The 144,179-nt window shown below is 38.7% G+C and overlaps 3 protein-coding genes across 9 annotated transcripts in view; 2 read left to right on the top strand and 1 right to left on the bottom strand.

Moving 5' to 3' along the window:
* The window catches only part of ATP13A4 (ATPase 13A4), a 120,012-nt gene extending 115,421 nt beyond the window's left edge, over positions 1-4,591 (bottom strand). For 2 of the 4 annotated variants that reach the window (XM_073895504.1, XM_073895515.1), the window contains exon 1: positions 4,205-4,589. In XM_073895504.1, coding sequence (XP_073751605.1) covers positions 4,205-4,267 — 63 coding nt within the window. In that variant the 5' untranslated portion in view covers positions 4,268-4,589. Of the gene's footprint in view, positions 1-4,204 lie in introns of all 4 variants that reach the window. The other 2 variants (XM_073895525.1, XM_025869156.2) reach the window with 2 other exon arrangements.
* Positions 4,592-28,517: 23,926 nt separating this feature from the next.
* Positions 28,518-29,798, top strand: LOC112827796 (glyceraldehyde-3-phosphate dehydrogenase-like). The gene has a single exon (XM_025876598.2). It carries the CDS (start codon positions 28,703-28,705, stop codon positions 29,582-29,584), a length of 882 nt encoding a protein of 293 aa, XP_025732383.1. The 5' UTR covers positions 28,518-28,702; the 3' UTR covers positions 29,585-29,798.
* Positions 29,799-47,532: 17,734 nt separating this feature from the next.
* OPA1 (OPA1 mitochondrial dynamin like GTPase) lies at positions 47,533-126,603 on the top strand. Of its 4 annotated transcripts, XM_025876561.2 has the most exons (30): positions 47,533-47,666; positions 48,315-48,411; positions 50,105-50,212; positions 50,708-50,761; positions 51,417-51,484; positions 59,856-59,966; positions 64,962-65,015; positions 68,547-68,651; positions 70,330-70,416; positions 71,148-71,261; positions 74,353-74,433; positions 74,561-74,635; positions 74,937-75,008; positions 75,092-75,191; positions 75,514-75,644; positions 78,229-78,301; positions 78,388-78,460; positions 79,985-80,100; positions 80,965-81,029; positions 81,998-82,074; positions 86,620-86,785; positions 88,809-88,961; positions 90,500-90,608; positions 91,137-91,216; positions 94,727-94,867; positions 96,652-96,768; positions 98,289-98,382; positions 99,075-99,185; positions 120,648-120,715; positions 123,075-126,603. In XM_025876561.2, the coding sequence occupies exons 2-29, from the start codon at positions 48,336-48,338 to the stop codon at positions 120,710-120,712; spliced, it is 2,676 nt and encodes an 891-aa protein (XP_025732346.2). In that variant the 5' UTR covers positions 47,533-47,666; positions 48,315-48,335; the 3' UTR covers positions 120,713-120,715; positions 123,075-126,603. The 4 variants fall into 4 exon arrangements, with proteins under 4 accessions (XP_025732346.2, XP_025732353.2, XP_025732361.2 ...); XM_025876568.2 differs by lacking the exon at positions 50,708-50,761; XM_025876576.2 differs by lacking the exon at positions 59,856-59,966.
* The last annotated feature ends 17,576 nt before the right edge of the window (positions 126,604-144,179 follow it).

Below are 144,179 nucleotides of genomic sequence, written 5' to 3'. Positions count from 1 at the left end.
AAATTAGAAAGTTTTGTATTATTAGATGAGTTAGATGAATTTGGTGGATTCATCTTTTATAAGTCTTTAGAAGGAGGGTCAACAATACTGATCGTGTCTGAGTGGAAGATTTATAAATCATATTTACTTCATTTTTTAGATTTTTATATGTCATTTCAATATTTTTATAGTAAACATATGTTATCTTTATAATCAGAAAAATCAAGGGTTTTATTTTCTTTCTTATTTGCTAGAAATGAGGAAAGAAAAAAAATCAGGGAACATTACTTTTAAAAACAAGTCTCACTAGAATAAAAATAAAGCACTTCCCTGAAAGGAGTATGATTTTATTAGGGTGTAACAAAGGATAACGGTGAGCAATGTTCTAAACAATTAAACCACAATATTAATCAATTAACCACTTTGTTAAGTCATGGTATAAGGAAATGAGCATTTAGTATTTCTTTTTTTTTTAAGATTTTATTTGTTTATTTGACAGAGAGAGCAGAGGGAAAGGGGAGAAGCAGATTCCCCGCTGAGCAGGGAGCCCGGGACGGGGCTCGACCCCAGGACCCTGGGATTACGACCTAAGCAAAAGCAGCTGCTTTACCGACTGAGCCACCCGAGCACCTGAGCACTTAGTATTTCTAAGGCATTTCAAAACATAAACATGTATCCACAGAATTCAAAGGAATTCAAGCTCCCAGGCGGTCTGATACTCCTGATTGGAAGTTAGTTCCAAGAAGAGTTGAGGTTTTCCCAAAGTAAGCACTACAAGGCTGGGTATAAGGTAGCTCAGCTCCTCTCCATTTACAAATGGTCACTATAGCTTGTGCATAAAAGTATACAATCCTTACTTGTGGTTATTTAATGAGAAGAGATGACCTCACTTTGGGGTTAGTAGTTATTCAACTGGTTAATTTCTGAAGCCCTGACTCTTCCTATCTTTGTTTAGATAATAGCAGCTTACACTCACCTAGACTTTTATATTTTTCAAAACACTTCCCCACAGATTATTTCAGCTCATCTTCATAAGAGCCCTGTGAGACAGGTAGAGTAGGAAGGACCACTCCTACTGGACAGATTTGGAAACAGGGTAAAGCAGCAAGTGACTAGCCCAAGCTAGTGAGACCCAGGCCTCTGATCCGCTTGCAGCACTGGCTAGGCATCATTCTGCTCTTTGAGGCTACGAGGCAGTCATCTGGGTGAACCTGCTCTCAAGGTTACTTTCTCCCCTTTTCTTCCTTGTCCTTCGAACAAATTCTTTCTTCTCCTGTCTCATTTTGCACTTAAGACTATTACTTTCATATCACCTAGAGTTGCTCTTTAGTTCCTCTTTCTTTTATTCTAGAACAGAAGACAGTTCAGGCATCTTTAGGCCTGGAAATATTCCTGTTTTTCTTGAAATTTGAAGTCATTTCTATCATTGGAGGAACGTCTTCTGCAAAGGTCCAAATGGTGTATATTATAAAGCAAGAAACTATAAACACACTTCTTTGATATGACACACTTCTAGACAACTTTTTGGCTTTCTAAAAGGGATTAAAATTCAAGTCAGAGGAGACAGACTTATTCAGGAAATACAAATCTGCAAATTATATATAACAAAATAGATCCTGGGAAATCTAAGACCAGACATTCTCCTAAGCTCTGTTATCTTAAGGGAGGAAGTGTGTTCTGTTAAGAGTATAATGTCCTGGGGAAGGACTGAAAAAGGTATCACTGGGCTATGTTTAGGTCCAGAGACAAAAGAGGTGCCAACTTGATTAATGTGGTGCCTCAGCTCCTGGACTTGTTGGCTGATGCCACCTTAGACAAGCAAATCCTCAGTGCATCAATTTCTTCATCTTTAAAGTGGGAATCATAGCATGTACCTCACAAAGTGTAGTAAAAACCAAATTAGCAAGTGGCCAAGAAAATAGTTGGTAAACTAGAACTCACTATGAAAATACATGGAATGTCTTGAAGATATCTTGATAATTTTTTTGAGAAGTTCCCATTCACAACACCATGGATGGACCTAGAAGGTATTATGCTAAGTGAAGTCAGACAGAGAAAGACAAATACCATATGATTTCACCCATATGTGGAATCTAAAAAACAAAATAAAACAAAAACAGGCTCATAAACACAAAGAACAAACTGGTGGTTGCCAGAGGGGAGGGCACTGAGGGAATGGGCAAAATTGGTAAAGGGGACAAAGAGCTACAAACTTCTAGTTATAAAACGAAAAAGTTACAGGGATGAAAAGTACAGCATAGGGAATATAGTCACTAAAATTGTAATAACATTGTCTGGTGACAGACGGTAACCACACTTATTGTGGTGAGCATTTCATAATGTAGAGAATTGTCAAATCACTATACTGTACACCTGAAACTAACACGACATTGTATGTCAATTGTACTCCATCAAAACCAAATAAATAAAAAGAGATCTTCAGAATTTTGCAAGTTTACAGCTATAGGTGAAGGGGGCGTGGGGAATGGAGTAGTGAGTTACAAAGGGACACAGTCAGACACAGCAACAGGCAGGTGGCCAGGTTTCTCCAGGCGGAACAAGATGGAGAGCTCAAGACTGCATACTAATGGCCTCACCTCTGCTGAGACCGCTGGCCAAACGACTCCAGTCCACAAAACACAGAGTCCCCTTTCCATACCAAAGGTCCTCTCCTAACTGGACTTCCAGCTGCATACAATATGAAGTGGACACCCTGACTCACTAGGCAGTGCCATTATGAAGATGAACTCTCAACAAAATCGCCACGCAGCAGTGTGTAGGCTAGAGAAGGATGGTCGTTTCCCCAGTACTGGGAACGTCTGCTAGCAAATGGATGACTCTTAATGACTATTGAGTGGCAAACTGTCAAAGAGCAGAAATGAGTGTATGAGAAAAGAGTGGGTGTGTTTCTATCTGAGGATGTGAGGGAGGAGCCCCTGCCTTCTGGTGAAGAGCATTCCAGATGAGGGTCAAATCGTCAACTTAATATAGAGAATAATAGAATATTGACTCTCCAAAGAAAACACTTTGAAGAAGTAAGGACTATAACCAACATAGCATTAGAAAGTCATTTCCAGTGATGTTTGTGTAGGCCCTAAAGATAATTGTCATTCGGCAGCCCAATCTGAAAGAAGTAAGGAGATGGTTAAGAAGCTCATGTCCATTTGGGTGCCTTTTATTCCCTTACAATTTTTTCAGCTTTGATAGCAGAAGGGATCTACCCTTGAAGGTCCAAAAAAATGTTGTTGCTATAGGAACAGGTAAGCAGATTAAACTTGAAAGACCAGTTCAGGAACAAAGAATTTAATAGTCAGGGCTAAAGCAATTAGCCAAGAAAAAATTTAAATAAAAATTTTTTGGGTTTGTTATTTCTATATTAATTCCAGGAAGATAAAATGCTATTATAGAATGAGAATATCGCATTTTAATCACACCACTCCTGGCATAACAATTAGCTGAAAGCCCTTATTAACCAAAAGTACACATTTCTAACTCTCTCTTGATTACATTGTAATTGAGAAATACAGCTTAAATGCGGCAAGAACATAAGAATCATCTCCGATTTTCCTATAGTTCCCCAGAGGAGAGCACATCTAAAATAAAAGAGACAGTGAACTACAGAAAGCTGTCTGTAACCAATCTCCATAACTAGAGACCGACAAGCAAAACCTGAGAAGTAAACAGAAAAGTATATAGACTGATAATTGTTAATATTTTATGTTTTCCCCACCCAACATTCTTTGTGAACACAGATACGTGAGAAGAGAAGACAATCAGAGACTCAGCTGCACTCCTACCTCACAGTGTCTCTTCCACTTCCCCCTATCAAGGAATACACTGCTTCCAACATTAGAGGTTTGCTGAAATGATTAAAGTTCTGAACAGAACTTGCTAGACTCGTGAGGCTCAAAAATGCATCATAAAATGGTATCGTGCTTCTCTCCCTTCTTGATAAAATGAATACAATGTTTTCATCCTAGCAAATTTCTGCTGTCAGAGATTACACTTACGGGACAGAGAAATTTCTTGGACACTACCTTTTCTCACATAATACCAGAGTCAAATTGCAGAGAAGCATGTGAGTGTGTCTGAGAGTGTGCGTACCCCCCACGCGCGTATGTTTGTGTGTGTGTGTGTGTGTGTGTGTGTGTGTGTGTGTGGCAGGGGACAGTATTGGAGGCTGGGGAATGGGAAGGGGAAGAGGGGAGTGTGGCTAGAATCTTACCATCTCATTCTCTTCTCCTTCATTGAGCAGAGCGTGCTGGCCCTTCTCAAAGTGGTCCCCCATGAAAAAGTGACTCCACTCCTCCTCCCTGGCCTTCCTGAGCAGGAGTCTCCGGGACTAACTTGCCAAGCCACCGCAGCTCGCCAGCCGACGGAAAGAGTTAATGATCCTTCAGGTTAAGACTCCTTGAGCACACACCTACTCTCAGCAAATGACAATACTTAGCAAACTGAACTCCTCCCACGAGTCACCCTCTGCTCCGAGGAATTTCTGCCTTGCTTACTGCATTGTCTCAGAGCAGCTGTCCCAAAACAGGCTGCTCCCATGCCGGTCTTTTTGTGCCCAACTTCCAGGGAAAGAACTCATTGCCTGCCCAGTGCCTGCCAGCATAAGACATCTGACTGCAAATCCAACAAGACAATGCAGAGTTGGCAGGACCTTTCCAAGGAGTGGGGGTGCGAGCTCAAGAACTCCCAGGTCACTGCTTTATTCACAGAGGCTAAGGAATTGGGGGTGGGGAGGGCTAACAGAGCTGCAGATTTTATTCGATTAATGAAAGCCCCAATCCACCAGCTTTTAATAGTATCCTCATTCATTTTGCTTACAAAAGGTACAAGTTATGACTAATCCTCTTCCAAAGTTATTTGTGACCACATTTCTTTGTGTATGCAAAAAGCGTTCTACTCAACGTGTATGTGGAATTAAGTTTACTTTTGCAAAAAAAAAAAAAAAAACAGAGAGAGAGAACAAAGATGTGATCAAGCTATTTTATGTGCTCTCCTTTCACTAAAATGTTGGTGGTTAAACTCTTAAGGAGGTCTAGAAACCGAAAATTCAAGTGACTTCGTGGCAAGACTCATTGTTTAATTTATCCACACATCCATTCAATATACATTACCTGAGCACAGGGACTACACATATAAATCAAGTCATCTGCTACCCTAAGACTGATGTAGGCATTCAAACATGCAAATAAATACGAGATAGAAGGTGTTGCATTATTATGAAACCTGGAACAGAAGTCTGAGATACCTGTCAGAAGACAATTATCACATGGTTTCACTCATACGTGGAACATAAGGAATAGCAGGGAGGACCACAGGGGAAGGGAGGGAATCTGAAGGTGGGGAATCAGAGAGGAAGACAAACCATGAGAGACTCTGGACTCCGGGAACCAAACTGAGGGTTTCGGGGAGGGGGGAGATGGGATAGCCAGGTGATGGGTACTAGGGAGGGCATGTGTTGTGATGAGCACAGGGTGTTATACGCAACTGATGAATCATTGAACACTACATCAAAAACTAATGATGTACTACGTGGTGGCTAACTGAACATAATAAAAAATAAATAATAGGGGCGCCTGGGTGGCTCAGATGGTTAAGCGTCTGCCTTCGGCTCAGGTCATGATCTCAGGGTCCTGGGATAGAGTCCCACATCGGGCTCCTTGCTAAGCAAGGAGCCTGCTTCTCCCTCTGCCTGCCACTCCCCCTGCTTATACTCTCCCTCTCTCTCTCTCTGACAAATAAATAAATAAAATCTTTAAATAAATAATAAATTCTGTTAAATATAAACATAATATATATATTCTCTCCATACATACTTCCATTTTTCTAAATAAAGTCCTAATCAACCCCCCCAAAAAAGAAGTCTCAACATGGTGTAGGGGAACACACATCCACGTTGGCTCTGGAGAGAACCCTGGATTTCAGCTGCTTGTCCGAGGTGGTTGAGCTGTGTGATTACTTCGCCTACAGGAGCGGTGTCTTCTCATCCAGTAATCCGAGGCATTGCACGAAGACTTGTGAAAGCACACTGCACAGCCCTCGTCAAGAGCTGTTGGTATAATTAAACTAAATGTGGGAGGTAACAGCAAGAAGTAGAACATAGTAGTTAAGAGTATGTACACTGAATCTGGAGAGCCTGGGTTTGAATTTGGGCTGTGAACCAAGGTGGGCTAACTCTGCCATCTTAGGGATAATAAGTTTCATAAACTTTATAAGCCTCCAGTTGCCCACATAAGTGAGGAATAGTACATGGGAAACAGTATGTATTCAATAAAGGAGAGTTATTTTTACCTTCACTGTGTCCACTCACTCCTTTAAGCTACAATTCTTGGCACTAATATCCCCAACCTGGCCCTAGTAGCCCTAACAAAACCAAGACTAAAGTGTGTGTGTGTGTGTGTGTGTGTGTGCACGCACATGTAAAACCTTGATCAAATGGCAAATTATAAGCAAGATAAACATTAAAAATACTAAGCTATTATAATATTATATACTATATATATATGCTGTTCACTGAATTTCCAAGAGTTATTAGCACAATTTAATCAAATAAATAAGTGAAATTTGCATTTGATCACAAGATCAAAATACAAGGACTATGGGATTTTTTTTAGGGGGATAAAAACATTCTGGAAGCAGATGGTAGTTGTGGCTACACAACTTAGTGAATATACTAAAATTCACTGAATTGTATACTTCTAAAGAGTGAAGTTTATGGATGTGAGTTATGTCTCATTAAAAAATTATACCTCCAGAAAGGTAAGTGAACATGTTGGAACTCCAGCAGGTAGTCATTCCAATATTTAGCAGATAAAGAAACAAAACCAGAAGATTTCAGACTTTGTCTCAACTGATGGAGGTTGAGGAGTGTTAGTATGTGACGTGGTGAAACCATATCTGCGCTGGTGTGTAGTTAAGAGGATTTCATTCTAGTGTCCATAATTGGTAATCCCTGAACTGCGGCCTTCTGGCTGGGTTCCTGGATACATTTGGCAATGCAGGCACCATTGTGGGTGAAGATGAGTATGTGATTAAGAGTTAAAGGAAAACCCTCACACAAACACTTCACTCAAGGAATCTGGTTATGCAACAACAATATTTAAGCCACACTCGAATAGCAAAATCAGTCCCTAAGAAAAACTTTCGTGAAAACCAGGAAAATTTGTAGAAAATTTTTTCTACATCATTTCCAACAACGTGGCCCAGTAAGACTGAGGACTTTAAAATAGTGACAGTTTCTTCACGTTCCTCAGAGAATTCTAATAGTAAAACATCCCAGTGCCTCTCTGGCAGCATGACTTATAGGCGGTGCTCTTCCAGATTATATGTATGCTTATTTGGCATATCCAAAGTGTTCTGCAAGGGATGTTGCCTTTATTTGACTAGGAAAGCCTTTGTGTGGAGGAAGCATTTGAGAAGGGCCTTGAAAACAGACAGGGAAGGCCTTAATAGGTGGAGATGGTAGAGCCCAGACTGGGAGTGGGGCCACAGGAAAAAATATTTGAAGCCGGGAAGCCATCAGAAGGAGAAACACAGGTTTGTCCAGAGGGCGCGCATCACCTTTGCTGTAACCAGGGTGTGTGTGTGATGGAAGAACAGGGGAGTGAGATGTGGCAAAAAACACAGATCAAGGGCATTCCAGGGAGGTCTGGACTTAATGCAACGAGTAATGACACCAGAGAGGGCAAAGTGGTGCCATAAATACTCACATTTTTGTGTGTAAATATTATAGGAATCATTGCATAAGCAGGTTCTAAAGTGACTCAGTCTTTCTAGGTAGCATATGCCTTTGGAGAGTTCCCTTGAACACTCAAAGTTACATCTTCAGTTTCCCTGTTGGAAAGTGTATTCTTTTCATTAAAAAAAAATTTAGTAGACTATTTTTAGAGCAGTCTTAGTTTCACACCAAAACTGAGCAGAAGATTCCCATATACTTCTTGCCTATACACATCCTCCCCTACTATCAGCAGCCCCCACCAGAGTGATACATTTGTTACCGTCGATGAACCAACCTTGACTCATCATTTTCACCCGAAGTCCATAGCTGAGGTTAGGATTTACTCTTGGTGTCATACATCCTATAAGTTTTGACAGATGTATAATGATGTATGTATCCACCATCACAGTATCATACAGAGTAGTTCCACTATCCTCAAAATTCCCTCTGTTCCCTTTATTCAACCCTATGTCTCTCCTAACCTCTAGCAACCACTGATTCTTTTACTATCCCATTGTTTTGCTTTTTCCAGAATGGTATACATTTGGAATCATACAGTATGTTGCCTTCTCAGAGTGACTTCTTTCACTTAGTCATATGCATATAAGTTCCCTCCATGTCTCATTTCCTTTTAGAGTTGAATAATATTTCATTGCCTGGATGTACCACAGTTTATTTATCCATTCACTTCCCAAAGGACCTCTTGGTTGCTTCCAATTTTTGGCAATTATGGATAAAGCTGCATACATTCATGTGCAGGCTTTTGTGTAGACATATGTTTTCAACACATTTGATAATGTTAACAGGGAAATGCAAGTTAAAACAACAACGAGATACCACTGCACACCTATAAAATGGCCAAAATTGAAAGCACTGACAACACCAAATGCTGATAAGGACGTGGAGCAACAGGAACTCTCCTCATTCATTGCTGGTGGGAATGCAAAAGGGTATAGTCATGTTGGAAGACAGTTTGGAGGTTTCTTACAAAATTAGACATCGTATCATGTGATCTAGCAATTATATTCCTTGGTATTTACCCAAAGGGGTTGAACGTTTCAATCAGTCTGTCTGTCGCCAGTTTTGCCTGTTCAATATTTCTATTCTGTACTACATGTGCCCCACAGGTACAATACAGTATGGTAAGAATAGCAGATGTGGATTTGGTATGGTCTGAACTCGAATCTTGACATTTTGTTGACAGATTCCACTTATTCATTTATTTAATACTTATTTGATTAATTTCATTATGCCAAGACCTGTACTAGGTAAAAAATAGAGATTAATAGAATATGCCCTTGAAGAGTTAAGTCTATCAGAAAGCAATACCAACATCAAAATATACATTCCAAAACACGTGCTAACTATGAAGGAGAGGCAGAGGGAGTTCAGGTAGAGAGCGAGGCCAGGAAGGTTCCATGGAGGTAGGGAGCCCTATGCCGGCCTTGGTAAATGGAGATGGATAGGGAAAACATTATTGAAAAAGGAGACAGAAGGCAAAGGCACAGAGGAGGATTTGCCCATGAGCTCATTCAGAGACTGTGAATCATGCACAGATGCTGATGACAGAATTGAGAGGAATGGCCGAAGAAAAGTTGCTTCAGCCATTCCCTGATTCTCCCTCTGCACTCATTTCTTCTTCTTTTTTTTTAAGATTTTATTTATTTATTTGAGAGAGAGAGAAGGAGAGATAGAGAGCATGAGAGGGAAGAGGGTCAGAGGGAGAAGCAGACTCCCTGCTGAGCAGGGAGCCCAATGCAGGACTCGATCCCGGGACTCCAGGATCATGACCTGAGCCGAAGGCAGTCACTTAACCAACTGAGCCACCCAGGCACCCTGCACTCATTTCTTCTTAAACACTCCATCTTAAATAAGACTGAGAAAGAAAAAAAAAAAAAAGAAGAAGAAAATAAATAATTAGCTACCTCTTTGTTGATCTGGTATCTCAGCTTGCTTTCATTTATCCTAGGAGCAATCCTGCTGCTCTGAGCAATTCTCAACCTCTTTGGGTTTATATAATAGATGTTAAGTGGAAATAATGGCAATACTAGTCCCTGTCAGGCTGTGGGGATGCTGATTCTTCACTAGCCTAACCCATTTAGAGGGTGTGAAGATAAGTGGTAATAATGTTTCATCATATATTAATTTCCACCTTTCATCTGAGAACTCCATAGCATATTACAAACATTATTCCTTGCAACATCTCTGTGAGGTACGGAGGTGAGTAATATTATTGCCTCCACTTGAGAGTTGTAGGAACTGAGTCACAAAGGGGTCACAAAGAACTGTTCAAGGTTATGTGTCCTCAGCATGGAGTGGAACCTGAAACACGTGTAACGTTGCTAACTTGTCATCATTGGCAATGAGCTGCCTCAAGCTTCCTCCTCAGTCCTCATTACCCAAATCTGCTCTTTGTAGAGTACTTGAAATCTTTAGTTATAGAACTTTATCTAAACTCAAGATTTTACTGTTATTATTCGTTATCCTAATCGGCACTAATGCATAATGTGTGGATGATACTGGAATAAGTAAAGATGTGATGTCTCAAAGAGGAATTTCCTGCCTCAAGGTGGTGAGGTGAAGTTTAATTGAATTAATTAATGTTTGTAAAACATTTAGCAACCCTTAGATTAAAGGGTCTAATACAAAGATACAGGGCTTCTCCATTAATTACAGAAGAAAAGAGCTGGCTAATGGCTGTTTCTACTTCTCAGAGGTATTGCTTCTAATTCTCCCTGCTCAGCACTGGGGTCTGACCTTCTTTAAGGTGGCTTGGGGTGGCCCATATATCCACACTCAGAAAAACCCCATCCCCTTATATTCTGTTCTTTCCAAAAAGAAAATAAAAGACTCCTCTCTAGGGGTAAGGTGGCTTCCCTTCTGTGAAGCTTATCTCACTTGGCAACTAATATGGTAATTCCAGGTCATGAAGGACAGTCTATTAAAAAAATAATACTAATAAAAGCCAAAAGAGTAAATCCCCAGGCAGAAACTTCATGACAGTGTACTTAATTTTGACAACTTTCAGGCTAGAAATTTGAATATACAAAATAATACATGTTAGAAAGCAACTATTAAGAATCACAGGGGGCGGGGCGCCTGGGTGGCTCAGTTGGTTAGGCGGCTGCCTTCGGCTCGGGTCATGGTCCCGGGGTCCTGGGATCGAGCCCCGCGTCGGGCTCCCTGCTCAGTGGGGAGTCTGCTTCTCCCTCTCCCTCTGCCTGCCTCTCTGCCTACTTGTGCTCTCTCTCTCTCTGTCAAATAAATAAATAAAATCTTTAAAAAAAAAAAAAAAAAGAATCACAGGGGGCGCCTGAGTAGCTCAGTTAGTTAAGCGGTTAAGCGGCTGACTCTTGGATGGGGCTCAGGTCATGAACTCAGCGTCCTGGGATCAAGCCCCACATCGGGCTCATGCTCAGTGCAGAGACTGCTTGAGGATTCTCTCTCTCTCCCTCTCCCTCTGCCCCCGCCCCCACTCTCTCTCACACACATAAATAGATAAATCTTAAAAAAAAAAAAAAAGAATCACAGACTATTACAACTCAGCCTTAGAAATTAATAAATGACCTCATTGTTTTGCAGGTAAAGAAAGAGTTCCAGGAAAACTGTACAATGATTTGCCCAAGGTTAAAATCTGTGAGAGATGGGACTCCAATCAGGGACTCGAGTGTTCATGTATCACCATATTGCTGTCCACCTTTTGTAAAAGAATCAGAGTAAGATATTTGAAACATTCTCTTTAGAATATTTAAAAAAGTATTTCATTTGAAAAGTTTGATTTAAATAAAAAATTCCCAGAACCCACCCATTGTGTAAGGCTATGGCTATATCACAGAATTGTAGGGTGTATCCAACTATTTGAGCAGGATAAAGAGGGTTTGGGACATGGCATTGGACACACCCACTGGGGTAAAAAAATCGGCACTTGGGGAACTGATGAAATTGCAGGGACTAACAAAGGAAGTTCAATCTAGCAAGCAACTGAAACTCACGGCAATCTTTGCTTATAACTCAAGAGAGCAGTTGGCCAAGGGGGTTGCGGGAGGGACGTAAAACAGAAATGGAATGTTCCCAACAAGCTAGAGGTCAGCCATGAGGCAGGTGATACCTGGAAATCCAGACAGGAAGCTGGCTCCAGGAGTCTGTCCTCTAGTGACCAATCCCAACCAGAGACATCGGGCCTGGGGCAAGGTTCCAATTCCAGCTCAGAGCCTGGAAAGAAAATGATTAGTCCTTCATTCTAGGAAGGAGCTGGACTTAATGTGGGCCTCCAGACAGCAACGTGGGACCAAGACTTAGGAAATGAAGTAGGAGCCCAATTAGAAGAATCAGGGCACCACATCCGGTCAAACTGGCCGAGAGCGTGACATTGTTGAGCAACAGAGAGCCAGGCTAGGCTGACTTCAGAACCTCTACGTGGGCCCAGAACGACCCAGGCACAGGGCTGAGCCACCTGGTGGGAATCAAGAACAGATCCATGCTGGAGATGGAAAGAGAGAGGCAAAGTAAGACTGCTGTTGGGCCTCTTTGTTTATCTCCTTCCTGGTGTCCACTTTATGCTAGTTATTGCTTTCATCAACAAGAAAGCCGCACTGAAGATAGGGAACTTTCAAGGGGATCAATCAATGATATTTTGGGAGAAGACTGAAATGAACAACTAATGAAGTTCAGAGCTTTTATTTGTCTATATTATACATATCTTTCAAGGCCCTAAGCAAATGGGCAGTGGAATATGTTATTTCCTGATTGGAAAAAAGAATAAGAAGTGAAACTAAGGCACTCCTAGGACTCAGACCCTCCCCCAGTTAGCGTGGCATCAGAGGTGGTTCTCTCTGAGGTTTTTTAGCTCTCCCCCCAAGCCTCCATTAACTCTGCCAAAGCACCTCAAATTAACAATTAAGTTAACACAGTGTTTGCCACGCAATTGCGACTTTAAAGTAAACCATTCAGCCTCCAGCCTAGTCTCTGTTCTTCCAGAGGGGTCTGGGGGCTGTCACTGTCTTGGTAGGTTCCCTCCTTTTCAAGTCCTTTCGAAACCCACACCTTTCTTCCTGTGGTCTGCCACAGGAGTATTACTGTACTTCTTTCCCCACTGGGACTTGAGTCCAGTCTTCTCCCCATTCCTCTCTGTCTTTCTCTGGCTCCAGGGCCCTTGTAGTTGGCTAGTTGTGTACCTTGTTGTTACTCTGTTCATTTCTCCTTCACCCTGCAGGGGGCGGCATTGAATGACACAAGTTCTTTACCAGGGGTGGCAGTCAGTCACCTCAGGAGCTCTTCTACTCCAAAAGCCCTGGTCTAAACCTAGACCTACCAAACCAGAGTCCCTGGGAGAGAAAACACAAGATCTACATTTTTAAAAGGTAAATAGGGGAGCCTGGTGACTCAGTCAGTTAAGCATCTGCCTTTGGCTCAGCTCATGATCTTGGGGTCCTGGGATTGGGCCTCATATCTGGCTCCCTACTCAGAGGGGAGTCTGCTTCTCCCTCTCCCCAGCTCATGCTCTCTCTTTTTCTCTCTCTCTTCAATAAATAAATAAAATCTTTAAAAAAAAGGTAAATAAAAGAATAAGGTAGGTCTATTGTCATGGCAAGCTGTCTATGATAAATACTTGCAAAGTTAAGTTTCAGAACACTGTGTAAAGAATATAATCCCACTTTTGTAACAGCAGGAAATGTATGTATGTGGGGGTGATGTGGTATATTTGAGGGTATTTAATCAAAAGAGTCCTTGGACTTAGGATTTTAGTCACTGATCCCTGTTTCCTTCTGCCATCCACCTCCCAAATCCTTGATGTGCTCAAACCAGATGCAGCCTCAGAGGAGACACTGTATATTATGTCTCTACCATTTAATAGCAGTGGAAAATTTGCCAGGTCACTTAATTAGCCGAAGCTTCAGTTTTTCACCTGTGAAATGGACTGTTACTACTCTATTCTATGGGATGTAGTAAGGATATATAAGATAATGTACACATGCCCAGCCTAGTGTCAGAAAACTTATAAGAATATTTTTAAAGAAAAGATATTAAATATAAACATTTTAAATATATATATTTAGTAGCAGAAGTTGAAGATAAGCTGTACTTGGAAATTTTGTCATCCATACATATATTAAAAATGGGGGAAAAGACAATGCAAATGTTTTTATTGATCTTTCTAAAATAAACACACATATAAATTGATAGCTTCTTGAAGGGCATCAGCCTATTTGCACGAGAGCATTCAGAGCAGGATCTGCTAAACTGGAGACCTCCTAGCACTGGTGTGCTTGCTTATCTGGGCCTTGCTGTAGGCATTGTTGGCTGCCACCTGCAGGCCTGGTCCCAGCCTATGGGCTTCGTGACAAAACCTTGGATGGCTTTTGACAGATTTGAGAATCATCCAAATATCCGATCACCTGGCAAAATCCCTATGGGAGGGTTAGCAAGCTGATAAAAGAAACTCAGGTGTACTATGAAATGAATTTACAGAAACTTATGAAGGTGCTTATCTTGAAGAATGGGAGATTTAGAAAGCACAAGTTGGTCATCTTCAAATATCTGACTTATCATCATGTAGAAGGATGGGGTTGATACTACAGGTGGAAGCTGTTTCAGTCCTCTTGATTGGGGAGATGAGTTCACAGATGTGCATCTGACATCTTTTGCACTTTATATATGTCCAGTTTATTGTAATTCAATTATATTTCAATAAAGTAGAAAAGGGTATTAGCCTTAATGTCAGAGAGCTTGGGCTCCAATGATTGACTTGCCACTTCTGGTCAGTGTGATCGAGAACAAATTCCTTGACCTCTAGTCTCCTGGAGTTGACAAGAAACTTAGGAGAGAAGAGGCACATGAAGCGCTTAGCACTGAGTCAGTGTGCGCAACAATTGCTGTTGTTATTGCACACTCTGACTTCTGCGAAGCTCTTAATAGGGGCTGGTTTAATATGAGGGAGGGCAGTTTTGGGGTTCGGAGTTTCTGCGGGCTCTTTGAAAGGCCATCAGAGAGCACAGAAAAGGGCAAGAATCATAGCCGACCTTTGCCAGTCTCACTCACTCACTAATGAGGGAACCCCAGCCCTGTAAATGAGAGAAACGCAGAGCCAGATTATCTTGGCCTGGGAAGGAGCATCAGAGGTTGGCGGTCCAAGTCCCACTCAGAAGTTGCACTCTGTCATGAGGTGTCCCGGCCTTCTTCTTCTCCTACCCCGCCGTGTTGGCCCCACCGCCACCACACAGGGCGCCCTCCCCAGTAGGCACTCCACTGGCATCCGGGCCAGGAGCTTTCACACCAAACACTATGAAATAGTCACTTATGGTGGAATAGGAGGTGGGAAACACCTCCACTTCCTGTCTCTCATTCTTTCGTCATGTGCCTTTGAACAAGACTCTTCACTGCTCTGAGCCTCAGTTTCCTCATCTGTACAATAGCACTGATACTATTTGCCCCATCCTCATGACATTGTAAAGCACTTAGTACAGATTTGAGTGCTCCATGAGTATCAGGTCATGTGGCTGTCATCACTGAGCATCTATGAGGTGAGGGAGGTGAGGGCAACATAGGAGGGAATGTTTATGTCCTCAAATCACAAGCCTGTGCAGTTGCTGACAGGAACAAGTCAAGTACTTTCTTCCCCTCCATGTAACACAGGTGCATTTGAGACCATGGTTCTCTGGAACCTGCCTTTTGTTTCTTTCTTTCTTTTTTTTTTTTTAAGATTTATTGATTTATTTGAGACAGAGAGAGTGCGCACAAGCGGGGGGGTGGGTCAAAGGGAGAGGGAGAAGCAGGCTTCCCGCTGAGCAGGGAGCCCGATGTGGGGCTTGATCCCAAAACCCTGTGATCATGACCTGAGCCGAAGGCAGACGCTTAACCCACTGAGCCACCCAGACATCCCTGTCTTTTGTTTCTTAACCTACTCTTCTTGCCACTGCCCTAAATTCCAGTTTCATTTATTAGAATTTACTACCTCAGTGATTATTTTTAATTTTGAATCCCCAGGCTTTTCTTTCCTTCGATCTTTATAACTCCTATGATAGAACAGATGGTCTCGAGCCACAGCTAAACATTCCATGTATCTGGACATCAGCTGGCCTGCCTCCTTCCTCAAAGCACTGGTGACCCCACTTAGCTTGCATTCTTCCCTCAAGAATCTGTGATTGTTCTGGGGTGTGCGGCCCAAAACTGATGTCACGATGTCACATACACACATATACACATATGCATGCACACACATACATGTACACACCCAGTATCTCAGCATACGCCCCGGTCACACTCCCATTAGATCCATCACAATGGATCTCACCACTCCTTTCCCAGATTTTTCTCACCCCTTCACTCTTTGGGCGGTCTACTCCTAATTTCTTCAGTCCCTTTTGCCAAGACCCCATCCCTTATCCCAGATGGCATTCACAAAGCCTAGTGTTGCGGTTCACAATAGTTTTGATTACTATTAAAGTATCTGATAACCTGCTCATATTAAGAATGAAAAGGAGTTTCCTGAAAGACTATTTGTTAGTATTTATCAAGCGGAATATATTTACAATAATCAATCCCAACATTCATTGAATGCTTGCCTGTACCAAACACTGGTGTAAGCTAACTCATCTCACCTCATTTTTCCAGTCATCAACTCTATGAGGTAGACACTTTTATTATCATCACTTCATTCCACTTCTAGAAATTGTTCTGCAGGGAATAATTTTGGCTGTATTTGAAATGAATGTAAACAAAAATTTATGACAGCATAGTTCAAACTGAATATATCCAATTTGATGCGGTATTATGCATCTATCAGATATCAAATTTTTAGGAATATTTAGTAATGTGGAAAAGGTAATTGAATATTAAGCAAAGAGCAAGATGCAAAGTTTTATATGCAACACTAGCCCAATATTATCCATGGATGCACGGACAAGAAAAAAAAAAACAGAAAAAGGAAAAGAAGAAATAGAGCAAAGCCCTAACAGTGAATATCTCTGAGTGGGATAATTCTTTGCTTTATTCATTTATCTGTACCCTCTATTATTCCATAATAAACATTCTTAATGTCATAATCAAAAAAAATGTTATTAAGCATGTTTTTTGCTATAGCCTAATTTCTTTAAGTTCTTTTAACTTCTACTACAGCCCATGTTTCTTGCTTGCCCCCATTGGGAGCTTCAGAAGGTCATTCTCTTTGAAGGCAACCATGAGCTAGAAGTTAATAGTATTCCCAAGAACATGGAATTGAAAATGTAATGCAAGTTTATCCCAATTGCACAGAAAATACCAAAATAAAGAAGTTGTATGCCTCACTTGGTGGCAGGAGATGAATCCTTGTTAAGGATGCACCAAACTCCCTGAACTGCCCAAGAAATAGAGATTTAGCTCCCATGCATTAGGCCTTCCCTTTTTCCCTGAGGATGTTTACTTCTTCCAGAAATTTTCATGTCTGTAATGTCCCTTATCTCTTTTCTCGCCTCCAGTCCCTGCCTCTCCCAAAGCCAACTGGCCCTGGTCCTGTTCATAGCTTGCCCAGGGTCCCCCAGACAGATTCCCCTTCCTCTGCTCGCATGAGCCTGGGCAAGGCAGCCTGCCTGAGATCTGAGATCCACAGTGGTGCCTTCTGTAAAATGGAAGCACCAGAAGCACCACCTCTTGCCTTTGACTACCAGAGAGCTTTGGCAAACGATTCTACGACAAAAGCCGCTTCTTTCTCTGGGGGAAAACGTAAAGTAAAGGCAAAATCATTCATCCAATTGCACGCAATAATGGACACTCCTCTTCACTTTAGCCATTATTTCTGGGCATACTGAAAGCAACATGGGTCGGTAGTCACTCCAAGTCCAGATGGGAGGCCAGACTCTACAACTAAATGGGGGAGCCTGTGCAAGGCTGCCAAGATTGCTCATCTATAAAATAGGACTAATAACTTTACAGTGATGTTAGGAGAAGAAAAGTGTGCAAAATGTGTACATGAGAGAACATACACCTAGCACTCAGATCTTTGTTTCCAATACCATTTTCCAATAAAAATTGGAAAAAAAAATGGCTGATTCCAGGACTAAAGCAACAAATATACAAGATGAGCCTGGGAGCCTCTTATAGTGCCAGAAAGTAAAGAAGTGCTCAAAAACAATGAAACAATGGTGGGGGTATATCAGGAAGGTACTGGAGCAACTAAAGAGCTCCCAATGGCCAAAGCTAAAACAATCCGAGCAACAAAGTTTAAAAATTATATTTGGATTATAACCCAAAGTATTAAATAGATATCCATGAGTCCACACTGATAAAACATAGAGTAAATAAATAAATCAGGGAGAAGAGATCAATCTCCTACACAAAAGAATTCAAATAATTTATGTAGATACTACCCCACCCCGGGAGGGTAACTTAGCTCTCCACTCATGTGTGGGCTGCACACAGTGACTTCCTTCCCAAAGAGTAGAGTATAGAAAGAGCAAAAAAAAAAAAAAAAAAAGTAACTTTGTGGTGGAGAAACCTGACAAGCTCCACCTCAGTCAAGTGATGAAGATCAACATGAACAAAGATAAATCATGTTGGTGGTATGTGCACTTACGATGATGAAACAAGAATGGCACTTTGCCTCTGTTATGTTTTCCCCCACCCCAAAAACTCATGATTCTGGCCCAATAATGAGAAAAACATTAGACAAACCCCAGTAGAATGACATTCCACAAAATACCTGCCCAGTACTCCTCAAAACTGCCACGGTCATCAAAAACAAGGCAAGTTTGATAAACTGTCACAGCCAAGAGGAGCCTAAGGAGACATGACAACTAAATGTAATGTGGTCCTGGAACAAATAAAGAACATTGGGTTAAAACTAAGAAAATTCGAATAAATTATAGACTTTACTTAATAGCAATCTGTCAATATTGGTCCATTAGTTGTGATAAATGTGAAATACTAAAGCAAGATGTTAACAATAGGGGAAACTGGGTTTGGAGCACATGGGAAGTCTGTACTATTTTCACAATTTTTCTGTAAATCAAAAACTATTCTAATATTAAAAGTTCAGTCTTGGGGGCGGAGCTAGATGGCGGAGGAGTAGGAGACCTGGGTTTCGTCTGGTCTCATGAATTCAGCTGAATAGGTATCAAACCATTCTGAACACCTACGAACTCAACAGGAGATCAAAGAGAAGAATAGCAACAACTCTCTGAACAGAAAAGCGACCACTTACTGGAAGGTAGGACGTGCGGAGAAGTGAATCCAAGGCGATATTTGGGAAGGATAGACGGCGGGGGAGGGAGCCTCCGTAGGCCGCTTCTGGCAAGTGATAGAGCTGCAGAGAACAAAATCGGAACTTTGAGAAGTCGGCTCCGCTGAGGGACATCATTCCAGTGGCTAAGCGGGGGGTGGAACCCTTGCTTGACAGTGTGGTCTCAGGACCCTCGGGGTCACAGAAAGACCGGGGGTGCCTGAGTGTGGCAGAGCTCCTGGGTATCGGAGCGGGGAAGCCGGCTGCAGAGACGGAGACGAGGTGCGGGCTCTCAGCTCGGGGTTGCCATAAACTGTGATCCGCGGCCCAGTCGGGCCACTGCTCCTCCAGCAGGGACCCAACAAGCGGCAGATCCGGGGAGACCCCCCCCTTCCTCCCCCGGGGAGGAGTGGCGCGGGAGCGCACCGCAGGGATCTGCCGGGTTTGGAGACTCCACACAGGGTCAGGTGCCAGAGATAGAAACATTCGGTCACAGGCCGGGTGAGCACGGAGTGCGGCCGGAGACGGGGGACACGGGAGTGACTGCTTTTCTCTGGGGGCTCACTGAGGAGCGGGGCCCCGAGTTCTCAGCTCCTCTGGGCAGAGATTGGGAGGCCACCATTGTCACTCTGGTCCTCCAAAGCTGTACCGAGAGCTTGAAGGGAACAAAAGCACCGGAGAGCAAACCCAAGCAGATTGCTTAGCCCGGATGACAAGGGCGGGGCAATTCCGCCTCCGGCAAAGACATTTGGGAACCACGGCAACAGGCCCCTCCCCCAGAAGATCAGCAGGAACAGCCAGCAAGCCAAGACCAAGTTCACCGATCAAGAACAGGAGAACTCCAGCGCTAGGGGAATACTGTACATAGAACTCATGGCTTTTTGACCATGATTCATTAGTTTTTCAAAGTTGATTTTTTAACCGTTTTTTTCTTTTTTTGAATTTTTCTTTTTCCCTTTTTCAACCAACAGCTTATCAATCCCTTTAAAAAAATGTATTTTTCATTTTTTAGAGTCATATTTTATCCCTTCATAGTAGTTACCCTTATTTTTGGCATATATATATAAGTTGTTCTCTCTTTAAAATTTTGAGACACAGTTTCTTGTAACAGATCAAAATATACCCTAAATCACTAGTGTATGGATTTGTTCTAGTCTCCTGCCTGATCACATTCTCTCCCTTTTCTTTTTTCTTTTCTTCTTTGTTTTTTAATCTTCAACTTCTTATCAATTCTTTTTATAAAATCTTTTATAATTTTCATCTTTACAGTCATCTTCCATCCATTCATTGTATCAACCCTTATTTTGTACATATATAAGTCTTTCTTCCTCTAAAATATTAGGAGGCACTTTCTTCTAACAGACCAAAATACGCCCAAAATCTAGTGTGTGGCCCTGATCTATACACTAGTCTGATCATATTTGATCATATTCTGGGTTTTTTTTTGTTTTGTTCTGTTTTTGTTTGTTTTTATCTTTTTTTTTCTTTTTTTTCTCTCTTTCTTTTTTCTTTCTTTCCCTTTCCTTTCCCCTGGTTTCAGGTCTTTTCTGATTTGTATAGAGTATATTTGCTGGGGACCTTGTTAACCTGTTAGCATTTTGTTCTCTCATTCATCTATTCTCCTCTGGACAAAATGACAAGATGAAAAAAATCACCTCAGCAAAAAGAACAAGAGGTAGTACCATCTGCCAGGGACATACTCAATATGGACATTAGTATGATGTCAGACCTAGAGTTCAGAATCATGACTTTTAAAGATACTAGCTGGGCTTCAGAAAACCGTGGAAGTTATTAGAGACACCATTCCTGGAGAAATAAAAGAACTAAAATCTAACCAAATCAAAATCAAAAAGGCTATTAATGAGGTGCAATCAAAAATGGGGACACTAACTGCTAGGATAAATGAGGCAGAAGAGAGAATCAGCGATATAGAAGACCAAATGATGGAAAATAAAGAGGCTGAGAAAAAGAGAGATAAACAACTACAGGATCACGAGGGCAGAATTCGAGAGATAAGCAATATGATAACACGAAACAACATTAGAATAATTGGGATCCCAGAAGAAGAAAGAGAGAGAGGGGCAGAAGGTATATTGGAGCAAATTATAGCAGAAAACTTCCCCAATTTGGGGAAAGAAACAGGCATCAAAATCCAGGAGGCACAGAGAACCCCTCTCAAAATCAATAAAAATAGCTCAATACCCTGACATCTAATAGTAAAACTTACGAATCTCAGAGACAAAGAGAAAATCCTGAAAGCAGCTCAGGAGAAGAGATCTGTAACCTACAAAGGTAGAAACATTAGATTGGCAACAGACCTATCCACAGAGACCTGGCAGGCCAGAAAGGACTGGCATGATATCTTCAGAGCACTAAACGAGAAAAATATGCAGCCAAGAATACTATATCCAGCTAGGCTATCATTGAAAATAGAAGGAGAGATAAAAAGCTTCCAGGACAAACAAAAACTAAAGGAATTTGCAAACATGAAACCAGCCCTCCAAGAAATATTGAAAGGGGTCCTCTAAGCAAAGAGAGAGCCTAAAAGCAGCATAGATCAGAAAGGAACACAGACAATATACAGTAACAGTCACCTTACAGGCAATACAATGGCACTAAATTCATATCTTTCAATAGTTATGCCAAATGTAAATGGGCTAAATGCCCCAATCAAAAGACACAGGCTATCAGATTGGATAAAAAAAACAAGACCCATCAATATGCTGTCTGCAAGAGACTCATTTTAGACCCAGACACCCCCACATTGAAAGTGAGGGGGTGGAAAATGATTTACCATGCTAAAGGACACCAAAAGAAAGCTGGGGTGGCAATCCTTATATCAGACAAATTAGATTTTAACACAAAGACTGTAATAAGAGATGAAGATGGACACTCTATCCTACTTAAAGGGTCTATCCAACAAGAAGATCTAACAATTGTAAATATCTATGCCCCGAACATGGGAGCAGCCAATTATATAAGGCAATTAATAACAAAAGCAAAGAAACACATTGACAACAATACAATAATAGTGGGGAACTTCAATACCCCCCTGACTGAAATGGACAGATCATCTAAGCAAAAGATCAACAAGGAAATAAAGACTTTAAATGAAACACTGGACCAAATGGCTTCACAGCCATATTCAGAACATTCCATCCCAAAGCAACAGAATACACATTCTTCTCTAGTGCCCATGGAACATTCTCCAGAATAGATCACATCCTAGGTCACAAATCAGGTCTCAACCGGTACCAAAAGATTGGGATTATTCCCTGCATATTTTCAGACCACAGTACTTTGAACTAGAACTCAATCACAGGAGGAAAGTCAGAAAGAACTCAAATACATGGAGGCTAAAGAGCATCCTACTAAAGAATGAATGGGTCAACCAGGAAATTAAAGAAGAATTTAAAAAATTCATGGAAACCAATGAAAATGAAAACACAACTGTTCAAAATCTTTGGGATACAACAAAGGCAGTCCTAAGAGGAAAGTATATAGCAATACAAGCCTTTCTCAAGAAACAAGAAAGGTCTCAAATACACAACCTAACCCTACACCCAAAGGAGCTAGAGAAAAAACAGCAAATAAAGCCTAAACCCAGCAGGAGAAGAGAAATAATAAAGATCAGAGCAGAAATCAAAAGAACCAAAGAAATAGAAATCAAAAGAACAGGAGAACAGATCAACGAAACTAGGAGCTGATTCTTTGAAAGAATTAACAAGATTGATAAACCCCTGGCCAGACTTATCAAAAAGAAAAGAGAAATGACCCAAATCAACAAAATCATGAATGAAAGAGGAGAGATCACAACCAACACCAAAGAAATACAAACAATTATAAGAACATATTATGAGCAACTCTATGCCAGCAAATTAGATAACCTGGAAGAAATGGATGCATTCCTAGAGATGTATCAACTACCAAAATTGAACCAGGAAGAAATAGAAAACCTGAACAGACCTATAACCACTAAGGAAATTGAAGCAGTCATCAAAAATCTCCCAACAAACAAAAGCCCAGGGCCAGATGTCTTCCCAGGGGAATTCTACCAAACATTTAAAGGAGAATTAATACCTATTCTCCTGAAACTGTTCCAAAAAATAGAAATGGAAGGAAAACTTCCAAACTCATTTTATGAGGCCACCATTACCTTGATCCCCAAACCAGACAAAGACCCCATCAAAAAGGAGAATTACAGACCAATATCCTTGATGAACATGGATGCAAAAATTCTCACCAAAATACTAGCCAATAGGGTCCAACAGTACATTAAAAGGATTATTCACCATGACCAAGTGGGATTTATCCCTGGGCTGCAAGGTTGGTTCAACATCCGCAAATCAATCAAGGTGATACAATACATTAACAAAAGAAAGAACAAGAATCATATGATCCTCTCAATAGATGCAGAAAAAGCATTTGACAAAGTACAGCATCCTTTCTTTTTTTTAATAATTTTTTATTGTTATGTTAATCACCATACATTACATCATTAGTTTTTGATGTAGTGTTCCATGATTCATTGTTTGTGCATAACACCCAGTGCTCCACGCAGAATGTGCCCTCCTTAATACCCGTCACCAGGCTAACCCATCCCCCCACCCCCCTCCCCTCTAGAACCCTCAGTTTGTTTTTCAGAGTCCATCATCTCTCATGGTCCGTCTCCCCCTCCGACTTACTCCCCTTCATTCTTCCCCTCCTGCTATTTCTTCTTCTTTTTTTTTCTTAACATATATTGCATTATTTATTTCAGAAGTACAGATCCGTGATTCATCAGTCTTGTACAATTCACAGTGCTCACCATAGCACATACCCTCCCCAATGTCTATCACCCAGCCACCCAATCCCTCCCAGTACAGCATCCTTTCTTGATCAAAACTCTTCGGAGTATAGGGATAGAGGGTACCTACCTCAATATCATAAAAGCCATCTATGAAAAACCTACAGCCAATATCATTCTCAATGGGGAAAAGCTGAGAGCTCTTCCCCTAAGGTCAGGAACGCGGTAGGGATGTCCACTATCACCACTGCTATTCAACATAGTATTAGAAGTCCTAGCCACAGCAATCAGACAACAAAAAGAAACCAAAGGCATCCAAATCAGCAAAGAGGAAGTCAAACTCTCACTCTTTGCAGATGATATGATACTGTATGTGGAAAACCCAAAAGACTCCACCCCAAAACTGCTAGAACTCATACAGGAATTCAGTAAAGCAGCAGGATATAAAATCAATACACAGAAATCAGTGGCATTCCTATACACCAACAAGACAGAAGAGAGACAAATCAAGGAGTTGATCCCATTTACAATTGCACCCAAAACCATAAGATACCTAGGAATAAATTTAACCAAAGAGGCAAAGGATCTGTACTCAGAAATCTATAAAATACTCATGAGAGAAATTGAAGAAGACCCAAAGAAATGGAAAAACGTTCCATGCTCATGGACTGGAAGAACAAACATTGTGAAGATGTCAATGCTACCCAGAGCAATCTACACATTCAATGCAATCCCCATCAAAATACCATCCACTTTTTTCAAAGAAATGGAACAAATAATCCTAAAATTTGTATGGAACCAGAAGAGACCCCAAATAGCCAGAGGAATGTTGAAAAAGAAAAGCAAAGCTGGCGGCATCACAATTCCGGACTTCCAGCTCTATTACAAAGCTGTCATCATCAAGACAGTATGGTACTGGCACAAAAACAGACACATAGATCAATGGAACAGAATCGAGAGCCCAGAAATGGACCCTCAACTCTATGGTCAACTAATCTTTGACAAAGCAGGAAAGAATGTCCAATGGCAAAAAGACAGTCTCTTCAACAAATGGTATTGGGAAAATTGACTAGCCACATGCAGAAGAATGAAACTGGACCATTTCCTTACACCACACACAAAAATAGACTCCAAATGGTTGAAAGACCTAAACGTGAGACAGGAGTCCATCAAAATCCTAAAGGAGAACACAGGCAGCAACCTCTTTGACCTCAGCCGCAGCAACTTCTTCCTAGAAACATCGCCAAAGGCAAGGGAAGAAAGGGCAAAAATGAACTATTGGGATTTCATCAAGATAAAAAGCTTTTGCACAGCAAAAGAAACAGTCCACAAAACCAAAAGACAACTGACAGAATGGGAGAAGATATTTGCAAATGACATATCAGATAAAGGGCTAGTATCCAAAATCTATAAAGAACTTATCAAACCCAACACCCAAAGAACAAATAATCCAATCAAGAAATGGGCAGAAGACATGAACAGACATTTTTCCAAAGAAGACATCCAAATGGCCAACGGACACATGAAAAAGTGCTCAACATCAAGCAGCATCAGGGAAATCCAAATCAAAACCTCAATGAGATACTACCTCACACCAGTCAGAATGGCTAAAATTAACAAGTCAGGAAACAACAGATGTTGGCGGGGATGTGAAGAAAGGGGAACCCTCCTACACTGTTGGTGGGAATGCAAGCTGGTGCAACCACTCTGGAAAACAGTATGGAGGTTCCTCAAATAGTTGAAAATAGAGCTACCATATGATCCAGCAATTGCACTACTGGGTATTTACCACAAAGATACAAATGTAGGGATCTGAAGGGGTACGTGCATCCCAATGTTCATAGCAGCAATGTCCACAATAGCCAAACTGTGGAGAGAGCCAAGATGTCCATCGAGAGATGAATGGATAAAGAAGAGGTGGTATATATACACAATGGAATATTATGCAGCCATAAAAAGGAATGAGCTCTTGCCACTTGCAACAACGTGGATGGAACTGGAGGGTGTTATGCTGAGTGAAATAAGTCAATCAGAGAAAGACATGTATCATATGACCTCACTGATATGAGGAATTCTTAATCTCAGGAAACAAACTGAGGGTTGCTGGAGTGGTGGGGGGTGGGAGGGATGGGGTGGCTGGGTGACAGACATTGGGGAGGGTATGTGCTATGGTGAGCGCTGTGAATTGTGCAAGACTGTTGAATCACAGATCTGTACTTCTGAAATAAATAATGCAATATATGTTAAGAAAAAAAAAAGAAAAAGAAGATAGCAGGAGGGGAAGAATGAAGGGGAGTAAGTCGGAGGGGGAGAAGGACCATGAGAGACAATGGACTCTGAAAAACAAACTGAGGGTTCTAGAAGGGAGGGGGTGGAGGGATGGGTTAGCCTGGTGATGGGTATTAAGGAGGGCACATTCTGTGTGGAGCACTGGGTGTTATGCACAATGAATCATGGAACACTACATCAAAAACTAATGATGTAATGTATGGTGATTAACATAACAATAAAAAATGAAAAAATAAAAAAATAAAAAAATAAAAGTTCAGTCTTTAAAAAGCAGTGTGAATGCAATGTGTTCATTACAGTAATTGGGAACTGTCTGGTTTAAATTTATAGCATCCCTGCCTTTGTTTATCACCTTGTTAAAATAATTGAAGCTGCCTTGATGGCAATGTCAGGTTTTTGATCTGGATTGATGTTATAAACTAGCTTGGGCTTTACAAAAAAAAAAACAACAAACAAAAACCCTTGGTTCAGTGAGATAATTCTGCCCTCTAGTGGCTTGATATTGTTTATACATTTAGTGGCAAAAGGATAGTCTACCTGTGCCAGTCACTTTTGATGTTTCAAAGTCCAGACAAGAGCCAAAATATACTTAAGGGCCTTTACTCTCCTGGAACCATTCCCCAGTCTGTTCACTTACACAGAACTTTACCTTCCTGAATGATCTCAGAGGAGAGACACATTTATGTGAGGAAACTGGCTGGTGTGAATGTAAAAGGCATAGTTAAGGGCTGGGGGAAGAGTTTGATAGTGTGAATGGGAAGACTTAAAAATGTTTATGCATCTTCAGCCAGTAATTTCACTTTTGGAAACTGTTCCCTAGGAAATAATGCAAGTTACATAAAAATACTTAAAAAAAATGTGGGTGCCTGGGTGGTTCAATAGGTTAAGCGTCTGCCTTCAGCTCAGGTCATGATCTCAGGGTACTGGTATCGATCGATCAAGCCCCGCATCAGGCTCCCTGCTCAGCAGCAAGTCGGTTTCTCCCTCTGCCTCTGTGATCACTTTCACCCTCTCCCAAATAAATAAATAAAATCTTAAAAAAATAAAATATTTTTAAAAATTTTACATATAACAATGAAAAATCTGAAACAAAGTAAGTGTTTAACAATCAGGGAATTGTGTAGGAAAGGGAGGAAGGGGAAAGAAGGAAAACTGTATTTTTTATACAGTATATATACATCTATATACTGGACTATTGTGCAGTCGATAAAGGAGTTCCTAAAAATATTTAATGACATGGTTTAACTGTTGATGATACAATGTTTAGTAAAACTCTATCAACGGTGTGATCAAAACTTCGGGATAATATAGATGACCATATATACACACACACAAATAAACAATGACACATAGTTCTCAGGTCACAGTGTGCAGAAAATGTAACTTTTTTTTTTATAACTCAGCTTGATTTTGTTTTAATCCCTCATTTTGCCTGATGGCAGAAAAAGCTAGTCACCCCAGAGTATTCCTCAGTACTCTGTGTTTAAATAATCATTTAAGGATTTACCCCTTCCCTCCCCCTTCCATTAAATTGGCACCTATGTTCACTGGATTTTGGTGTCAGAGAGTGAGGAAAGGCTGGTCCTTACCCATCCCCTGTCCTCTCTGTCCTCCATTGGCATAAGTCGAGTCATCACTTGTCTTTGTTTATCTGGTCATTTGCCTGTGCTAGGCTTGCCTCCGCTGTCACATGTGTGGCTTCATCTTGAGTTTTATCTCTGCCTTCTCTATCCCTTTGGAGCAAATGAAACTCTAGGGCACTTTTCCTGCTGGGCCACAGGCAATGTGGGGTGTGGTCTCCTGCTAGACTTGCCTGGTTTTGCCCATTTCTACTCCACTACTGCTGCAACATGTGAGCGTGAGGGACTTCTGTGCCATCGTCACCACCCCCTCAGATTTCCCCAAGAATCAGGATTCAGTTCTCTGCTTCAGGTCCCAACCCCATCCCTCTAGGACTTCCATCATTCCACAAAGTACGGAAGTGTCCCTGAGACCGACACCAACACCAAACCCAGTCATACCTCGCAAGTCTCTCCTTCCTCAGCTGTGACTTTTCTATCAAATTCATGGCAGGAAAATTGGCTCTTACTTCACTCATGCTTCCACAGCCTATGATTTATAAAAATAAAATTAAGTTTTTGTCCCCCCAGGCAAACTTGGAGACTCGGAAATCCTTTTTCTCTAAGTAATGTCTCTTCCAGGAATTTCAAGTCTATTTAGAAAACGTAAATGCTGACAATTGCCTCCTTCCTTTCTCTTTGCATTCCTGTTGTAACCTTACTCTAAGTGCACACAGAAGAGTTTTGTTGGTGATTGAACAACGGAGGAAGAGTGGGAGTAAAAAGGAATGAATATATACATACATGCTCATATATATATGCATACGTAAGTATACACGTTCATACAAAGAGCAGAGAAATCAATTCAATGAAAGGTTTCAGTGGTTATTTATGCATTATACTTTCTTTTTTATAACTTTCCATATTTTCTGAATTTCTAGAAGAAACTTATTCTATACCATCAGAAAAAGGAAGTTATAGGCTCTCTGCTCCTCCCCGTTCGACAGACAGCCGCGAATTCTGGTGCAGTGCCAGCCGCGTCCCTGAGACACGATGGTGAAGGTCGGAGTGAACGATTTGGCCGTACTGGGCGCCTGGTCACCAGGGCTGCTTTTAACTCTGGCAAAGTGGATATTGTCGCCATCAATGATCCCTTCATTGACCTCAACTACATGGTCTACATGTTCCAGTATGATTCCACCCATGGCAAATTCCACGGTACAGTCAAGGCTGAGAACGGGAAGCTTGTCATCAATGGAAAGTCCATCTCCATCTTCCAGGAGCGAGATCCCACCAACATCAAGTGGGGTGATGCTGGTGCTGAGTATGTTGTGGAGTCCACTGGGGTCTTCACCACCATGGAGAAGGCTGGGGCCCACTTGAAGGGCGGGGCCAAGAGGGTCATCATCTCTGCTCCCTCTGCCGACGCCCCCATGTTCGTGATGGGTGTGAACCACGAGAAGTATGACAACTCCCTCAAGATTGTCAGCAATGCCTCCTGCACCACCAACTGCTTGGCTCCTCTGGCCAAGGTTATCCATGACAACTTCGGCATCGTGGAGGGACTCATGACCACCGTCCATGCCATCACTGCCACCCAGAAGACTGTGGACGGTCCCTCTGGGAAGCTGTGGCGTGACGGCCGAGGGGCTGCCCAGAACATCATCCCTGCTTCCACTGGTGCTGCCAAGGCTGTGGGCAAGGTCATCCCTGAGCTGAACGGGAAGCTCACTGGCATGGCCTTCCTTGTCCCCACCCCCAACGTGTCTGTCGTGGATCTGACCTGCCGCCTGGAGAAAGCTGCCAAATATGATGACATCAAGAAGGTGGTGAAGCAGGCGTCAGAGGGCCCCCTCAAGGGCATCCTGGGGTACACTGAGGACCAGGTCGTCTCCTGCGACTTCAACAGTGACACCCACTCCTCCACCTTCGATGCCGGGGCTGGCATTGCTCTCAACAACCACGTTGTCAAGCTCATTTCCTGGTATGACAATGAATTCGGCTACAGCAACTTGGTGGTGGACCTTATGGTCCACATGGCCTCCAAGGAGTAAGAGCCCCCTGGACCACCAGCCCCAGCGAGAGCAAGAGGAAGAGAGAGGCCCTCAGCTGCTGGGGAGTCCCTGCCCCAACTTACCCGCAAAACACTGAGAATCTCCCGACCTCCACCGTTTCCATCCCAGACCCCCTGAAGAAGGGGAGGGGCTTGGGGAGCCCTACCTTGTCATGTACCATCAATAAAGTATACTGTACCCAGCCAAAAAAAAAAAGAAAAAAGAAAAGAAAAAGGAAATTATATATAAAAAGGGAAATAAACAAGGTCTCTGGCTCCCAGCATCTCCACCACAGCAAAGGACAGGGGAATAGAGGACCTAAGCCTTCCACTGGCCCCAGTCAAAGCTCTCCTCTCCTCAGTCTCTGGGTTACTTGATCTTTCACCCCACTGACCACTGTCCTTGGGATCCACTTCTTCCTTGGCTTTCTGAGCACCAAGCTCTCTTAGCAATTTTTTTTTCCAGTTCTCTGATGCATCAAAAACCTAGACCTCAAGTCTGAGTCTGATGCTATAATGGAATGAAACTTTTGGGGCTCCTGGAAGGGGAAGAGGGTAATTTGCATGAAGGAGTAATGTCAAAATTATTGGCCAGAGGATGTACTGTGGTAAAATAAATATAGATACCACACATTGACTTGAATCTGACAGGCGTGGGACGACTTTGACCCATATGGCAAAAGTGACATTAAAGGCTCAAGACTTACAAGATTGGTGTGGCTCTCACCTCCTGTCACATAAAACCTTTCCTCTAGGAGCCCTGAGCCACCATATAAAAAATGAACTAGTCCAAGAGCATCCTGCTGGAGGAGCCCAAGATAACCATGTGGATGTGCCATTTGAAGAGAAATACGATGTGATGGTTGTTGTTTTAAACCACTATGTTTTGGTCAGTTGTTATGCTGCAACAGATAATTAGAACAGCTTCCTTCCTACAAAAGGGGGTTAATACTACTGCAGCTACACAAAGGGAGCTTGTAGTGAGAATTGCAACAAGATTCTATTTTGATTATCTCCATAATATGTTCCAGAATTACTATGGGAGAAGGGCCTTTTTTGTTTTGAAAAATACCTTGATTTGCCAATTAGGAGTGGAAGGTGAGACCCTCAGAGGATGAGTTGACACTGAGAAGTAAAATGATATAACTAAGCCACTCTGAATTGAAAATGGACAGAAATTTGGAAGTAGAGAAGAACAGAGAATAGAAAAGGTAAAGAGAGATAAAGAAGAGAAATCAAGGAGGGACAAGCAACGTGGCCAGAGGCTAGAGCCCAAGTTGCAAAAATGACCAAGAGAAGTTTTTAAGAACATGGGCATCTAACAAATTTGATCTGGTTGAATATTCATGATGAAAATCTCTGAATTTCTTCAGAACTTCCATCAAATTTGCTACCAGTATAGATACCTTTTGTGACTTTAAAAAAAAAGTAGAAATTAAGAAAAGTGTTTGAGTATCACACGTATGTTGACTTGGTGACAACAGGGACAACAGGTGTCAATTCCTACACTGAACTAATTTAGGATAGCGGTTCCCAACTAGGAGTGATTTTGCTCCCCGCAGGCAACATTTAGAAATGTCTGGAGCCACTTTCGATTGTCATAACTGGGAGAGGGCATCCACTAGCATCGAGTGGGCAGAAGCCAGGAATGCTGCCAAAATTCCTCCAATGTGCAAGACAGCCACCCACAATAAAGAATTGTCCATCCTAAAATGTCAAGGTTGAGAAATCCTGATTTAGAGGAAGCAAAAGATCTGAGTCAGACGTGTCTATGAGAACTTAAATCTCTGGCAGAATTTGTAGAAATGTTGGAGAAGACACTGGACTTTCTACAATCCATTAATATAGTTTGAATCAATCTTATCTAAATCATCAGGGCAGGGTGGTTCTAGTTAACATCTGGGTTATGACATCAAATTTAAGGAATGAACCAGTTATGGTTCTTATTTGGAAGTAACAGAAATGGCCTCTGGGAAAACTGAGCAAAAAAGGAATGTATTAAGTACTAGTGGGCAGCTCAGAGAATCATTAGAAAGGTTGGAGAAAGGGGCCTGGAGACCACACAGAAAAGAACAATTCATAGAAGCAAACTCCAGAACGGGACCATGAAGATGTCTGTGCTCCCACAGCTGGCAGAGACACGGTTGGAAGGAAATAAGGATATAATAGCCATCAGATAGAATGGATACTTGAAAAGAGGAAAGGAAAGGAGCTTCCACATTGGTGAAGATGTGGAGATGAGGAAGGGGAGAGTGGCAGCCTGGAGAAGACATGGAACCTTGCGCCCTTTCTCCACACCTCACCGGTGCTATGCATCTCTTCATCTGGCTGCTGATTCGTATCTTTTATCACATCTTTTAACACACTGGTAAATGTCTGTTAGTCAATCAAGATGGCGGAGGCTCTTCAGACCTTAAAAGTTAGTAAGGCAGCAGCACTAGATGTGATGCCTACAGGGCCCCTGCCCAGCGATCATTCTTTGTTGAAGACCACCACCCTGACATCTCCCATTGGAAGTGCTACTCATCAAGCCAGATGACAGGTGATGGAAATTTTGGTTGGCTTCTCCCAATGGCCTTCTCATTCCTAATGAAGTGCTACTGAAATGATCTTATGCAGGCTGACAATTCAGTGGGATGAAACATGGCAGATTAAATAGGGGGAAAGAAACATGACATCAAAAAAGTTCATTTTACAAGCATGTAAATGTCTTTCAGCCTTAATATAGAAAATCTAAATTCAGCCACTTATGCTCAAAAATTAATTGCTATCTTTGACCCCTTAACCATAATCTAAATCAGATCACCTTGGGATAATTATGATATCCTCCGAACTAGGCTCTCTGCTTGTAGCTTCCCACCTTTAACCAACCCTCCCCCCACTGGTAGATTAACCTCCATGGAATACCATTTGAATCATGGTGCTTCCTTGCAAAGAAACTGCACATAGGTCCTTTTGCCAAAAGAAAAATATCCAACCATAATTGGACATCTTCAAACCACTTTATGATCTATTCTGAACCTAATTTCCAGTTTTCTCTGCCAAAACTCTTCCGGGGAAATGGTTTACATTTTGAGCCCTAAATATACTAAACACATCCAAATGACTGTGTGACCTTGAGAAAATTAATATATTTCTCTGAACTCACAAAAATACAAAATGGAAATCCTATTATCTGCACTGCTCATTGGCAGAACTTGTAGCCTTAAACCCTGTCTCCTGATGAAATTGGAGGGTAAGCACTAGAGCACAGTCTTTCTCATGCTTTTTTGCTGATGCAGTAGGATTACCAAGTCCAGCCCTTTCTCAATCAGATCTCTAAGCTGCAGCTTAACATATGGAAGGCTGTAGCTCACAATAACTTTTACTTCCAGTGCTCTTAAAATAGCCAGGTCTTATTGACAGGCCCATGGAATGGTCCTGAAAATTGAGAGTACTTCAATCTCCTTCAATCTCTCTGTATAGAGATTGTGTTGAGCGTATATATATATATATATATATATATTTTAATGCAGTAGGAATCAGTCTCAGACTGCAAACTCAGGTGTGCAATAAATATTGCATTTCTTTGCATCAACGGAATTTTAACTCTGAGCCCTTGTTTAGTTGGTTTCTAGGAAATTCAATGGCTATTAATATGGTGGTTCTCCTGATATGGAGAGTAAAATAAAATTAGGTTACTCTCCCATTATGGAGAACAAAATAAAAGTAGGTTTCATTGTGTTTCAGACATTGATGGACATAGGTTACAAAGTAATCTAAAACTCTAAGTTCAGTGGAAATATAGATAGCAAACATAACCAGAAGAGAATATTCCATTCTTGGAGAATAATAACACTATCGTTGGAGAATAATACAATTATAACTATTGTTGTTATTGTTATAGCTGATGCTCATAATGGCAGAGCTAGGCAGTCTACACAGCTTTCATGTGCTCCTCTGTAGTTCCCACCTTTACTTGTGGTTAAGTTGGCCGTATGATGAGGTTCTGGCCAATAAATGTGGGCAGAAGTGATCTTTGACCTATTGACCATTCTCAGAATGATCATTTCCAAGTTATTTCTATTCTATTCTAGTCCTTAACAATCATCCTAGACAACCCCCTGGGCTCTTCAAAGTGACCTTGAAGACCAGACGTTTCAGATGTGGTAGGCTCAAGCAGGAAGCAAACTGCAGGTCTGAGTCTCCAGCTTTTAAGAAAACCCCCCATTGTACATAAGACTGTCATTTGAATAGGAAATAGCTCTGTTTGTGATTAAGTCCTTGAGATTTGGGAATATATTTTCTAGAGCAACATATCCCATCCTACCTCAACTAATACAACTAGTAAGTGCTTACTCTATACCAGGCAAAACTCTAAATGCCTCAATGTCTATTAGCTTCTTTTATAATGAGATAGACACATTAGCCCATAGTATAATGTCATGGTAACAGAATGATGCAGAAGTACAAACCTAAAGTAGTCATTGAACCCCAAATTCACCACACACATCCTTACAGTATTTCTTCCCCCTATCCTTTCCACTTCTCTAAATCTCACCCAACCCCAAGGAAGAAACAAGATGGCAAACAAAGGAAACAAAGGAAGAAGGGGTTCTAATTTGTGTTTGTTTTATGTAAATGTGTAAATCCAATCCTGCCTGTTAAGAACTCATTGGGTACTGTGACTCCTATCATCTCTCCTACTGGAGTAAACAGGTACATGAATCACTTTGTTTTCTCTGAATGCTGGCACCAATGCTGTGTAGGTGGGTATCCAGACAAGGAGATGGTAGATCTCACTTTTCTGATGGTGTTCGTGAGCTATATTAGAATTATAGCACTTGTAACAAGCTACTGCCTCAACTGCTCGTCTTGGCCCTTCCTAATGCAGAAGGAACTCAAGACCACTCAAAAAATGAGAAAGTAAGGAGGCTGTCAACAGTTTGCAACAATGAGCAGCAAGGATGTGGGAGCCTGTCCCTCTGCAAGGCACATAGTTCAAACTACTCTTGTTGAAGAAGACCCTAGCAAGCTGGAAAGGAGTTTGTATAGGTAATCCTAGAATAGACTGCCTCTAAGAATTACTTAAGGACTAATATGTATTTTATTTCTTGCACAGGCCAAGTTTGGGAACATGGTGAAAGTAGAGGATATATTTTTAGTCTAAAAAGGAAGCAAAAAGCAAATGTTGCAAAGTGTGAGCAAAAATACCTCCAAGCAGGAGGGAGAAAACCTCAGAACCTGGAGAGTGGAAGAAAGTAATACTTCTGCCGGCTTTGGTCATGGCATTGGCTCCCCACAATGAGATAGCATATAAGTGGTCAGAGATATAGGAAACTTCGAAACAAATGAAGAACTAAATGGCAAAAGTTTTCAATGACGGAAAGACGGAAATAGATCAAAGGAAATAACCGGTGCATTGCTCAAGCATATATATACATACCGGTGGTATGCTGCTAAGTGTTCAGCAACCAGCTCTACAAAAAAATTATACATATATATGCATGTTTATTATACATTTTACTAGGAATAAATGCTTGATTATTTTGATTTCTATCTATTCAGCAAAGAAGTTGCTCACATCATTGACCTATGAGTTTAAGTCTGACATGAATATTGATTGCTATTTGCCTATATATTAACAAGTAAGAAGAAAGTGAAACAACAAAGACATATGTGAGAACTTAAATAATTCATGAAAACATGCATGACTTCTTTACTGAATCACATAAAAGGTTTTAAATACTGGAAGAATATTTCCTCAGTTTTCCATGCTCTTCACAATGAACTAGCCACAGACACAACATACTTTAAAATTTAACCCATAGTATTACTGTTTTTCCATAACTTTCTTAAGACTAAACAATCAACAGAATAATAAATTGAGCCCCGATTGGTAGCGTTTGCTTACTTCTATGGTGTTAAATACTGTCACCAAAACTAATTTCAAACTACCAACAAGATGTCAGTGAATGCAGAGTTGGAAAGAGATACACAGTAGCATGCTATTACATAATTATTTCACCACACAGATTTACTGGATATAGATAACCATGTGCATAGAAAACAGTTCTTTTTTTTTTAAGATTTTATTTATTTATTTGAGAGAGAGAATGAGAGAGAGAGAGAGAGAGAGCACGAGAGGGGGTTGGGTCACAGGGAGAAGCAGACTCCCTGCTGAGCAGAGAGCCCGATGCGGGACTCGATCCCGGGACTCCAGGATCATGACCTGAGCCGAAGGCAGTCGCTTAACCAACTGAGCCACCCAGGCGCCCGAAAACAGTTCTTTTTATAATTAGTGGTCATAGGTAACCTCAGCTGTCCCCCAAATTCCTAGTCCTCATGATCCTTTTGAATCTGATGGGTCGGCCATTTCTGATTATGCTTAGGTGGAATCTTTCGGGGGCTTGAGAACCCTCAGAGGTCTTGATCTCTTCCAAGTACGGGGAACGGTAGTTAGGGGAGAACATTCTCTTCTTTCTGGCCTCTAGGAATCTCTACCCTCCAACTTTTGCTTCTCCATGGCCCTCTCTCTATTCCCAGTCTCCTAGCAAAATCCCAGCCCAGACTTAAGGTTTCTTGGAGAGCTTTCACCAAAAGAGCCATTGAATTCCCCACAGTTCCTTCCTGCTAATATCCCTGAGGCAAGGAAATCACAAAAACTGCCTACCCTTTCAATAGGGGAAGGAAAGGAGAAGTCTGGAAAAATAGCATAAATTCAATTCAAAAGTTTACCTCACTGAGTCATGTGTACAGCTGAAGCAAGTCTTCAGTTTGACTATCTACAATGGGGCCACATGTTCTCAGCCAATAGGTATTTAACTAGCAGTCCTTGGTGCAGTTTTTTTTCCCTAATCAATTACTAAAATACCTGTGAAAACTCAACAAAAATATGAATATTTTTAACCAGATTCGTGGAGGAATAACCACTTAGGATAAGACCTATGCAGCAGAATTAAAGATTATAGTCATCAGTCAATACATCTTTTGCTGCATAAAACAAAGTAAACCCTCTGGCCTTAGAAGAACAAGGAAGGGAGAAAAAAGATGAAGCCTATGAAAAAATATTGTAGGAAAGAATGGAAGGAGATATTACACATAAAGGGTAACATAGCCCCTAGCACATTACATGGGTGTCCACTAGTAATGGTAATCTCTATAGTCATTATAATAAAAAGATCCGGAGAAAGATTGTATCAGTGAATTTATTATCTATGAGTTTATTCATTATAGGGACAAGAAAAAAATTTTAGACAATAATTTTGCATCTTTAACATGATGCAAAAAGCTTGACCTCTAAGATACAAGTAGAGAAAGCAGTAAAGATAAGCAAAGGAAACATTTCAAGATTTACAACGTAAAAGTAACTTTTAAGAAACTACTTAGAAGGCAAAAGTGCCACTGCAGAAAATGAAATTTGTGGCATGGAATGCGGACTTGAGATTTCTTCTTAGATTGCAGGAAAAGAAGACAAAGGTATGAAAGTCATTAAAACTAAGAAAACGATAAAGAACAAATATTAGAAGTACAATTTTAAAACTACAGCTGTTTCGGAGCGTGGCTGAGCTCCATAAACTTGATACTTTAAACACACACACACACACACACACACACACACACACACACACTCCTTAGTATCAGAGAGAGATCATTGAAAAGAATTTAAATGGAGCTGTGAGGTAAGCAGAATAATGCCTCCCACAAACAAGTCTGCATCCTAATCCTTGGAACCTGTGAATATGGCAAAGGAGAATTAAGGATGCAGATGGAATTAAGATTGCAAACCAGCCGACTTTAAAATAGGAAGATTATCCTAGATTATCTGGATGGGCCCAATGAAACCACAAGGGTCCCTAAATGTGGAAGAGGGAAGCCGGAGAGTCAGTGTCAAAGGCAGATGATGTTCCAAAGATTCAGCGGGTCATTGCTAGCTTTGAAGACGGAAATGAGCCTGAAGCCAAGGAATGTGGGCAGCCTCTAAAAGCTGTAAAAGGCAAAAAGCCAGCTGCTTCCTGAGAGCCCCCAAAAGGAAGCAGCACTGTACACATTTTTAGACCAGTGAAACCCATTTTTTACTTCTGACCCCTAGAACAGTAAGATAATAAATTTGTTTTGTTTTAAGCCATTACATTTGGGGTAATTTTTATAGACCAATAGGAAACGAATACAGCGGGAATAAATTCTACATCGTACACAGGCTGTGTGCCTTTCATATTCAGCCTCTGCTCCTCCTTCTTTTACCCACAAGACTGCCTTTCTGTCACATTCATTTTATTTTTCTTCCTGCATCGTTTTTACAAGAAGTATGTGATAAATTTTAAAGCCATTATGATGAAAATTTCCAATACATACGAAGTGAACAGAACAGTATAAGGAGCCCTCGTGTACCTACCACCCAGCTTTCATCATTATCAGCACTTTGTCACTCTTGTTCCATCTAATCTCCACCCGCTTCAACCCTCCCCACTCAATCAATTTATAGATGCATACAAAATGTACATACATATATCTGAAACTTGGAATGCACAGTTCTTAGCTGCACATTATGATAAACAGATACATCCAAGTAATTCAGACCCCTAACATTTCCATCTACCTAAAAAGTTCCCCAATGTTCCTTTCCCACTTCTAACACCCATTTTCCTATAAGTGGAACATCCTTTTTTGATTTCATTTCAGCATGTCTGTTAGACTGATTCATGTTGTTATATGTCCAGTAGTTCTTTCCTGTTTGGTGCTGAGTAGTATTTCCTTGTATAAATTCATTTATCCATTTTCTTATTGATGCACATTTGGTTTGGTTCCAGGTCTTGGCTACTGTGAGTAAAGCTGCTATGAGCATTTTTATACAAGCCTTTTTGTGCATGACATGTTTTTATTTCTCTTAGATAAATCTGTATGACTGGAATTCCTAGACCAAAGGGGAGGTGTATGTTTAACTTTGTAAGAAACTGCCGTTTGGTATTGTCAGTTTTTTTAAAGCTAGCAGTTTTAGTGAAGATACAGTGTTATGTCATTGTGGTTTTAATTTGCATTTCCTTGATGACTAATAACACTGAGCACTGTATGTGTTCTTTGGATAGATATAGATACACATACACATACACATATCTTCCTTTGTGTAGTGTTTGTTTGAATTTTTAACTGGGTTTTGTCTTAGTCTATTTGGGCTGCTATAACAAAATACCATACATTGGGTAGCTTGTAAGACAGAAATTTCTCACAGTTCTAGAGGCTGGGAAGTCCTAGATCAAGGCACCAGCATCGCCTTGTTCTGGTCAGTGAGAGTCTGCTTTCCGGTTCATAAATGGCTGTATTTTTTGCTGTAACTTCACAGCGGGGAAAAGTTAGGGAGCTCTATGGGGTCTCTTCCATAAGAGGCTAATCCCATTCATGAGGGCTCCCCTCACATGATTTAGGCCTTCCAAAGGCCCCTAATTCCAACAAAAAGGGCCTTAGTACAAACATTCAAACCATAGCAGGTTGTTTATCTTATTACTGAATTGCAAGAATTTCTTATATATTCTGGACATGTATACATTATCAGATAAATATTCTAATAATATCTTCTCCAAATTTGATGTCTATTAAATTTTCTCAGTGTTGTTATTTCATGAGTAGAAGTATTTTAGTTTGATGTAGTCCAATTTATCAATTCCAATTTTGTGATATTATGTTCTGTTACCTGAGAAATCCTTGTCTGCTCCCAAGTTGCAAAGATAATCTATATTTTCTTCAAGCAGTTTATAGTTTCTATTTTTACACTTAGAGCTATATCCCAGCTTATATAACTTTTGTTTATGATTACTAGTTTTTGCATATGATATAAATTTATACTACATTTTATGTATAGCATGTGTAGGGTATATTTTTTCCCATATAGATACCCAATTGTTCTCATATCATTTATTAAAAAGACTTCTATCTTTATTCAATTGCTTTGGTGCTTTTGTCAAAAACCAATTGACTGCACAAACGGAGATCTATTTCTGAACCCTCTAATTTGGTCCCTTGATCTATTTGTTCCTATCCCAGTACTATACTGTCTTGATTAAAATATTAAGTCTTAAAAAAGTCAGTTGGTTATAAATACTCTAGCTCTGTTCTTTGTTTTAGACATTCTAGACACTGCATTTCTATATACATTTTAGAATATTTTGTTAATTTCTACAATATATGCCTGCTGGGATTATGTTGGGAATGGGCTGAATATATAGACCAACTTGGTTCTAATGACTTGGCAGCCTACTAAGCAAACCAAAACTTAAGCCTATAAATGCTTTAAGGTTAAGAAAGCAATACTGATGAATTACTGAACTCTACATCTGAAACAAATGATGTACTGTATGTTGGCTAATTGTATTTAAATTAAAAAAAAAAGAAAGAAAGAAAGGAATACCTAAGGCAACCAATCGTGGTCAACTAGACTTTCCCAAATAAGGCAATCATGTAAGCTATAGCCAAATTTCCTTGCTTTTGCTTCCCTGTCTTCTCTATAAAAGTCTTGTCCCTGGCTCCTGTTGATGGAGCACTCCTAACCAGTTCTGGCTTGGCACTGCTTAATTCAAATCAATTTTTAATCAAATAAACACAATTTTTATTATGCTTCAGTTTATCTTTTAACGATGTTGAGTCCAATCTTTCACTATTTCATACATGCAAAAATAAACATCATGCATTTGTCTTTGCACATGTAGGAATGATTCAGGCTAAGTGCCTAGAAGTAGAATTGCAAAAAATAAAAAAAATTAAAAAATGGGCTTTGTGAAATGTAAAGGTAACCCATATATGAAAGGGGTTACCATTATTTGGTTTCTCTTATTTTTTTCTAAAACAACTGGGAAGTAACAGTAACAAAGGAATTTTTGCACAACTCTGCAATCCTGGAAAAAACTACAGTTTGCACAATATAGCAAGTTCCTATCTGGACCTGCCATTAAAAGTCACCACAATAAATAAAGAAAACCCCCAGAGTCCTGCATTTGGAAAGTTTCCTACCAATGGTTGGGTCTAATACTTGGCTTTGTTGTGAATGGATGGATACTGACTTAGGATTCTGATGATTAAGGGCAGAGGAATTGGGGGGGGGGTGCCCTTGACGTGAAGAAGGGGGCACAGGGCCCTTTGACTTTGGTCACTAATTGACTTCATTACCTTTCACAGGCCACATCCCAGTTTCCTCATAAAACACAAGAGTGTTAAGGGAAACCAGTATTTAAAGTCGTAGAATTGATTCAACTAAGGTAGGGAGAGAGAATGAAGATAGAGAAGAAAAGGGGCCCAGGATCTCTGAGATTTGGAACCCTCCTACACTGAGAGTCTGGGGAGAGGAAGAACCAGCAAAGGAAAATGGGGAGCAGCAGCTCCTGGAGAAAAAGGAGAATGTTATGTCCCAAAAACCCAGAGAAGGAAGCCAACTAAGGAGAGTGCTGAGCACCCAAGATTCTAAGCTGAATGCTGAGGTCCAGGGACCACTGATAATTTGGAATTGTTGGAGGCTTTGACAGATGCCGTTTCAATAAATTAGTGGGACTAAAAGCCAAATGAAAGCCATTTAAAAAGTGAATTAAAAATCAGTTTTGATGCCTTTATAAAGTGCACAAACTTATTCCAAACCCACAGCTGGTCTGATTGATCCGAGCCCTTCTCAGAGGTCACCTTCTGAAGATCCTAAAGCACTTAACCAATCCTCTTGCTTCCCAAGATTGTTCTGAAAGTGCTTTGTAAACAAGGACACCAAACAAAAGAGTGGGGCAACCACTGGTTTTTATGATTCTATTACACTATTACTGTATTCATTTGATACCACGTAGGCTCCCCCATGCTCCACCAATACCTAAATTTTCTTAAATCTGTAGCTACCCAGGGAGAATTTATCAATCAGCTTTCCTCGCCCTACACCCTGCCAGTCCCTGCCCCACTCTCACCTCCTCCGCTCTCCAAATCTTTGACCTGGGAAGCTCAAATTTCGTAATTCCAACCCGGAAACAAAAGAGGGAGGGAAAGGGTGAGAGGAAGCGGAAAGTGTTTGTTTCCTCTGGAGGCTCTGAGCGTGGACACTACTCCTCCGCGGACCGTTTGCGCTGCCCTCCTAGGAAGGGTGCAGGGTGCTTGTTTTTCCGACGGACGGAGTACGGGTGCCGGGCGGGCTCTCGCGGAAGTCCATGCGCCATTGGGAGGGCCGCAGTGGGTGCTCTGTGCCCTTGTTGCCGAGGGCTTCTTCCTGGGTCATTCCTGGAGCAAGGCCGGACGGGGGCTGACACCCGGGCTCCCGCGTGGCCCTGTCGGCGCGTGTGTGACTTCCTCGCCGGCGGGATGTGGCGACTACGCCGGGCCGCCGTGGCCTGGTAAGTGTGGGCTCCGACCCGACTCCGTTATTTCTGTGGCCTCCGAAAAACCGAGTTGTTTCATCACTACCTCCAGAATGTGCACATAACCGTCAGGCCAGGCGGAGGGTGGTTGGGGGATTCCGGGATGTTTTTGAGGACCGGTAGTAACAGGAGCCCTGACCGGGATTACCTGAGGTGCCGGCGGCAGTCCTGGCCCTTGTTCCTGTTCCTTTGCCGTTCGAAGATTCTGGGCTCCTTTCAGTCTTGGCCTGTCTCTATTGTCCTTTTGTCCCTGCCCCTTTCACCTTTCTGCCCTTGCCGTTATCGCTGGCTCTGGTTGCTTCTTGTTTCTGCCCTCGACCTCCCCGGCCTCTGGCTCTATTCATGTGTCACCCTCCCCGCCTCTCTTAATTCTTTTTCTTCTACCTCCATGCCAGGTGTACATTGCTCTTGCGGGTACGCGTTCTTCTCCCAGAGTGAAGAGGACTCTGCCTCTTGTCCTAATCCGCTGAGTAGACTTGCTTTGGAGTCAGTTCTGGGCAGTGACGCAAATGGTGTCGGAGATGGTGATTAGAGATGCCCTCTTAATAGCAGCTTTTCAGTGTTTAGGCAGGAAGGCTCGCTTTGGATGCAAAGTGGTGAAGATAGCACCAGCTTTCTAATCACACTGTTATTGCTGCCCTGGCCTGGGGTTTAAGCCCAAGTAAAAAAATCTTAGAATCTTTTCATTTCTGTGGGTTACTATATACATTTTAATAAGATTTAAATTTGACTTTATCTTTACACGTATTTGTGTTCTAATATCCTTAGATACTTTCCGGCTTAACTCATTGTTGCAGGCTGTTGATAAGAAGTAATATGCATCAAACAAGGTTAGAAAAACTTGGTTTTCCTGAGTTAGCCTCTAAACACCTGTCTTGAATTTTTTTCATAACGTTGTTTAAAGGGTGTAAGTAATTTCTAGTTTTTATAAGGAATGGAATCCGTTTTTATGAAGGTTGAATCTAAATTTAGAACTGGATGACATACAATAGTTATAGTCAATTAGAATAATTGAATAGTTATTTCCGATTTTATGGAATTTGAGGTTCTGAGTAAATCCACAGCCCTTGATACTGCAGTAAATTATTTACTACCTTTTTATTTCTACTCTTCACTGTTTCCTGGAGAAACATTTCTAATTTTATTTAAATAAAAAGGGAAAAGACTTTACAGAAAATAGCATACTTCATTGGAACAATTGAGATATGTAGGAAAACTTTAAAATTTGAGCTTAACAACAGACTGATTAATAACTGGTATTTGTTTATTCAGGTGGATGCTATTGCGCTAAATTGTTTAAGTTACTATGGACTCCATAGAGTCATGGCTTAGAAGTGTTTATGTTGATAGCACAGTTTAGCTCCCCTGCAGAAGTAGAGATGTGGAAGGTCAGAAGCCTCAAGCTCTGGAATTTGTCTTTTGCTGTATTTCTTTTGCATGTTTGTTATGAAGGAGAACATTTAAATTCCCATTCTTAAACAGATGGGAACATAAACATTTTTTGATATAATATATCTAATTACATATGGTAATATAAGAAGATCAGTGACCAGCATTTATTTAGGTGCAATAAATGTTTGTGTAAATTTGTTGAAAAAAGAATTTGTATTAGGAGATGATACATAGGTTAAAAGAGATGATAGATGAGAGAGACTACATGATTTTGGGAGTCATGGGGGGGATTGTTTTGCATCACATTGATTTTTAGTTTGGCCAAATATAGAAATCTATATTCAAAATACTTATTTATTGAGCACTTACTCTATGGTCATTGCTAGGTTCTTTCACCTTTTGTTTTGTTTTGTTTTTGCTATTTTCCCAATAACATATGTTCATTCAGCAAATTTATTAAGCATCTACTACTTGTGAAGCACTGGGCCAGGCTTTAGAAATACAATGACAAGCAAAACAGGACTGCCCTGGCCTTATGAAGATTGCAGTTTACTGGTAGAGATAAATATTAATCCAATAATTACAATATTATGTAATACCAATTTTATGTGCACTGAAGAAAAAGTACACGGAGCTAAGAACTGTAGCAAGGGACTCGAATTAGAATATAGGTTCCAGGAGAGGAGGGAATGCTGAAGTGAAACCGTTTGCGACCAGAGTTAACAGGAGTAACTGGAGTTTGTCCAAGCACAGTTGGTATCAAGGCCCTGAGGTGGGAAGGAGTATGACACAAAGAGCTAGATGAAAACTGGTCTGGGTGAAGCTGGGAGGTGAGACGGGGAGAGGCAGGACCAGACCATGGAGGGCTTTATAGACCAGGAGTTTGGATTTTATTCTGAATGTGGGAGGAGACATTGAGGAGATTTATGCAGGTGAGTGAAAGTGATCAGATTTACATTTCAGAAGAGTGCTTTGCCTGTGCTGTGGAGAACACCGCAGTCGAGACTGTTATAGCAGCCCAGGTAAGGAATGGTGGTAGTGGAGATGGGACAGATGGAAGATTCGAGATCTGTGTTGGAAGTAGAACTTGAGGATGAGGAAGGTATCAAGATTGAACCCCAAGTTTGTGGCTTGTGAAACTGGACAAGTGTTTGTGCCATTTCCTGAGATAGGAAGTGCTGGGGGGGGTCAGGGTTTGGGGGGAGGGAGGAAGGATATCATGGATTTGGACATTTGAGGTACTTTCTGATATTTAAGGGGTGATGTTCGGTAGGCATTTGGACACAAGGATCTGGAACTTAGCTATTTGTATTAGACATGCAAGTTTTGAGAAACATGAGTATGTATGTGGTAATTGAGGAAATGGGTATAGATAAGATTGCCTAGGAAGAGTGAATAGAATGAGAAGAGAAGTGACTTTATATCTAAGTCCCATGAACTCCCAACATTTAAAAGGTAGTTGGGGAGGGGCACCTGGGTGGTTCAGTTGATTGAACATCTGATTCTTGATTTCCGCTGGGGTGGTGATCTCTGGGTCCTAGGATCAAGCCCATGTTGGACTTCGCACTTACCGGGGAGTCTGCTTGGGATTCTCTCTCCGCCCCACCCCCCACCCCACTCACAAGCTCTCTGTCTGTCTCTCTCTAAAATAAATAAAAAAGGGGGGGGATAGTTGGGGGGGCCTCTGGAAAAGAGTGGCCAGTGAGTAGGAGTAAAGCTAGCGACTGTCCGTGTAAAGGGAGTTCCAGCAAGGAGGGGGTCAACACTGTCAGATACTGGTGAGAGAGAAAATGAGAATTGAAAAAAATAAATACCCATTGGAAGGCATCAGGACACTCAGTGAGGGCTGTTTCACTGAAGTGATACAAATGGAAATCAGGTTGGTTTGGCTTTTAATAGAATAGCTAGAGCAGGGAACCAGCGTCTGTTTTTTCTCTCTTCTTTAAATTGAGAGAGACTTGACTAGTGATTCCTGAAAAGGCAGGAAGAATTCCGAGGAAACAGAGGAATTTGCCTTTGAAGGGAAGAGGAGTACTTACTGTAATCTCACAGAGCTCAGGGCTCAGGACCCAAGGGGACAGGGAGCTAGAGGAGGGTGGGTGTAGATGCAGTAGGAAGTAACAGCATGTCTCCTTCTGATGGCTTCCATTTTCTCCAGAAAATTGCAGGAAGTATAGGGAGAATGTGGGAGGGCAGAGGAGGGTGGAGAACATCTGAAATAGTCCTAGCAGAGAGTGGAAGAATGTATTGATGAACAAAGTAAGATTGTCAGGCATTCCTGTCCTGGGGACCAAGGTGAGATGTCTGTCCAGTGGATGCAGTTTTCTTCAGTAGTGCTTCATTCCCTTGGTACAGGCTTAACGTGATAATAAGGTTCATCTAGGGTTTGTATTTTGCCAGACAAGTGTAACAAAAAACCAGAGGGCAACTGCGTTTAGATTATTTGCAAAAGAGTCATTGAAACTATGAACTATTTATTATAAGGTGGCTAAGTAGGTAAATAGATAAGGTGGAGACAAATAGGTTAAGAAGATAGAAGGATCCATGACTTGGTTGTTCCAGTAGGATCAAAGATGGTTGTATCGAAGGGGATTATGGTCTGAGAAGAAGATACTTGAATCAGTGATTATTGGCAATAACTGATGTAGTTATTATCCCATTTTAACAGATTTTAAAAAACTGAGGCTTTGGTAAGTTCATAATTTGCCCTTGATTGCACACAGGTAAGCAGTGAAACTATAAATGGAACCAAAGTTTATCTGGCTCAAAACACTAAGTTGCTGTAAGGATAGAGCTGAAAGAAGTTTGAGCTAAATGTTATGGAACCATGGGCTATTCCCCCCAGTTGGTTTGGCTCTTGATTTTTTTTTTATATCTGTAAGTGGTAATGTTAGTCTTCCAGCAAAAACATCAGGACTACTATTTACTCTTTGCCCTTGTCTCCCGTGTCTAGTCTGTCATTCTGGTATCTACCATTCCCTTCCTTTTTCAGTGCTGCCACCTCAGCTCACTCTAGTGTGTTCTCTTATATCTGCACAACTGATATACAATCACCTTATCACTCCCCAAATTACCAAAAGATGGGTGGTTTTAACAGTAGACATTTATTTCTCACAGTTCTTGGAGGTTGAGAGCTCCAAAATCAAGGTGCCAGCATATTTGGTGTATGGTGAGGACTCGCTTCCTGGTTCATAGACAGGCATCTTCCTTCTGTGTCGTCACGTGACAGAGAGGGAGAGATCGATCTGTACTCTTCATCTCCTTATAAGGGCACCAATCCCAACACAGGGCTCCACGTCCATGTCCGCATACAAAGCAAGTTACCTCCCAAAGGCCTCACCTCCAAATACTTCATGTTGAGAATTAGGCTTCCATATGTAAATTGGGGGAGGACACAAATATTCAGATTGTTGCACATTGCCTTTAGTATCTTCTTTTATTTCTCTTTAATCTTACTCTATTCAGAAATGTTCAGTCAGGTATCTTATATATAGTTAATGATTTTTCCTTAATTTCTATCCCTGGGCTATCTCAGGATTCTGAGACCTAGAGGAGAGGGCAAAGAATAGCTATTCTAAGCTGTTGGAATTTTTGTGCTTAAAAGCAGGTTTGCATTCATTTTGTTTCCAATTTTACTGACAGCGAATAGCGGTTAATAAAATAAGTAAATGAGAGGGCAGGCTCTGGAGTCCCACTGCCTGGGTTTGAATCCTATCTGTGTGGACTTGGGCAAGTTATTTGTGTGTGTGTGTGCCACCTTTTCCTCATTGGTAGAATGGAGGTAATACTAGTATTTTCACCATAGGATTTTTAGCAGGATTAAAGGAGTGGCACTGCAACAGTGCCTGGCATGTAGTAAATGGTTGGTAAATGCGAGGTGTGGTCTGACATAATGTGGTTGGTCACATGCCCGCCTGTGTGTTTTCTCTTGGGTATATTGCTCTTTTTATATCATTTCCTTTGCATTGTTACCCAGTCTGATCTTTGTCCCATGCTCTTTTTTTTTTTTTTTTTTTTTTTGAGGTTTGCCAATATTTAGTGAAACATAGTTCTGGAATCAAAGGAAGCTTACCACTACAAAAACTGCATCTGGTTTCAAGAAGTATTTATCATTCACATCATCCTACCTTAAAGCTTCAAAGACCCCAATTCAGGACATCATTTCATCAGTTCTCCTCTTTAACTAACCTTCCCTTATGTAAATTGAAACTTTCTCCAATTAAATATGGCTACCAGCCACGCAGGAATTTTTGGCCAGCGAGATTAGCTGCAAGACTCTTAAAACTTCGATATCTCATACTAGGATCTGCTGTTGGGGGTGGCTATACAGCCAAAAAGGTGAGTCTTAACTTCCACTGCTTTTTCAATTATTTTAGCATGATTATTTGAAGGTTTTATAGCACAAACCATTTTTCTTTAGTGCAATAGAATAGAATTAGGTATTTAAAAATGTATTGTGTATCTCTACCATGTGCTAAATGGTTTTAATGGTGCTAATAGAAAAATGCTCTTTGAATCTTCGTTATACTTAAAGGAGATGAGAATGGCCTAGTGGAAGGGAGCACTGGGCTGGGGTGCGGTCTCCTAGGTTTCATTTTCAGCTTGCCACTTAGTAGCTCAGACAGGAAAGTAAGGTGGCATGCTAACACAACCACTTTTTGGCAGCTTTGGGAGTAGAGGCAACACCGCTGGTTTATCTTCTGTTCCACAGTATTGTTTAAAACCAGGTCATGAAACCTGTTTGAAATAAGACTGTTTTGAATTTTTACATTTTCCATATTTTGTAAAGGAACATTTACATATTTTATATGCTTGCCAGCTGATTTGTTTTTAGAAGAGCCGAGGCTACTTTGTTTCTAAAATATTTGAACATAATACATCGTTCGTAGTAGATTAGCATGTTTTAATTAGATAAATTAAGGTAGTTTTTCTTTATTTTTGTATGACGTTCAGAGCATTTGATTGGCATACTTTCTTTTCTTTTAGACTTTTGATCAGTGGAAAGATATGATACCTGACCTTAGTGACTATAAATGGATTGTGCCTGACATTGTGTGGGAGATTGATGAGTATATCGATTTAGGTTTGTATCATCAACATTAAAACACGTTTCTTGGTAGTGTCTTTGGGAAAGAGAAATAGTGATATTGAGATAGTTTCTTCACTCATGAGCTTACTGTGTAGCAGTTTTATTTGAATGATAAAAGTAATAGAATCAAAGAAAAAATTGGTAGGAAAAATAATGCCCTCGCCCGTCACTCTCACATAGCCACCACTGTCTTTCCTTAAGGACATTTTCTTTTAATTGTAGCTAGTCTGTGTGTATGGCTAATATTTTAGAGCCAAAGTCTATGTACACTTTGGTTTCTTATCTTTTGCTAACTAATTTGTCAGCTAAGCAGCCTTCCTGGACATCACTTTCAGTGTTGTGTATTGTTACCCAGAACAGATGCACCGTGACCCACCTAACTAGTTAATTTTGACTAGATCCCTTGGTTACCTCTACTTTTTGTGACCAGGTCCCTAAAAGCCTGCTAATGTCCGTAGTAATTTCTCCCCATAGTTAGCCACTGTTCCCCTTTCTGTATAACAGGTAGATGAGAAAAAAGTATATTTGATAGTTCTGATTGCCAAGATTAAGTTATGGTAATTTTATTTTCCTCAGTCTCTTTTTTTTAGACTTTGTCTAATTTCTTAGCCTAGGTGTATATGGGGGTGGAATGAATCTATGTACTTATTCACACGACATTTTCTTAAAGATAAAACCATGCTGCATTGACAGAGGAACCTGCAGGAATTTGAAGCACTCTTTCAGTATTTTTCTAATATTCATGTGGAGAGCTTTGGACTTTATTTGCCAGTACCACAGTGTGGGGCTGAGGGTCTGGATTCTGAAGCTAGCCTGAGGCCTGACTCCCCACTTCTCTGTTGTGTGCGCAGGTCCAGCTACTTAACCTCATTGCCTCAGTTCCTCACCTGTAAAGTGTGGTTGATGATAATTTTGTAGGGTTGCTATGAAGATTGAACAGGTGAATGCTTCTATAGCACTAGAACAATATCTGACATATATTCTTATTTTGAGAATATTTATGTGTTTTGGTCTTCTGCGGAGAAAATTAAGAAAAGCCCATCCTAAATCAGAAGATACTGTAAAGTTGTAACAAACCTCGACAAAATTGTTGAGTGTTTGTAAACAAAAATTCTCTGACCATTTTATAAATAAAGCTAGCAAAAATAAAACCAAAGCTCGCCTTGGGCTCTTAGACAGTTATTTCCAAATAGTAACAAGTGTGAATTTTCTGAAGGTCTGTGAAAGGACAGAGAAAAGTAATGGAATTCTGTTTCTGAACTTGAACTGAGATTTCATTACTTTTTTTTGAGTTTGGACCAGGTGTTATAGGAGGCGTTTTCTCTTTTTCCTTTGATTCTTAGCCTCTTTGCTGTGACTTTCTCCTTAAAAGTATTTCTGATTCCAGTACAGTGTTAACATTGTTAATATAGTGCTTCTGTTTCAAGTCATTTAACTTATAGAGCACAGCTGTCCATGTAAGCCAGACATTTGGTGAGTCTTTTTAAACAAATTTCATGGCTTGTGGAATATCCTCAGAATTACACATTGTTTCAGATACATGTAGCAGTTGTGGTTGTAGTAGGGAGAAAAATGGAAAAATATTTTAATTTAAATTTATATATATTTATATATGACATTATTTAAATTTTATCAATGTTTTAGTAGTGAAATTCTTATTTTGAGAAATTTTTTTCATCTTCTCCAGAGAAAATTAGAAAAGCACTTCCTAATTCAGAGGACCTTGCAAAATTGGCACCTGACTTTGATAAGATTGTCGAAAGCCTCAGCTTATTGAAGGACTTTTTCACCACAGGTAAGGAAGGATCTATTTGATCTCACTTACAATGTCAGAAACCGCAGAGGAAAAATACTGAGATGTATTCATTTGTTGATTCTATCTTTTAAATGAAAACATTTAGTACAAATGAAAAACAGGTTTTTGAAAAAAAGACGCACAAAGTTTTGGTGCTCAGTGGTTTTAAATTTTGGTTAATGCAACAAAATGAAAATTTGTAAGAGCTTAAACATGCTTGGCTTTAGTCAATGAGGGAAAAAAAATCTCTTGTTCCTGACAAGTAGATGAGACTTCCTATGTGCTTGCTTTTCATAATTGGTTAGAACCAATTTGGTGATTTTAAAACAAACTTAATTATGATGTACCATAATGAGTAGAATTTACTGAGGTTAATCCTGGTGTATTTGCCCAATTCATGCCCTATCATGATATAACTCCGATCTCAGACATATTTGTTTGCTCATTCCTGTCGAATTTTACATTTCTATTTCCCCTTTTGCTGGTTTTTCACAGGTCACAAATTGGTTAGTGAAGTCATAGGAGCTTCTGACCTACTTCTCTTGTTAGGTGTGTAAACAGACATTTTTGCTGACCTTAACATGCCTTTTAAATGCTTTTAATAAACTAGTTGCAAATAAAATGTCAGACCAAATTTACGCTGCTTATGCTGAATTTTAAAACTCCAGAACTATATTGGGCAAATTCTTTATCTTATAGGTGAAATAATAAAATAGTTATTTTGCAGTAAAACTAAAATTCCTAAATATGTATCTATAAGATTAAAACTATTAGAAAGTTTGCTTAACCAAAATATTTTCTTGAACTTGATATGATTGTTTCTGATAATTGAAATGAAAAGTAATTTTAGTTTGTCTCATCTGTCCTGTCACAGTTGACATTTTAAATTTATTTTGTTACTATCTGTGGTCTGTAATGGCAGTGGTAAATGGCTGAACTGTAAGTACTTTCATGGAAAATAATCCTTATCAAAGATTGTCTTTTTTTTATTGTGATTTTCAGTGAAATTTTAAACATGTCTTAAAATATTTAAAAAAGTTTTTCTTTTGACATAGGTTATCAGTATGTTCCTTAAAATAAGAATAGCTTTTAATTTTCAAAAAAGTGATTTTTGCTTTAAAAATCTATTTGCCTTTAAAATAAGTTGGAATTTGGGCTATTGACAGCAATGGAGAATTTAAAGGACTGCATATTTATTTTTAAGGTTCACCTGGAGAAACAGCATTTAGAGCAACAGATCATGGATCTGAAGGTGACAAGCATTATAGAAAGGTAAGTATAAAGGAGAATTCTTCACATAGGTAGTCTTGAAAGAGATAAAATAGTTTTTACCCACCTAGAAGACTTGAAAACATTAGCATCTGAGGAGCAACTATAAAAGCATCTAAGTAAAGGTGTTTTTAGTCTTGGTACAAAGTGGAGGTACTATGTGACAGTTCTGGAAATATTGGAGAAGCCCATTTCTTTCAAATATGCTCTATGAAATATTAGTTATACAAGGATTGTTTTCAACAAAGTGCTTTATTGTTAAATATGTATAGGAAAAGCTGAGTAAGTAAAATAAACAGGCTTTCCTTTTCCCTAGGACTTCTCAGACGTTAATATACTTGTGTGCATTGTGAATCCCAGGAGAAGTCAAAGTATACAGCGTTGTCCAGATTTATTTAGCAACAGACCCTTTTTCCATGAAATATATTCTAGGGACTAATGTTTCATGGCATATACTTAGTGGAAATATTAAGAGAATAGGAAATGGGTTATTAGGGGATAGATTGATTCAGTTACATTAGTAGTCACAATTGTGTATGAAGTTATTTTGGTTATGTCAATTTCAATACTTATGTTAAAATCCATATGAAAGTTTTGGTAGAATTGATGATGTAAAGTAACATATGCATTGCTCATTATTTATATTCATATGTTAACCTGATATTCTCTTAGTCTTCATTTTTTTCATCTTTTGGAATTGGTAAGATAACTGATTCCTTGGAATTTTTTCCAAAATAATATTTAGATAAATAGATACCTGAAAAAATAATGAACATTTTAAAATTAAATTTGGAGTATGTAACTTTTATACTGAAGGTTATTATGGTTTTTATAAATTGAAGGGAAATTTATGTTTATTTGGAAAGCAGAAAGAAAATAATTCTGATGTATAAGTTTCCATCTCTCTCCTTGTCCTTTAACTTTGAACTTTTTGCATGATAGTCCAGGTTTAAATTCTAGTATTTCAAAGACTTTTCTCTTGCCTTTTAACTAGATCTTTTAGAGAAAACATTTTAAAATGTTTGTGCATATCTGTGTATGTGTACAAGTGTATTTTCCTTTTAACTTGATCTTGTTTGATACCTTTTCCATTGGCATTTACCAAAAGGAACACCCTTGACTATTCATGCGACTGGGAAGAAAAATTTGAATAGCAATTAGCCTATTATGCAAAGCTTATTTTGAGCCAAGGCCTTGGCCTTTAATGCAGGTAGACTTAATGTGCAGAGAAGAGCTAATCTAGTGAGGGAGAAGGAACCTCTCTTATAGGATTAGTAGTGTGGTTTTCCAGTGAGGAGGCCTTGTTGCATAGATCAGTTAGGGGAGGTCGGCATCTTTGCTATTCTCTGTTATGGCCAAGGATTGCTTTGGTGAATGAAAAAACTTGTTTCAGGGTCTAGCTCAGATAATCTCCTTAAAATCCTGCTAAGATGCTTAATGAATAATTGGTAAGTGATCAGGAGCTTTGCAGTACAGAAGAAGCAAGAGAATGGATCCCTGGGAATATCATTATAGTCTCAGATGTTTTTTATGCAGTAGACATAAAAGTAAATTTACTGCTTTATTTTATAATTTACTTTGCTTAAAGGTAAATGTCCTCATCTATTGTTTCCTTTTAACTTTTTCATAATTTATGGTGATTATCTTTCCCATTAAAAGCTCAACAATTAATATTACTGAGTCTAGAGTTGTAATTAAGGTGCTTTCATTACAGTTTAAATTAAATTGTAGGAAATGCTAGTATAAGAATTTACTATACAGGAAAAGTATTTCCAGCCTCAACTAGTGGTTTTAAATTTTGTTAATATGCAACATTATGTGTTTCAAGGCTTGACTCTTAACTATGATACTCTTGCCTATGAGAGCCCCAGATAGAAAATGGTATTCAGAGTTTGAAGCAGTCATGCCTTAGCTTAATGGTTGTCTGGGTTGTACCAAAAATTCTGGCCAGACTTAAACTAGAAATGTAAAAGTAAATGTGAATCCAATTTTTTTAATTTTTTTTTTAAGATTTTATTTATTTATTTGACAGAGAGAGAGAGAGACAGCAAGAGCGGGAACACAAGCAGTGGGAGTGGGAGACGGAGAAGCAGGCTTCCTGCTGAGCAGGGAGCCCAACATGGGCTCCATCCCAGGACCCTGGGATCATGACCTGAGCCGAAGGCAGACGCTTAACGACTAAGCCACCCAGGCACCCCCCAATTTTTTTTTTAAGTAGTAATAAAAACATTTCTACAGCTAGAACTAGAAAAGAGATTTGTCCTTTCTAATAGAAGAACACAGGGGCACCTAGGTGGCTCAGTCTATTGAGTGTCTTGACTCTGGGTTTCAGCTAGGGTTGTGGTCTCCCCATCAGGATGGGGCCCTGTGTTGGACTCCCCGGCTTCCCCTCTGCCCCTCCCCCTACTCATGTGCTCGCACTCTCTCTCTCTCTCTCCCTCCCTCCCTCTAAAATAAATAAGTAAATTAAAAAAACAGGAACACATCTGGAGAAATGCTAGCAGGTAGAGGAATAGTTAGGACCTTTCAAAATCAACTGAAGTGAAAATGACAGAGTTGAGAGAATACAGATGTCAGATTGTTTGACTTGAGTCAGACAAAATGAATAACACAATGAACTGATTACTTATGGCTCCCAGTCTGGGGTCACTAGACTTTTAGGTACTCTGGAAAGTTGTAATTGAGGTCTACCAAAAGTCTACAGAAAGGGAAAAGCATGTATTTCTGCATGATGCTGCACAGGCTAACTAAACATCAAGTTCCTTTGACTTTGCCTGGATTTATATCCATTCAGTTTATGGACAGTGGTCATTTACATCATGTTGACCAGAAGTTCTGATACATATTACCAAATTTAAAAAATGGAAAAATATCAAAACCACTTTTCAATAAATGCTGTTAATCAGAAATTTTAAAATTTATATCCACTGAAGAAAAATATTAGAGCCCTTGATGTCAACTGAGTAATATCCTTGAGACCTGGAGACCTTCAGAACCACCTGAAGGCAAATTGAGAACTGAAGTGATGAGCCTATTTTAGTGAATAATTTGCAAATCTGCAGATTTCTTTATATCAATCATAACATAGATAGGTGACAAGACCACTTAGTGAATCTCCTTTTTTAGATTCAGTAAGATTGTCTGTTGTAGTGAAAACTAACTTGCTAAATGAGACATGTTATTATCTGTACTTTCATTTTATCATGTTTCTCATTGGTCATAAACATTTCACAGAAGTAAGCAGTGTGGTCATTCTGAAGGTTACAAGCACATTTATAATTTATAGAAAATATTTGAAGGACCTTTTAAAAGTCTAAATCATGAAGAGTGGTATTACTGTTTTAAGTATAATTATTAGATGGTAATTAATGTTCTTCCTTTTCATATGTTACTCTAATTCTTATTTTTGTGGCTTTACTTCTCTTGTACCTCCCAGCTGAAATCTCTCTTCCCTTTTCTGCCAAATTTTTTCTCATCCTTAAAGCCTCGCTCTGTTGTCCTCTTCATGAAACCTTCCATAACTATTTTAGCTCCATTAACACTGAAAACAGTTGCCAGCTGAAACATTATTTACTTTGGCTTGCATTCTTTCTATCATAAAATCTCGGTCCTCAGAACACCTAGGATAATACTGAGCTTTTAGCAAAATGGAGTGGTTGATTTAACACAGTAAAAGAGATGCTAATTGAAGTAAATAAGTTTCATTAATGCCAACAAGTAGGCCACAAAATCTTATATAATATGTCTTCACTCTGATCACATGTGAATTTCTCTTGGCCTTTGATATTCGGCATCTACTGAGGAGCATAAGAATGTGAAAGTAGTACCTGTGCTTGGTAACTAAAATGAAGCAGCATTGCTTAAGTAGAATTTATGTTTCTGGGATTCCTCAGGCAGCAAATAATGTAGTAACTGTGTAAAATGAAATTCCCACAACCAACATCATCAAGCAAGCACAGATCAGTAAACTTAAGTTTCCTGAGCAGCTAACTGGCAAACAAGGTTAGAATCTTAGCTAGGAAGTCAACCCACTTGTGCCCCGAAGTGTAGTAGTTGGGAAGCAGAGGAATCAGCGGAAGAAAAGGAGGGAAGAACTGCATAAAGAAAAATGGAATGGCAAAACAGGCCATCCTGTTTTATTCCTTCATAAGCACACTGTCCTTTTATGTCATTTAAGAAACATTAAATGTACATACTGTGTACATAATACTGTTTTTTGGTAACAATTTAGAACAAAGGGGATTTGGTAGGAATTGTAATACTGATAATAACTATCCGTAATAGACTGATTTACTCATCTCTTAAAATTATCAGTTGTAGAAATTGTCCAAGTAGTAAAATAGGAAATTATATTTCTGAGTAGAAGCAGATTAAATAATCCAAATGGAAAGATATATTTCCTTCTGATATCCATTAATAAATATTTTTCCATTGACCATAAATACCTTGAGCAGAGCTATGTATTACTGGGAGGGGGGAAAATAGTTATTTTTAGCTAATCAAGTAGAATTATTCAAATTTTGAAAAGTAGTTTAATTCATACCAGTATTTTTTGAATGGAAGTGGAAAGTCTTCTCATTCATAAAGTTCTTTTCTGGACCCAGGTTACTTTTTTAAAAAGTAATAAAGCAGGAGTTGGCACACTTTTCATTAAGGGGCTAGGTAGTGAATATTTTAGGTTTGTAGGTCCTAAGTTCTCTGTGGACTACTCAGCCAGCCCATCTTCTTGGTAATTCAAATATGCCTTCTAATGTATTGTAGTATTACCATTTTCTTCTTTTAAATGTGGATTAAACCTCCTGGAGTCAGGGCCACTTTGTAAATATACCATTGTGCCGATAGGACTGCATCAGGTACAGACTTCATAGTCACACTGCCTGCATTCAGATCCTGTCCTTCCTGCTTTCTGAGCTATGGGATCTTGGTTGGACAAGCTCAAACTCTTGAGTTGCTGGTTTCCTCTTCTGTAAAAGGGGGAACCCCTGCTTTATAGGGCTGTTTTATGTATAGCCCTTTAGCACAAGATCTGCACATAATAAAACTAAACAAATATTGGCTATTAGGGTGATGATGATGACAATGATTATTATTACCTTACATTTTTAATTACTGTATGAGTTAATTGCCTATTAACATTATTTGATGAATTTCCTCCCCTTAATTTCTGTGGAGTCTGTTCTGGAGATTATGAAAAATGGGAAAATAGATTATAGGGCTGATGTATAGCTTATTTACAGAATACACATTTTTTTGGAAACCCAATTTGAATTTTATACTAGAAACGTCATGTGCATTATTAGGTAAAAGGAGGTCATAATTTGATCATTGAAGGAACAAACGTGCCAAGTCGTTCTTTAGGTGTCAGCTGTAACACATCTCAAGTGTCAGGTCTTATTCTAGGTGGTAGGTATACAAACAAACAGGATAAAGGCCTAGTTCTGCTATGATTTCTTAAAATGCTGTTATAAATACAGTATTTTAAATGTATTCATATATGAATGACTTATAATTTTAAGATTATTTAAAATCTTTCCTATCAAGGGAAAGACTTTAAGGTTTTTGCAGCATTTTTGGCTGATATTTTGGTTTCTAGACTTATCGCTGATTTTCTTGATCTAATGTTAGAATTCTTTAAAAATCTGGCAATACTGTAGAAATAACGAGACTGAGAGTTGCAGTGTCAAATTGACAGTAACTAGGAGATGTTTAGAGAGTATATCGTTTGTAGTTGTTTACAATAACTATTGTTATTTACAACAATTATGTTTATATATAATGTATACGATTTTAAGATAATTACGTGCTGTTTCTTGAGGGAAAAATGTCTGAGCTTGGGAAAATATTTATTGAACAAAATGTATTTTGTCCACTTAAGGAATGTGTCTTGCCCAGTAGTCACATTTCTTTCCCTTCCTTATTCCATGTGGCCTTATTAGCTCAGAAGCTGTATTTAGGGTGAGATTTGATATCCAGAATAGATAAAGGTAATCTCCTTTAGTCATGTAGCATAGTGTAAATAGTTTTTTCTGTATCTAATTCTTGTTTTCTTCCTACTTTTTCAGGAGGTAACAGTTAGTTTCAACTATCTTCACGTAACAGTGCTTCAGTTAACAACATGGAAGGAAAGTGAGGTGTCCCTAGAAAGAGGGTGTTTACTTGTAATATAATAGATATTAAGTGTTTACCATACAATTTGTATATAGATACAAGCAATGGATTAGGGAGGGGTATTTAAGCTATAACTAAAAAAAAATCTTGTGCCTGATAGACTAGCACAGTTAAAAACTGTGGGATATTTGCTCACTGCTTTGACATTATGTAAGTTAGAATACTGGTAGTATGTGAATTAAAGCACAGGTACACTACTGTATAAGCCAACACAAAAGAAACCTTTAAAAGGGTATTGTTTTGAGACATCTAAACATTTGGATGATGAGAAGTGATTATAGTAAATGACTAATAAAAATAAGTTGGATTACTCTTCCTTCTGCTTTATGAAAAACAATCATACAAAAAATGAAAAAATGACAGTTAGGAATGATGAGGACAGTGAGAGTAGTTGGTTGGCATTGTCTTTCTTTGCTAGATTTATCCATGACCCTAAAAGTATTCATTTAAAAGATCTATCTTTAAAGATAACCGTGATGAATGAATTTGGAAACAGATGTTGACAGTTCAGTTATGTCACCTGCCATTTTGATGTTCTCTCACTTGTCACGCAGAAATTTCAACTAGTTTCATCCTTTGATTTCTAGTAAGTCAACCAGTTTTATTACTGTTGGCATAGCCTAATGTATTCAGTGTAAGAATCAGACAAAAATCTCCCAAATTATATGCCAATACTTTCCCTTAATTTAAAATGCTTTACTATAATACTAGCTTTCCTGTTTGTATTTCTTTCTTTTCTGGAAAACTTTCATTTATAGTAGAAGTCTTTGGGTTATATAAAGTTAAGTTATTAAGCCTCTGGATGATTCTACGAATTAAAATTTGAATATAATGTTAACCAGCATTTTAGGAAGCTTTCTAGTTGTATTATATAAAATATAATATTTTGGACTATTATTTTAAAAATCTCTGAAGCTATTTGAAACTGCCAATTTAGATTATTTTAATGAGTTTAGTTTTCCTAGCTCTTTTTATTTTTATAATGTGGTAAAAATTGAGCCCATTGTTCTCCCACAGCACTGTTCTCGTGCAAATCAAATAGTGACCCCATTCATTGGAACTTTACCTTTTTTTGGGGTGTCTAATTGAAAAAATATTAGGCTTGTGACATTTTCAATCCTTAGTTGTCTTTTCTCCCACATCTTTTGGGGTCTCTTATCTAATAGGCCAGCAATTAAAAATACTGTACAGAAAATGACATGTATTGAGTACCAATCCACATGTAAATACATTGTGATAAAAATTGCACCAGTTAACATTTCATGATTATTAAATGGAATGAATTTTAAACATAGGAACGGTGATTGTGTTGTACATAGGTAACTGGGTTTTGTTTCATTTTGAGTTTTCATAATAACTGTATTTCCAAATCTCAGTTATGTTCTTTTATAGTGCTTTTGCTATTACTTACGTTCTTAGAGACTGTTTCTACTGAATGTCAGAACAGCTCATAAAAAGTGAAAATTCAGTCAAATACTTTATGTTGTATGAAGTTAAAACAGCGCCTCAAACATTATTTTTTAATTTGAAGAAAGAGAATCCTAAATTGTAGTTAGATAAGCTTGTGTGCGTAGGCATGTAGAATATATGAATTAATATAAAACTGTGATTAACTTGATGCTTGGAAACTCAAATTAATGGTTTTGAGGGGCTGTAATCTTTAACTTAAGTCATTAGATATCAAGGAAAAAATACTTGAGTAATAATTTAATAATTAAATAAGCTATTATGTATACTCCTTTCAGTCTTGTGAGAATTATGGTTGAGAATTAAGGTTTTTTTCCCCTTTTGTATCAAGTCAGGAGCATATACTAGTTCATATTGGCAATTCAAAAATAAGGGTTGAAGTAGTAAGCTATTAACTACAATGCCACTTTCCTTGAGCATTCCAGTTAGTCTAGGTTTTACCGTATATTAATATTACATATCTGGCCCATTTTATTCAGCAGACAGTCACATTGCTTTTCACTTTTGTAAACTCTGCTATTTTATATTTTGAGACATCTAATTTTACTGAGGGGAAAAATGGAAATGTGGTATAGAGCCCTATTATATAGTGGCTCTAAAGGTACAGAAATGCATTTCCATTTTTGTTATAAGCTATCCATTCTTCCCTGACTTACACCCGTTCCTTGCTTGTGCCCTTTGGTTTAACATTGTTCTCCTCCCCAATTTTCCTCTTCTCCTCATTGTAAACTCATGGCAGGGTCTGCTTGGTGAGCTCATTCTCTTACAACAGCAAATTCAAGAGCATGAAGAGGAAGCACGCAGAGCTGCTGGCCAATATAACACGAGCTATGCCCAACAGAAGCGCAAGGTGATGGATGATTTAAGGGGGCTACTGATGTATTCACACTAATCAGCCATTTCTACCAAGATCATATCACCTTAATCCATTCGTGGACTCCAGTGATGGGAAATTATTTTTGACAAAGTAGAAATATAAAAGATACATAATACAAATATCTAACTTTCCTGAAAATAAACCCAAAATATTAAACATAGGAATTTTCTCAAACTGAGATTCTCTGTGAGGGTCCATGGATTTGTATTTAGAGAAGAATTATGAATTCTGGTTTGCTTGGTCCAGTTATTGTATCAAGTCACCCTCAGTTTTTAGCTTGTCTATGGTTCTCCCAAGTTTTCATTCCTAAAGTGTAAAGGATTACTGTGGACAACCACTATTTAAATTATTTAAAGAATGAAATTTGCTTGTTTTAGTAAAATGGGTCAGCAGAAAACATGGTTATTTCTTATAGAAAAAAACTATTTTGGTATAAGTTTTGGGCAAAATTATTCGAATACACCCTGATAAACTCATTGATTAAGTTTTTCCACAATCATCAGTGAAGTCAGCACAAGTAAATTTTCACCTTGGACTACTGAAGGATTGAATATTGGAAATTTGGTACGATTCAGGTTGCTGAAGAACAGATTCTAATAAAAGTTGGCATAAATTTGTACAAATGTTTGGTTTTAGGTATAATCAAGAAGTTCTTAAAAGGATGCTTTTGGCTGTTAGATGATCGCATGGTGTAGATCCCAAGGTTAATGTTCTGAAGAGACTTGAGTCAAAATGAATTCAATGTAATGACTTTAAAGTTACATTCTGAGATCTTGACATCAGCTTAATTGGGTTACATATATTAGATCAAGAAAGTTTTAAAAGTCATATACAAATTTTACTCAGGAAAGGAGATTCAGCCATTTAATTAGCTTCCTGTAGGTTCTGGTTTAAAGTCAACCAATAATGATTTGATGCAGTAATTTTGCTTACTAACTTTACCTCATTTGGTGATGGGTAACACTTGAGGGTACTCCTCACAGTTTCATTTATCTTTTCAGTGTCACTTCCTGGCTTTTCTCAATTCCATGGCTGTAGAATCAACTCCTGTATATTTAGCTTTCAGTGAATGAACAACATAGGTGGAAATCGAAAATAAGTTATTTTCCTATTTGGTTAAGTTAAAGTAGATGTGTTAAACCAAGAAAGGGCTTATTTTAAATGGTGCTTTAGCATTCTCTGTATGTCGTTGAAGTGCCATTTAAATATTCTAACAAATTGGATGCTTAAGCTGAGCCATCTGTTCCTTAGGTTTGTTACAGAAAGAAGGGGAAAGAACTGGTATGTTCTGGTATGTTAGTTAGAAATATGAATAGCTCTAGTTACAAGTTCTTGTTTTTTCATAATGGTAAAATAATTTGAAATGAGTCCCACAGATCTGCCATTCTAAGATTCTAAGGTATGGTTTAAGATCATCGATATACTTTGGAATCGGAGGATTTAAGGGATATTAGTAGTGAATAATGTTCATTTTCTGCATTGCCCAAGGTTAGTGTTCATTTGAGGCCTACTTTACTAGGCTGTTTACAGGTTTAGAGATCTCATTTCTCTTTCTGATGTCATCAGATTGTCCATGTAATCTTTTATTCCACATTTTCCTCATTTGTAAAATAGCAACTGACAGGACTGCATCTCTATGTGGTGTGGTTTATTGAGGCATACTTAGTAGAGCACCGGATAGTCTGGCCCACTCTGGAGTTACCCAGTGCGAAAGTAAATGGAACTTCAAAAGCAATTCATGCTCTTCTGTAATGACATCATTCCCATGACTGTCCTTAAAGATCATTTCCTTACTGCATCTTCCCCTGTTTCTCCCTGTAGTGGGTACACATGTGACTTTTTCAGCCCTTCACGGTCTTCATGATCCGAATCCCAATTTGTGAGATTTATGTCATTCCTCCAGGCATTTGAGGTTTTCTTGAGGTGCAGAACCACAGCTTTTTGTCACTTGTTAATCATTCTTCCTCTCTTACCTTCTTTTTTTTTTAAGATTTTATTTATTTATTTGAGAGAGAGAGAATGAGAGATAGAAAGCACGAGAGGGAAGAGGGTCAGAGGGAGAAGCAGACTCCCTGCTGAGCAGGAAGCCCGATGTGGGACTCGATCCCGGGACTCCAGGATCATGACCTGAGCCGAAGGCAGTCGCTTAACCAACTGAACCACTCAGGCGCCCCCTTTTTGTTTTTTTCTCCCTTACCTTCTTGAAAATATAAGTAGGCCTTCATTTTTTTATATCTTATTAGTAGCGGCTAATAAACTGTCCGTATAGCTCATGCAAACAGTAGATTCAAACTGCCTTTGGTAGTTTTGCCTCCTATGAATACATACACATACATGGAAATGTTTACGAGTCCTTTACCTATGTGTTTCAGTATTTTGGAATGGCCACAATGGCTCAGTAGGAAGAAATACTTAAAATACAACACTCAGGCTTGGTTTTGTGAGGAGCTAGTAAAGGTTTTTCTTTTTCAGCTTTAGCTTGTTTCTGCGGAGGATTCCGCTCTTTCTCCATCAGATTCACAGCCGTGGAATTGTAGAAAAGCTGTGGTTTCAAGACCATTGATACCCATTTCTGTCAGGGTGAGTTTTAAATTAATTTCATAATGCAAACTGAATATATTGAACAATGGGACAAGAACTTAAGTCTTGTCGTAAGTAGCAGAACTTTACCAGTAAAGTGCATCAACATTAAGTATACCCAGATTAGCTAGTTAAGATATTGAATAAGTGACAGGTGAAAAATCGTATGTGCTGTTCCCTTTAGAAAATACAGAAAAGTATCTTTTCATTATCTTTAATATTTACTTTGTAAACCTAAAGGTTTTCATCTTATTTCCTAGAATGTATTAGGTCTGATTCCTGACTCCACCACCACACTTGTCTTTTAATATAATGTTAATTTTGATGTTCCGTTAAACTGAGTAGACAGGAAGCATAGTGATAAAACTACGCATGAGTTATGCCTAACACTTGTGCCAGAAGGGCAAATGATAAATCCAAAGACTTCTAAAAATCCAAATTTATAAAAATCTTAACAGTCATAGTTGCTAAATACTAATATTAGCATAAAGATTGTAATAGTCTAATAACCTTGTATCATTTTAACTTTTTATAGACCCTTTTTATTTTACCAAATTACCAAGTTAACCTTCTATAGACCTTGGTTTACAGTAAGCATTCTAACTTTTTTGTGTAATTGTATTAGTTACTTAATTATTGTCCCAGATGTAGAGTACTAGTGGATTTTCTATTATAATTTAGGATGTATTGCAGAAGTCATTAAATATTCACATTCAAAGCTAAAACAGTTTATACTAATACTGCTTATACATTTCATACTAACTTAACTGCAGTCGGATGAGTATTTAATAGAACACAATTACCTTTTAAAATGAATTGGGAATTTAATCTACACAGCAAAATTTTTATGACCACATTATTACAGCATGATGGCAAGCTGTATGAAAACAATATGGAATTATTTCATCCGTCTTCAAGATTTTGTTCTTTGGGTTATTGGTGCCTTCTCAGCTTGCTTGTTTCCTCACATTTTAGGAGACTATTAATAATTCTTGTCCGTTTTACACAAACACGGTCAAATGAAAAAGCTTCTCTCCGTAAGTCTCTGCTTGCTGTACAAGAATGAGAAAACAGTAATACAAATTTTGTTTTATATTATCTTTTCTTCTAATTACTGACTCATATTTGGAGATTTTTTAGTCATAGACTTTTAAGGAAAAAATAATTTATAGCAAGTATTATCATTTTTATTTAAAAGAAGTTTGGGGAATATTTTAAGAAACTTTGGAAAGAGGAATTAAAACCTCAAAATAACTTTTTGTGTGGATAAGAGTTATTAATATCTACCTCAGTAAGTAAATCATTTAAAATTTTTTCATATACAGTTGCTACCATAATGTCTTGATTGCTTAAATAGCCATTGAATAAAAGTGAACACAGACTTACATGAAGTTTACCTTGAGTTTTGTCTCCTATGAAATAAATTCATGTTTTTGAATTTTGATGACCAGAAATTAGACAATTATTTTGAAAGACTGAGTATGACAACTTCTGCACCTCACCAAGGAGTCAAAGCACAGTTATATGGGTTTGTCATAAATGATATCATTTTAATAAAATTGATCATTGTGTTTTATATTTTGAATTATACTGTGACTAGAGCCTGTTAATGTAATAAAGTTCTTTGTTGTTTTGGATATTTTATCTTAGAACTATTAGCTTTAGTAACAATTGGAAGTAGTTTCCACAATACCTGTAGGTTTTGTCCTACTTTTGTTTTATGTTTAAATCAATTTTAGTTGCCTTACTCAACTTTATTGCTACTGCATTCACTCTATTATGGGTTAGCAGATCTTGCACTGGAACTGAATTTAAAAACAAGCAGCTGGCTCCACTTAAAGCTCTGAAAATACAAGTTGTTCTTTGCATATATTAAATACTTCCCTACTTACAGAATAGAAATGGGTAATAGATGCTTAACATATACACTATGACTAGTGAAATTTTTTCAGTACTATAAATGATAACATGCATCTAAGTTCCCAAAACACATTTCTGTAGGTGTCAGTGCTCTTTTTCTCCAAGCATCCAAATGCCTGGGGTTGAGTATAAAACAACCTATGAAAACTGTAGTAACCATATGTGTTGATCTCTTATTTTTCTAATGAACCATTCATCAGAAATGACGAGCATAGCATCTGGAAAAGGATTGCTTTTTCAGGCTTTTACGTATTAATACAGTTATAAAATTTTAATAAGCAATTTTAGTGTTGAATACAGATTTTTTTACTTTATTAAATCATCTGATTTAAAATTTGCTTTGATTAAATATGCATATAGTCAGTAGTTTTTGTTTTTAAAAATAACTTTTCAAAAAATTTAACTTACTGTACATTTTATGTAAATCTATTTCTACTGAAATAAAATTAATTTATTTTAAATATTTAGGTGACAGACAAAGAGAAAATTGACCAGCTTCAAGAAGAACTTCTGCATACTCAGGTAATTCTGATGAGTAGAAAGAACCAGGGACTTTAAGGGGCACCTGGGTGCCTCAGTCATTTAAGCATCTGCCTTCAGCTCAGGTCTTGAGGGTTCTGGGATTGAGCCCCACATTGGTCTCCCTGCTCAGTAGAGAGTCTGCTTCTCCTCCCTCTGCCTGCTGCTCCCCCTCCCTCTGCCTGTCGCTCCCCCTGCAGAGAGAGAGAGAGAGTGCGCAGGCTCTCTCTCTGTCAAATAAATAAAATCTTAAAAAAAAAAAAAAAACCAGGGACTTTATCTTAAGTTTGATAATGTGGGAATTTTTTTAAGAGAGTGAAATTTGGAGTGGTTTGATGATATGACCTTATAAATAGATGTAAAAAAAGAATGCAAAAGTAAATTGAGAAATAAGGAATAAAAAAGAAACTTGGTAAATGTGGTTTAACTCCTTTATTTGTAAAAACCTATTTTTGAGTGAATCTTATACTTCTAATTTTGAAGGAAAACTGCTATGGAAAAAAAGTGGGGAAAAGTGACTTGTTCTTACATAGACCTGTGCTTGCATTTTTACATTGATGGACTAATTAATTTAAGTCATATAAGAAGTTGATTTGAGTCTACTGTAGTTCTAATCAGCCCTCAGTATCTTTTCCCTTCACTTCTCTAAATCCCTAAACTAATCAGATAATGACTTTTCTAAATGTATTTCCAGCACAGTTTGAAAAGCTCCTCTCCTGTAGTTTGTTATAAAACTCATTATTTTAAAGTTCTGTGCAATCTGATGAGTAGGTAAATTCTAGTACAAAATTGCCATATCACACACTCCATCATTAGTTAATATATTTTTACGATTACTACTATATTATGATGTAATATAAATACAATAATAATATATAATCTAGTTATGTTAAATTTACATGGATAACAATGATGTGCAATAATTAAGAAGTTTTTGTCTTAGGGCGCCTGGGTGGCTCAGTTGGTTACGACTGCCTTCGGCTCAGGTCATGATCCTGGAGTCCCGGGATCAAGTTCCGCTTCGGGCTCCCTGCTCATCAGGGAGTCTCCTTCTCCCGGTGCCCACCCCTCCATGTGCTCACTCTCTTGCTCAAATAAATAAATAATGAAATCTTAAAAAAAAAAAAGTTTTTGTCTTTTAAGAAAACTTTTTTTAAGGGGGTCTCTTTTTAGGGAAAAAATACAAGAGACAACCTAGATGAAATTAAACAGTATATTTTGAGTCACAGGTTTTCTTAATATCTATGCATTGATCCTCATGCCTGACTATATCCTAGAATCACTTGTGCTCTGGCCATCTCCATATATATATGTATATATATATATATTTTTTAAAGATTTTTATTTATTTGACAGAGAGAGAGACAGCGAGAGAGGGAACACAAGCAGGGGGAGTGGGAGAGGGAGAAGCAGGCTTCCCGCCAAGCAGGGAGCCCGATGTGGGGCTCGATCCCAAGACCCTGAGATCATGACCTGAGCCGAAGGCAGTCACTTAACCAACTGAGCCACCCAGGTGCCCCTCCATATATATTTTTAAAGGCTTCCCAGCCAAGCAGTTGTAATCTTCAGTTCAGCCAGAGGTTAGGAATCATTGGTCTCAAAGTGTGGTCTCTGGAGCAGTTGCATCGGTACCTTTCCAGGAACTTGTTAGAAATGCAAATTATTGACCCTTTCCGAAACCTCCTGAATCAGAAACGGTGGAAGTAAAACCCAGCAATCTTTCTTTTTAAAAGCCCTCAAATTATTCTGATGCATCCTTAAGTTTGAGAATTATTAGTTTAGATCTTTGGAGGACAGCTCAGTAACACATCTCTGCAGAATGGCTAAAGATTGGCACCTATACCAAATGTTCCGTCCCCAGAAAATGTAGACCCCATAATTGATTCCGTATCTACAAAGAAATGAGCCATTGGAAATCCTACCACCCTTATATATTCATTGATATCAACTCTTTGACTTGTGCAATTTGTAGCGTCAGCCAGTGGGCATTGACACAAACACTGTATGAAAAATTCCTGATATAATAAGCCCTGAGGTTCTCTGTATCAGTGATGTGCAAGAGAAATACAATGCAAGCCACGTGTGTAATTTAAAATTTTTACATTCCAAAATGTAGGCCAGTTCCATCCAGAACTGATTTTAATAATATATTTTATTTAGCCCAGTAAATTCCAAATTAGTATCATTTAAACGTGTAATTAGTATAAAAATAGTAATGAGTATTTTATTTATTCATATATTTACTGAATCATAAAAGTCTGGTATGTATTTTACACTTAACAGTACATCTCAGTTCAGACTAACTACATTTCACAGTGCTCAACAACTCTAGTGGCTAGTGGCTACCATATTACACAGCAAAGATCTATTATGTCAGAATTTTGTTATATATACAACATATAAATGAACAAGTATGTTAAAAAATGTTTATAGTAAAATCTAGCTTCTAGTTCTGCCTGTCTCATATTACAGAGTTCTGCAGAATATGCTTTTTTAAAATTTGACTATAGTTGGACATTCTCTGAGGATAGACCCCTGATTTCCTGTTACTTACTTTGTTCTTGAAAGATTACAACAACCTAAAAATTTTCCTAAAAATGATTTTCCATTTTGAAAGGCATGATATTAGAAGTTGGACATAAACGTTCTGCTGGTTGTAGGAACAAGTAATTCTTAATAGTGTCTGAACATTATTCATGTTTAGTGAAGAAATGATAGTATACAAACTGAAATGACCAAGTAGAAAAGGATCACATTTATTTGAGAAGAAAAGTGTATAGCTAAGCATCTACTTTGGCAAAACAAGCTGTCTACATGTTATTAGTCTTATTTAAATCTGTTTTTATATCAGTATTTTAAAAATTAATGTGTAATCTCTGGCCTTGGTAACTTAACCAAAATTTGGAGTTTGAGCTCTTGACTCTGACCTATATTCAAAACCCTGTGACCTTGGATAGGCTATCAAGGGTCCCTAACCTCAGGTCCCTAATCTAGGTTACCTTTGCCTCATGTAAAGACTTAAGGAAGCTCTAATGCTTGTAAAACACTCAGTATTGGGCCTGTCACATAATATATGCTCAGGTACTATTAGCTGTTGTTATTTTATATCATTTTAATATACGACATAAAATAATATGGGGAATGGGAAGAATTTGAATTTTTGTCAATTGTTCCTATAGTAAAGACATCAATTTTTGATGTAATAGGAAATACTGTTTCAATAGAGTGTACTTAAGAACTTCTTTAAATTCTTATATTTTAGTATTTTTAAATAATTCAGTTTCTTCAATGTAAATAGCAAAGAATTTTCCAAATAAAATGCCAAATTATAATAGAAAAATGAATTCTACTGTTTGAGATAATTTTCATAATTGATTTTATTCTCAACATTTTTGAAGAAGCTTTTTAAATGAAATAATTCATTTTAAATATTCAGGAGATATGACTTCAGGATTTTGGAAGATTTTAATTTAGACTTAATTAAATTATTAACTCATCTTTTTCTTACGTAGTTATGGTGTTATTTTGTTACAGTTAAAGTACCAGAGGATCTTGGAACGGTTAGAAAAAGAGAACAAAGAATTAAGAAAATTAGTACTGCAGAAAGATGACAAAGGCATCCATCACAGAAAACTTAAGGTATTTTCAGTTTACCTTAATTTTGCTAGTTCCAGAACTTTGCTACTTCACATTGTGCGTTCATCAATACCAGTTTTTAAAGCTGTAATGTGTTCTGTCCTTTTCTTTCTAACCTGATATCCTTGGGAGATAGGGAAGTCTTTTCCTATATTAAGACACCTCATAAATTATAGTCGCCAGGTATTTGTTTCATACAAGTCCCGTACAATTTTCATTCTTTTGACAGTCATTTCTTGTCAATCAGTTTAGTTTTCTAAAAACCACATTTGTCTTTAGGCTTATTTAATTTCTGCAGCTATAAGTCAGAATTGTGAGTTGAGGGACATGTAGATATGACTTAGCATCATAACTTACTTGTATTTCCAGGGAATGATTAGTCCACTTTCTTTAGTTTTATAAGAATTTTACATTTTCTTCTGGAAGGTTTCTTAGGCATTTTAAAGCATTTTCGTAAAAAGCATATGCTGATATTTTTAGCACATTGGTAATCACCATTTTCAGTAAGTTAAATCTCATTATTGCCCACTAAACCAAGCTGTATTTGCTGAATTAAGCTGAAGTAATATTTTTAACTTATATCTCATATAAGTAGACAATTTGTGTATAGCAAACCTACAATAAATCATGGCACATGTATTCTGAGGCCAAGGTCCAAAGATAAGTAGTTCTAGTTTAACCAACATGTATTAGTAGTTCTGACTCTAAATCATATCTGCATAAAACAGATAAATAGCATGGCTTTATTCACAAGTTACACATGGCAATTGAGAAAAGTCATGTCCAAGTGTTAATATATTTTGAGAGTTCACCTCAGAAACGGTATTTTCTCTCATGAAATGAAATAGTAATGAAAATTTCAAGAATTTTTTGTTTACTTTTAGGTGGAAGCGATAGCAGTTGCTTTCCATTTAATTACTTCTGGGTGTTAGGAAGATGAAAGGAAGTGTAGGCCCTCGTTTTCTTCCTACCTTGCATTGAAACTTGTTTTTAATTATTAAATGCTTGGCATAGTAGTCCTTTTTTTCCTCGCTTGTTTATTTATTTATTCATTCGTTCTTCAGATACTTTCTTGAAGCTTATTATTTGCCAGGTACCATGTTCTGTCCGGGTCCTAGAGAGAGAAACAATGCAGGATGCCTGCCCCTGATGCTCTCACACTTGAGACTTCCCAACTGTCACAGTACACTTACTCATTCTTACTGATTTAACAGTCTTCTTGGTGATGTCTTCTCTACTTTTATCCTTTCTTCAGTTTCTTTCTCTCTCTCCCTCCCTCTGATACACATACCAAACGTGATAGAGGATGATTTCCTTGTAGTTGGTCACCTGACTCCTTGTTTGGCCTTTATGGTATTAATGGTCTTCCTTTGTTGGGTATTTAATATTACCTCTTCAATAATAAACAGTAACTTCCCTCTTGTAACATTTAATTAGAAGGTTAGGAAATCCTCAGTTAATGTACTATATTAAATCACCATATCTGTAAATAAATTGAATATGAAAACATGGAATTTTATTCTATACTGTTTTACTATGAAAGTGTTATTTATGTAATTAGAAAAAAACAATACAATCATTATGGAAGAACATTTTGGATTTATCAGCTTTTTTTTCTCTTGACACATCTGATTTTCTTTAATTTGTTCATTGTTTAATATTAATTTTTAAAATTTTATAGAAATCTTTGATTGACATGTATTCTGAAGTTCTTGATGTTCTGTCTGATTATGATGCCAGTTATAATACACAAGATCATCTGCCAAGGGTAAGTGAAAAATTAATACATAGTGAACTTGCTCTTTAGCAAAAGAACACTTTTAGGTTTTAAAAAAGTTATGTGTGTCTATATATGTGTGTGTGTGTATATGTGTGTCTCTATATATGTGTAGACACACACACACACACACACTCAGACACACAATATAGCCATATACGTATGGACACACCACACAGACATAAACAGAGACCTATATAATGTTACTTATGCGCTCTAGATGATGTCTTAAGCATTGAATGTTGTTTGACTATTTTGGTCCATTGGCTTACTTATATTTATGTGTAATGAAGTAAGGTTATCAGGTACTTGGCATTATGTATTTGTAACATCCATGAAACTAAAATTCCGGAACAGTGGATGAAATTAGTCAGTGAGTGAAATTTAACATCATAGAATTGAAAATGTCTTTATGAAGAGTAAACTGGCTGTGGAAAAGATTTGTAGAACATGAATGATATGGTTTTAGAAGTGATGGCTTAATTAGCACAACTTTTTATTAAAAATTTGGTTACAAATAATGGATCCAATTAATATTTTGCTGTTTATATTTTCAATATGCATAGAGGTAACAACCATCTTTGTTTTTATGGGTGGGATTTTTAAAATCATTTAACTATAGGTATTTTAAAAGACTGAAAAATCTCAGCGGTATTTCATCTCTATTTAAATATAAGCCTGTATTTAAAAATCTGAATTAATGTTATGTGTTCTATGGTAAGGTGGTTGTGGTTGGAGACCAGAGCGCTGGAAAAACTAGTGTGTTGGAAATGATTGCCCAAGCGCGGATATTCCCTCGGGGATCTGGGGAAATGATGACACGCTCTCCGGTTAAGGTAGGACAGTAGGCCATCTGGAGGAAGCTCCTCAGGAAGGTAGCTGCTTCAGTGAAGTTTGTTCATTATGTTGAAGTGAAGAATTGTAACTAAAAAGAATTGACACGTAGCACTGGGAATTAGTCCAATTGTGGAAATCGGTGGAGGCACAGCCTGGAGACCAGTGGGACAGGCGCGGGGCGGGTGATGGAAGAGAGAGAGAAGAGGAGGGCAGAGGCGTGGTTGGGCCGGGCTGCCCTGAGCTATTGTTAGCACTCTGGATTTTATTCGGAGTGAGGCCACTGAGAGGCTGAGTTAGAAGATGACGGTATTGGAAGCGGAGTCAGTAAATGTAGATAATTTTCATGGTTTACTGTAAGAAAATAGAGCAATGGGACAGTACCCATTTCTGGGGCTTTACCACCTTAACCCAGGGCTGCTTGATACCCTGATCTCTTACCTTGTCTCCTCAACCCAGTAAGACCGCTTCAAGTTTTAAGCTTTTTTCTTATGCTACCCTGTGCCATAAATCTGCAGTTGAAATGTGTTGGGTCAAGGGAAAAATATTTACATACTGATTGTAATGATCTACTTTTAGAGGTAAAAATGATGATGTAAGAGACAGGGGACAATTGATTGCAGTAGCAGGGTCTTTGAGGTAATAGGCTAGGACTCAGCATGCAATATATAGAAGTTCTAACAGTTCGTCCGTAGTCACAGGAAGAAAGTCTATGGCTACAGTCTTTCATTCAACAAATAGTTATGGAGTGCTTAATACATTCAGCACTGTTCTAGGCAGTGTGTTGGTTAAACAAAACAAAGATCCTGGCCATAATGGAGAATACATTCTAGTAGGGGAAGCAGGCAATGAAACAAGAGGCTAGATTATCAGCTGTGAAGTAAAGAGGGGGGAAAGTATTAAAGATTGAGCTAAGAAGTCTTTCTTGGCGAGTGCTGACTCCAGAAGTGAGTTGATGTTGATGAGAGAAGGCAAGATAATAGGATTCCTGAGCCATACTAAGGGCTCCATTAAGATCTATGGATACAGGGGTGCCTGGGTGGCTCAGTCGGTTGAGTGTCCAACTCTCAGTTTTGGCTCAGGTCATAATCTCAGGGTCATGAGATCGAGCCCCATGTTGGGCTCTGTGCTGGGTGTGGGCCTACTTAAGAGTCTCTCTCTCCCTCTGGCCATCCTTCTGTGCCCCTCCACCCCCCAACATGGGCGCTTTCTCTCAAAAAAAAAAAAAAAAAATCTGTGGACATAAATTTGAGGGAAAGCTTGTATGGGTGTATGTGTGTTGTTTTTTTTTTCTTTTACTTTAGCTGGTGGTTGTAGAGTAATTGGAGAATTAGAAAATTGACATCACCAAGAACGAAGGCCAAAATAGACAATAAGGCTGATGCTAAAATCTTCCAGAAATGAAGTCTATTCATAACTGCAACAAGCAGTCTAGTATGATTTATACGGAATGCACTGTTTTGGGTCTGGGTGTCAGTTCAACTATGTTGTGTAAAACTAGTTTCTTTTCCATTGCTCTGTAGTTTTGTGTGAACGCACCAAAATGTATAGATCCATTTTACTATTGATGGGCATTTGGGATATTTCCAGTGGGGGGAAATCAGTCTGACTGCACCTCATATCTTGCTCTATAATCATCTCTAAAAACATTGTAAAAACCTACCTTCTACATTGCTACTGGCGTTCTAATTGTAGTGGCTGTTATATGAATAACACGATGAATGATGTTTTGGTAAAATAACATTATGAATGATGTTTTATTTTAGGAAGGAATTAATTTTCTTCTAGCAGGCAAGTAAATCATGGACAGATTTCCTTCTTTCCAGTTCACCATTACACCTCTAGAATTTACTAGGACTTCTTCTCCTTGATGGACTCTGAACTCCAGATTTTTGTCTCTCCTAAACAGATTGCCAGAATCTTGACTTAGCATTTTAACGTTTTTAGCAGATTCTTTCTGCTTTGTTAACTCATGTGCAAACACCTTATGGGGAAATTGTGCACAAAAGGTAGGGCTTGTTCTTTGGAGATTCATTTCTGCTGTCTTTTTTTCTGGGGCTTTACCACCTTAACCCAGGGCTGCTTGATACCCTGATCTCTTATCTTGTCTCCTCAACCCAGTAAGACCGCTTCAAGTTTTAACCTTTTCTCTTATGCTACCCTGTGCCATAAATCTGCAAGCACCCTGAAGGAAAGCAGCCATAGGAGTGTGTCCTAAAATCCTCTGGGGTCTTGGACCAAGTCCAGGCTGCCATGGTTGCTCTCCAGTGCCTTCAAACAGCTGAGTTTTGTTGGTTATCTAGCCTGCTTAGCTTGTCTCAGTAGAAGGAATTGTATTTTAAAAAGTGAAATCAGATCATTATAAAGAAACTTGAAAAGTTACAATTGAAAAGTGAAGGAATGTGAACTTAAAATTTCTCATGAAAGCCCTGACTGTTGATATATAAGTTGTTAGAAAATTCCTTATGCAGATGTCACTCACTCCTTGGGTGAAGGCTGCCTTAGCTCCCCTGTGGTCATTCTTGTGTGCACCTAGGTTTTGCTACACTGTCCTGTTAGCTCTGTGTATATTTCTCCCAGGAGGTAGTGAGATCTAAAGCAGAGACAGTCTGTTCTTGGTTCCCTCCCTCCCCCCCGCCCCCGCCCCGAACACTTGACACAGTTAGCCCTCAATAGATAGAAATTGAATAAATGAATTCTCCTTTACCTAAGTTGACCTGTGAAGTTAAATCCAAGATTTCTTTTTGTTTTTCAGGTTTTAGGTTGATGGTTTTGTGTTCAGTAGTCGTACAGCCTTGACTGGGAAAGGAGAGGGACAGCAGCATTTAATTTTAGGTCATGAAAGATAAAGAGTAGCCAGCGGTCTGGTTGGGAAGTTACAGCACATGTAACAGATGTATGGACAATACAAATAAAAAATTCTGTAGTCTCTGTACTGCCATGTTGACAGCCCCCAGGGGTGTTCCTAATGTGTACTATGAGGGCATGCCCAGATTTATGCAGTGCAGTGGGCCTCTCTAGACCATGTAAGTCCTATGGGATCAGTATGAATGGTTAATGCATTACTACCTCTCGATTTTCCATTAATTTCAGGTTACTCTGAGTGAAGGTCCTCACCACGTGGCCTTGTTTAAAGACAGTTCTCGGGAGTTTGATCTTACCAAAGAGGAGGATGTAAGTAGAATTTACGTGGAGGTTCATGTGTGTAACTTTATAACTCCTATAAGCTTATGAAAGACAACTAACTGGAATATTTGTTAGCTGAAGATTTTCATAGGATTTTGTTGTTTTCCATTAATAGCTTGCAGCATTAAGACATGAAATAGAACTCCGAATGAGGAAAAATGTGAAAGAAGGCTGTACTGTTAGTCCTGAGGTAAGTGTTGTAATTCATTTTAACAATGTTCTATGAAAATTCAAAGTTAATGATTTCAGATAAATCATGATATTGGTATTCATGTTTAGATTGCAGCTATTCTAAGATACATAGATTTTTTTAATATTCCAAATAATGTATCATTTTGTGGGTAATTTCCTAGAATAATTAAAAGGATTAGAAAAAGAGTAACTTCTTTCTGAATGGATGAGATTCAGAATTTTCAGAATATATATCACCAATAAATTCCTAACAAACCAACCCCCCACAATGAGTTTTGTTTTGCTTTTTCCCTGAGTAGACCATATCTTTAAATGTAAAAGGCCCTGGACTGCAGAGGATGGTGCTTGTTGACTTACCAGGTGTGATTAATGTAAGTATATACAAAATGTGTATTTAGTCTTGTTCCTATTGTGGAAAATACATATAATGACATTTAAAACCTTTTTCTTCAAGACTGTGACATCAGGCATGGCTCCTGACACAAAGGAAACTATTTTCAGTATCAGCAAAGCTTATATGCAGAATCCTAATGCCATCATACTATGTATTCAAGGTAAATCTTATCAAAAGGTTTTAATTGCACTGATATGCTTCCTTCTTTACCAATCTAAGCTTTGCTCTAAATATGCGTGTTACATAAACATACAAGATAAATGTCTTGCATTTTATTAGTAAATGGAATTAAAATTGGGAATATTTTGAAAAATTTCATTGTAGGCATCACAGATTTTTATTGGCTAGAATTTCTTCTCATAACTAAGATAAATGTATTAAGAAAATTTTTCTTACTCTAATCTAGATATAAGGGTATAGCGTATAGAAATTTTAAAATCTGCTTTGCAATTGTTAAGTATCATTTTTCAAATTTTTTTCAGATGGATCTGTGGATGCTGAACGCAGCATTGTTACAGACTTGGTCAGTCAAATGGATCCTCATGGAAGGAGGACAATATTTGTTTTGACCAAAGTAGACCTGGCAGAAAAAAATGTGGCTAGCCCAAGCAGGGTAAGGGCAAGTTCTTCATTATGAGAAAACAGATTCTTTGTACAAGCTTCAGCCATGATAGGGACTGGGGATAAAAACAAAAACAAACAAGCAAACAAAAACTCCTTGTGGAATACTTTAGTGGAATTTTTCTTCTCATTAAAAACAAAGTATTAGAAAGTTACAATAAATTATTTAAGTGCAATTTTAAAGTATAAATAGAATATTCCATAATTTTCAGTTTGTTTACTTCAGAAATTCTTAGAAAACTGTTAATATTGCTTACTCTAATTTAAATAATCTTGTATGCTGACAGTCATTAACCACTTATTAATTAACCACAAATTAATAATGATTGGTGTTTCTTTTCTAAATTTTTTTTTCTTTTTAGTTAATGTTCATAAATTAGTGTAGACCTGGTGACAGTACAGATTCGTTTTGGACATTGTGTATACTTACTTTTTTGCAAACAGACATTACCTTTCCTAACTGATCAAAGACTAAGAAGCAGATTTTTATAATAGGGAAGGCACTGGTTGGTGTCAGGCCTCAGCATTCTTATCCATGCTCCACCACCAACTGGCTGTGTGTCCTTGGGCAAATCTTGTTAATTCTCTGCATCTAGTCAGTGCATAATCCATCCTGTTAATCTAGTTGATCTTTAGGTTCATTTTCATTTCTGAAATTCTGCAGCTTTATACATGTCCCTCCTGTCCCTCTCCTGTAACAAGGAAAGAGTTTTATTTCAAGATGACACTGTAAGTATTGTTAGGGTGCAAGTTGTAACTCAGGGCATGCTCTTTACTTAGTTGTACAGGCAGAAGGGAGTGGTTGAGAGTACAGAATCTGTAGCCAGATTGCTTGGTTTCAAATGCTGGCTATACTCTCTGCTAGCTGTATAATGTTGGGTAAATTTTTAAACCTTTTTAGTGCTTTTGGCTTCCTCATCTGTTGGGAATGAAGATAATGGGTACTGTCTCATAGGTTGCAAAGATTTAATGAGTTAAATATTTGTTGTGAAGTGGTTAAAATAGTGCTTGGCACTGTCTTATAATACATGGTGGCTGTCTTCTGTTATTACTATATCTTGATCCCCCATAGCACAACTTCAGGTATAAGTACACATCCCTTGTGCTGCTGCTTAGAATTTCTCTCCTTCCCACCTGAAACTTGCTGCACGTATGCCTTTTGTGCTGGGTTCCCAAGATAGACTACCCCGAAGTTCACCGATTCCGTAGGAGGACTCACAGGACTCAGCACACAGTCATCCTTACACCTAACATCTGTTAACAGTGATTGGATACAAAGTAGAATCACAAAAGGCAAAAGTACAAGACATGGTATCTGGAGGAAACCAGGCTCAGGTTTCCAAGAGCCCTCTCCCAGTAGAGTCCTGCAGGAAGCGCTTAATCCCTCCAGCAACAAGTTTCTCATGAGAGATTCAACACCTAAGGTTTTTACTGGGGGCTGTTCATGCAGGCACCCTCAAGTACCAAAATTCCAGACACCCAAAGGAAAGCAGATGTTCAGCAGAAACCACATTACTCACACAATGAGCCACTGTTATGCGGGGAAAGTTTTGTATCAATGTGGGAATTGTTTACCAGTGAGGTCCTCAGATGCCAGTGAAGGGCGAGCAGGCCTTTCTAAGGACAGCAGTCTCAGGCTGCTATGTTAACTCTTCTCTGCACAGCCTCCCTGACCTTTGCTTTGCTGTATTGGGGGGCGGGGAGTGCCTGCTATGGTGGTATTGGACCTGGTTTGGAGACAGGGAGAAACAAGGTAGAAGTGAATTCTGTGCCTCTTTCCCATGTCCCTTCATTTCTCTCATTACTTTCCCCTCTTCTCTAGGATAGTGAGTTTGTATTTCTTTTGAAATGCAGTTGAATTTTGTATCAATCCTTTTTTATACCAAAGAGTCAGCATTAGCTCAGGTGTGTAACTTGTCTTAGAGAAGGGATTCTTACTGTGTTATTAATGTGAACGGGCTTCCGGGAGCAGGAACTCAAACTGTGAATGATCTCTATGCAAATATGCATTTTTCTGGGGACAGCGTCTCTAGTTTTTATTACATTTGGAAAAGGGTTTTTGACCCTAAAAGAGATGAGAGCCAGAGTAAGATAAGACAGTTCAACTTGGTTAGAATTTATCTATTTGAAGAAGAGTATGGGGAAATAATCATCGCAGCTGCCATTACCGAGTGCCTCTGCGTGCCTGGCACTGTGGTTTGTATCGCAGTGCCTCAAGAGAGTCTTCTCAACAGTCATTTTGAAAAAAGTAAGTAGCTTCTTAAGGCCTCATAGCTAGTAAGTGGTGGAGCTGAAACTAAACTGAGGCCTGACACCAAAGCACTACACATCATTCCAAGTTTTAATAATGCATCTTAGGTCTTAATAATGTATCTTTTAGTGTAGTAAAATTAAATATATTCATTTTTCCCCTCAAATAGCGATTAAAAAACATTTTAATACTTTTGTACAGATTTATATATTTGACTGAACATATATATGCAGCATTATTAAATTTTCTTTCTGTATAGTGTGTTGTACTTTAAAAAAATTATATAAACCTGCATCTCACATTTATTTCCCACTTTTAAAAATAGATTCAGCAGATTATTGAAGGAAAACTCTTCCCAATGAAAGCTCTGGGTTATTTTGCTGTTGTAACAGGAAAAGGTATGCAAAGATGGATTATTATAATTTAAGATTTTGTTGTTTTCAAATAAGATTAATTTTCTTAGACCTCCAACATCTTTCCCTAGGAAACAGCTCTGAAAGCATTGAAGCTATAAGAGAATATGAAGAAGAATTTTTTGAAAATTCAAAACTCCTAAAGTAGGTATATGGTTTAAATATTTGAAGATTTTTGTAGTGAGGGAGTAGCTTAAACTGTTTTCACTTAAAAGTTTGTTTCATAGCTGCTGGTTTAACATTGAATTTCCAGCATTTTTCCCAAATAGTGATCTGTATCTAATAGGCAAGTCCTCAAGCTACTCAGAATTAGGAGCATCTTATCACTGGTATAATACATGCTGGTGTAAAAAACTGCCCCTCAGGCTGTGGGCACTGAAAGACAACACGGACACCTCTTTAGTTGTTTTACTTATGAAATAATATTTAAAAATCAGTGCTTACATTTTTGTTTATCTTTTAAACCCATCCTTCTGGTATTTTACTTTATTTTATTTATTTATTTATATTTTACGTAAACTCTACCCCTGACGTGGGTATCAGACTCACAGCAAGATTCGCATGCTCTCCCAGAGCGCCTGGGTGGTTCAGTCAGTTCTGCATCCAGCTCTAGATTTTAGCTCAGGTCATGATCTCAGGGTTGTGGGATCGAGCCCTACGTTGGGCTCTGCACTTAGTGGGGAGTCTGCTTGAGATTCTCTCTGTCTCTCCCTCTGCCTCTCCCCCTGCTCGCGCCCATGAGCTCTCTCTCAAATAAGTAAATAAAATCTTTTTTTATTGTTTTAAGATTTTATGTATTTACTTATTTGAGAGAGTGTGGGCGAGCAGGGGGCGGAGCAAAGGGAAAGGGACAAGCCGACTCTGTGCTAAGCGCGGAGCCCAACGTGGGGCTTGATCTCATGACCCCAAGATCATGACCTGAGCTGAAACCAAGAGTCAGATGGTTAAACAACTGAGCCCCCCAGGCACTCCTAAATAAATAAAATCTTTAAAAAACAAAAAGAGCTGCATGCTCTACCAACTGAGCCAGCCAATTTCCCTCAGCAGTTATGTTGTGAATACGTGTATTTGGTTCTCTTCAGTATTGGGGAAAGTTGGAGTGGAGGGTGGGGTTGCCAAAGGGGTACCCCTACCTAGATATTGACAGAAATTAACAGAAAATAAGATCCTGATAGAAAAGCAAAAAGGAAGAGCTAAAGGACAACTGAATTATATTAAAACCTTATATATAGAATCTCTTAAAATGGCAAGGTATGTTTGCATCTGTATTAGTATAGTAAGTGAAGATAGCTCTTGCAAACATGGTCTTGAGTATTATATGTGGGGAGGAGCTGACAATCATATGGAACTTAGCTGTCCAACGTGATAGGCACTAGCCTCCGGGGGTTACTTAAATTTGAATTAGTTAACTTTAAACTTTAAACTTCTGTTCCTTGGTCACACCAGCCATACATTCCAAGGGCTCAAATACCCCAGGGGGCTAGTAGCTACCATGTTGGATAGCTCAGATAGAGGTCGTTTCCCGCATCATGGGTCTTATTGAACAGTGCTGGTATGAAATATGAGTGACCATTCTCTTATATTATAACAAGCACATCTTCAAACGTAGTGAGAGTGTTGTCCTTTTTGCCATTTTTATGTACCGTAGCTCTTGTTATTTTTTAACAGGACAAGCATGCTAAAGGCACACCAAGTGACTACAAGAAATTTAAGCCTTGCTGTTTCAGACTGCTTTTGGAAAATGGTACGAGAGTCAGTTGAGCAACAGGCTGATAGTTTCAAAGGTAAGTTGGCTTTTCAAAATGAGCTAACAATTTCAGACATTTTATTAGTTGGCGGTCTTAGGTATCCAGCAGATTCTTTATTCCCTGAGCAGTTGCTTTTTAGTTCATTTTCTATTAGCTACTATGTGGAAAATGGAAAAAATACAAATTTCCAGTTGTTGTTCAAGAACACTTTCTCCTTCAGAGGAAACATCGCAAGGAGCACTTTGCAGATTAAACAGAGTAGAGGGTTTGCGGTAGTGTTTGGGAGAAAACTTGGCAAACTAGAGAGGACTCAGATTCCCCCATTTCAGGGGGAAGAGAGGAGTGGTGTTGGAAGGCAGCACAGCCTGGGCCTCAGCTATTTTGTCCTCGTTCCTGAATCCACACTTCCTGCTCTGTGGCTTTGCTTCCATAGTTCCATTTGATTGAGAGTATACTTTCCTTCCCTTTTCCCACTTGGGAATTCTACCTGCTTAGTCCCTCAGCAACCCTATGAGTATTGTTATTGTTCCCATTCCACAGAAGGGGAAAGTGGGGCACCAGAGTTAACTTACCTAAGTGATGCACCCAGCGTCACACACAATAGATAATAGACCCAGGATTTGAATCCTGGTGATGTGATTCCAAAGTCCATGCCTTTAGCAACGGTACTGAGTTGTTTCAGCTCTATGTTTTGTGGATTGAAGATGGAGAAACAAGAAGATTGGTTTGGAAAGCTGTTGCAGTAGTGAGGTTCTGAGATGTTGAGAGCCAGAATACTCAGGAGCCATAGATACACACTCAGAAATTCAGGTAGTACAGAGATATGTGAGATCACCTGTAACCACCACAGCTGGATAGAAAGAGAATCCTGAAACTGGAACATCTGTCCTTCTTCCTCAGCAACACGTTTTAACCTTGAAACTGAGTGGAAGAATAACTATCCTCGCCTGCGAGAACTTGACCGGGTAATGTTTGTGTGCCTCATGTATTTCGCATATGTCTTGTTTAATATTGTGCTCTAATAGAATTTATGTTGATGAGCAAAATCTGGTAAGCCAAACTGCTCTGATTTTGACCATAGGATTACTAATTTAGAGCTGCAAGAATATATTTCTCTGTATAACTGCAAGAGTGCAGTTATCTCCTCTATAATAATTTAAATTATTTAGGACATAATATTAAAAAATAATTATAGATCGTAAGATGCTAAAGCAAGTGTTTAAAAATGTTCTCTGAAAAAGTGAGAAACACTTGTTTAATAGAATTAATATATTTATGTAATGCAAACTTTTTTAAAATTATACATCAACTTTTTTACCTTTTCAACATTTACTATGGAGAAGTATACTCTAATTTAGTGGGACTTAAATATTGGTTTTCTTTGATTTTTAAAATGCTCTCTGTTGTAAAACACAGCATTGGTTTATTAATGCTAATAGGCTAAGTTAATATGTATTGATATTTTCATGTAACATTTGTTACATGAAAAACTACACTCAGGGCGCCTGGGTGGCTCAGATGGTTAAGCGTCTGCCTTCGGCTCAGGTCATGATCCCAGGGTCCTGGGATCGAGTCCCGCATCGGGCTCCCTGCTCCTTGGGAGCCTGCTTCTCCCTCTGCTTCTCTCTCTCCCTCTCTCTCTCCTCCTCTGTCTCTCATGAATAAATAAATAAAATCTTTAAAAAAAAAAAAAAACTACACTCAGAATTAAGTGAATAAGGTAGACGTCTGTGTCCATGTCTTTGTCCTTATCTGGCTACTGGTATTCCTAAAAAAGAGGGTAGGAGAGAAGAACATTATTTGCTGGTCATGCATGTTTCAGACATAAGTTCAGCCTACTAGCCTGTCAGAGGCCTTCTTTTTAGTGATGTCTAAAACTCGTGGCAGGGCAGATTGATGTTATGAAAATCTTACTTGTATCTCTATTACCTAGAACGAACTATTTGAAAAAGCTAAAAATGAAATCCTCGATGAAGTTATCAGTCTGAGCCAGGTTACACCAAAACATTGGTGAGTATTTGACCTTTTCTCAAAGATTTTACTATAAGGGTTATAATGAGATACTAAAATTTAGATTGATAAAGCAGTGATTTATTGTAGCCTTCACTCATCCCCCAAAACAGTAAATAGACAATAGCATAAAAGTATTTCTTTTTGCAAAATCTAACCACTATTGTAGTCTAATTAAGTATTTAAGTACAATAAATTGTGTATTAAGTATCTTTCAGGAAAGATATTCTGAAAAATTGCTTTCTCCATGGTCTTTTTAGGTCTTAATTTGTCTTAGGCTTTCTTTACCTTGTATATAATTTTGAATTCTGTCAAGTCATTTAGGCAAAAGTTTCATCAAGTTGTGTTTTCGGTAAAGATCAGTCTATCAAAACTGGTTGCTCTTATAGGGGAAGGGAGGGAAAAATAAAATAAGATGAAATCAGAGAGGGAGACAAACCATAAGAGACTCTTAATCATAGGAAACAAACTGAGGGTTGCTGGAGGGAGGGTGGTGGATGGAGGGATGGGGTAACAGGGTGATGGGCATTAAGGAGGGCACGTGATGTTAATGAGCACTGGGTATTATATAAGACTGGTGATCACTGACCTCTATCTCTGAAACTCATAATATACTATATGTTAATTAATTGAATTTAAATTAAAAAAATAAATTTAAAAAAGCTGGTTGCTCTTGTTAGATTAATTACAGAGAACAAAACTATAGAGAAAATTACTTTGTAAAGGGAAAGGAGTATATATTTTCAAGTTCTCATTTCTGAGTAAGAACAATTGGTACTTTTTGTAATATGTGCCTCATGTTGTATACAAGTCTTATTTCAAGTTGAATTTTATTGGAGATTTTTTAAAAATAGGTAAAGTCATCCTTTTAAAAAAATAGTCATGCAGATCTCTTTCGGGGCAAACTATCACCTTCTATTTCTGTTTAAATGAATTTTGGCACTCTTAAATTTGTTGGCACTGAAACCAAAATAGGTTCTGTGTAACTCAAGCAAGATATGTATAAATAGCCTTGATTTTTTTTTGCAATCATATTTTAATTAACAAATTCCTTGTGCATAAATTATCTTTCTAATGAAGTCTGTAACTTAAAAATTTATCATTCTTGGACTAGAACTAAATATTTTCTGTTCTTCTGTTTGCTTAGTTTAAGATGTACCTCCAGGAGGTGAGAGCAAGCAAGGTGACAAAGGTAGCTGAAGACTGTTACCTATGGCTTTAGCATAGGAGGAGGCAAGTGGCAGGAGATAAAACAGTCGATACAAACAAGATCTAGATTATCGAGGGCCATGCAAGTCATGTTCAGAAGCTTGGAATTTATCCCACGAGCACTGAGGGCCACTGAATAACCTTAGGGCAGGTTTGCATTTTATTTTAGAATGATCTTTGTAGTAGGGAAAGTGGAATGCTATGAAGAAGAGGGCAGTGAGCAAGGAGGCAGTTGGCTGTTGAAATTATGTAGATGAGAGGTGATGGTGGCTGGAACCTGAATAGTGGTTGTGCAGATGGAGAAGAGGAGACAGTTTTGAAATGTCTGAGAAGTTACCGAGAAGATGGAATTGACAGGATTTAGTGATTGGATGTATAGGTAATGGAGAAGTCCATTAAACAGTGAGTACATTTTTATCCAGTAATTACATTGCTGTGAATTTGTAGGAATGAAGATACATTTGACAAAGATGAACACATAAGAACACTTCACCATTGTTTTGTGTATAAGTGTAAAAATATTGAAACCTTATGTTTTCTATTTGGAATTAATATATTTGATTTATTCATAGAGTGGATTACTGTGATGCCATTGAAAAATACAGGATGTTGACATGGAAAACTGTATAACATGCTTTTAACTTTTTAAGAAGTATTTATAGGGGCTCCTGGGTGGCTCAGTTGTTAAGCGTTTGCCTTCGGCTCAGGTCATGATCTCAGGGTCCTGGGATTGAGCCCCGCATCGGGCTCCCTGCTTGACAGGGAGCCTGCTTTTCCCTCTCCCACTCCCCCTGCTTGTGTTCCCTCTTTCGCTGTGTCTCCCTCTGTCAAATAAATCTTTAAAAAGTAAATAAATAAAAAATAAAAAGTATTTATAAAACAGTCTGTGTAATATGTAAACACACAAATATTTATTCAGGGATTCAATGTTTTTATTGATAAATTAAGCTGAATAGTGATTGTACTACTGAAAGAGGAATTATGGAGGACTTCTTACATTTTCTGTATTGGTTGAAATTATTATATAGAGTGAGTCCTCTGCTTTAAAACAAGAAATTTCCATTTTGAATTAGAATGGAGTAAAGTGGAGGTAAAGTTCCTGGAGATAATGAGAGGAATACGTAGAACTATAATGTTAATTGTATTTTGTGTATTTGTGGAATTTTCCCTAGATGATGGCAAAATTTAGGGTAGAGAAGTCTACAGTCACGTAACATATGCTGGGAAATGTAAGTAAGGGTGCACGTCAGGGTGGCAGATGGTGTAAGCACATACGCTGGCCACAGCCTACGGGGAATTTTGCATGAGAGTTGAGGACCAATGGTCTGGAAGAGAGATTGTGGGGTGAGGAGAACACAGCTTCCACTTCCTAACTCTGAGCACCTTCCGGTCACCAACCATGGTCTGCAAAGGAGAGCCAGGAAGGGTTTGAGGATGTAAGGAAGGGAAAGAGTGAGAATGTAAAGTGGTTTGTTTGTTCCGGACGGGGTATTGGGGGCACACTGAACATGATTATGATGAAGGGGGGCAGGGCGAGTGTGGGCAGGACAGCAGCTTGCTGGTGGAAGGGGGATGGGGATCGGGGACAGCAGCTACCTGTGGTGGACTGGAAAGCAGCCTCCTGTGAGAAAGTTACCTTAGGCTTGTCAGGATTTGATGGTCTGGGATTTTGTTATTATCTCCTTGAAAGGGTGTCTGGGATGTCGATTCTTGGCCCAGACTCTGAGGAAGAGATAACAGAGCAAGTCTGTTCTGAGGCAGGAGCAGCAGAAAGCTTGATGGTCAGAGGCTAGATCCTGGCCTTTTGTTCATCTTTCAGAAATCTTGAATTTGTGTTTAAAATTGTATCTGAATAGGAGACCCTGAGAAGCTTTTTTTCTTCCAGCTTGCTCCTAAAATTCTCCCCCTGTCATTATCTGTCGTCAACACCATGACTAAACTGACTGTGTCCTTCTGGTCCCCCCGTGGTGTATCCCTACCTCACACTCTTTGGTGTTCTGGTTGTCACTGAAAAAAGACCCAAAAGTTAGCAAGGGGAAACCAGCAGCTAAGCTCATTGACTCAGTAGACTTGATTTTACACAAAATGTTGCGTGAATGTGAGGAATTTTGGATAGAAGGGAGTGTTGACACTGCTCAACCAAGAAAATTGCAGCTTGGCCTTAGGACAGCTGTTTCTGCTACCCTGAGCTTTATGGCTGTGTAGTAGGGGGTGAAGTTACTCTTAAGACTGACCACTCTTGGCAAGCAGAATGTTTTTGTATGTTATAGTATTATCTTACAGTAGAAATTAGTTTGGAAGAAGCCAAATAAATATTTTCTTGAGAGTTCAGTTTTTTTTCTTGATTGAAATAGTTGTCTCTTTGTTGTTTAGAGATCTGTGTTCTTCTGAGATGTCTTGAAAGCAGGAAGGATTCTCAACTTGATTATCCATCTTTTATTTATCATGATGTGTTGGACAGTTTTACCCAGCAATATCCCATAACATCTCTGTGCTTTGGGCCGTGGTCTGATAAATTGTTAAAATTATACCAACAAGTTCTCAGACTTGGACTCCACTTCACAGTCAGTACATATAAAGTATGTATTAATATGAGGCAAATAAGCACATGAAAAGATGCTCAGAAGTATTAGTCATTAGGGAAATGCAAATGAAAACCACAATGAGATACCACCGTAAACCTGGCAGAATGACTAACCATATCAAATGTTGGCAAGATGTAGAGCATCTAGAACTCTCATCCTGTGCCGGTGGGAATGTAAAATAGTTCAGCCATTTTGAAAAACTGTTTGGCAGTACCATAAAAAGTTATTTATATGATTGCAGTATGATACAGCTATTCCAGCCCTAGATACTTTACCCAAGAGGAGCAACAGTGTATGTCCGTACAGTGAATGCTCATAGCAGCTTTATTTGGAATAGCCAGTAATGGGAAGCAGCCCAGATGTCCATTAGCAGGTAAATAGATAGATTCATATAGTGGAATACTACTCAGCAATAAAAAGTGAAACATGGATATACACAACAATATGAATGCATCTCAAAATATGCTGAGTGAAAGAAGACACAAAAAGAGTATACTGTATGATTGCATTTATATGCAGTTCTAGAAAATATAAGCTAAACCTCTTATAACAAAGCAGATCCAATGGTTAGAACTTTTGGAGATGATGGGTAAGTTCATTATCTTGATTGTGGTGATGCACACAAGTGTATTCAGTCAAAGCTTTAAATATGTGCAATTTATTTTAAGTGGCTATTACTTCAATAAAGCTGTTTTTAAAAACTATTATATTTAAATTCGGTGTTTTTGAAACTTTTTTTTTTTAATTTCAGGGAAGAAATCCTTCAGCAGTCTTTGTGGGAAAGAGTGTCAACTCATGTGATTGAAAACATCTATCTTCCAGCTGCACAGACCATGAATTCAGGGACTTTTAATACGACAGTGGATATCAAGCTTAAACAGTGGACTGATAAACAGCTTCCTAATAAAGCAGTAGAGGTTAGGATATAATTTAATTAAATGGGTAAGAAGCATTACTTGAAGGGAGGAGGAGCTGTGAATTTTAGGTTTTATTCCCATCACAGCCACTGTCTCTCCTAATGGGTCCTTATGCTCCATTTATTCTTTACTCCTCATCTCTGTGTTGGGATTAACTTAAATGCTACTACCTTGACTACCGTTATAAAAATTTACTAATTGGTATGCTGCTGGTCTGAGGGTATTGGTTCTATTCCAAAGATAGCATGTAACAAAACCAGCAGAATTTGCTTGAATGTGAAATGTTTTTAGCCTTTTCTGTGGATGAGGATTCCATAAGGAAAATGTTTAATGAATAAAACATTTCAGTTGTTGATTTTCTACAGAGCTCAATTATACTTAAATAATCATTTCCTTAGTTAGGATCCTGCCAGAAGGTTAGACTAGGAATTATAAGAAAGTACCTTGAAGAATGCTTTTCTGTTACATGTGGTCTCTACCACATAGTAGCTATGTGACCCTTGGACTAGTTGCTTCAGCTTTCTGTTTATTTGTACATTAGGGATGATAATATTGCCTGCCTCACAGATTGTTCTAAGGAGTAAATGAATATGTAAATGGATGTAATATGTAAAGTATTTAGACATACGTGGCTCACAGTAACTGCACAGTAACTGCCATCTGCTGTTAGGATGATGACCATCATCTAAGTTGATCTGCCATACGCATTACTCTGAAGAATGATTATTCTGGCAAAGACTCAGCGTGTCCTGTGCTGCTTTGTGTGGTTGCTCACAAAGTTAGACTTGGTGTTAAAGATAATTTTATTTCTCATTACCTGAAAAAGAAAATGTCAGCTAATTTTTAATTATTTGGGTGTGTTTCCCCCTTTCCTGTCCTTCACTCCTGGCTTCACCTCTTTCCTCAAGCTTCTTCAAACTTCTCTTTCTAAGAACTGACAGCTCTTGTGCCAAACCTGCATACAGCTGAGCCCTGTCAGTTCTCGACACATTGACCCCTAAAATAACTAGAGGGCTGCCGCCACCACTCCACTAGCTCTTCTCACAGCTAGCCCGGTCCCATGGTAGGATATTGTCATATCCTAAGGCTCAGCAGGGAAGTGGTCATTCTGTTTCCTGCTGCTTTCTCCCTTCATGCCTGGGTGTGGCAGAAAGCTGTGGATCTGCTGGAGGGTCAGGAAATATAGATTCTAATACCTCACTGGGTATTCTTGGATAGTCACGTTGTTTATGCCATGGTTTAAAATGAGGAGAGCTAAATAAAAAACACAACATTAACTAGCCTAGCCCACTTAATCATAAGTAGATTTAGTTCTTTTAACACTATGCTCTCTTTCTCTGGCCAGGTAATTACGAGTTAGCTATAATATAGGTTGAATATTACTTATATACCCAATATAAGTAATATTCAGTATGATTGAAGGTATTGATGCATTGCTTCATATATTTGCATAAAGGCAAAGATGTGAAGAAGACTAGATCTTCACAAAGATGTGAAGAAGACTAAATCATTATGACATTTTAAACTTTCTACAGTATGGAAGAAGCAGGCAAACTCACATGTTGTACAGAATGAAATAAATAAGTGCACTAAGTGTGGTGGCTGATTGGAGTGCAAACCTATCTCAAGGGGGCGGCCCCTGTTCAGTTCCAGTTGGTGTTATATAGGAATGCGGATACAGTGCTGCCAGATAGTTCAAGAGAGGCAGGAAACACAGGTTTTATATGAAGTCTATTTTTAGTGTTGGCTACTAATTTTTTAAAATTTAAAACACTGTGTATGTCTAGCAAAACATGTCAGGACTCCAGATCTATCCCACCAGCTACCAGTGTGAGATCTCTAGGACAGAGTTTGTATTTGCTGCCTTCTTTAAAAAAAAAAAAAAAAAAAAAAAAATTGTGGTTTCAATATGTATTTTGTGATAAGCTAACTTATTACATCTATTTGGCTTAACTTCACATGTTTGTCACATTACATATTAAAATAAGTAGTATAAATACAGCTTTTTTTCTTTTAAATCTAGGTTGCTTGGGAGACCCTACAAGAAGAATTTTCGCGCTTCATGACAGAACCAAAAGGGAAAGAGCATGATGACATATTTGATAAACTTAAAGAGGCTGTTAAGGAAGAAAGTATTAAACGCCACAAGTGGAATGATTTTGCGGAGGACAGCTTGGTACATCATTTGTATATTACAGTGTCAACCTCACAGTTTTATAGAATTTCTCAAATTGATACCCTTTTTATAGGAAGTTGTTTTTATATGACCATTTCAATTAGGTTCTGAATTTAAAATAATGAGGGAAAGAAATAGTTTATCTGTAATCAGCCCTTTAACCCTTGAAAGTTTTCCTAGGAAACTTTTCACTGAAACTTCGCAGCAAACAGGCTTCTCTAAACTTCCACAAATTGTTGTCCACTAGCCATTACATGGGCCTGAACCACAGATGGCTCAGATAGCTGCTTCTCATTTTACCCTTGGTGGTAACGAAAGGAGTGAGACGCATTGCTTTTCAGTGGATTTGAGTCATAAAATATTAGATTCCTGAAATAATGCTAACTACCACATGTTGAATGCTTAAAAGGTGCCAGAAACTTTACAATATATTTTGTAAGCACTATTTTATTTAGTTCTTCAGCAGTCCTATTATTGTCCTTGCAAAACTGAGACTCAAGCCCTGCTCTAATTACAAAGCCTGGCTATTGACCTTCACCAAGTGCTCCATCTCCAACAGATCTTTTGTTATGTAGAACGTTTTCATCACCATAAACCTTGTTAAGCACCTGCTCTGCTCAGACAGTTCCAAGGAGGCACCCTTGAAAGATAAGATAGAACAGTTTTCTAGGAAAATGCATATCTCACTGGGGGCTGGTTGTAATTATAATTAATTTTTAAACAAGTGTTTTGTCTTCATGTTTGAAAACTATATTTTTTTTTTAAGATTTTATTTATTTGGCACAGAGAGAGAGAGCGCGCACAAACAGGGGAAGTGGCAGGCAGTCAGAAAGAGAGGGAGAAGCAGGCTCTCTGCTGAGCAAGGAGCCCGATGCGGGTCTCGATCCCAGGACCCTGGTATAATAAAACAAGACAGCTCCGAAGGCAGCTGCTTAACCAACTGGGCCACCCAGGCGCCCCGAAAACTATATTCATTCTTGTTAAATACCTTATTAAGACTAGCTCCTTCGAGAAGTGTCCTTTTTCATTCATTCATTCAAAAATTATAACATTTAGTTTTCTTGTAATAAATAGCTCACATTTGCTTATAGTTGTCCAGACCTTTTAAGCTTCTCTCCTTTATACTTTTCATTGATGTTAACAGTGAGACAGTGGTTGTTGTTCTCCTCTTTTCTGAAAATGCAGACACACAGATCATATGGCAAAAAGGAGAGGTAGCGAAGATCTGAATCATTAACTCCTGAGTACTAGGGTTCTAGGTGCAGATTTTATGTAGTTACATGTATAACATGCCTGTCTCTATCTTAGACATAGCTCATTTAATTTGGTGTAGGAAAAAATCTTCACTGCTCATTCTTTTGGGAGAAAGCTGACAATAGGCAGATAATAGGAACTTCTGCATTTGCATGGGAGCGACATACTTTATGTTTAGGTGCATCTATTATTTTGTGTACTTGATAAGCTGTCTATTTGAATAAAATTACTAAGATGATAAGGCATAAATCAAGTTAGCTGTTTTTCTTTCCTTCTTATTTCAGAGGGTTATTCAACACAATGCTTTAGAAGACCGTTCCATATCTGATAAACAGCAGTGGGATGCAGCTATTTATTTTATGGAAGAAGCTCTTCAAGCTCGTCTCAAGGATAGTAAGTAGGGACACTGGTTATTGAGTTTTGAGTATTCCCAGTGGTGAAGGAGTTATCCAACTTGATGAACATTTGTTAAAAAAAAAAAAAAAAGCTTTTAAAAAATAAATGAAACCAACATTTTATAGTCTTTGTCATTAATACTATAGTTAAATGTTTTTTGTGAGATTTTTCAGTCAACTGCTTAGTAACTACTGAAAATATTAAATAAACTGGACACATGTTTATATGTACTTACATTCTAAAAAACTATAATTGAAGACTATTTTAGTGTTTGCCTCTATACTTACAGGAACTTTACAAGCAGTTGTACCTTTCATAGATTGTAAACATCTATAATTAAAATAAATTTATTATAAATGTACCGTAACCATCATGTAATCTTTTTCTTTATTTCAACTGACTTTATATTGATACAGTAGTTTGAAATAGTTAAGAAAACAAGACTATTTATTACTAGTTACAATTTGTGAACTTGGAAAGTGATAAAATTTCTTGATGAATTAAAATTTTTTTAAATTTTTCTAGCTGAAAACACAATTGAAAACATGATAGGTCCAGATTGGAAAAAGAGGTGGTTATACTGGAAGAACCGGACCCAAGAACAGGTAAAAACAAACAAATCTCTGTGTTATGATGTAATTTTGTTTATTTTAATTCAAGCATTAAATACAAGTTTTGCATGCCTCTAGTCCAAGCTTAATAATTTCAAATGTTTTTTATCAGCCTTTCTAAAATATAATGAATCTTTAGAATAAATAGAAAACTACAAAAGAAAGTTGGTTTTTTGGGTTTTTTTTAAGTGAAGTAGCTGTGTTATTAAAAGGAAGGGGAAATGAGCCATGCCCCTTTTGTGGTAGATTACTTTGTTCATTTCAGTTCCCTGTTTGAGGTAAAGTGAAAATTAAAGTTATGAACAGAAATAAAAAATGACAAGAATTTAAAGGATGTAGAGTGAAAGTGATTAGAATAAAAGCTATAGTGACTTTTATTTTTACCTCATCTGTTGTTACCTCTGGATTTTTCTGTTAGTTTGTTGTTGTGTTCCCAAAATAGGTATAAAAATTCAGATAGGAATAGAACTATAGAATTTATTCATCCAATAAATATTTAGTGAGCACTTCAGTAGAACAGAATGGTAAAGGCAAGTATAAATAACAAATGAATACAGGAAAGATGTACAGATCATTCAAGTCCCCATCCCCTATCATCTTTTTATTCCTTATTGTTACGGCTTCTCTGTTTTTACACCACATCTCATTCTTATGTTCATTCCTTAAACAGAAGCGAGAAAACAGGATGTAGAACCAAAATACGTAAGTGAAGGAAGTAATGAATAAGAAAAAGAGGTGGAATCCAATCCCCCTTCTTTCCTTTTGTCTTTGAATCCATGTAGTTAGAGAAAGGAGACCAAGATACAGAAATATCAAGAGAAAAAACTTAAAAAATGGGAAATTATCAAATGTCATGTCATTCCTGTTTTCTTATTTTTTTCTTTTCATCTTAAATACAGAATTAAGTTATATAGTCAACACCCTATATATACACATAGAGATACAGGTATCGATATCTTTTTTTAGTTTCATGCATTTTTTGTTTCATAAGCTCTCTATCAGATGTGAGTTCCAGTTTGTCTTAAAAAAAGTGAAGGGACAGTCTTCCTCTTCTCTTTTTTTTTTGATAGGATTCTTAGGGGAAAATGAGTCGTTAAGAGACTGGAGAGAAGCTGAGGAAGTGGACAGAGTTAGTGGTTGGATCATGTGTGTTTTCAGGGAGCATCAGTTATCTCTCACGACACTGGGATGAGAGGACGAAGTCTGTCAGAAAAGAATTTCTAGGAGATCATCAGAGGTTTCTGATTTTAAGACTAGAAGAATTGATTGAAAAGAACTGGCCTGAGGCAGATAAACTTGGAAGAAAAATGGTGTCTGACCATCATGGCTTAAGGGAAATTAGACCTAAAGTTTCCGGAATAATCAAAGATGGCAACTTGCCTCAGCAACTAGTGGCAAATATGCTTAGGTCAAACACTCTCAGAGAGAAATAATTCTTAGTTGTAAGTTATTTTCTCAGGAATGTGAACCCATACGGGATTCCTGCAAGAGAAGCAGAGGAATTAGTTTTAAGATAAATGCAAGGATCTGTGGCCTAGGAGAGGACTGTGGAAACCCTTCAGAGAAGAGCCTTCTCAGGGTTTGAGGACAGCATGTGTAAGACCCAGACTGACTGTAGAACAGAGGCCATAATTGGGAATATAGGGGGAGGGACATCAGTACCGCCTGGGGAAGTGTTTGACTGTGTTGTTTCATTTTCTGTTGCAAAAGAAAGCCCCTCCTGCCAGACTCACTGAATCAAGTTCTCATTCTCTAACCTTTTTATCCCTCCTGCTCCCTGTGGAAAACCGCTATCCTAGACCTCATTCCTAGAGGTTACTGTGAGACACAGATTCTGGAAGAGGTTGAGATCATCCCCATATCTCACATTGCAAGTTTAGGTGACTGTGTAACTATTCTTTCTGTCTTTTTGCATGACTGATTTAGTAGGAAAAGAAATTTAAGAGGTCCTGTGTTAAAGCTGAGAAACCTGTGCTCTGAAAACTATTTTGTGCTTTTATATTGTTAGATATTCCTTAGTTTTCTAGGGAAAAATCCATCCCTTTGAAACATTCTCACCTTGTCCGAGCTGAACTGTGGAGATCTTGTTCAGGATGGATGGGAGAGTAGTGTTCTCCTGAAGACCCAGTGTGGGCAGGGGACAGGTGGACAGACGGAAGTGAAAACAGGACAAAAGTTGGGGAATATCCTCCAACTTAGAGAGCTCCTTCTTACTTTAGACCAAGGGCAGGTGTTTAAGGAAACTGTAAAATTTCTCTTCGTTAAGTAATAGCTCTTCTAAAGTGTCATGTTTTCAGAGAATATTAATTAGTAGTTTCACTTATAAGCCAGTTATTTACATTTACATTTTATTCTTCTCTAAGTACTCAGATACTGTAGCTTGCTATAGTTTGGGGCAAAGTGTTGTGGTAGTAGCTTGTTTCTAGTAATCAGTGAATTTGAAGCTAGTTTCTTTTACCGTGCAATTTTGAAAGGATTGAAAAAAGAAAAGATAAACATAATTTGACACTGTATAGGAGTCTTATTTTCAAGTTTATCACTAGTATGTATATGTTTTCCTCCTTTGGTCATCAGATTGAACAATTATAGAGAAGAGATTGGAAGTATATTTAAGAATGATAGGTACCTTGGCACGCCCGGCAGCCTCAGTCGGTAGAGGGGGCTACCCTGGATCTTAGGGTTGTAAGCTCGAGCCCCAGTTGGGTATAGAGATTACTTGAAAATAAAATCTTAGGGATACCTCAGTCAGTTAAGTGTCTGCCTTCGGCTCAGGTCATGATCCCAGGGTCCTGGGATGGAGCCCCATATGGGGCTCCCTGCTCATCGGAGAGTCTGCTTCTCCCTCTCTCTCTGCCTCTCCCCCTGCTTGTGCTCTCTCTCTCTCTCTCCTGCTTTTCTCTCTCGTGCTTGCTTGCTCTCTCTCAAATAAATAAAAATTCTTTAAAATAAATAAATAAAAATAAAATCTTAAAAGGGGAGGATGATAGGTACCTTGCAGAAGCAATCTGAAGCACAATTTTTAATGAAAATACTTTTTTTAAAAAAATCCCAACTATGAATTTCATATGTAATTTATCAGAAAAGAAACATGTCAGCAGGTGCAAGTCCTTACAGTCATCTAGTTCTTAGATACAAGGAATTTATAGAACATTATCTCTTCCCATGTATTCAGGGTCCTTTTTCCTAGAGTGATACCCCACCCTAAGATCAAGAAGCTATATAGTAAGGTACCTGGTACCGTAACTTCGACAGTGAAACATTTGAGCAAAAGTAAAATATATAACAAATAAGGCCTTTTTTTTTTTTTGGCCTCGCCTGAGTCCAGCTTACCCTGCCTTTGTAAGCTGGTTGTCCTGTATTCATAAGCCAGGGTATTATATTCTTTCTTGTTGCTTGTGTGGAGCTCGTGTCCCCTATTGTTCAATAGCAGTATATTTAGGAAAATTTTTTTAAGTGTGCCAAATCATGAACCATAAAACAAGTCCTCTTTGAAACAATTTAAAGTTTGTCCACAATGAAACCAAGAACGAATTGGAGAAGATGTTGAAGTGCACCGAAGAGCACCCAGCCTATCTCGCGAGCGACGAGATAACTACGGTCCGAAAGAACCTTGAATCCCGAGGAGTAGAAGTGGACCCAAGCTTGGTAATACGTACTGCTGATAAGCATGCACTTGCTTCCTGAATCTCTGTTTCTTGTGGTGACATGTGACTACTTCTCATGTGTTATTTGGGTATTTAAGTGCTTTAATTTGACTTTGGTCTTGTGGACCTTTGCTGACAATAAAAGCAGTCATTTTGACTGTGTACAGAGTAGAGATTTATTTTCAGTATTGCTATTTTAAGTGTAATGCTTTAATTTGTAAGCAAGAATATTGAGACTTGAAAAGGTAACGTACCTGGGCAAGTTCAGCAGGGAGCTCTGGCAGGAGGGGGGTGAAACCCAGCCACATCTCTGCACCCTGCTACACTGCTTCAGATTGCAAAATTATAAGTTCTGCTTCAATACGGTTCATTTGTATGTGTGTTTTCTCAGTCAAATGTACCTTCATCAGGTAGGAGTGGGTTTAGAAAAAATATGAATGTTAAGTTTTTATTAAATTGGATAGTGCCTTAGGGTTCTACCTCATTTTCCTCATTTGTAATAAATACGAGAATAAAATTAATTGCAGTTTACACTATGTTTTACTTTACCTTCATGATGCTTGTTTGGGAAAATTTTTAAAAAATAACTTTCTGGGCCTTTGTGCCCCTAGTTAAGGTGTAAGGGATCGAAATTTCATTTTAATATTAGCTTAAGTTAAGTGAAACCCAATTAGAAAAATAATTCTAAGGGGAAAAATAATCATATAAGAAATTTCAGAGCCACACATAAATTATTTTAGAGATTATCTACTATTTGTGTTTCTGTATTTGAGAAATGAGTATACTTAATATAAATTCTGCTAGAGGTCAGAACAGGAAAAGAAAACAGGTAAAACTCAAAGCAGTTCAAGCTGTTACATCTAGCATTATTTATAAATTGAAAATGAAATTAAAACTAATGATAATTATGTGAAACTATTAGTTGAACGTAAATTTAATTTATCCACATTTGGACTTTGCCCACATATTAGGATATGGATTGGCTATATATTTTAATTACTTTTTCTGAGCAAGAAAATATCTGGTTTTTTCCAAGAGACATTTTGTTCAGGGTACTTTATGAAGCTGTGAAATAGTGAAGTATTACGACAAGAATAGCAGATGGGCTAGATGTCAGAGATGTGAATACTAGCACAGTTTCATCCCATTCATTAGTAATAGTACCTTTAGTAACTAATATAATCTCTTTGAACTTCCACTTTCCTTATCTGTCATATAGTGTTGGTGATACTTGTTATACCTACTTAACATTATTACTCTCGTGCTCAGAAAAGATAATGTTGTGAAAGAACCTTGAACACTCTGCATAGTAATGGCATTAGAGGGGTCATTTTGTTGTGGTAACAATGAAATGTAGTAATCAGAAAGGAAATATTGTTGCATTGATGGACATGGTCTGAGACCAGCTCCCTAGTCCCAACTCTGTCCTTAGATTTGGCTCACCACCCCTTTTTCCTTGGGGCTCTTTACCTCTTACTAGGGGAGATAATAATCTCAACCCTATATATACCCTACAGGATGATTATATGAATATAATAGCAATGCTTGTTAAAAACATTGCATATTTGGAAGTATGTAAACTGGTAAAGAGAGGAGTGGTAAATCTAATCTTTGTCTTAAAAAAAATTTTTTTTAATGGATAAAAAAGATTGGTAGAATAATAACGTTACTGTTAGTTTTAATTATATTTTTTATAAGTAAACTCTGGATGACTTTTCAGAATGTGTTTGGTGAACCTGCAGAATGTATAGTAACTCAGTTTTTTGTTTTCTTTTTTCATTTTAGATTAAGGATACTTGGCACCAAGTTTATAGAAGACACTTCTTAAAAACAGCTCTAAACCATTGTAACCTTTGTCGAAGAGGCTTTTACTACTACCAAAGGCATTTTGTAGATTCTGAGGTAAGGTGTCCAAAAACAAGGGGAAATGCTTTGGTGATTGTTTACATGCTTAAAAGTGAACTATAACTTTAGCATTAGTTTTAAATCCTTTGATCTACTGGGGAAAGAATGTGTGATGAAGAATAACCTAACCGCTGTCTTTTCTAAGGTATTCCAGTTTATATTTTACACACTATAAGATTTTGTATGCAAATAAGAGGCACTAAACCACTTTTTAAATTTTTTTTTTAAGAATTAACTTTTTGGGGCAACTTTTTGGGGCTCAGTCATTTAAGCGTCTGCCTTCAGCTCAGGTCATTATCTCAGGGTTCTGTGATTGAGCCCCGTGTCAAGCTCTCTGCTCAGCGGGGAGTCTGCTTCTGCCTCTTCTTCTGCCACTTGCTTGTGCTTGCTCTCTTTCTGATAATAAATTAATAAACAAAATCTTAAAAAAAATTAACTTTTTTATGTTAGAAAATAATACATTCTTGTGGAAATGCAATGAACAAATGTAAAAAAAAATTGCAACAGGAAATAGTCACTTACTTAAATATTCCCTATTGAGGAGTAAGTCACTTAGAATCCCCTGACCTAGAAGTAATTTTAGTTAACATATATATATATAAAAGTAAATTAATATATATATATGTTCAATTCTTTCTATACTTAGTTGTGTATGCATGTGTATGATATAACAGTCCATTTGGATAGTGGAAATCATACTGCAAAAACAGTTCTTATTGTGCTTTTTCCTGTATTGTAATTTTTTATACCATTAAAATCTTGAAATAATTATTTAAAAGAAGTATATAAGGTTGTACGTTGTTTAATGCCACATTTCACAGAGTAACCCCTAGGTGGCAGCAGACTCATGTATTTTGAGCATTTTCTTACAAGCAGAAATGCTTTTTAAAGTATCCTTCTGAAAGAGCTCTGTTAATCAGTGATCTTATTTGAGACCCCTAAAATAAGCTTTTGAGTTTTCTATGGCTTAAAATAAATTTGTATTTAAATATGTCTATGTAAAAAGTGGCAAGTTTTTTGCGTAATTGTTGAGGGAGACCTCTATAGAATAAGTTTCTTTTAAAACATAATATATTATTAATTTACTTTTATATACAATCGCATTTCAAAACTGGCTTGAGTGCACAAACAAAAGAGGTTAGCCTAAGGGTATATTTAAGCTAACATGGTTGTTAGCTGAAACGAAATATAAATTAAGGGTATATGCTATGAATTTCTACTTGTATATAATGTCATGAAATTCTCTCCTTCCCAAATTGATTTGCTTTGTCATTGGAATCAAGACAAACCTCTGTGGTTGGGGGGCAGATTGACACCAGATCATGCAGATGTTCATGGACCTGTGCAGAAAAGATTCAGTGGCTTATATCTACAATAGGAATAGATGTATTAGGTAAACATGAGGGTTTTTACGAAAGTTTACAGTATAGGTACTAACTTCAGTAGTTGTGTGTGTTTATGAACGTGGTTTTCATTTTTAAATTTGCATCTGGTAATCTTAATTACCTAAATTTCAGTTGGAATGCAATGATGTCGTCCTGTTTTGGCGAATACAGCGCATGCTTGCTATCACTGCAAATACTTTAAGGCAGCAACTTACAAACACTGAAGGTAAGCCACAGAGGGACCATTTTCTAACATCAAAAAAAAGAGTAATAACTCATTTTTAATGGAAGGATATCAAAATACTTCTTTAAAAATAGATTCGTTAGGGGCACCTGGGTGGCTCGGTTGGTTAAGCCTCTGACTCTTGGTTTCTGCTCAGGTCATGATCTCAGGGTCATGAAATTGAGTCTCTTGGGATTCTCTCTCTCTCCCTGTCCCTCTACCTCTCCCCACCCCACACGCGCACTTTTTATCAAATAAATTTAAAATAAATTTTAAAATAAAAATAGATTTGCTAGAAAAATTGAGAACTATAATCTGCCATTAAAATATTAACAAAAATGAATCATAAGTGGAAAAGATGGGAGATAAAACATAGCAGGAGTCTCCCTTCATTACACAAAAACTATTAGAAAAGGACTCCTAAGCATCACTTAAGTTTTTTGGGGAAATCCTCACTTCTTTTAAAGTGTTAGGACTTGAGAATATGACTTTCTCTGAAAATATGTATTAGATTCATGTTGGATAGAAGTACTGTATAACAGGTACAGATTCTCCCTATACCTGTGAGAAGTCGGAACTGAACAGATCTAACATGATGACAGCAATCGGAACTTACTCTCCAGCTATTGCTAATTTATCATCCCTGTGCATTCATAAAAATGATGCTCCTCAAGTTTTTTGTTTACTTTGAACAGTCAGGCGATTAGAGAAAAATGTGAAAGAGGTATTGGAAGATTTTGCTGAAGACAGCGAGAAGAAGGTACAACTACTCACCGGCAAACGAGTTCAGCTGGCTGAGGACCTCAGTAAGTGGCTCTTCCTGCCCTTCCCTGACCGCCTTTTCTCCTTCCCCGTTTCCATTATTCATTCATCCATTTAATCGCAAACTGTAGAAAAGTACATACAAGAACTTTTTTCCATGAACTATTTGAGAGGAAAGTTGCTGACCCGTAGCCCTATCATTTTCAAGTACTTTAATGCGTGTTTCTTAGAAACAAGGATTTTCTCCTAGCAACCATAATGCGACCATCAAAATCAGGATGTTGACACTGATACATTACTGCATCTAATTTTCAGACCCCATTCAAGTGTCATGTGTCATTCTAGTGTTGTCCTTCCATGTAACAAGATGTTCCATGCTCCTCCTGTACTTTGTGTAATCCAGCTTCCTTTTTTTGGAGAATGGTATTTAGAAACCAAGAGTGGGGAACTAGATGTGCTGATTGTATTGGAATATCACTGTTCCCAGACCATCTCAATGGAAAGAGCTGGGGAACAGATTTTCATGCGTGTGTGTGTGTGTGTACGTGCGTGTGTGTGCGCGCACATGCACATATACACGTGTAGACACATTTACACACATTTACATCTATATTCCTAATCATAGGTATATGTCTGTATTGAAAATCATAAGTTGAGGGGTGCCTGGGTGGCTCAGTCATTAAGCGTCTGCCTTCGGCTCAGGTCATGATCCCGGGGTCCTGGGATCGAGCCTCGCATCGGGCTCCCTGCTCAGCGGGAAGCCTGCTTCTCCCTCTCCCACTCCCCCTGCTTGTGTTCCCTCTCTCGCTGTGTCTCTCTCTTGTCAAATAAATATAAATAAAATAAAAATAAATAAATTCTTCTTTAAAAAAAAAAAGAAAATCATAAGTTGACACTGATACTTTCCATTTTAATTCAGTAATACAGAGTTCATCCTAGTTTTCTCCTTTTTCTAACCATGAGAAATCTGTCTCCAAGTCTCCTTAATATTTACTTCCTTTGATCAGTCTTACTGTATGGAACTAAACTTGTCACTGTTACCTTCATTGCACAAGCATCCTTTTCACCCAGTTCAGAATCTAACCATCCAACTCCACGCCACCACCACAGTGACTCGCCCTGTATTGACCCCCTTTTCACTGAGCTCATGCTCTGGCATCGTGTACCAGGCATATCCCCCTTTATCCTTCCCACCTCTTCCCCTGCAGCAGGACATCCTCCTCACCTGAAGCCAGGCCATGCTTTTGTAGAGGACAACCCCTTCATCCCACATATGCTCCAATACTGTGCACCAGACTGGACTGCCCTCCTACAGGGCTACTCTCCTCACTACTGGGCCAAGCCCCCAGCACCCCCATGTGAACACCCTCTTCAGCCGGGTCAGGCTTTAACAGCTACACTAGACCCACAAGGCTTTCCCTTCTGCCACCCCTCCCCCACCCTCCAGCCTAGCTTGGCCTTCCTGATCACCTTTTCACTTTGTTTGGGGGGGATATTTGGTTCTTTCCTGAATGCTAGTTGGTTCCTAGCTTTAAGGTATTTGGATTGCATAGTAAGATTTACTTAGATCCTTGAGAACCCAAGGGAAATCCATGAAAGAGTAATATTAAATAAAAATAAAAATACTGAGGTTGGTCCTTCGGTTTGAGCTTACCTTGGTATAAGTTTCCCCTCATTTAATTCCATGAAACAAAGTATTTTTCCTTTCAGTGTATACTTAAATTTAGTGTCTTAGGATTTTTCTGATATCTAAGAGAAAGTTCATCGCATTTGAAAACCATTTCTAATCTGAACTTAGGTCACTACAATACGCCCCCTAAAATGTCCAAGAGAAAGCAGCAGTTGTCCTGTTTAACACCCAGCGCCTCAGCAGCGCGCTCCATCACCGCCGTCGCTGCCTCCTCTTGTCATTTGTTCTCTTTCTGTCCTCTCCTCCCTTAAAATAGTCTTTTATTAAAAAGACTACGTTTTTTAAAAACGTATCTCATTTTAGCTTTTATTTCCATTTTCTTTTGCTTTTCTTTTAATTTCTTTCATGTCACTTTATCAGAATAATTAAGTTTGTGCTAACTCGTAGAAGATCTGTGTTTGAGTATGAACTGCCATTCACTAGCTGTATTATCTTAGGCAGGGTATCTCTCAGTCTTAGCCTCTTGTTTGTAAAAATGACTCCAATAGTTATTATATTGCTAGGAGGGGCTTTGGGAGAATTACTTCAAAAACCACTTGCAAGTCCCTGCTTCACAATTTTATGCTATATTAGTGCTGTTACAGGAAGAGGTGTGTCAGTGTCACAAGGTGTACAAATATATTTCTTTTGTATCCCTCAGGACTTGGTTATCAGACAGCAAAATACTTCACTGAATTTTACCAGCATATATAATTTTAAGTAATGAAAAATGTTTTTTCTCATGTTCTGTAAGAGAGCCTTATATAACCCCCAGTCCCAATTTGATTATTTCAAGAAAGTGAATTGCTAACACAGATTTGTGCACTGTCAAGCCAAGTCTTATGTTATCCTGCTCGTTTTCCTGAGAAAGTACTCTATGACTCCCTTGAAATGATTTACTGTTTTTGTACATATAAAATTATGGTCATGTTAATGTACCAAATAACGTCCTTGGAAGCAAGTGTTTCACCAGCGACTCAGCTTCATCATTCACACTAAAGGAGGAGATGAGCCAGGACGTTGTCTATTAGTTGGAAAAGACTCTTGGGAGTACCTTTTCTATACTGTTTATCTTTAGTGTAACACTTGGGAATATGGTCATGGATTCTTTTAGCCAGAAAACTTTCAAAGTTTTAACAGTAACTACTGTATTACTTGGATCAAAGTTTTTAGTATATAGCATATTCAACTAGAATATCGTGTGTTGATGGAATTTAGAGAAAGGGAAACAGTCAAAAGAGCTTTTACTACAATTTCAAAATAGTACAGGGGTAGAGTATTGTGGCGTTTGGGAAAGTTTGGTGCATCATATTTTTTGCCAATCTTATTAAACTTGCTCGATTTTAAATCCTTTCACCACTTTACTTTGGAGATTCATCAACTGATTGTCCTGAGTTAGGAAGGTCAAAGAAATGAAACAAGAGCCTACCCCTTCCAGTCTCAAGAAGAGAAATCATACATAGGAAACAGGAATCTTTGGAGAGGTGGTGGATTCCATAGCTGGAGCAAGAAAGATGAACCTGGAGCATCCTAAGATGACAAAATAAGGAGGTATTTGAAGGATGAAGGGGACATGTCAGCAAGGCGCAAAAGCCAGCTTTTAAAAGGCTCCAGCTGGCCAAACTAGGACAATTGAGGTATCAAAATAAATAATGACAAGTACAAATTGTAACCCACTGAATAAAATAGGATTCCATAAATTGATAATTATATAAATGAACAAAATCAGTGATGAGGAATGGGATATTTGTATAATCACACAAAGTATCTCCACACAAAATAATTAAAAAAGAAAAAAGAGTAACTTTACAATGGAGAAGCCTGGCAATAACCACCTTAATCAAGCTGTCATCGTTAATATTGTCAGTAATGGTCAAATTAGAACTGTGTGCCACCTTGTAGAATGGCAGTGAAAAAATGCCCAGCATCACTTCTTGGATATTTTTACCAAAGGATGTGTACCTTAAATCCAATCATGAAGATAAATCAGACAAACCCAGATTGAGGCACAGTCTACAGAGTAACTGGCCTGTAATCTTCAAATGTATCAAGATCATGAGAAACAAGAAAATACTGAGGAAGTATTTCAGGTCGAAGGAGACTAAAGAACATGGAAACAAAATGCAACGTGTGACCCTGAACCTAATTTTGTTGCTGTACAGGACATTAATGGGACAGTTGGTAAAAGTTGAATAGGGTGTTACATGGTAGTGATACATCAGTGTTAATTTTTAAATTTTGATTGTAAAATTGGGATTATTTAGGAAGATATCTGTATTTGTAGCTAGTACACAATACAATATTTGGGGTTTATGAGATGTAATGACAGTAAATTATTCAGGAAAAATACATTCTTTGTAGTGTTCTTACAACTTTTCTCCGTATCTGAAATTATTTTTACATAAAAAAGGTAAAAAATGGTTTAATTTTGTTTTTATAACTGGATTTGTTTCTGTAAATGGATCATGGTCATATGAAAATAATTTAGAGAAAATGAGAATTTTAAAAAATATGAATTCTGAGTATGTTGAGGCTGAGTTACCTCCTAGACATTTTTTTTTTTTTTAAGTTGGCTCCACATCCAATGTGGGGCTTGAACTCATGACCCTGAGATCAAGAGTCGCATGCTCTGCCAGCTGAGCCAGCCAGGTGCCGCATGTCCTGCATAGCTCATCTTTCCACCTGAATTCCTTATTTGCAGCATCTAATTACACTTAGAACTATTTAGTGTTGAAATATGCCCACTATGACCTTGATGAAATTCGTTTGACTTTGTAGCAAATTTTATTTTAAAGGATTTTTTTATAGATAAATACAGTGTCTACTTAGATAAAATCTATTTGGATTCCCGGTATAATTTGTAATAATGTTTTTAGTATATTTATTGAAACAGACTATATTTTTAAATGCTTTCTTTGAAGAAGGGAAGATTGGTATGGTATGTAGCTCAATTCAGAGTTTTTCCATAATGCGTCGTTTTATGATTTATAAAATCTATTTTATGATTATCATCATATGAAACAAGTGATAATGCTAACATCTCACAGACATTTTGGAATTTATTCTCTGTCCCGCCCTAGAAATGGAGTATTTGGGCGCTGGTAACAATTGCTGTAATGTTGCCAAACTGAAGTCCAGCAAAACAAAATGGAATTCTTTTATTATTTGTTATATGAATGTTGTGTCAGTTGTTAACTAGGTTATTGTGAGTTTTGGACCTTTATTATCAATTGCTTGGGCTTTAGAGCTTAGATTTCTTTCTAAATTCTTGTTCACTAAAGCCCAAATTACTTTTCATTGTCTGTGTACATAATCAGAGAATAATTGATATCCAGGAATTAAAGGGGCATTACAAATCATTTAGATCTCTCTAAGATCTGCAGTCTTTCCCTTCTTATTTTACAATCTATTTCTTTTCATTTTTATATTAGAACTTGAAACTTTATGAATATGAATTAATATTTGGATACTTTTCCTGTGCCAGATGTTAGTTTGTGTGCCTTATATGCATTCTCATAGGTAGTCATTTTTCTTATTTTATAGATTAAGAAATGGAAGCCTAGAAACACATAGGTAGTAAGTGGTAAAGCCGGGATTTGAGTTCAGGTCTTTTAACGACTCTGCCAAACTAATTTGAGAACAAAACTCAAGTCTGAAAAATATAATTACACAAAATATGGTCCTTTACATTTGGAAGGTTATAGTTAACAGTGTCCTTTACAGAGTGGATCAGAAAAACATACACATTAATGATTTAATATTTAAACTCCCAAATGATATGAAAACTTTGTTAGAATTAGAATATCTGGATAAGAGGACGCTAAAGTGTAAAGCAAGCCACTGACCAGATGGAAGAAGTTAATTTATGACTTTTAAATGTGTCTCAAATTATACTCTATCAAATTCCACCATAGTTAATTAAGTAGTATGTAAGTTGCCCAAAATTCAGACACAGCTTTTCTGTGTGATGTGTTCATGCTTAAAGTCTTAAGATCCAGTTGGAACAGATAGAGAATCTTTACTTGAGCATAAAGACTACTACTCTAAGTGGAGGGGCGGTGGGGAGTTTTGCACTGGGAGTATTGAAATCTGTGGTAATAGGCTTCAGTGTATTGCTTCCTACTTCTCTCGTACTTTATATGAATTGAAGATGTGCTTCAGTAAAAATTGAGTTAACTTCATATTTCCATTCTCGTTTACTAGTGAAATGTGAAACAGTGATAAACTCCTTTACTTGGACTGTCATTGCATAGGCTTATTTTAATGATACAGTTTGATGTCCCTAATGTTTAAAATAGTATAGCTTATAGAGCCTAGCCAGTTGGAGTCTTCCAGTATCCGCAGCCTTTTCCTCCTGCAGTTAGTTTGCTCTGCTGACTCCCTGCGCCAGGTGGCAACAGCTGGCCTTTCACTGGAGCCCAGGGACTGGGGAGTAGGAGTCACAGCAGTGTGCTCGGCCTCTCGCCTCTGTTGGCTGTGCTTCATTGGTTGATGCCTGGGCGTCTCCCAGACGGCCAGCAGTTGTTTCTTAAAACTTGAAGTTTGTTTCTCTTGGGAGTATACAGTGCTGGTGGGGCTTGTCTTCGGATCTCTTCACTTTCCCAGTCTCCTCTTATAATCCATCCTTGCTTTCTCTTGATAATTAGAAAGGAGCAAAGTTACCAGCTTTGTATCTTAGTGTGTGTGAGATTCAGTTTTGACTTTAAAAGCTTAGATGGAAATTTTATTTTTCTCTGAGCTACCAGATACTCACTAACAGAAATCATTCTTAGAATGGGAACTTTGTTCATTATTAGTATACTAATGTATTTTTGAAATTATGGTGATAAAAAGGGCATGATGTTAGAGTGAACCACTACTGCCATTTTAAAAGCTAAAATTGGAAGACAAATGCACCATAGCTGCTTAAATTTAAAAAGATCCTTTATTGGTACAGCACAGGGAATAGAGTCAATGGTATTATAATAATAGCGTTGTATGGTGACAGATGGCAGCTACGCTTGTGGTGAGCACAGAATAACAGACTTGTCCAATCACTGTGTTTACACCTGAAACTAATGTAACATTGTCAACTATACTTCAATTAAAAATTTTTGTAAGATTTTTTATTAAATCTAAAACAATTCTAAGGGTGCCTGAGTGTCTCAGTCAGTTAAGCAGCTGACTTGATTTCAGCTCAGGTCATGATCTTAGGGTCCTGGGATCAAGCCCTACATTGGGCTCTGCACTCAGCGGCGGAGTCTGCTCTAGGAGATTCTCTCTCCCTTTTCCTCTGCCCCTCCCCCCCATGTGTGTGCACACTCACTCATTCTCTAAAATAAATAAATCTTAAAAAAAAAAGACCACTGACTAAATAAATAAAGCATAATTCTGATTTATAGGATAGTTAAGAAATGTATCTTCATGCCATGTTAAAACTTGAGTAAAAAGTAGTTAGAAAATATCTAGATGGAACCCTCAGCCGGAATGATTTGGTTGTTCCTTATTTAGAAAGGAAGACTATCAGGATACTATCAAATTTAATTTCCGTTGGTTACTCCACATTCCTAAACTTCTTCCATACCTGCCATACCTTTGAAGGGCCATTATGGATGAAAATAGTGGCCATGAAGTAGTGTGAGGCTGAAAATTATCGTAAAAAAATGATTATTATACTCAGAATCTGGAACTTAAAATTATAGAAAAAGGAACTCATATTTAAAACTATTTTTCTAGGGGTAGGGCTCCGACATGCGCAAATTTTAACAAGTCTCCATAGGGGATTTTTGCTGGGCACCACCACTACCCACTCTCCTGCCCCCAAGTCCATACTCTAGAGAATTCTTCCTATTCACAGCAATTAAAAATTGTCGTTTTATTAATTGGGATAAAATTGATGTATATCTTTTTAGTAGAGTCTTAGAAACCGTGTGACTGTTGAAAATTTGGTAAGTTATTTGAACTCTATCTGTAGTAGCATATTCATTTTGTGTCTGTTGATGTAACCAAAGAAAATGAATTTTTAAGAGATTTGAAAAAGGAACGAGTGGTATTGAATTGTAGAATTCTAGACACAAAGACCCAGAGAGGATTTTTTTTAAAGGCACAATCACGGAGAATAGAGTAAGGTGCCCTGGAGAGAATACATGAAGTATGAGGACTGTAACCCCTGTAATTTCACTTATATCTGACTACTGCATTTCTGTTTGGCCAATAATTGTAAGACCTCAGTACTGTTTTCTCATCTGTCCTGGCATCTACCACATTTCTAAGCAGTCTTTTCCCTTTGTCTGTTTTTTATGTCTCTCACTGTGCCTACTTCCAGACTATTATCACTTGCTCAACCAGGATTTTTCCTTCTGCCTACTTATTTAACTTCCTCCAGTGAAAACCTTACTGAGGTACTGCCAGTGTGGTTTAATTGAGCAGAAGGCAGACTTCCCACTGTAGGCAACTGTAGATCAACTAAAATAACCAGTTTAAGAAGGAAAAATTGGGGGGCTGCCTGCGTGGCTCTGTCAGTTAAGCGCCTGCCTTCAGCTCAGGTCATGATCCCAGGGTCCTGGGATTGAGTCCCACATCTGGCTCCCTGCTCAGCGGGGAGTCTTGCTCCCTGTGGCCCCTCCCCCCGCTGTGCGTGCACTCTCCCTCTCAAATAAATCTTTAAAAAAAATTTCATGTCTATTTTGATTCATCTGTTCCACTAAAGTGATTTGGTTCTCTCCTAAATTCACCATATCTTGTATGGTATATAATGTATGTGTTCAGTGATTATTTAATCATGACCTTTTTTTTTTTTTATAATTTTTTTATTGTTATGTTAATCCCCATATATTACATCATTAGTTTTTGATGCAGTGTTCCATGATTCATTGTTTGTTCATAACACCCAGTGCTCCATGCAGAACGTGCCCTCCTCAATACCCATCACCAGGCTAACCCATCCCCCCACCCCCCTACCCTCTAGAACCCTCAGTTTGTTTTTCAGAGTCCAATACAGACTCTTTATTAGCCTCCTCCGCCTCCTGGCTTCAAAAAGAGGAAGAAGGACGCTAACTCTTATCTTAAGGAAACTTCCTAACACTGTCATGCCAGAAAGCTACCATATCATTTCTTTTGTAGAACAGCTTGCATTTGCTATGTTGGCCCCCGTCTCCACCCACCCACTCCCTTGCTGACATCTTGTGATATGGCTTTCATTCCTAATGAAACCACTTCCTTCTAGGTCCCCAGTGATTTCCTAATTGCCAAGCCATCCAATTTACCAAAACAGTTTAATAATTTTTTATGTTTGTTAGGCACTTTTAAGTTTATTGGAATTATTTTCATTCTCTTTAATATTCGTGGACCCTTTGTGTACTTTTTGGAATGGTTATTAATAGAAATTAGTATGTTTTAAAAAATGGAAAGATTGGAATGTTTCTCTTGTTGATACAGAATAAGATAAACTTCTTTCTGTTTCGTGTTACCAGTGTTTGAGGTTTTTAAGGCATCTGTTCAGGGTAAAAGCAGTTGAATTTTACATTTTGCCTTTGTGAAATAGTATTTTTTATAGTCAGATGAAATTGACAAACTGAGGAAGATAGTGAAGGATTATTTTTACCTTGAGTCTGCATAGGTGAGGTAGACTCTGCTTTGTGTTGTAGTGAGAGAGAGAAAAAAAGAGAGACAGCACAAAGAATAAAGTAATCCTCAGGGAGAGTCCTCTGTGTTAGAGAACTAGTTATTTACACACAGAATTCCATGTGACTAGCCTGAGTGGTGTGCTTTCCAGGTTATTGATGAGAAAATCCAGATTCAAAATGGGGCATTTAGAACCAAGCACATTTTTCATGGCCTAAGTCTATCTTTTAAAGGCAACATTGAGGATATTGGTAAATTGGTAAAGATTAAAATGGTATTACTTCTCTGTGTAATCTTATACAGACTACTGGTATTCAGTGTTTTATTAGCAAGTATATTCTTTCTTTTTGCCTTAAACTCATGTTTTAACTTATTTAAAGTAAGAATAAAGAAAGGTCTTTGCTTATCATTTTGAAGTAGGTTTTATTTACGTGTTGTGATACGTGTTTATGTGTATATTGTTATGTATAAAAGGGCCAGTGTGCATATTTTCAGCTAGAAATTCAGCTTTTTTCCCTAGCTACTAATGCTTACCACTTTCTTACTAAGAAGGTACTGAAATGAAGTAACATCTTTAAAGTTTGGATTAAATTTTGATGTGTTTTGTTTTTTAATTGTTTTATGTATTCTCTCCATTGCGAAGATGGAAAAAAATGAAATCTAGTCATTGAAAACCAAATCTAATCATAAAACAGTCTACCGGCCTGTGGAACACTATGTTAAATAAAATTAAGCAGGACATGAATAAATATTTTTAAAAGGAATGGTCATGGAGGATGAATTGGTACACACTGAACTGGTAACCTCTATGAAGTAGAGTTCTCAGGGTAGTTGGAGAAGGGAGTTAAAGGCAAAAGAAATTTTAACTGTTTACTATTTTATACATTTCTAGACTTTCTTTTCCCAAATAAGCATAATGCAGAATTACCTTAGAAATTTCATATTCTTAATTATTGTATTCATAGAAATGACAAAGGTAATTCATGATATAATCAATCTTAAAAGTGACCGAATATTTTCCCAAATAATTTCTTGGTGATTGTGATGACAAGAGACATTTCATGGGACTAGACGGTAATTGTTCATCATGGGGTCTTCGTTAGTGGTTGGGATTCACTTTGAATTCTTCTGATTTCCAGTAAATGCCCACTGTGGATCTGTCATCTGTAAATGAATTGAAATCTTTCTTAAACTGGTGAAGTTTTCAAGCTCATGCAACCCATGCAAGAGAATAGATTTTTCTGCTTCATTGTTACCTACTACATATGAAAAATAGTCCATATTCATTTCTCTTAGAACAGCTGTTTCATCTCAGTATTGTGCATCGCAGAAAGGAGTTTGCTGGGTTTTTTTATTCCCTTCAGTTCGGTCTGTTTCCTGGGTGAAGGAATTCAGGTCTTTCTAACCTCGCCTGTTTAGTCTCCTTGAGGCACCACTTCATTCTCTGAGTCATAGGTACAGACTACCTGTCTCCACCAAGTACACTACCAGTATTTCAGGTGTTTGTTTTAATCCCTCTTGTTATCACAGAACTAGTACATATATATGCATTGTGGAAAAATAGAAAATAGTGGGCGCCTGGGTGGCTCAGTCTGTTAAGCGTCTGCCTTTCGACCCCACACCGGGTCCCTGCTCAGTGGGGATCCTACTTCTCCTTCTGCTGCTCCCCCTGCTGTGCTTGCCCTCTCTCTCTCTCAAATAAATAGTCTTTGAAAAGAAAATTAGAAAATATAGCTAGCAGAATTTTTTTAAAACAATTGCCACTACCCGGAGATAACCACTGTAACATTGTATTCTAACAAAAATTTTAAAGTGGTCTTAGGGACATAATTTCTGTGCATTTCTGGAACACATTTGTCATGAGGAGATCTTAGCTTGGCTTTCTCTTGTACTACCAGTCTTCACTTCGTTGCCATTGCTCCTATTTCTGGTCTCTCATTTATCAGAGTAAGCTAAATTTCTCTTCTTTTTTCTTCATATGGTACTAGTTACTTTAAATAGGTCAGGTATTCCAAAGGCTATATTGTAGCAAAACATACACAGAAAATCACTCTGCTTTCAAAGTTAATCCCCACCTGTATCCAGGACCCTGGCACTTCCTGTGTGTGCTTAATGCCTGCATTATGTCTGTCCTTTCTCCAAAGATGTTCACGCCATCCCCATCTTAAAACCATTGGATTGATTCTTCCACGCACTCTGCCTTGATCTTGACTTTCTTATCCAGAAAAACCTTCGAATGTTTGCCTGCTACCTCCACTTTAACCATGCACTCTCTTAACTTTGTAATCTTATTCTCACTTCTGCCAAATTTGTTTTTTCCAAGATTGCTGACAATCAAGGGAAAGCAGTGAGCTAGGTGAGCATTAAGGAATAGAAAGTATCTATTCCCATGTAACTGCAGCATTTGGTACTTTGGGATCCAAATCCTGCTTGGAGCTCTACAACTGTCTCTGACATTTGTATAGAGCTTTGCGCTTTTGTCCATGTTTGCCTTGTAAAGGTGTAAGAGGCTTGTAAGGTATTACCCCTGTGGTTTGGATGGGGAAATTAATGATCATTGAGGGAAACGATTTAGCTAGGTGCATAAATATTTATGGCAAAGCTGGGGTAACAACATGCGTCAGAGATAGTATCTTTTTAGATTTGTTTTGGGATCTGCTCGTCTTTAGTCTTTGGGTTTGTACTTGTGGGTGATCAAATTCATATAATTTGGCTTCCTTTTTTATATTGTTTTCAATGTGCTAGTTTCGGAGCCTACTCTCCTAAACTAATTATTAAGAACCTAGAACAATGAATTTATCTCCTAAAGACCTATGTACTGGTTTCATTCTTCAAAAAAGATAAATACACAGGTTTATAAATCTGTGTATTCTGTATTGCTATTTCAATTGTGTGATTTTCCTTTTCTGCAGGTAGTAAGTTGTGACAAAATGTAAAGGTGATTTTCTGAATTAATGAATATGTAAAACTAATTCTGAAGTTATTTTCATTTCTTTGAGTCTTATTCTGACTTCTGGAATCAACATCAACAGTGATACCTCTTTACAGGGTCGTAGTGAGAAATAACTGAAAACTTACAGAATCAGCCTAACAAAACATGAATTCCTGTTAGCTCTTCTTGTGATAAGTTTAATAATAATCCTTTGTCCTAGTGCAGCATCTTAGTTAAGAAGTATCATTGTATTTCATTTTTGTTTTTCATCTCACTTAATTCATAACTTTATTAAAACCTGCAATTTTTAGTTCCATATTTTTTTCATAAACTTTTGGTTAGGTTCATAAATCAGAATTACAGTCTCTATTCTCATATTATTTTCTTTTACTTTTAAAAATTACATTAAAGAGCTGACTGTTTAAGAATCATTCTTGTGATTCATTCATCTGTTACGCCTCCTTTTTAAAGCTTCAGCACTGAAGGTCTTTTGACAAACCAATATTTATAACAGTTTGACAGCAGGATGAGGAACAGCGTTTGTCTTTGTAACAGCTTGAAGAAAGACCCTTTCCAGGACCCAGTCATGCAGTTACAATCTTGACCTCTTTCTTATGCTGGGAACATACATACAGCAGCACCTCCCATGTGTTTTCTTGTCCCATTGACTGTCCATTCACTTCCCATCTGTTTTGCAGTCTTAAAGGAATAGAAGGGGCCCTCTTCTTATAAATCTGTCTTCGCAGGTGATAAATGATGTCCTGTCTCTTTAAGGGCTGCCTGGGTGGTTTTCCTTTTCTTAAAATGTTTCAACATTCCTTCTAACAAAATTCAGAATAAAGTATACTTTAAAGAAGAAGAGGAAAATAGAAAAAAAATGGATTATTTTCAAACTTTCTTAATTGATTGGGACCAAATATTTTACGGGTCATTATGCTAAAGATTTTTTAGCCTTCTCAATTAAATACCTAAACCATAGTTTAGAAATTGTTTTGATGTTTAGATTTTTCTGTGGAGACAAAAGGAATGTATTCATTTTGAAATAGTGTATTTATTTAAACTTTTTGGGGGCAAATAAAGCAATGTATCATTAATGACAGTATATAAAATGACTTTTAAAGATTTTTTTCACCATAATTTGATTTGATAGCTGTAATTAATATGGACTGTTTTATGTACTGGATACAGAATAAAATAATTCACAGCAGATGATTATTAATCTTATGCTAGAGTTTAACTTTTACATTGAAAAGACAATCATGAATCCCATAACAATTTATTATTTTTTCTTTGATTGCTAAAAAGAAATGCTTTAAGTATCCATATTTATATCATTGGATTTTCCAAGCACTGGGCAGAAGTAAAAATATTTTTTTCTCCCATGCAGAAATTACTTAGAGAAGGTTAATAGGACAAATATTGTCCCCCCAAAATGTTTTTAAAACACTGATTTTAAATTAATTTAAAAACATTACCAGCAAAAAAAGACCACTTTTCAAGTTTTATAGTGTGTTTATGAATCAGCCACCTCATGGTACATCTTCTATGAACTAGTATTTTAGCTTATTTATTCCCTGCCCTATTTCAAAAAGGGTTTGAGGCAGCTTGCAAAGATCTATCCTGTACAAAATGTAAAAGTGCTTAAGTGGAAGGTTGGATGAAAGGAAAGAGAAAGGTAAGGCAGGTGCAATAATGTGAAACTTGGGATAAGATTGGTACCCCTCAAAACACTTGCTCAGGGGTTCTTCTGTTTTGCAGGTAACCTACAAATTTAGCTCTTGAGTTTCCTAGACAGCTGATGCAAAATGGAAAGCAAAGTTGATTACGTGGCGTTGCTGGTGGCTGTCGGACAGAGCAGTTGCTTAGTGGAAGCATAGGTGTTCCTGGTATACAGCACCTGAGGGAAATTTCATCCATCCTCACAGACAGAACACTGAATTATATGATAGAGTAAATCAAATGACTCCATATAATCATGAATTTCATGGGCCTCTTTACTTGGTTTCAGCTCACTGTGGGCTAATAACATAAATGGTGCAGTCCAGATTCATAGTTATTTGACTTATCTAAAGATGAACTTACATAGTATGTAATATCTAGTATCCCCCACACGGTCTTCCATGCATATGATTTCTTTTTTCAGCTGAGCCTTGTAATAATCAGGTAGCAAAAAGTTCAAGGTTTTATACTCATTGACAATGACAGACACCTGGAATGGAGCTACTCAATTAAGGGCAGATCCATAAGCATTAATAGTTAGCTGAGATGAAATTACAATTGCCATCTGCTTATAAAAGTGAAAGACCTGAGTGTAAGGCTACTCTGTGTTCATTCATACTGAAGTCTTTTGGAGAATTAGCTTTAATATATCATGAAAGTGTTTTAAGATGTTTTGGTTATATTGGCCAGAAGAACCTGGTAGAAATGCTTACAGTTAAGAGTTTTTAAAAAGAAAGAAAAAGAGAAAGGGAGGGAGAAAGAGAAAGAAAGCCAAATTCATTTATATATTCACCAGACCTAAGTTGCGGTTTATCTCATAGACTTTCTTAAGGCAGCTTTCTTTCTAAATCAGATTGTTTTGGGGGTCTGATTGCAGCAAATTTTTTAAATAGTCATCTTTAGTGTTTGATTCATGTTTTGGTTAAGTAGATTACTCAACAGTGAATGAATATTCATAGGCATCTATTGCATAGCAGGTTCTGTGCTAGGCCAAGTGATATTAAATGACACTTTTTTGTATGTAGATAATTCATGCAAGCAGTCCCACATTGATTCCTGGGGAAAAAAAAAACAGTATAAAACTGATGTTTCTAAAATTATGTAGCCCTGTGAGAATAATACTGTCATTTGCAGTTGAATTTTTACTCAGAGCTTAGTATCAAATAAATTAAAATATTAAGGCACAAACAAGAAAATTAAGTTTAAAAAGGATGCAGTTAAAACATATGATCAGTTAGAATAGTAAATTTCAGTCCTAAGTTTTAAAGCAATACAGGCTTTGAATTCTTCTGGATAGATTCCTTCATGTTATAGATAAAGAAACTGGGGTTGTGACATGACTGTGATCATGAAGTTAAAGGCAAAGCCGGAGCTAGAAGCCTTGTTTCTCCTGACCACACTGTTATATAGCTTTTAATCCATTATGTTCTTTTATCTTTATAAAAACCATATAAAATTACCCATTGATTATTTAGGGGTGTTAGGGGATTCTAACATTTGTTGTCATCAAACACTCCTTTCATTGTATACTCCTGTGAAGTCTATGTTTTGGAAGATCTGTCTATGGTAATAGATTTTTCATTAGAAACATAGAGTTACGATTATATCTTCTGTCGGCCTAAATAATAATTGTTCTGAGAGTAGATGTAATTCTTGCCAAAGATTTCCATTTGAACTTTTGAGACAATGGAAATAACCCAGACAACTCTGTTACCACCTTTAGCGGACCCCCTAGAAGTCAGGGACCCCACCCAGCTTTGAAATTAGCGTATCAGTCTCAAACAGTTTTCCAGAACATAGGAAATAATGCCTCCTTTTTCTGTAACAAGCAGAAGTATTCTGTTGGTCTTCATTAATGACTCTGTTTAAAAATAGTCATGCCTGTTTGTAGGGGGAAAAAAAACTACAGTGCCAAAGATTCAGAAGATAAGCATTAGATTTAGCTATACACCTTTGACTCTCTTTCGTTTTTCCTCTCGACTGTAAAAGGTGCACATTTTTTCTTGTGCTAAATCTGTTTTGACTATACCTTTAAGAGCTTTAAATCTGGTCTCCTGTTACCTTTTTCATTTTTTTTTCCTTGTTTCCCTGTACTCTAGGTAATTCCTCTAAATACTGAACTTCTAAAGAGCGCTTATAATTGTCCATTAGGAGCAACATATATTACATGTTAAGAACTGTTCCTTTAGTGAACAGCTTTTTTACAGCTAAATCTCACCTACAAGGTGTCCTCAAGCTTGGTACAAAGTATGTATGCAGCATGTTATGAAACAGTTCTGTTAAGGTACATTTTAATCTTTGGATGTGTGGTTTGCTTAAAGTACACTGCATTAGTAAGTTTGCAGTTTGTTTCTTTGTGCTTTCTTTAAAAACCTCAGAAGTTGTAAAAGATTTATTTCAGCGCATGTGGTAGTGTTTTGTGTGTGATTCTTTGTTCCTATTCTAAACTGTTATTAACCACTGAAGTGAACCTTCTCCCAGGTCTGGCCTTTTGGTATTCACAGTGTATTCAAAACCTAATTACAGATTAGTCTATATTTGAGACTTTTTGAGCAAGTATCAGAAGATTCAAAAAGAAATTGAGAGTAGCAGTATCATTTCATGTGGAGATAAAGAGACCCAAAACATGAATGGGTGTCAAGTCATCTGAAGAAAAGAAAAAAGAGAAGGAACTTCATTCACTGAGACGGGCGGTTTATGAGGTGGGGATTATGGGAATATTCATGACTCAATCAAGAAGCACAATGAATTGATGTTTGAAATAGTTCATCTTTTAAGTAAACATTGGATAAATGGAAAGTAGACTCCATATTCACTACATGTAGAATTGCCTATTTCAGAACCGAAATAGCAGTTCAAACAGAAATAGCGGTTTGTTAATCCCTTCCTGAGTTGGTTTAATTTATCAAGTTAATCTGAAATTTTATAAGAATTCTCTAGGTATAAATATTTAGTGCAGATATTTAATAGAAAAAGGAGTTTGTTTTGTAATTAGCCATGCTAATCTGTACACACATTTCCGTGGGAAAGTAATTTCTAAATAGTTAAACACAATAAGATCTTAGAATTTGAAAACACTAATACTGGGACATTAATTTGAAAGGATCAGAAAGTAGAAAGTTTTAGTTGCTAGCACTTAACCTTATTTTTATGGGTAACTATTTCCTGGGTGCAGTTAGATGGCATAGTTTGTATATAAGAAGTGCTGAAAACTTAGAATTTAAAATGAATGAATTCAAATATAAGAAATAATGCTGATTATTATTTGTAATATAGCTTCTTTGCAAAGAATGAAATCAGTCTACTTCCTAAAGCTCTGTGTCTGTGTGTGTGTGTGTGTGTGTGTGTGTGTGTGTGTGTGTGCACGGTCAGCATAGTTTAGTCTTCTTAATAAAGTGAAATAATTAAATGGAAGTTTCTCTTTCCACTGGTATTGTATTGTTGGATCTGAGTATTCTCTGTTCTGTGTGGTTCAGGTGACCCATCAGCGTTCCTTGACCTTCATTGTCAGTGTGTATGTACCCTGCCTCCCGTTCCCAGGCTGGCTGTAGTTCTTGTGCTCCTGGCGTCTGCCCTCTGGGTCATTGGCTTAACACCCAGGAAGCCTGTCAAATGGTATTTTCCTTCTTAATAACCTACAGCCTTTATTTTCTGTGCTCTATTTTTGGGAACTTCGCTTACCACCTGTCAAGTATTTATTGAGCATGTATATTGAGTCTGATATTGTAGACACTGAGGATGCTGAACTTTTTTTGTCCAGTTACATACTTTGGTATTGTTTTCCAAGGATTTCTTCCAATGTGTGTAGATCTGGTCTCCTCAAGAGGTAATAATATTTATTATATGTTTTTTAGTCATCCCTAGGCACAGAACTACTTGGGAGCATGCTTGGTAACTAGTCCATTCCCTAACTTTTACCATAGTGTGTCTTACTTCACATAAAAGGTAAAACTTAAATACACTTGAAGTAATAGCATTGGTTTTCTTACCATTTAGAGTCTATAGCAGATCTAGTATGTTTCTGATCAGAGGGATATCACAAAGCGAACTCTCCAGGCTTAATATCCTCATCTTTGGCAGTGACACTTTGGGTCGTATGAGGACCAAGTGAAATGTGGGATTTAAAATCATCCCAAATATAGTAGACACTTCATAGACTTATAATGAGGTAGGAAGGAGGTGATCAGGGAGTTCTTCTCAAAGGCAGGATAGCATCTCTGTCCCCATGTCACTCCATTAAGTGCACTGTATAAAATGAAGGAACACAGAAGTGAATTTTTAAATTTAGTGTAAAAAGGATGTGTTTATCACAATTATTCTTTTTTCTTTTAATGTTTACCTCCACCCTCTCCTCTCTTCTCATCTACCCCCATTACTTCCTAGTTACTCACTCAAATGCCCTTTGTGTCATTCTTGAGGTTTCAGAGTATAGTGTCACGGTGTCCTGATACTCTAGCTATAAAATTTGTAAAAAAACAACTTTTTGAAAGGGAAATTTGGCAATTTTATTCTGTGGTTTTCTTATTAATTAGATAAGTCTTTTTACTTTCATTTGGAAAAAAAAACATTGCGTATCTCTAATTTTCAAAGAATTTGAGTTTGATTCAGACTTCACAGTTAGACACCTGTATCGGAGTGGTCCTTGGGACCCCTCCTACACTGTTGGTGGGAATGCAAGCTGGTGCAGCCACTCTGGAAAACAGTATGGATATTCCTCGAAAAGTTATTAAAATAGAGCCACCCTACGACCCAGCAATTGCACTACTGGGTATTTACCCCAAAGATACAAATGTAGGGATCCAAAGGGGCACGTGCACCCGAGTGTTTATAGCAGCAATGTCCACAATAGCCTAACTAGAGCCTGGATGTCCATCAACAGATGAATGGATAAAGAAGATGTGGTATAAATATACAATGGAATATGATGCAGCCATCAAAAAAAATGAAATTTTGCCATTTGCCACGACATGGATGGAACTAGAGGATACTATGCTAAGCAAAATAAGTCAGAGAAAGACAATTATCATATGATCTCACTCATACGAAGAATTTGAGAAACAAAACAGGATCATAGGGGACGGGAGGGAAAAATGAAACAAGACGAAACCAGAGAGCGAGACAAACCATACAAGACTCTTAATCTCAGGAAACAAACTGAGGGTTGCAGGAGTGGAGGGGTGTGGGAGGGATGGGGTGGCTGGGTGATGGACATTGGGGAGGGTAATGTGCTATATGGTGAGTGCTGTGAATTGTGTAAGACTGATGAATCACAGACCCGTACCCCTGAAACAAATAATTATATGTTAATATAAATAAATAAATAGATATAAAAAAATAAAAGAGTGGCCCTTGGTCTCTTTCAATACAAATAGACCTTGCTCTGAGCAGTCTCCTGTGAGTGATACTACTGTGCCACCCACTCACAGGTCATCTGTCCAGCTAAGGATGAAGGTCAGGGACAGGGCAAAAGGATGGATAGAGCCGGCCCTGCAGCTGCCCGACTGTACGCAGATCATGGAGCAAATAGAATCAGACTTCCTCTTACACAGTACAGCTTTCCCAAGTAGAAAGAGTTCACAGTGAAATGTTTAGAGGAGCTGCCAAGGCTTAACACCTGTTTTAGATTTCCATGTGTTGTGCTGTTTAAGCCAGATGATTTTTTAAAAACCCTGTTCAATTCCAAAATTCTGTGAGACAACTTAGAAAACTCCTTTTCTCCTACTCTCCCTTTTTTTAAAAAAATTCTTCAGCTGATGAACTGCACTATGTGGAATTCTGTAAATACTCACTGAAGAAAATAGGTGAAGCTATTTCTAAGCAACAAATGAATTAATTTTAAAAATAAGAATATGACCTTATTTTGAGAAGGGATGTATATTTTTGGTTTGACTTTTCTTTTACAAATAGTACTGACTACCAAAAAGTACAGACTAAACTTCTAAGAGATGGGTTGGGGTTATTTTTTCTGGTTTCTCTAGTTTACTTTCACATATAAGGATTTGTTGGCATCTCTGCAATAACTATTCTCATGTTTGCTCAGTAAATAGTTTGATTAAAACAATACACTTTTTTTTTCTCTATAGATTTTGTGTTAGTCTCAGACTCATACGAAGAGGTAGAAGTGTTAAATTACTGGCAAAAAAAAAAAGAAGACATGTTCTTGATATGCAGCCATATAGGCTTTGTTGAGTTCCTGCAATGCTAATAAGAATTCGCAAAGAGGACGGGTCTTCCTTTCATTGGCTATTCATCAAAACTGCTGTCTCACTGATAGAAATACTTTGTCTTCAATTGCAGATTATTTATTTTTAAATATAAAAGATACAAATGTTGGGGTGACTGGGGGGCTCAGTTACTTGAGTGTCTGAAACCTGAAGTTTCAGCTCAGGTCATGATCATGAGATGATCCCCGCATCAGGCTCCATGCTCAGCAGTCTGCTTGAGATACTCTCCCTTTGCCCCTCCTCCCACTCGAAAGCACTCTTTCTCTAAAATAAGTAAATAAATATTTTTTTAAAAGATACAAATATTGAATATTATAATGATTTTTCTATAGATATAATGCAGAATGCATTACAGTTTTGCCTCTAGATCGATAGTTTTGAACCAGTCACTTCACTGTAATTGATAATTCCCGCTAATATGTAGAATTGTGTTAAAAGGACAAAGATATTTGTTACTGTGCTTACCACAAGCTATATTTTAAAGGGGAAGTTGCATAATTAAGTTAGCAGTGAAGTAGAATAAATCACAACTTCCATTTTTTTAACATTTGGAGATTGACATGTACTGTGCCTAGTTTATATTTGTGAAGGAAATCTTTATATTTCAGAGAGAAGTTACAGATTTTATTTGGAAGTCTATAAACATGAAAATCTAAAATCAAATAAAATAATGTAAGTTTGTCTTCAGTGCCTATAGTGTTCTTAAACTATTCATTTATAGCTAGAAAAGTACATTTTTTCTATGTACTTTTTGAAGTGTTTTGCCCTTTTCATGTTTGTTGCAAGTATTTCCTACAATTTCTTTTATCTATTTTGACATATAAAGTGTACATTTTAATGTGGTCATACTGGTAATCTTATCCTTTGTATTTCCCATTTATCCTAAAAAATCATTTTCCAGTCTAAGGCCTGTTAAATGCTCACCTGTATTCTCTTTTAATTTTTAAAAATGGTTTCATTATTTTATTTTATATTTTCCTCTGTTCAGATATTGCTAACTGAGTCCTTGGTTGGACTCCAGAGAACCTGAGAACTCCTTAAAGTTCTATATGCAATTACGTATGTATCTATACATACATTTTTCTGTGTAAGATTCCATAACTCTTACTACATTCTGAAAGGGGTCTGTCACAAACCCCACACTCCTTCCCTTGCCAAAAAATTGTTAAGAGCTACTTACTACAGTCCATTTTAACCTTTTCTGGACATAAGGGGGTATGGGGTGCTAAAGTAATTTTTTTTTCCCTTTCCCAAATAGAGTATCCCAGACCATATATTGGATAATTATCTTCTAAGATTTGTGTTGCCTTTGAAAAATAAATTCACTTTTAACTAATTTATTGTCTTTTTATCTCTGCAGAGAAAGTTAGAGAAATTCAAGAAAAACTTGATGCTTTTATTGAAGCTCTTCATCAGGAGAAATAAATGGTAATAAGTTAAGTAAAAGTCCTCTTACTGCATTGGTACTGACTAGATGCAAAATTTATACTTTTTAACTTATTCTTATAGTTCATCATTGTACTTGACTATATCCTGCTTGTTCCTTAATAACAATTTTAGTGTAATTAAATAATTTTAATGGCAGGGATCTCTGAAACTAATTCTACATTTCATATGTGTAATGTTCCTTTTGAATACTTGATTGTCTTCTGGCTGAACTAAAAATATCCTCCAGAACTCATTTTGAACAGAACAAAGGTAAACAAAGCTAAGCTGTTTCATAATATGTATATGGCTTGTAAGTTTTCTGCATTTAAAGAATTGAACTGTAGCTCTCATTTCATTCCTCATTGTTCACATTCAGTTGATAATTATATGTATGTTAAGTTGCAAAGCATTTGTTTGGCTTGACTAGTAATCCTAACAGTTGTTCTTAATCTTATTTTCTTATGTTTAAAAATATTTCTCCTGTTTAAAATTACTCAGATAGCCTTAGTATGTAGTACTCTTCTGAATGTGTGGACTCTTGTCTAATTTTATAGTCTGGCATTGGAAGCATGTTCCAGATAAAGTATTACATATATAGAGACTTGCCTTAGTAGCTTAGTAACCTGCTAATTATTGCTAAAGAATTATAATTAGTAAGTCTTTTGCTTTTATTGAAGAAGTTGAGAAAGGGAAAATGCTATAATTAAGACATTATCGTGTGTTTAAAATATTTAATTAATCACTTTATCTGTGAGCCTTGCCCTGTAGGCGGCCTGCAACACAGTCAGAACTGGAAGGAATAGAAAAGTAAAAGATTCCCTCCCTAGCTGCTGCATTCATTTCAGAAAAGGCCCTTTAACCAAACTACCTATTTTCCTCTACTGGAAGGACAGTATGTTTGAGAAAGCAAGCTAGAAAAGGAAGCACAGCTCAGACCATTATCACTCAGAACAGCATCCCAGCAATGAATGAGGGAGGAAGGAATTAGAAAGCTTTCCAGTAATGCTTTGGTACTTTGTTCTGTCTCTCTCCCTGAAGGTAAGACAGATGTGTATATGGATGTATACAAAATGTGTCTAGAAACTAAGTATCAATCATCTTGAACACAATCCAAAAATAATTCATTGTTTTTAAGTGTCTGTGTTCATAAATGTTTTATACAACTTCAGTGTATGAAAATTTTCTTTTAAAGTCATAAGGTTGTTAGATCTTCCTCATCATAATTACTCAATAATTAATGTTAATTTTATTTTATTTTTTTTTAAGATTTTATTTATTTATTTGAGAGAGAGAGAATGAGAGATAGCACGAGAGGGAAGAGGGTCAGAGGGTCAGAGGGAGAAGCAGACTCCCCGCTGAGCAGGGAGCCCGATGTGGGACTCGATCCCGGGACTCCAGGATCATGACCCAAGCCGAAGGCAGTCGCTTAACCAACTGAGCCACCCAGGCGCCCCAATAATTAATGTTAGAAATAAACATTTTGAGAGCCTTTTTGATTTGAAGATTCTCCTCTTCAGCACCAAAGTTCTCTTGAAATTTTTGTTTATAAATGTGGTTTGGGGCGATGGGGTGAGGGGAGGAAATTCATGAAAATCCTTCTGTCTTTAATGAAATTGAGGAAGCCTAAAGCCAGCCAGTGTTTTACATAATGGTGAGTGTCACTTCCCTGAGTGGGTCAGTGTGACATCTTAGTATTACCATTGCCACTGGAAACATGCCTTTTCCTGCCAGAGTGTCTGTCTCAAGTGGAGTCCAGGGCAGTCCCAAGAGCTAAGTTGTGATGATACTTGTCTATGAGGAAACCATCCCAACTTTCTTTGTTCCTTACTTGTCTTTAATCTCCACGGCCCTGCCCAACCCTTGGGATTTATAACCCTGTGAACTGTTAGTAATTCTATTTTGTACCCTGCAGATCCAATGAAAAGAATAAATGTGGCAAAATGGTAGTAGCCTTGCTTCATTCTGACCGTTTTATAAAAGTTACCAGGAACTTTAAGGAGTAGTTTCTTAGTGATAGTTTTAACATGTGTGGATTCCTCAGCCTGGTAGTTTTAAGTAATTCATTCTCATAATTGCCGAAGATGTTTATACCCAACACAGTCATACACAGATTCCTTCTGCTGATCAACTTTAATATGTTTTTAAATTTTTCCATAAAAATTAATTACAGTATTTTTTGATTCACACATCATGTCAATAAAATTGTTCTATTGTTACAGTAGGTGATATTTTGAACTTAATACAACTAGCAGACAGGCAGTTAAACATCAGTATTTTTATGATCATGCAGTAATAAAGTTTAGAAATTTTGCATTTGTCTCCTCATACCTTAATTTATCAAATATGTTTATTTTTGCAGAATCCTACTCATAATATAATCACCTCTGCATACATGTGAAGAAAGAAAACTCCAGAGTCTCTTGTCCTCCCTTTTTTCCTTCTGCTATTCCACCTTTCTAAACATAAAATAAAGTCATGGGATAAAAATAATTTATGTGTGTTCGAGGCACTTTAACCATCAGCTGCCTTTTGAATGCAAGAACAGTAGAAATGGCATTAAAATCCTATTTTATTGTATTGAAGTGACAAAATAATACAAGTGGTCTGGCCGTTAGATTCAGTCCTTGAAGATAAGAATCTTGCTCTCCTGCTTGTCTCATTTGTGGTGGCACGCATTCAACTAATTCATTAGCTGATGTTACTCAGTGTCAGTTTTTTTCTGGGGAAAAAGTGCTAGATGTTGTGAAAAGCTATCAGTTGTATATAAGATGATGGTAACCTGCTAAGTTGTTGTCTGTATCTGTAATGTTCTATATGCAGTAACTATCTGATTATGAAAATTGAGTTTACATTTATCATGTGAAAGAGGACGAGCTAACAGAAGAGCGCCTCAACCAGGTGAATTCGGATTACAACAATCCAGGTACATCCAGTGAAAGAGGTCTTACCCTTCGTTGCCAGCTGAGAGGGCTGCCTTAGAAGCGAAGTCGGCAGCAGCTTCCCTGTTTGCTTCCATTGATGATTTTGTCCTTTCTGTACCCATTTGAAATTCATTTATTTTGTATAGGCAAGCCGGGTTTTCTGTTAACCGTGGGTTTTTTGAACCTGTTGACAGAGCTACTGGGTTGTGACACAGGGTAAGGAAGATAAAGAATAATCGGTTGACTAATTTCATTGAGACTGTTGTCAAGACTTCAGGTGGGCTTCAGGAAAAGGCCTTCTGTCATAAGACTATTTTAAATAGAAATTACTTCAACAGAATAATGTTGACCATCTCCCTCTTAGCTGAACGTGTAAAGACAAACAGAAAATTTGATTCACCGCAGTTCAGTTATTGTACCTTCACAGCATTTTCATGTGTTTCATACAAATATTTCTTTATTGGCTGACGGACTTTAAAGCAAAGAAATATGCCATTTTTGACTTAAAATGTCTTTCTCATTTATCTCTGCTTTGTTGCCATTTCATGGAACCTTTATTATTCTAATAAAAATGCCCACTGTGTGACAGTTTTTATTTTATTTTATTTTATTTTTTTTAAGATTTTATTTATTTGAGACAGAGAGAATGAGACAGAAAGCACATGAGAGGGGGGAGGGTCAGAGGGAGAAGCAGACTCTCTGCCGAGCAGGGAGCCCGATGCGGGACTCGATCCCGGGACTCCTGGATCATGACCTGAGCCAAAGGCAGTCGCTTAACCAACTGAGCCACCCAGGCGCCCGACAGTTTTTATTTTATAGTTTACTTAATTTTCAGCTTTTTTAGAATTATGTTTTGGTAACCGTTCCCTTGCCACCCCACTTTTTTTTTTTAATTTAGCATCAATATATCCTTCATTGTGATTTCTCTCAAGATCTGAGGACACTTAATATACAAAGTTGGAAGGATATCACAGCGTATTTCAGAAATTGAGAATTCAGTAAGTATTTGTTTTATCCTGTTTGATAAGAAAGGTAGATCCTGTTTTACACAGCTGGTAGCAGTCTACATTGTTATTTGGTAGGTGAGAGTCAGGAACATTTCATGTGTCTTTCAGCTCTAGGGCTGATGGGTGAACAGAAGGGGAGTAGAGAGCCCCACTCCATGTTCTGTGCTGAGTTTGGAGATGACCTCACTGGTTAACTCCCTCTAACCAGTGCTGCTTGGTGGTAACTCCTCACTGAAGCAGGCACCATGCAGTTATTAATATTTTTGTAGTTGTAAAACACAGCCACTTTACAACTACAAATCTATTGCTAAAGAAATAGGACCATGTTTATTTATATGTGCTATGGATAGGAAAAAATACCTTCAGCAGTATTTCTGTAGATTTTTCCCAAGCAAAAGGCTGATGTTAAGTCAGTACTTTTTTCACATCTCTTCGTGTAAATTTAAGAAATGGGGATGGGGTGTCTTCATTTTGAGATCAGTATTTGTAATTTAAACATACAAATAGATGATAAAAATTAATGTGATTAAAAATCCAGGTAAGAGTCCGGACACCCCCTCATCCCCCACAGTAATATGACTTCTTTCTTTCATGGGCTACATATATATATATTTGTTTGTTTGTTCGTTTTAGCTGAGCTCATTCTAAGCATGCCTTTTTTTTTTTTCTTGGAAGTTAGGTTGATGCAGATGTTATTAAAAGAAAAAATAAAATTCGGATTCTCAAGAGTAAACCCTGTGTGTTGTGTCTATAGTTCAAAAATTACAAATGATTCAAAGTTAAACCAGTCACTTCAGAAATTCAATGTATAGGAGTTAAGTTCTAGCTCGACCAGGAATCATTTGTTTTGCATGGCAGAAATTGCAAAGAATAGAGTGAACAAAGCTCTGTATGGAAGACTGAACAACTGTAAATAGATTATATCCAAAATTGACTTGGTCAAGGTATCAATTTTAAAACTCCGTATTCGTAGGCAGTGCACAATAGGAAACAAGCCGTTCTTGCTGCTTCACAGTTCAATCAGCTGAACTATAGTTATAGGTGGAGCAATCCTCCTTTCTTAGTAGCTTAATTATATTCTCTCCTCTTTGTATTACCCCCCCCCCTTTTTTCAGGCTTTACTCCAGTGGACTCCTTGCCACAAATAATTTGGCCTCCAAATGCAAATGAATAGTGTAAAAATGAGTAGGGAACATTGCAGAGAGTGGTGCTTCCTAACCGTATAATTTGGGAAGTTTACATATGATGATAAGATTCAGAATGGAGGCTTAAAAGGTAATTTCCTTAACTAGTTAATAATTTTATATTTATTTCAGATGTATTTATCTGCAGAAAGAAATATGGTCTTTCAGGTTTCCAGTAAAAGGGATCAAAACAATACTTTTTATCTCAGTTCTCTTAGCTGGTGTTTGCTATAGTTTCAGGTACTTTAGCAGTATAGAGATGTGCTTACAAATATACTTACTTTTGAATGATCATGACTATGTGTTTAAATATTTAAAACTTAACCTTGTTTTTACTTGTGCACTGTGAATGAACTTTGTATTATTTTTTAGAACCTTCACACTCCATGTAGATGTTACTGCGATTATATTTTGCCTGTGATTAATTAAGGTCATTTGTGTAGATTAGTAATTAAAGCTATTTAAATCATGTTATAATTCAATATTGGAGAGCATCTTTTAACTTTCTGTGTATTAATGAGAGGGTGAGAAAGAGAGAGAGAGAGAGAGAGAGAAACCTGAGCACCGGGGTCATAATTTGACCTCACAGTGTAACCAAAATCATGGTCTCACAAGCCTCTTAATGTGGCTCTCCTCTAAATACTTATACTTCACACGCTTCACATTTCGCAGTTGTAATCCACGGTCAAACAATGCCTTTTTTTATGTCTTGATACTTGTCAAAACATTTTGGTATTTACTTTGATAAAATATATTAAAAATGTCTTTTAATTGGATTTTGCTGCCATGCCCATCATTTTCACTAATGATGCTAGCATGTTCATTCATACAGGAGGCTTACTGAAAAGTCTTACCTAAGTCTTAGAAGGGGAAGGACCCTTGAGGATCCCTTACTTCCATCTACCACCTTATTATAAACTCCCATTTCTTTTTTTTTTTCTTCCCAGAACTTTGCTCCTAAATGATGCTTATTAAATGTCTGTTGATCATTTGATATGTAAAATAAGGCAGAGTATAGGTGTGCCTTCTCCAGGATTCATATGGTTGGCTGAACTCAAAACTAGGGAAAGACTCAAAGTCATGATTGCTTCAATAAGTAGTACATACTAGCTGGAATATGGTTTATTTCTGGTGAGTTAATGTCAGGAGACAGTCTTTGAATTCCTTTGGAAGGTTTGTAGAAAAGAACATGTTTCAGTCACATTAGCCTGTATGTCACTTGTCACTGTTAACGGACCAGTCTCAATGTGAGGCTCAAAAAGTAGTTGTACTTTAATTTTTTGTCCTTTGTACACTTCAAGTTCAAAATCTGCATGTATCAAAAAAGTTGGAGACTTTACTTCCTGTAGATTTAACAGAGTGATTTGTTTCCTTCTCACGCTTCCAGTTGAAGACTTCATACCTTTTAAAAATTATTCATTTTTAATTGTAATAAAGTTGACGTAATATTAAATAAGTTTCAGATGTATGAATTCTCTACCAAAGTGAAGTAGTTTATCATGTGCTTGTAAATAAGACAGATGTACAGTTTAATTGTATTACAAAATGTGTTTTAAAATAATCACATCCAATTTGTGTTAACTAAAATGGTCATATTTTGCACATATTAAAACTAAGTTAATGGACGTAGAAAACTAGAGTTAAGATGAGTGCTACAAAAATTGTCAAAGATTAAGAAGCAAAACAGTATCAACAAAGTTTATTTATTTAAATTCAATTAGCCACCATAAAGTGCATCATTAGTTTCTGATGTAGTGTTCAGTGATTCATCAGTTTCATATAACACCCAGTGCTCATCACGTCACCTGCCCTCCTTAATGCCCATCATCCAGTTACCCTATCCTCCCGCCCCCCCTCCCCTCCAGCAACCCTCAGTTTGTTTCCCAGAGTCAGGAGTCTCTCATGGTTTGTCTCTCTCTGATTTCTTCCCATTCAGTTTTCCCTCCCTTCCCTTATGGTCCTCTGCACTGTTTCTTATATTCCACATATGAGTAAAACCGTATGATACTTGTCTTTCTCCGATCGACTTACTTCACTTAGCCTAATTCCCTCCAGTTCCCTCCACGTCGATGTAAATGGTAGGTATTCATCCTTTCTGATGGCTGAATAATATTCCATTGTATGTATATGAACCGCATCTTCACCCGTTCATCTCTTGAAGGGCATCTTGGCTCTTTAAACAGATTGGCTACTATGGACATTGCTGCTATGAACATTGGGGTGCATATGGCCTTTCTTTTCACTACATCTGTATCCTTGGGATAAATACCCAGTAGTGCAATTGCTGGGTCATAGGGTAGCTCTATTTTGAACTTTTTAAATTTTCTCAAATACCTGGATAGGAACCAGGCTAACACCTGGATTAAGTAGTTAAAAACAAAACAAGAATTCTTTAGCTAAAAGAATGAAGGAACAGGGATTTAAAAACATTTAAAATTACTTCCTACTCAGTGACTTGACCCCAAATGAGCCTCAACACTAGCCCTAGAGAATGTGAGCTCAAGTCTTTCTGAGAGTGATCATATACACGTTCTCAATTTTCAAGATAGTAACTCAACTCTGTCATTTCAAGATACCTATTTAACCTTATGATGCACATTTTTCTTACCCTTACTTTATAAAATGGTCTTCTTCAGGGTAAACGTCATTCATATTTAAACAGAATGTGTTTAATTAATAGGCCCAAGGCCCCACTGAAGACCCAGTCACCGTGCCGTGACACACCAGCTGCCTCCCACAGAGGAGCTGCCTTACAGCTGTGTTACCAGTACAGGTTACACTCCTTAATGTTTGAAGCAGAATGTCTGTTCTGCTGCTTACTCTTGGAGTCACTAAGTCACATAGCAGCAGCATGGAAATTAGCATTTTATCCACTTGTCAGAAAATATAGTCATGGTTGACATGATCTAGCACTTGCCAGAAGCTTGTGAGACTTCTAACATTTGTGAGAAAGTGTGTAGAGAATAGACTGACTCCATCTTGCTTTGCTAAAGTTTTTCTGAGAATTAGGCCAAATCTTCAGGAAGCAATACTGCCTGGACTGACACTGACCTACCTCTGGATTTATCTAATATGCCCTTGGCTTTCCCAATACTATATGATGTATCTAGTTGAAGAAAATACTCTTTTCTGCAAGGTATCTTTTGCAGAAGTAAAACCTAAGAACATGTCTTATCATTTAAGTTCACTAAAGTAAGGATTACTAGATAATTCAGGGCCAGCAAAGCTTCCCACTCCACACAAACGTATATGCTACTCTTCTTCTGTCAAAGAGAATTCAAGACCTTAACCTGTTTCTTCACTTCAGCTGCAGGAAATGCTAAAATGAGTTTACTTCTTAACTTAAGGAATTAACCTGTCCATTTTCCTGCGTTCCATTTTTGTTTTTAATCTCCCTTTTCCATACGTCTTAACATAGAAGTAGTCACACATCATTAACGAGTTGCAATGCTTACTCTTTCTCCATCAAGAAATGTATTTGTCTAGAGAGCTTAAGTCGGAAGTCACTTGCAGCACCTTAGCTGTGCCTTAAGAACACTGCACACACCCAGTTAACAGTAGCGAACCTGCCTCCCTGCCTCCATGAGCAATACTAGCAGGAGGAAGAGGTGCCGGGTGTGTGTCGGGAGAAGGGTACAGATGGTAGCACACCCTTACTAAGGGCCCATTCTACGCTGCAGGACTGAGCGCACAGCAAAGATGTGTACTGTCACAGGCCATTAGCATTTTGGGGTCCGTCTAGAAACCCCAGAGCCTTTTTAGTATCCTATCTTGCCAAAGATGGGTCCCATGAAATTTTTTTGGTTTTTCTTTTAAGTTTTGAAGTTAAGAAGAGGACTTGAACCAGTATGTCTTGCGTTTTGCATTCATGACCACAGGCAGTATGATTTCCATTTTGTAGATGAGGAAATTGGCTCGGAAAAGTTCTTAAGTAACTTGCCCAAGGTCATTCTAGTGAGCAGCAAACTCTGAATTCAAAAACAGGTCTGGTGACAAACCCCTGTACGTTTTGCTGTCTCTCAAAAATACTTTTAGGACAGTGAACTTATTTACAAAGTAAACTTACTGAGGAATACCCTGGGCACTGACACCCCTAGAAAGTGCATAAGGGGCTAACCCTAACTATATGAGGCTGTTGCTGCACCACAACAGTGGGGATCTCAACAGAGATAGGGGTCCCCGTGAGGTCCTGGGGGGACAAGGTGATACTGAGATTCAGGGGGCTCTAATGTGTCTGCCCCAGACCTCAAATCTCAGCAGTAGAAATTAGTACTTTGTGATTTTTCCTCAACATGTTAATCATGTTAATTTTCCCATCGTAACTATGTTGATTCTCTAAATTTGGGGGGTTAGCCCAACTAGTCAGATCCAGAATTATTTCTACCCTGGTTTTTAAAACCTTGATTGAATATTTTCCCAAATTTTGACTACCTTTTTGTTTCTAATAATAAAACACTTGAGAGCCTATTAGCAGACGCCTCTACAATTTTGACTAAATTTATTTTTAAGAACATCATATCCATTCTTTATTTAATTTTCTTGCCCTGAGTTTCTAGTTTCCCAGGACTTGGAAATAGATACTTTTCTTGCCAACGGTCTCATGAGTTTATCCTTTCGTGTATCGGATTGATTTGAACATCCCCACCCTTTGCTGCCTCTGCCATATTGGAAGCTCTCAGCAGGAGCAAAACCACTCCCATTTTCATACATTCAGATTTCTCTCTAAACATCTGAGACATTTACGTTCTTGCTAATTATACTTGCCAATTGCCGTGGTCATAGCTGAACCAGGATTGTGAGATTGTAGTTTCATTCATGTCAAAAGTACTGTGTGCGTCGCTATGGGTGGATGAGGCATTTGGATCTTGTTCTCCATTGGGCACCCCCATCGGTGCAGTTCGCCAGCTGTGTACCCTATGATTGGCTGGGCTTTTGATGTGCAGATACTACAAGTTGGTCACAAACTTGTGTACAATGGGCCTGTTCTGGTTCATGTGAAAATCAACATCCTTTTTTGTGTTCCCGGGTGACAGGATGCTACAATACTATTAGCATTTGCAAAGAGTGTGCTCTGTCCAAGGGTGTAACCACAGATCGTGTGCTGCTCAGTTTGTGTTTCTCTATTATGTGAGAGACACAAAGAAGCTGAAGGCTGGCAAAGGCCTGTCAAATCTTGTAATGTAGCGCTCGACCCCCAAACTCCACTTGGCCTCCGAGAATCTCTTGTTCCCCGTTCCACCCCTTTCCCTGAATGGGCTCTGAGGTAGGTAAATGAATTCAGAGGCCTGGTAGGCGGGGGATTCCTTTCTGACCTCATTCCTGTACCATTTGTTTGCAGGCTTGTAGAGGGAGAGGAGGACATTTTGGAATCTTTTGTGTTAAATAATTTTCTTGCAGGTTGGGGAGTTAATGGTAACTTTGTCTGAAGCCAACCGAGCAGAAAGCCTCCAGGGACCAGGCGTGGCATGTTCAACCAACCTCCTCAAAACTACAAGATGAGAATGTGGAAATAGGGAAATTTCTTCCAGAGTAGATGCATGCAGGGCACATCTGCATGCTTCCCATCGGGTAGTGGGAAGCTGAGATCTTCCTGTGTATATAAAATAGAGTAGTTCCTCCTTTAAAAAATAGTTTCCTCTTTCTGAACTACCATAGCTTTTATTATTAATGCCTATCGTTTGGATAATCTTTTGTGCAACCAGATATGTATATTCGGAAACATTTTTAAAGCCTTCCACTACCTGGCTGACTGTATAGAGTGGGATTTGTAGAGGATTACTATCATTTTTTTTTTTTACCCTCGGCTTCACTTTGTTGACCTAGCAAGTGATTTATAGTTCTAGAACAATGATAGCTCACGTTTTGCAAAAGAAGAAAAGAGGTCCAGAGAGAAGAAACAATTTGTTCAATTAGCGGCAGAACTAGAACCCTTCTCTCCTGACTCCTAAGCAAGTATGGGAGTCCTCCCTTACCCGCGACTCCAGTGACCCAAGGGCAACCTCCATCCGGAAGCGGGTAATCCTCCTCTTGAGGCGTCATCAGTGTCCTAACGCTGCATCACGGTGCCTATACCATTCCCCTCACTTCGTCCCATCACAAGGAGGAGGGTGAGTACAGTCCAGTAAGGTATTTTAAGAAAGAGAAAGACCATATTCACATAACTTTTATTACAGTATATTGTTATAATTGTTCTGTTTTATTATTGGTTATTGTTAATCCCTTACTATGTGTAATTTATAGACTAAACCTCCTCATAGGTATGTGTGTATAGGGAAAAACGTGGCATGTATAGGACTCGGAACTATCTGCAATTTCAGGCATCCACCGGGGGTCTTGAAATGTTCCCCTCTGCTGATCCTGGGGGACTACTATACTGTTTCCGTTCCAAGAAGATTTAAGTCAGGCCACAAACTCAGTGCCCCCAAAGTCGGGCATTTTGTAAAAGAAATTGGGGATCTGGATATTTGAAACCTCCCTACTTTTGAATGTTAGCAGCTAATTAAAAAATCTTGGGGCACCTGGGTAGCTCAGTCGGTCGAGTGTCTGACTCTTGATTTCGGCTCAAGTCATGATCTCAGATCTGTGGGATCCAGCCCCACGTCGGGCTCCGCACTCAGCGGGGAGTCTGCTTGGGATTCTGTCTCTCTCTCCCTCTGCCCCTCCCCCTGCTCTCTCTCTGTCTCTCAAATAAATAAATCTTTAAAAAAAAAATCCTAAACGGTGTGTGAGTCAGACAGAAACATCCACAACCAGCATGCTGCCCAGCCACGGATCCACCACGTGAGAACTCTTGATTTGAACTGCAGCGTTCTGTCCACTGCTGGCCTCAGTGCATCTGAATGACAATTCTACTAAGGGCTTCTGAAGAGAACATGATTTCTGGTCATGCTTAGAGATGCATAGATGTTTAGCTTCATTTAGATGCACGGAGCTTTAACTTTAAATGAAGTTAAATGATGACGCTGTACTGAAGGAAAAATCTCATTTACTAAATGCCAACTATATTAAATATATGTTAAATACATTACTTATTTTTACTTCCTAATGTCGGTGCCATTGCCGTTTTTCAGCACGTCAATGCCTGCTCGGAGAGGTTCCCTGAGTTCCCAGCTGGCAAGTTGGCTGAGTCTGTCTGGGATCCCATGTAGGTTTGCCTCCAAAGCCTGGAAAGCAGAGGTATTGAATAGGCTGGCAACGTGCCAGGAGCCCCTCCCCTTACCCACTCCCCTGTCCCGACCCGGCAGTTCCTTTTCATGTTGTGAGCTGCAAAAACGTGTGTACATTCATCAAGAGACACTTAACACACTACTTCCAGTGCAATGGATAAGTCGGTGCTAAGGGGAAACCCTGATCGAATAAGATGCACATATTTATATAAAAATCTTTTGTTCTACACGTCTACTTTTTCAAGTTCTGGAAGTCACGCTGGTGAACTTCAGCAGGGGAAAGTGGCCCTGAGGCCAATTTTACACATTTTAAGTGAATCCTGAGTATTCAGAGCACATTCCATTTTTTAAGGTTTACTGAGGAAGAGGTAGCCCAGAATTCTGGTAATTATTTTGTATTTGTCGCTCAGCTTGAATAAAATCATCTCACTAACTAAAGGGTACTGTATCATAAGGGAGAGCCAGTTGTCTGTGTGTGTGTGTGTGTGTGTGTGTGTGTGTGTGTGTGTGTGTGTGTATTTACCCTGGTTTTGTAACAAAGGGTTCACCTCTGGTTCCAGAAAAAGCAGTCCTATTTGGAGAAATTCTGTCAGGAAAGAAGACAATGACATGTGCACACACACACACACAGTTCAAACCTGTGCATTCGGATCTTCAGAAGGGCAAAGCAGAGCACACGACCATGAAGCACAAGAGTCCTAGTTCTGATTAATCATGCTCTGCTCCCCACATGACCTTATTAGAGCCACTTCCTTCTCCAGACCAGATGTGTGAAAGGACAGTGAGCTGGATAGTCCCACAGGTTTCCTCCAGCCCAGATAACCTCTGAATTTCTGCCCCTGATTAAACTTGGCATCCAGAGAAACCAAAGGAACATGCATCCTCATCCAACTAAGTCAGGCAAGATATTTTCCAGATTACATTCATTTTTAAGTGAAAGGCATTCTAATATTTGCCTCCAAACCAGGTACAAGGTGTTTCTCTCTTACATCCTTCTAAATAATGAGAGTTACCATATACTGAGTGTTTGTCAGGCACTGTTGTAAGCACTTAAACTATGTGAATGTTGTTAATTTCCACAACCCTGAGAGAAAGGTACTATTATTTTCCCCATTTTATAGGCAAAACAAAACAAAACAAAAGAGCCTCTAAATTGTTCAAGTTGTCAGAGTTTGCTTAGCTTATAAGGGGCAAAACTGGGATTTCCACCCTGGAAGTCTGGTTCCTGGTCTGTGCACCTCACCACTGCCCTATACTGTAAATTGTTTCTCAACCATAAATGGCCTGCATTACGGTAGGGTGCATGAGGAAGAAGTTACTGTTGGCAAAGATGTCAGAGCAGTTTGAGAGGTTGTGAGTTCAGAAGGGAAGCCTTTGGGAGCTGTAGGTAAGAGAGGGCCTGCTTTCTCAGGAATGTTTGCACAGAGAAATAGCGTTGCTGGCTCACAGGCACCTTGGCTCCACACCCAAGTCCTGGGATACCCCTGACTGCCAACAAGACGGCTCACATCCAGCAGCTCCTCCCTGCCAAGGGCAAAGGGCATGAGCCTGGGTTAATCTGCACTGGGACAGTGATGAGCAAAGAGACCTAAATCCAAAGCAGGTTTCTAAAGAGACTATTGATTGGCTGCCTGAGAGAGGGCACAGTGTGAGTTGTGTGAACTTAGGTTCATGGCCAGGCTTTGGAAAAGGGATTGGCTTGTCTACTTGTAGCCCCGCTCCCAGGCTGTGCTTTAGCCACCATGTGGGTATAAGGAAACTGGATTTGGAGCATTTTAGATTACCAGTATGGTGGTTTGCATTTGCTATTTTTGCATTTTTCTAATCTGAATGGGTTTTCCTTTATTCTCATTTTATACCACCACTTTAACATACTGTGTTCTGGGTACTCTGGATATAGTTATCTGGAAATAAGGCAAATGAACTTTTTAAAAAAAAATTTTTTTTAAGATTTATTTATGTATTTTAGAGAGGGCATGTGCACCTGCAAGCAGGGCGAGGGGCAGAGGGAGAGAACCTCAAGCAGGCTCCGTGCTGAGCGCAGAGGCCAATGGGGGGCTCAATCCCAGGACCCTGAGATCATGACCTGAGCCAAAATCAAGAGTCAGGGGCTCAACCTACTGAGCCACTCAGACGTTCCAAAGGAACTTTTCAAATATCCGTGAATCCCAGGATCTAGAAACGAACTGGTATCTTCTGTGAAGTCTATGTATCTGTAGATTGTATACTCTCTTTCCTTTTATTCACAGCCAAGCTCCTTGAAAGAGAAATCATCCACCATTCCTTGTTCAGCTCACTCCAAGCTTGCATTTTCTTTCACCAGCTGGGCTCCTATGCCGCGTGCCCCTCACTGAGGCCACCACTGTCCCCCCAAGCACTCTTCTACTTACTTGTGACATCCGTTCCCTCTCCTCCTTCTTCCCTCTCTCTCTGTAAACCCTTATTTCTTTGGCTTCTGTCCTTTGACGACACCACTTTCTCCTGGGTTTCCTTCTAGTAACAAAGCAGCTGCTGGTTGTCACTGCTGTTTGCAGACCTTCCTAAATGGTGACCTTTCCCGGAGCTCTCCCTCGGTGTCCCTTCCTCAATCTCACACTCTCCCTGGCTGGTCAAGTCCCTGCCCTCCCAGAGAGTGACTGTCACTCTCCGGCCCCATCCCAGTCCTCTCTTCATGCCCCAAAGCCCCATCTCTGGCTGTCCACTCGTATGTCTCACACACACCTGTCCGCAGTGAGACCACCGCTTCCTCCATTAAACCTGTCCCTTCCCCAGACCTCACTATTTTGGTGACAGTCACTGATAGGTGCACAAGACAGACATCTAGGAATCTCCCTCTCTCCCCGATACAGGAACAAACCCAATCGCCAGTCTCTCTAGTTTTCACCTTACCGTCTTGTGTCCCCATCCCACAGCCTCTGTGCACATCAGGCGGCCCTCATGTCTCACTCCATCGCCACCGCAGACCTTCATTGTCCCCTCTCCCCCATCCAACCTCCACACTCTTGCCAGAATGATGTGTCCGAAGTGCAAATGTGACCACTTAATTAATAACTGTCTCCAGATAGCTTTCAAGGTAAAGTTCAAGATCTTTACCTCATCGCTCTTCCCAATGAGCGTCTGCCCACCTCTCTAACAGCAATTCCAGCCCTTCTCCTCATCCCACATGCCTGTTAGAGACCCAAAGCCCCCCCAGCTCCGTCACCCTGCTTTCCTGCACACACACTGCTCAGGCTGGACAGGCCTCCTTGCTCTGGTGACCTTCCTGCCTCTCTGGGGACCCCGATCCAGCACCCGCTCCTCTGGGGAACTTACGTGACCCCTTCCTCACTCCCTTGTCTCCCACCTGAGTTAACTGTTTTTCATTAGTGCCTTCATTACTAAGCATAGCCCTAACCTAACACGGCAGCACATCCTGGAGTTACTGATCACTCACACATTTCCTCACAAGGCTGAAAGATCTCTGAGGGCAGGGACGGTGTGTTCTCTTTTCATATACCTATCACTTAGCACATCACAAATATGGAAAAACTGTTTAAATGAGTCAGTTGTTCATATCTATAATATAGTATGTAGATACTGAGTTACATACAAATCAATGTTTACTGCTATCTGTACGTTTACTCGTGTGTGTGTGTGTGTGATCTCTTTTTTCATTTGCTAACTGGTATAAACAATTAAATTTTCACTTCAATTGGCAAAAAATTGGACCCATAATCAGGATTTGCTATAACTTGGGAAGTCCTTTTCATCTTTGGTCTTCATTTCCTCACTGATAAAACAGGGGATTTGATTGGGTATTCACTAAAGGTCCTTCTAATGCCAATATGTGCGAAAAGTTTGATTCTATTTTTATATAAAACTGCCTCTCATAAATAAAACTACCCTTAAAAATAAAAAATAAAACTACCTTTAATTGACATACAGCTTTCAGCGCTATCATCTCATTTGATCTTCACAATATATCAGTATGGTAGAGAAGATAGTCATTGTGGTGGGGTGAGTAGAATTCAGTTGTTAGCCTATTTTAAGCATGTATCTAACCTTAATCAAACGGTTTGACTCTAGCACTAAATTTCTGAAATATTTATTTCTGCAGCACAGATGCATTTCTAATTCTTTTAGCTGTCAGAGCTACACTCAAGATAGGAAACATTTTCAGAAGGAAATGCTTGCCTTTTCTTACTTGACATCTGGAGAGCCTCTCCTCGAGTAACTGCCTTCTTACAAGTCTGGTCTTCCTCTGCACCCGCAGTTGGTAAAAGGTGGCCTGTGGACCCTCAAGGTGTCCTCAAGACCCTTCCAGGGCTCAACATGACTTTATAATAATACTAATACGTTATTAGCCTTTTGCACTGCACTGACACCCCCTGGATGTGCCAGAACCGTGGTGGGTAACCCCGCTAAGCAGGAATCAGGGAGTGGCGCCGCCCTGCTGCACTCACGGGCATTGTGCCGTCCGCACCGCCACGCACTCAGTTTAGAAAAAAAGAAAAAGCCCATTTTACTTAACAAGTGGCTTGGTGAAGTAGCAAAAACTAGTCATGTATTTTATTAGTTTATATTAGTATTATTTTATTGATTTTTACTTTTATTAAATCTCCACCCTTAAGTATTTTTCATGTCTTTTTCATGGTCTGTGTGACAAATTAGGAAGTTCACATAAAGCACTTTCCAACCTAAAATATGATGGTCATCTTGAGGAAAAAATACTTGTGCAGTTATTTGGTGACCTAAAGTCTCACTTTTTTTTGAGGAACGCCATTTTGCTGAGGATGACTGAGGAGCTATGGTAATCCAAACTTAGTCATGTGGCAGACATTTTCTCGAAAATAAGCACAGTGGGCCTGCCACTTCATGGAAAACAACTCTGTTGTATTTGTTGCCAATGACAAAACTTACCCAGGTAGGCAAAAGCAGAATCTGGAAAAACAATGAGCTTGACAACTTCTCAGTATTTTTCTGGTGAGGTGGATCATGACTTTGGTGAATGTATCTTTTTTTTTAGTTTTAAAAGCATGTTTTAATTTTTTTAATTTGAAAATAATTGACACACGGTGTTACATAGTTTCCGATGTACAACACAGTGATCTGACTTCTCTATACTATGCTCACCACAAGTGTAGCTACCCTCTGTCCCCCGGCAATGCTATTACAATGTCATTGACTATATTCCCTATGCTGTGCCTTTTATTCCCATGACTTAGATGAATGTATCTTTTTGATTTTGTAACAAGAAATGTGTCAGTTAGAAGATCTGCATAACCAAGGAAACCAGTATTTTCCAAATGGCTGATGCATGATGGGGCCAAGTCAAGCATGGAGAAAGCTCCTTTCTAAGGAGAAGGTAGACCAGTGGATTTTACATCACAGAGTATGAGAAGTTCATTGATACAGTTTCAGAGTCTACACTGTAACTAACCTTTGTCAAGTGTTGATGTAGTACCAAAGAAGATTCACAATTACCTGGAAAGCTATTAAATCGTCCTTCTCTTTTCCAATTGCATTACTGTGTGAGACCAAGTTTTCTTCATATACTTCAACCAAAACAATACATTGCAATTGGTTGAACGTAGAAGTGGATGGAAGAATCCAGTTATCTTCTATCAAGCCAGACATCAAAGAGAATTGCAAAAATAAGCTACTCTTATTGCTACAGTTTTTTTCATAATGTAATTTATGTTAACATGAAGTTGTTTTATTTTTTAAATTAATTAATGAGTATATATTTTAAATAATTCTTCATTTCAATTTTGAATATATAAGTATCAAGTATTATATTAAATATTAAATATCAATACACATAACCCACCTAAAGAAAAATTTCTCTGGGGTACTCAATAATCTTTAAGAGATTAAAACTTTGAAAATCACTGCTTTGTACTATGAGGCTTAGCTATAGGACCAGATCCTTTCTTTGTTTGAAATATCTGAAGCAATGCACTCCCCATGAGAATTACCTCTTAGTTTCTTAGCCTGAATTCAAGTTGGATTTTAAATCCATGGCAAGTGTTAAAAGCAGTCTAGCAAACGTCAGGGATTGTTGGTATGGGAGTTGCACGTTAAGCCACTTGAAAGACAATTTAAGGAAACGGTTCTGAGATTAGGGATGACATGTTTAATGCAGCACACGAGAATTTTTGTTTGAGGACCCACTGTTGATAGAGGGTCTCAGTCCTCAGTGTCAGGGAGAACTGTGCTTCCCCTGAGCGACTGGTATGCTCTGACCATCCATGGACCATTTTTCTCCCTTTTCTTGGGCTGCTAGGAAGCCCAAAGTTACATTCTTAGCTCAGCCTTGCTCCCATATGGAAACTGACATTTACCTGTAACTTACTTGTTAACACTTACTGTGGTATTAAGCTTTCGCCTGCCTTGGTTCCATTTTGCTCTAATTATCTTTGAGTTCTTCATCTGAATTTTTGTGGGTATTTCCAAAAGCTACCTCCAATCCTTTTGCCAAATAAAGGTGAAGTCTATAAACTAAGTGCACTCAACTACCAGTGACGCTGTCACTTTGCTGTCCTCGGTATACTGACCCCAGTTCCTTCTAAGCAGCAGGATGCATGACTGGGGTTTCTTTGTTATATCCTTTGATTCGTCGGCAGAATAGGGAGAGGGAGTACTGAGGGAAGCAGCCTAGCAATGCCTTATGAAAATCTGGCTCTCCATCCAACCTGCACCAAGAGCGGAGAAGCTAGCCAGACCCTGAGGCCTTGGAGCAGGAAATCAGCCAGCAGGCAAGCCGGTGGGTAGGAGGGGGAGGCAAGCCCCCAGGCCGCCAGGAGGAATCTGCTCCTCTAATGAAAGGGCCCTTCTTTCCAGGGGATTATAAGAATATTCATGACCCTTGAGATCAGCAGGTGAGGCTCAGCCCTCCCTACTCATCCTTTGGGCAAATAGTCCAGAAAGCCGAGGTTGCCAGGATGAGAAAGGAACAGTGGGAGTTGGGAGCTTTTCCTGCTTCCCTAGGCCCCCAACCCCCTTTATTTTCAGAGGAGGGCAGGGTGGGGGGCACTTGTCCTGAGGTGAAGCAAGGACTGTGTCTTTCATTTCTAAAGAGCAGGCAGCGAGGCCGAGGCAGAAGTCCCGTGACATGACTTGAGACACAAAATGGTATCTTAGCATCGAAGACCCCCTTTGACAACAAGAAGAAAAGCCCTTTTCTTCCCAGCCCGGATTAGGCGAGGAGCGAATTCTCCCGAACATGTGTGCATTGTTTCGTGGAGGGCGGCCAGGCTGGCCTGGGGCTTGCCTCCCAAAGTCAGTCCAAGGAAGCTTGTCCCCGTGTAATTAAAAGGGAAGGCCAACAGCAGGGAGCCTTGTTCCGCTGCTGCCCACCAAAGTGGGGTCCCCGGGGGACGGTGTGGCCCAGGAAATTGGCTAAATTAATGGTTATTGGAGGCCTCACTGAATGTGGGGGCCCTGGAGGCCCAGAGAGGGCAGGGCAGGCCATCTCATCAGAGCTCCTCTGATCAAATGGGAAAAAGAGTCATTCTCAGAGAGCAGAGCTGTCTTCGCGACTTGCCACCTGACCGCGCAGCAAGGCTGCCCCGGGGACAGAGCGCCTGCAGCGAGGGGTCAGCCCCTCGTGGAAAGCAGAGCCCCCAGGCAGCGTTTCCAGGCCCTCGTTTGTCCAGCTGACGCAGGCGGGGCCCCTCTCTTTCTCCAGCTGACAACAAGGCTGGGAGCCAGGAGGTCACAGGTCATGGCCGCCGCGGCTGGGGCCCGGAGCTCACAAAGGGGGCAGAGTTTCTGGAAAGTAGTCTCTTGTGTTTGGCAATGGGAAAGTGTCTCACTCAGAAGTTACCGGGGGGACGTAAAACCCTGAACCAGAGGCTAACATGTTTGGCATTGGTAGGGTTTAATTCCGTTATGAGAAAGAAAACTTTTTCAGGGGAAAAAAAAAAAATCTTTCTAATTGCCATTTCCTGAAAACTTCAGTTCAAGACTGTGAACTTCATGCTTCGTTTTCACAGCTATCTCCTCTGCAGGTCTAGCGGATTGCATTTGCACAGGGCTACAGGGGGATCTGGAAACTCCTGACTCCCCTCCACAGCCCGGGGTACAGGGCGAAGGTAACAGAGACAACAGGGAAACCCAGCAGGGTGGATTTTCCAAACCCACAGCCCCCCAGCATCCTGCCTAAGGCCACACACTCCCTGAAGGCCCTGGCAGGTGTGCAGGCAGGGCTGGGGCCTCCACTTTTTCTGGTAAGTGGTGGATCTAAGTCAATATTGCCAAGAAGACACGGCTCCTCTAAGTGCAAATATTGGACCAGAGACTTGAGCACCGCATCGCTGTTGACAGTTACGAGATGGTGTGGCATTGTTGTCTTTGTCACCATGAAGTGCAGCCCGGTGGAGCCTGGCCTAACACCCTGTGTACACAGAGGGGCCAGTGTGCTCGGAGGCCCATGTGTTTGCTCTGCCAATATGTGCGGGCAGTCGGCCTTCCAACCTCCCACTGTGGGGGGGACAGCGGGGGCGTTAGCCGTGCCCCGCCCCCGCCCCCCGGGGTGCTGAGCACAGCGTCCAAGACACGTGCTTCCCTTCCTCTCTTTTCAGTTCGCTTTCTTTTTTTCTAATAGTTTGATTGAGGTGGAATGTACACGTGTCATCTGCACAGCCTCATGAGTTGTCACACACCGCCATCCCCTTGTATCCAGCAGGTCAAGAAGCTGAACATTCCCAGCATCCCACGAGCCCACCTGTGACCCTCCCAGGCATCTCCTCGTGCAAGGCTGACCACTCACCTGACTTCTAACATACAGTAGTCTCACCTGTGTTAAGCCGCATGATTTTTGAAAAACTTCCCTTGGCATTTGAAGCCAGCTTGTCGTGTGTCTGTCCAGCAGGGCCTGGTTACGGCACAGCCTGGCGCCAACGGATCCCAGCTCTGCCCTGACCCAGCCCTGCCCCTTCCCTGCTCTGGCTTCGGGGTGGACTCTGTTAAAGGACAGAGTCGGTCTCATGTCTCTTGGGGCCCTTCGAGTACCAGTGTGTGGTCCCTGGCTCCACTCTACTGTTTTGAGCCCGAGAAGGCGGACGGGCTGACCAGAGGAGGACTGTCTAAACCAGTGGCAATGCACAGGCTCAGGCGTTACGTCCCAAGAAGGTGGCAGGTGCCCTGCCCACCATGCCTCACTGTACCTCCTCCCTCCATACCACCATCCAGAAACATCAGAAGACAGGTCATTTACGGATTCCCTCCTCACCACCGAATATATCTGAGTTATTCCAGTCCTGAATCTGGTCCATTCTTCTGCCTAAGAACCCTCCCAGGCCCACTGAGAGAGGGATGGGGGAACCTCCCTCCAACTGCGCTCTGCTATGTGATACCCCTCTCCTTTTGCCTTCCTAAAGCAAATTGGGGGTTGGGGATGAGAGGAAGCTTAAAATGGATGATAAAAAAAACATGCCAGAGCTAGGGGTTCAACTTTCTCACTCAACAGGTGGGGAAACTGAGACTCAGACAGGGAGGGGACTTGTTTGAGGCCATGTGGAGAGTGTCGGGACAGGCTCTCTCCAGTTTGCCGAATCCAGTCCTAGAATGCTTTTAAAGAACTTCATTGCTAATGTCAAAGGACACACAGTCACCAGTGCCGGCCCCCACTCCACACACACAAACACACAAAAACAACTGTTCCCATCGTGAGAATTCTCCACGTCACCTACTTCTCCGGGCATTCACATTGACCTCTACCCCCGACCCCACCCAGGGCTCTTACCGAATCTGTGCTTCCCATGGTCACAGCAACCCTCTGTTCTACTACTGGGAGTTCTGTGTTTTGGATTGTGTTACCCCATGTTACATTCTTGGCTAAGAAGCTGGCTTGGAAATGCCAGGTTCTGGAGAGACTTCTGTCCCAAGTCAGGGGCAGAGCCTCTGGATCTCCTTCTTGCCCGAATCCAGAGTCTGGCTCCCTCTCTCCTGAGCACGCACAGTGGATCCGCTATTGCCAGACTGTCAAGACATGCCACCCACCGGAGGCAGAAGGGCATGGCAGAGGCCACCAGCCCAGGGGCCTCCATGGGGGGACCCAGAGACCCTACAGCCCTGGCAATCTTGGGAGCATTTCCCTTGTCTTGAGGCCTTTGCTTCACTTCCCTTCAAGACACACACCAGCAATGCCCCAGACCTCATCACTGGACTCCCTACAAGCTGGAAGTTGGGGGCAAGGGTGAGCTGCTGTGTCTGCGCAGGTGCACAAGAATCCTTGGGAAGCTCTGGGGGCTCTGCAGCCTTGGGAGGAGCCTGCTGCAGGCATGTAGGTTCTGTTCCATTCAGTTCATCCTCCTGGCCTGGAGAGACAGAAGTGAACAAGACATGCACGCTCAGCTCAAGAGGCTCACACTGTTTGGTAGGGGTTGAACTTGAAGAAGAGAGTAATAATCCTGGATCACAGGCACAAAATAACTTTAGACAACCAGCACTCTGAAAAGGAGCACAAAGAGAACAGATTCAGCCAAGGTGGGCTTTGTGGAGGCGGTGGTATGTGAGCTGAGCGAAAGAACATCCTTCAAAAAGTGAACCATCCTCTTTTCCTTTGGCATAGTAAGCTCTTACTTAGTCGTTGTGAAGTCTGGGAAAGTTTACAGTGAAAATGCACCTAGAGGGTTTCTGGTGCTCACCAAACATCACACCCAGAACTAGGCGTCAGCAACTGGCCTCTGGTGTGATTAGAACCGAGTCTGTCTCTTTGTCAAGGGAAGAAGGCTGGGTGATGAGATGGAAGAGTCAGGTTTGGGTTACATTGTGACAAGCTGAGTGTAGGTTTTTATCCTGAAGGTGATAGGGAGCCATTGAAGAATTTTGAGAAAGAAGAGACATAATCAGAATTGCTTTATCAAAAGATCATGTTGACCACAGTATGGAGCAGAGAGTGGCTTCCTAAGTGAGGAGCTGGAGATCAGAGGAAAGGTGGAGGCTGGGTGACCCTTATGAGTCTTTTCTATGGTCCAGGTGTAAAGTGACAAGGGTCACAGCCTGACCATGGCAGTAAGGCTGAAGCTGATGGGATCAACATCGGGGTTCACTCTTTGTCTGCGGCTGGGCATACCCTCCCTCGGTGTTGGTGTGGGGGAGGGGAGGAGCATGGGTGTGGTCCACATTTGAATGGTTCCCAGAGAAAGCCCTGGAGGTGGGCAAGGGCAGCAGATGGGCCAGGAGGTGAGCACCAGCTGCTC

This window comes from Callorhinus ursinus, unplaced genomic scaffold (assembly GCF_003265705.2).
Source record: "Callorhinus ursinus isolate GAN/ISIS: 27379988/994484 unplaced genomic scaffold, GSC_fseal_2.0 scaffold1, whole genome shotgun sequence".
NCBI classification, from domain to species: domain Eukaryota; kingdom Metazoa; phylum Chordata; class Mammalia; order Carnivora; family Otariidae; genus Callorhinus; species Callorhinus ursinus.
Note: the sequence above shows the minus strand (reverse complement) of the source record. Positions and strands in the feature narration are given on the sequence as shown.

Excerpts from the sequence above, each read along its gene's own strand:
- OPA1 (XM_025876561.2), top strand. The coding sequence starts at position 48,336 with ATGATACCTGACCTTAGTGACTATAAATGGATTGTGCCTGACATTGTG. Across the intron at positions 88,962-90,499 it reads ATTTTGCGGAGGACAGCTTG|AGGGTTATTCAACACAATGC; the intron begins GTACATCATTTG and ends TTCTTATTTCAG. Across the intron at positions 96,769-98,288 it reads GGCATTTTGTAGATTCTGAG|TTGGAATGCAATGATGTCGT; the intron begins GTAAGGTGTCCA and ends CCTAAATTTCAG.
- LOC112827796 (XM_025876598.2), top strand. The coding sequence starts at position 28,703 with ATGGTCTACATGTTCCAGTATGATTCCACCCATGGCAAATTCCACGGT.